Raw genomic sequence first — 142,591 nt, forward strand, 5'->3', positions numbered from 1 at the left:
ATGAGCCAGCCCACACCTAAGGGAGGGAACTGCATAAGGGCATGAATACTAGAAGGAGGGGATCACTGGGGACCATCTTAGAGCCCGCCTGCCACACTTACCAACTAGAACACAAGCAAGAGATGATGTAAAATATCAATGTATTTGTAATTTCACATTTGTAATTTTACATTTACAAATTTACAAATGTGAATGTAAAATTACAAATACATTGATATTTTACATTGAGAGGGGATTGCAGGATGAGAGCAAGGAAGTAAATGTTTACTAATCTACAAATTTTTTGTAACTCAGGTGGTTTTCCATTCTTTGCTTTTAATAAAATGAAAGGAGGATTTCATGGAACTGACTACTACTAGATCCTTAAAAATAATTTTGGTTGATAGATCAAAATATAACTTTTAGCTTGTAATTCAAGTTTTCAAAAAATCAAGTAACAACGATCTTTTGAAAACTCTTTTTTTTAAATCTGTCTATATGAATGAAACTTATCAGTGCTTTTCTATATAAAAACAAAAGATAAAGCCAGGCTCAGTGGCTCACATCTGTAATCCCTGTGGTCTGGGAGGCCAAGGAGGGAGGATCACATAAGGCCAAGAATTTGAGGCCAGCCTGGACAACACAGCAAGACTCTGTCTCTTAAAAAAATAAAAAAAAATTGGCCAGACATAGTGACATGCACCTGTAGTCCTAGCTACTCAGGAGGCTGAGGGGGAGGATCCCTTTAGCCCAGGAGTTAGGGGTTGCAGTGAGCCTATATGACAAAATAAAACCCTATCTCAAAAAAAAAAAAGAAAGAAAAGAAATTAAACTCATGCTTAATCCTGTCTTGTTCTGAGTGTAACTAGCATTTATTGACAAAAATGTGTAGTAATAGAAAAAAAGAGCTATTTTCATCTTATGAAATTATATGGTCCTGATTTTTAAAATTTTAGAACTTATGTTTAATAACTAGGTTTTAAATACAGTATATTTATGGTGTTTTATCAAGTTAAAGTACTAATAATTATAATGATGACTCAATCACAAGAAATTTTGAAATTTTGAAATTTTATTTTGTATAATAAGTGTTTTGCACAGAAGCATTATAGAATGTTGAATAAAAGACTGTAAAGCAGTAAGTTTATTACATTAGAAAAAAATGTGAAAGGAGTGAAATGAAAACATTAGTCCAAAGGAAAAGGGAACTGATATAAAATTTCTAACTGTTAAAGAATAGCTTATCTAGGGCTGGGCACGGTGGCTCACGCCTGTAATCCCAGCACTTTGGGAGGCCAAGACGGGTGGATCACAAGGTCAGGAGATCGAGACCATCCTGGCTAACATAGTGAAACTCCATCTCTACTAAAAATACAAAAAAATTAGCTGGGCGTGGTGGCGGGCACCTGTACTCCCAGCTACTTGGGAGACTGAGGCAGGAGAATGGCATGAACCCGGGAGGCGGAGCTTGCAGTGAGCCGAGATTGCGCCACTGCACTCCAGCCTGGGTGACAGAGCAAGACTCCGTCTCAAAAAAAAAAAAAAAAGAATAGCTTATCTGTGTATTTTTCATGAATTATAAAGTTGATATGGTATTTAGATTTCATTTAACACAATGGAAGAGTGATATAAGTGTTTTACTTTGAAATGTCAGTATTTACAATATGTTGTATCATAGTCTTTGCAACTATTTAAACTTATTTAAAATGTCGGGGTATAAACTTTTTAAATATACTTGAGGTTTATGAGCAAAAAGGATGAAGAAATTGCTCCATGAGGAAGGAAATAGCATGAACTGAGTTACAGAGATGACCAAGAACATGATGTATTTGGGGAATCACAGGTAGTTTTAGTATCACTGGGATATAAGGGCACCTTGGATAGCACTGACAGAAGGGTTTGGAGAAATAAGGTGTACAGCCATGAAGGGCCTTGTGTGCTAAATCTAAAAGATTTGAACTTTATCCAAATGGATTGGGGACTAAATGAAGGATTTCAATCTGAGGAGAGGTGTGATTGCATCTGCAATTTGGAAAGAGCACTTGGATAACGTTTTGTAGCAAGAATTGAAGAGGAAGTACAGCAGCTAGGAATACCAATTAAAAGTCCACTGCAGAAATTTAGGGTACAATTATGAGGCTCTAGAGCAGAGACAGGTGGGGGAGAAGACGAAACTGATGAGGAAGTGGAACTCAAGAGGCTTTAGCAATTGAACAGCTGTATGAATTGAGAGGGGATTGCAGATTTCTGGCTTGCAAATGCGAGAGGAACAAGGTTGAAGAAAAAGGGATGACATCTGTTTAGGAAGGAAATTGACTGGCGATATCTGTGGAACGGTCAGATTTATGGTTCTCTGAAGCCCAGGAAATAGATCTGAGCAGGAGATAAAAATGTGGGAGCTGGAGTCTGATTGTTAATCCATATTATTTTGTATGATTATTCATAGGAGAAACTTGCATGTAATTTTTATTTTATGCAAGATCTGTCAGGTTTTAGCATTAATGTTATAATCTCCAGATACAATATTTGAGAGACTTCTTTATCTTTCAAACCCTAGAACAGTTTACAGAGCATTGAAATTTACTGCTCCTTAAAAGTTTGGTAGAATTATATGGTCAAACTATTATGCCTCACTGAATTCTTAAAGAAGCAGCTCTTTGGTGACTTTATTTAATCTATTAAAATAATGTGTTTATGTTCTTAATTCTTCTGGAGTCAGTTTTGGTAAATTATATTTTTCTAAAAATATTTTCATTTTACTCAGATTTTCAAAGATTTTCCTCAGATTTGAGAAAAGTGGTCTGTTATGATTGTTTTAATTTTTTTGTTTTTGTCATTATTTTTCTCATATCAGTTTTTATTTCATTAACCTGTTTCTTCTTTTTTTTATTTTATCAACTAGTAGTTTTCTTTTACATAAGTACAAATGAAAGAGAGAGAGAGAAAGAAAGAACAAAAGAAAGAAAGGAGAGAGGGAGGGAGAAAGGAAGGAGGGAAGGAAGGAAGGAAAGAAGGAAGGAAGGAAGTTAGTTGCTGAGTGGGCACCAATCACTAAACTGACTTTTCTGACCAGTAGGTTGGACGCTGAGACAGTGGATCTTCACTAAGGGAGCCGACATGTACCCTCCACTCACAGCTGTGGCAAATTTTCTCCTTCCTCAGTAGAAACAGCCTCTCTCAGAGGCTGCTCCAAAGAACAGTGTGGTACTTTGCAAGATGGAATCAAAGATCTGGGTTTGAAAAAAATAAGAGATAAACTTTCAGATTTATTAAATTTTCTCTTTTCTACTTCATAAACTTCTGTTTTCATATTCATTTTTCTTTTCTTCTATATTTCTTCGGATTATTTTGCTGTTTTTTTTTTTTAACAGTTTCAGTGGGGTGCTTATTTCGTGTACTTTCACTATTTATTTTTCATTGATACGAGAACCAGTATGGTTCGAATGATATCTCCCCTCCGGATCTCATATTGAAATGTGATCCCTGGAAGGTGTTTGGGCCACAGGTGTGAGCCCCTCATAAACGGGTTGGTGCCTTCCTGCAGTAATGAGTGAGTTCTTACTCTATGAGTTAGCACTAGATCAGGTTTGAAAGATCCTGGCATCTCTCTCTTGCTCCCTCTCTCACCAAATGACACCTTGGCTCCCCTTTGCCTTCTGCCATGATTGGAAGATTCCTGAGGCCTTCCCAGAAGCAGATACCAGCCCTATGCTTCCTGTATAGCCTGCACAACCATGAGCCAAATAAACCTCTTTTCTTTATAAATTATCCAGTCTCAGTTGTTCCTTTACAGCAACACAGACTAACACAAGAACTTAAGGCTTTTAACTTTCATCTCAACACAGCTTAGCTATATTCCTTATGATTTGTTGTGTTTTCATTTTCTCTGAATATTATAATTTTGGTTTGTATTTCCTCTTTAACAAAAAAAAAAACTTGCTTGAAAGAGAAGCGATGGTGATGGTGATGTTTCTAATACCCAGGGGAAAAGATCCTTTTGAGTTTCATTGTTATTATTAATTTCTTCTTTGTTTCCTTCTCTTTTTTTTCATTGTGGAATTTATTAAGGTTTTATTTGAGGGCTAATATATGGTCATTTTCTCAAATCTACCATTGTCACTTATATTCACAGGGATAATAGATTCATAAACGTCCATCACATCTATCTTACTACTTTTGTTATTAAGACTTCTACCTTTTTGCTTTTTTGCATAGTACTACTGTATTTTGATCTTTATTTTCTTTCATATCCTGTAATTTCTGTTTAATAAATGTTGGTATTGTGTTATTTGTGCACAGATATTCATTACCTTTGTATCAATTGCATACTAGCATTATGAAATGACCACTAGTCTCATTTCATAGTTTTTGGCATTAACTAATATTCTTGTTTGACATTAAGATTGTGACCTTCCTTGTCTTTTGTGTGCATGTGATTGGGGTTATTTTTCAGATACACTTTGCCTGTTCTTTTATTTTTAGTCTTTGTGAATCACTCTGCTCTAGATGTTTCTCTTGTGTACAGTTTGCTTTGTGATCCAATTTGAAAATATTTTTCATTTAATAGGTTAATTGAACTCATTTACACTTAATAATATAACAAATATAATTGGCCTTTGTTCTGTTATTATTAAATGTATAAGCTCTCTCCTTTTTAAATTTTGTAGCTTGTGGTCTGTTTACTTTTTGCATATTATCTTCTTTAGAAGGCTTGTGGGAAGGGTAGGATTAAAGTGGGTCTATTGTCCCTCCCTCTTTGGGGTTGCCTGAGGTAGTTTTGACCCTGGTCAGAACTCTTAGGAATATTGACTGATCAAATATACCAATTAAAACATAAATGAGGGTGTTGCTGGGTTGCTTTGTCCTGAGGTATTGCTTTTCATTTTTTGTTTGTTTTGGACAGCTCACATTTTGTCTCCTGCCTTGGGTCCTTTCATTTCTAGTTGGTAATCTTCCTTCATAGTGGCAATTGATTTCTTAAGGGTTTCTCTTTTTTTTAACTCATGGCAGAGTATTGGGATACAAAGATTTTCTGGTATTCTTCATCTGATAGGTTTTGCTGACTTTTTAAATTGTACCTTTCCACTGATGCTTGGTCAGCTACCTTTCATTTTTCTCAGCATTGAATTAGTTGGATTTTCCCAGCTGTCTGTGTGCAGGTGATGAATATTTTTGTTATTTTAAGTTTTTGTGTATGTTCATTTTGGTGTTTTCTGAGGTTTGTCATTGCTTGCTGTTCACCATGCATTTTCATTGCTCTCTCTCCCACCCCCTCATAGTTTCAACTCAATCTCCACTGTCTTCCCAGATCCTTCAGCTCCTGAGGGCACCTTAAGACCTGCTGGCCCTGCAGGAGGACACCAGAGTGTTTCTTTTTCTACAGAAAATGTATTTCTGAAATCCGCTGCCAACAGTCCATCTTTCTATTCACTTCACCCAAGCAGCTCCTGAGCTTATTTTAATTGTTTCTGGCAGCCCTAATTTTTGGAAACTTAGATCTTATCTGTCTCTAATTTTGCTAAAATGGTGTTTAATTTTAGCATTTAACAACTCATTTGTTGCTTTCTTATGACATACAAAAGAAAGAGAAGGTTACTGATTCACACAAACATGTTTACATTGGAATTCCAATGTAATTTCTTTTCTAGAATAGCCGAAATAATACATGCCATTGACACAAAGAACAATAAACCTATATTTTATATAGTTGGATTTCTACAGGTCTTTTAACAGGTAGGAAATAGTATAGATAGAAATTGACCCAAAAAATAGCAATTTAGGCCCTGCCTAGCTTTAGAAATTAGTTAGCCCTGGTTTTCAACATAGGAGTAGGTCTCAGCGGGAACAAAGAGTCCATTTATTTTCCAAAGAATTAAATTCAGAACATTTGGGTGGTGTTGCCAATGGGATCAGGAAACTTCCAAGTCAGGAAATGTCTGGCTGAATGATATCATCAGTTCAAAAAACACAAAACTGTAGCTGGAAATTGAGGAACCCACATTGCCTGTAAGTCATTAAGTTGAAACAAGGAAGAAGAGGTGTGGTCAATGTCTGAAGTCAGACAAGGTGGCAAAATCAAGAACCCCAGGGGATGGCAGGTCAATACGTAACTCAGGAAAGCCAGTGATCCGGGCTGCTGGTTCAAATCCCTGCCACATTTCGTACTAATTTTGAAATCTTTGGCCACTTATTAATGGCTTGGAGCTGATTTATTTCTTCTACAAAATTTGGATAATAAATCTGTATATCTCAAAATGTTGTAAAAATTAAACATCTGAAGGGCTTCAGTGTCTGGCACATAGTAAACACTCAGTAAATGGTGATCGCATTTTATTAAGCTGAATGAGAAGGATGATGGAGTAAATCTGGGGGGAATCAGGATCCAACACAAGCCGAAACCTGACCAGAAAAGGTTGAGAACTAGCGTTTTGCTCAATTCAGAGATTCCATCTGAAGCTGTGGCCTATGACATTTGATCTTGTTCTGCCTGGATTTGAAGGGTCCAAGTGTGGAGCAGCTGCATTATGCCACTTTCCCTACAAGCCTCTGTGACTCACCAAGTGGCCAGCACTGGCCAGACAACACATAGAAGCATCCTGGCCACTCACAAGGGGGAGAGGGCAGCAACAGCAGGAGCCACTCATCCGTTAGGGAGGGCGCCTCAAGACCTGCCAGCCCTGCAGGGGAACACCAGGCAGTTTCAATTCGAGATTTACTAAGAAATGAGGGATGAGAAGTAGAGTTTGCATAGGTGTCAGAATCTCAAGTGCTCTGAACATCAGCTGTGTCACTTTTAGGTAGGTCTCTAAACCTTGTTTTTTTCTCATCTGTAAGCTATTATTGCATTATGGGTAAATAAGATAACATGTTATCTTATAAAATACCTAACAGGGCATAACAAAGTAAATCTTTAACACATGTCAATGGAAGTGGGAAAATGGTATTTAAGGATCTGTGGTGATGGGTAAGTGACTGGATGAGAACAATTCAGTTTTTTCTACAACAACAATTGGAAACATTGGTGGTTGTGCCTGACTTAACAATGTCCATTGCATGGTGAGTTTGTTCTGGTGCGGTCAAGCACCTTTAGGAGTCTGTGAACAAGTGTACGCTCCATCCAGTTGGGCCGCTCTCAGAACTGTTGTGCTTTAGGGACTGCTCCCCTGAGTTCTTGTCTCCCATTTCCTCAGCATTATCCCCTTGTCCCCAGAGACACCTTATGTCCCCAGGAACCTTATGGGTGCCATAAGATTCAGATAGTGATAGCAAGAGACAGGAAGAAGTAAAGCAGCATCAAGAAGCTACCTGATAGAAATCCTTGACATCTGAGTAAGGAAGCAAAGCCAGGGAGATAGAAGAGCGAGTAGCAGGAATGAGTGAATTGTATATGGAACATGATTTTGACTATGAACTCACCTGCCTGTGACTATAGAAATTGACTTCAAGTCCCCAATCTGTGAAGAGAGGAATTTGTACTCCTCAAAATACCCCTAAGTTGTTTTCAGGCATTCACAATGAGGCCAACAAACCAACCCACCCCAGTAATTATCACTGAAGTCCCCCTTTTCTTCTCCTCAAGCTGACATTCACTGTCTGCAAAGGCAAGACAAGTCTCTTGCCTCATCCAGGCCCCTGTCACTCCTGTTTACTGAAGATCTAAAGATAGAACATTCTGGATTTTTTACATACATCCAGGATTTTTTACATACATCCAGGCAATAGGTTTTCAGTGGTGTCCAGAGCAGAATGTCCCAAATCCCCACAAGTTACCTGCAGTTATTTAGAGAGCCAGTAAAGAACAGATGCTCCTATGTTGACAGCCTCCCTTTTCACCCTCTCTCTAAGGGTCTCATCTTTTCTTCATAGACATTATGAGCAAGGAGAGCAGTTTGTTTGGAGAAGGAGGCTGTCTTGATTGCTGCGAACCCATTTTAGCTCTTAAGCCGCAGGGTGTGCTGTCCCAGTGACATGGGAGAGAAGAGGGAAGTGACTCAGCGAGGCAACACTGACCATGGCAGGGCTCTGATGTCTCAGACGCCCATTCAGGATATGCATGTATACAACACCTAAGCCCTGCTTCCTGTGTTCCTTGCTTGATCTCACCCAGTTCCCACCTCCATCACGCTGTCCTCTGGGCCATCCCACAGTGCTACTCACTTCTTGCTAACACCAGGCCCCTCCTGCCACCTCCTTCGGGGAAAGTGATTTGACCTCCTAGTTGCATATGTTCAGTGCTGTGCTAACCTGTGTTGATGACAGACCTGTTGTTAGATGGTTTCCTTCAAATTTTGTTTAAACCATAGTGTGTGTGTAAAATACAGACTTCGCAAATAAACATGTTATTATGGGCACCAACGGTGTTAAACTGGCCATTTTTTTTGCTTATTTTATTATATGTTTAGTTCTTATGGACATCAACTGGCATTATTTTGACCTGTTTTTCCACTTGATTTTTGCATATTTGGTTGTTTTAGTGCGAGTATGTTTTTCCTTAGATATTCGTGGTCAAACTTACACCTCGGCATTTTACTTTGTTTCTTCACGTATTTCCTATACTTTATTTTTAAATCTCTTTAGGAGAAGCAGCTCAGTTACAATCTAAATTTTTGTGGAGTATTGTCCCTTTACTTTACATTTCTCCTGTTACTTTTTTAACTAGCTTTGATAATTCTCCTTCACCAATATACTGTTTTTCTCTTTGATATTGACCACTTGATGTTTTGTGTTTATCACTGTCCACTTACCTAACATTTTCTGACATCTGTAAGATTTTCTTCCCTTATAGTGAGTCATAGTGAGCCCTGCTCAGAGTAGAGAAGCTGATTCTGCTTTGCCACCTGAGGCGCACAGACACGTGGTAATAAAAATACCATAGAATGAGGCTGCAGAGCCCTGCACAAAGGAAAGCACTGTTGGATAAATGGCCATAAACAACACAACATAACTTGCAATAGTGCCCACACACTACTAGTTGATAAAACTCAGTGTGGCTTTCATGGGAAGAAGCAGGCCTACTCTGTGCAGCTGCTGCTGAAAGACTAAGGAAAAACCGTGATTTACAAACAATGCTTAAGGTCATCCCTAGCATCACTAGAAGCCCTGATTCTCTCCAATAGGCTTGCATTATTTTCTAGCAAATGAACCACATTTCACGGAGAACTTTGATATTGTGATAATGTCCTGTGACACTCCCTTCTGACTGTTTTGTCTCCTTATAGAAAGAAACAACATCCTGCATTTTCAAACTGTTGATTATAAACTCTTAAATGTAGACCTCACATAATTGGGGTTCATCAATACACAGCCTTTTCAGTAAACAATGTCAGAAATTCAGGTGCATTTTTCAGGCAATTTTATTTCATCTTCTTTTTTGCATCCTATGGACTTGTGACTCTCCGATGCCCTAATGAAACCCTGCTTTCTCTCAACATCTAGAATTCACAGACTAATTCTGATTTTTTCTCCCTAGCTTGAGGTATGGAATCAACCATTCTTCCAACGGGCAGTGGTTTCTCTTTTCAGAAAATTGTTTTAGAAGCCACAGGCACTAGGTCTACAAATAAGCTTGTTCCACATTTCAACTAGAATTTGTCAGGATGACAGCAAAAATATCCAAGAGCATAAATCACTGTAGGGACAGAACAGATAAAGTCTCCCTATAAAAAATGTCCATGGGTTCTTATTGACATTTCTAATTTACCTCTATTTTAATATGTTCTTTTGCCTTACTCTAATAAAAAGTTTATAAATCCATTTTTCAACTTTTGAGCAACTAATTTTTCTTGTTTTCATTAAGGTTAACAATCACAAAAAGCCATATATTGTCATACCAAATCACAAGTCTAAATTTCAATGCCACCACCCCAAAATGCAGGCGGCTCATATCTTCTCTTCTTTCTTGACCGTCAACTCAGCCATCCTGAAACCGGCTTTACAGTGTGCAGATCCCATCAATTCTTTGGTCAGCATCATGTTAGCACCAATATCTGAAAGGAAGGAAGGCCCAGCTTCCATCTAGACGAACGCCAAAGAAACTAAGAGCTCAGAACACTTATTATGATACATAGATACCCTGTTTGCTTAATAAAAGATAATAACAGGCTGGGCGCGGTGGCTCATGCCTGTAATCCCAGCACTTTGGGAGGCCCAGGTGGGTGGATCACCTGAGGTCAGGGGTTCGAGACCAGCCTGGCCAACATGGTGAAACCCCGTCTCCACTAAAAATACAAAGAATTAGCTGGGCATGGTGGTGGGCGCCTGTAATCCCAGCTACTCAGGAGGCTGAGGCGGGAGAATCACTTGAACAGGGAAGGTGAAGGTTACAGTGAGCCGAGGTTGCAGTGAGCTGAGATCGCGTGCCATTGCACTCCAGCCTGGGCAACAAGAGCGAAACTCCGTCTCAAAAAAAAAAAAAAAAAAAGGAAAAGAAAAAAAGGAAAAGATAATAAAAGGTGAATCTAGACAAATACTACTTTTCAAAGTTTCAAAAATATTGTCTGTCAGTTTTCTCCATTTGAGCTCCCCAATTTGAATTTAGTTTATATTCCCTTTTTATTTTTCTCTTACTAGTGCCTTTGTATATTTATGGAGCACAAATTTTAGTAGTAAACTCTAGCTTCACAGAGGGCCATGGAAATATACAGTGGTGCACTGGCACCAGCCTGTGCCAGTTGACGAGAGTCAATTGTGTGCTTCTCTTCCCAATTCTGCATCAAATTTACCAATTAAAAGACAAATGGTCAACTCCAGAGAATCATGTTCATAGCTTGAAATCTGCATTGTGGCCCGGGCGTGGTGGCTCATGCCTGTAATCTCCAGCACTTTAGGAGGCCGAGGTGGGTAGATCACCTGAGGTCCAGAGTTCGCGACCAGCCTGGACAACATGGTGAAACCCTATCTCTACTAAAAATACAAAATTAGCCAGGCATGGTGGTGGGCACCTGTAATCCCAGCTACTTGGGAGGCTGAGGCAGGAGAATCACTTGAACCCGGGAGGTGAAGACTGCAGTGAGCCAAGGTCACACCTTTGCACTACAGTCTGGGTAACAAGAGTGAAACTCCATCTCAAAAAAAAAAAGGAAAAAGAAAGGAAGGAATCTGCATTGTGGAAATATTTACACCATGGAAATTAGCAATCTCTATAAATTAGGCCTTTTTACCCAGAGACCCAGTTGTTGGGTATTTACGAGGAAAACTCTTTTTTCCCAAAATTTTTCCCAAAATCGTTCAAAACATCAGAACATAAAATCAGTTAACATCCAGAATTATCAGTCATATTCCAGATATTATAGTTGAGAATTCCCACTCAAGAAGTTTACACAGAGTAGCTTTTGGAGCTTTACGTAATTTTTGTAATATTTACTGGTAGTGCTCCTCAGAACCAATCCTTAAAAGATAAAAAATATAACTGGATTATAGCACCTTTTAGTTATAATATCCAAGGCACATTACATTTAGCTATCCACCCATTTCAAGTAATTGTCAGATAGTTTTGATTCATCCCCAGAAGGTTTTATTTCCACAACAGACAAACAGAGAATTCAGTAGTTTCTTGTTATTAACATTTCTGGGCTAATATCTAACTTTTTGCATGAATTAATATGCACTATACTCTCACCTCCAAAATCATTCCATAGCAAATATGTGTCTTCTGGATGATGTGGAAGAGAGAGCCCAGCAAGCACTATGGGCCGCGGCTTTGCCAAAATCTAAAACAGGCCAAAGGGATATTAAATTTCTTATTTGGTGTGGGTTGGGCTGGGCCAGTAATTTGTTCTCACTTACAGTGGTCTGTCGTATGTTTCACCACCACCACCCTGCACCTCACCATGTTATTCCCAGGAATGTAATGGCCTCAGATATCCCATCATTGGAAACACTTCATAGTAGAGGTTACCATTTTGTTGTTTATTTAGCACCGGAATTTAGGCAAGAGAAACATTTCTACCTGAAGATTCCATGCAGTCAAATTTCCCTGCCTTTTTATTGGAATTTCTACAGAGACCCATGGTCTCCCCAAGTGAGGAAGCCAGGACACTCAGCCCTCACCCTCCAGCTGCCTTGGGACAGTACTTGCCTGATTCCTCTTTCTGGGGGCATGGCACTCTGAGCTGTATCTCATCTGGATCTATCACTCTTCCTCCCTACTCTGTGGCATTCTCTCTCATCCTAGCCCCATACCCTGAACAAGACTTCATCTGACATTGCCCCCATATTTTTACTTGCCTCTTAAACTTGGCTAGGAATGGTTGTGCCCACTCAAGGACACAGAGCCATGGCCTTGTTGGATCTTTGGGCATCTGACTGTGCTTGGCCACACCAGCTCCTAGCACAAGACTGTTCCTGATGCTCTTTCTTTCCTCTCATCTGACTTTCCCTCTACCCTAGTACTGTCCATTTTACATCCCTCCACATTCTGCAACATTCTATTTTCTTCTTCATTTTCCTACCTATTACTAAACAAAGGTTTGGGTGGAAGGATGTATTTCAACTCTTCCCTATTTTTCGCCAAGTCAGAAATCATCAGAAGCCACAAGAACAAGCACAGATCCAAAATTGAACCCAAACAAGTATTTTTGTTTTCTAAGACATATAACCTTGAATATACCCCCAGGCTTTTCAACTATCTTTCACCTATCTCTTCAAACAAATATGTCCACCTAATATTGTTAACCATTTATATATAGTTTTTAATTTCTGTTATTTCTTCAAACCAGGAATTATTTTAAATCTTTTTTTTCCAAAAGGATAGTTTTATTTTTGGGATACCCTTTTACTTTGTTGTCATTTTTATTCTATTGCATTATAAGAAAAGTGTGAGACCTTATGGCTTCTGCTTATTGGGCAATATGCAATATAATATTGTGTGTTGTTAAAATTTATGCATAATATATTATATTTGCCATCTACTATTTGCTTTTTATGTTCCTTATTTTGTCCTCTAAATTTATCTGTCTAATGTGTGTATGTCTGATTTGTTTTACCTTCTATTTAAGATTTTTATTTATAAATATACCACAGGTGATTCACTCATTCTATTGGTGGACATTTTGGTAATTTCTCTTCATCTCTCTCCTATTTTCAATGCCAAACAATGATTCATTGAACAGATTTACGTGTACCTACTTTTTCTATGAATTCAAGTTTTCTCTAGGATGGGTGCCTAAAATTATAATTGCTTGATCACAGGTTATACAATTTTCTGCTTTGCCAGTCTCCCCAGATTGCAACCCAAAGGTGTCATAATAATTTATAAATTCTCATCATTAGCTTACGAGAATTTTCCCCACATCTTTGCCAATACTTGATTTTTTTTTATTTTTGCCACTTTGATGGTTGTGTAACATCTTTTTTTTTCTCCACATGTCCCTGGAGAAAGACATGTATCTTCAGATTGAAGAAACTTGAGTCCTGAACAGAATAAATAAAAATAAATCTGTACTTAGTGACATTATAGTGAAACTTCAGAACACCAAAGACAAAGGGGAAAATCTTAAAAGCAACAAGGAGAAAACACAATTTACTTACTGTGGAAGGATAAGCAGACTGACAGCAGATCTCTCAGTGGCAATTATAGAGGTCAGAAGACAATGGGATGACATCTTCAAAGTGCTAATGGGCAGGAAAACCTGTCAAACTACAATTCTATATGCAGCTGTTCAACCCACAGTTATTCCCCCAGTGGTTGTATCTGTGCATCCCCAATTGGCCTCCCTCCTTTCTTCACGAATAGATACTGCTCCTTGACCAAGAGGGTGAGAGGTGTCTGAAGGGTGGCAATCCCAGCCCCTCCCCCTCTTTATGATATTCCCTTAGACAACATATTTCCATCTAGGTGTGCTAACCCTTTAGATTATAATTTTTTTCTTAGCCATCAGGATGCTGCAGGGATAAATTAAAACTTTCATTTCCCTCGGTTTGTACAATTACGCTGTGGAGAAGGCAAGTCAGTCATTAATTAAGAAACTGAGGCACAGATGGGTTAAATGACTTTCCCAAACTCACAAGCTAGTGAGAAATAAAACCATGTCTCAGCCCAGTTTTTGTTATATAACTCCATGTCCTTTCCAAGACTGCAGTGTTCTTACCCATTTTCCTGACACTTTCTTTGAGCCAATACTCTCAAAATGCCAACAACTGGGAGGTGTATTAATTTACTAAATTTGCTCTTATGGGAAGGTATTAAAATTTAGCAAAATAATCAAGATTTAGGCCATAAGTTAAGAAGAAATATCAAGAAATTTAGTGTATGTTTACAAATCAGATGATTTCTTTTAAAAATCAAAAAAAAAAAGAAATTATGAAAGAACTAAATTAGCGGGGAAATAAACCTTGTCATGGATCAGAAGAGTTGTTATGTTTAAACAGTCAGTTCTTCATAAATTGATCTCCAGATCCAATGCAATTCTGATAAAAATTCCAACTGGCATTTTGGTAGAAATTTCCAAGCTGATTCTACCGTTTATATGGCAATGTCAATGATCAAGTATAATAAAAGAGCAATATTATAAAAGAAAAAAATCAACACATGTATCACACTATACTGACAGGCAAATATACTCCAATGAAATCTTACTTTATAAATATTAACTGTAGATAGCCTATATAGAAATACCCATAGAAATATTGCTCAGGGCAGAGGAAAAATGATTTGTAACATCCAAGGATTTTTGATTAGTTGATTATTGTTTTGTGAAAGCCAATTTTTTGTTAGCTTAAGTAGGACCAGGCACCTTGATCATGAGAGTTACTCTGTGGAATAGTGGCAAGGGTTCTTGTGGAAGATCTGACATTGTGTCATCTACTTCTAGATACTCTGAATAATGAAGGCAGAAGACTGCAGTGCATCCAAAATTCACTGGTCACAGAGGAAGGACTCTGCCCATTTCTTTTGCTCTAAATGGATGGCATTAGTTTGCACTTGGTCCTAGGCTAGCACAGGGTCTCTGGCTGCAGCCCTTCAAGTGCTTTATTCCCCACTAGGAAGAAAGTCATATTTTTGCCTAAATCACAGATGTAATTATTGAATAACTGGTTGAGCTGGAGGGCAAAACCAACCTGAAAGTTTTAGGACAGGGGTCAGCAACTTACTGCAAATCTTACAGTGTATGGAACCTTTTGTGTAAAAGTTGATACTGTGTATATCTTAAGAAAGAGAATGAGATATTTACTTTGATAATAATGACTTTTCTTACTATTATAATTATGTTTTTTAAATGAATTACAAAAATGGAACATTTCTAGGCAAAGTCTGTTTATTGCAGCAGAGTAGAAAGTAAACCAAGTCCATACTCTGCCAAATCAATAGCATGGTGGCTTAAAAAGTAGATCAGAGGGGGATTTAAGGCCATGGTATCCAGACTGTTTCCATACATTCCAGAAAACAACAGTTGTCCATATCGAATAACTGGGGGGAGAAATGAGGGACAACATCAAGGTATAAAGCCATGCTTCTTGCTCTTATGAGGTTTACATTCTAGTGATGGAGACAAGTAATAATCAAGTACACAAATAAGAATAAGAGCAAATGAAAATAGTGAATAGTGCTATGAACATGTGAATAAGCAACATTTTTTTTGGTTTACTGTATTAGCGCTATCTACATGCAAGCTTTATGCTAATTGCTTCATGTGTTTGTTTTTAACTTGTCTTCACTTGTAAAATGAAGCTTAGAGACCTTCAGTCCCTTGTCCAAAGTCACACAAGTAATAACCTTCAAACAGGAATTCCACCACAGGGATGTCTGTTTCCAGGTTGCTCTTTCTGAACCACCTTACATACCACCTCTCCCAGTGATGGAGAAGCAATAGCTGCTGTGGTCAACTCCTATTTCTGGTGAGAATGTGAGAGCTAGCTGATTCCATACCTTTAGTCCAGACCCACCCTCCTCCCATACCCACTCACCACCACAAGACTACCAACCAATTAAAATGAGCACTTGTCAACACAGGTTATGTGCAATGTACCTGTGATTCTTGGCATCAAGCCCCATGTGGGTGGAAGAGATGGTAGCATAAGAGGAGAAGATGGTATTATACACTTAGGTGCTCACCTGTCCTCTGAGGTAGTTGCATGAGTTTTGGCATCAAAAGTTATGGTTTGGACTGTCTGCTTTTTAGTTGGAAATTTTCATTTTTGAGTCTTTGCATACTCAGTAAAACCCTAAATGACTTTATCTTTAATACTGTTTCATTTTTTACCCAGTCAGCAAATATTAACCCTGTTGGCCAGCAACACTTGTAATGAGTGGACTTGCCCATGAACTTAGGAGCAGACACTTTCATTTTTATCTTTTAAATATATTACAAATATAAAAGTGTTTAGTGCTGCAGGGTTCCATGAAAGGGGCTCCAAAAGAAAAAGCATTAAGAGTGAAGAGCAAAAGTTGTTTAGTCCCTTAAAAAACTTTAAACATGGGGCTCAGATTTTAAGACAAAATAAATTCTATATTCACATACACAAACAAGCCTGATTTTTCCCCTGTATAAAAAATGTCCTGGTATAACAAAATTGGCTGTTGTATTCCCTGTATGAGAAAGTCACTATATAACATTGCTCAAAGTTAGTTCTATCCTAATGGTGGCTTTAATGTTTAGAATATACAGCTGTCTGGTCAGGCATTGTGGCTCACACCTATAATCCCAGCACTTTGGGAGGCTGAGGTGGGAGGATTAACTTGAGGCCAGGAGTTCAAGGCGAACCTGGCTAACATGGTGAATCCCTGTCTCTACTAAAAATACAAAAAATTCACTGGGTGTGGTGGCACACACCCATAATCCCAGCTCCTCGGGAGCTGAGGCATGAGAATCGCTTGAGCCTTGGAGGCAGAGGTTGCAGTGAGCCGAGATTGTGCTACTGCACTCCAGCCTGAATAACAGAGCAAGACTGTCAAAAAGAAAAAAAAAAAAAAAGGATATAGAGCTGCCTTAAGAAGCAGCTTTATAAAGCCTTGTTGGCTGAGATATATACACTAAAGTTTTTTCATTTTCACAGATAACTTGAGTTTTACAAGTCAGAAGGGAGAAGAAATTAGCGTGAATTGCCAGCCAAACCTCTTGCATGGGCAAAGACCATCCTGAGATTTACTGTATCAGGAGCCATGACCTCCTGTCAGCATGATTTTTGAGCAAGGAGACATACAGAATTGAAGGGAGGAAACCCACCTTTCCCAAAACACAAGAAGCAGTAGAAAGAAGAAAGCTACAAAAAGTAAAAAGGGAAGACCAATCTCTTTTCCTCTGTCTCTCTCTTCTCTTTCTCTTCTCTCTCTGTCTGTCTCACACACACACACACACACACACACACACACACACTCATGAACACATTTGGTCCTTTGGTACCAGATGCTCCCTCCTCCTTCTCTGGACTGCAGAAATTCTCTTATTAGGACCCCAAGAGCTCACCAAAAATAAACTTAGACCACAAGAGGAAAAGTGTCACATGAGAAGCTGTGTTCAAGTAGACTGAGGACTTCTGAAGACTTAAAAACAATGCAAGTAATAGTAAGTTAAAATTGTAGTTGAACACAAGTTAAGGAAGCAGATTCAGCAGTGATAGAACTAATCCAACAAAATCTAATGTAACTGTGTCACCAGGCCATTTGGGAATTAGAGAGACTTGGAGACAGAATGCACCTGGCTATGGGTCAGCACCCTTATCAGGGGTCATTGCTGGTGGCTTGATGGTGGGAAACTGCATAAGTCAGAGCAGAGCTGGTTTGGGAAAAATCAGAGTTAGCAGCCAGGGACAAGATCTGGAGAGAGAAAGCAGTGAAGAGGGTATAAAGTCCAGAGCAATAAAAATATAGAAAGTTTGTTATGTAGCTCTGCTACAAATCTATAAACCAAGATCTTCTGTAAATTTAAGTTGTAAAAAAAAAACACAAAAAAACAGATATTGTGATCAGAGATGTATGCATTGAGGTGAAGAAAGAGATGGAAGATATGAGTTAGAAGAGAAAGAGGTGGCAGTACAGATTGTTTGGAGGGGCATGGGGAGGCTGCAGTAAATAGAAGGCTGTGGTCTCTTCCTGCCCCTAACTGCTCCTGCCCCACCCCCTACCTACTGAGGCAGTGAGCAAATCAGATAAGATCTCAAGTCTCAGAAAGAAGCTGTGGCTTAGGAAAATAATGCAGTTGTAGTTATGAATAAATATACTAGACAGCTGAAAGCACTTGATCTTTGAGTCAGAGGAGAAAACGCATAGAAAAGGAAATGAACTAGATGATTTGAAAATAAAGAGTTAACTGGCAGATTACCACGGTAAAAAAGATGAAAAGTTAGGGTCATCAGACAATGCCAAAATCCACATTAACAAGAATTGAAAAAAAAAAAAAAGATACCATTTATAGTCTAAGCCAAATAATGAAGTGTCAGCAAGGCATCAGCTGGAAGAAAAAAATGTTAAACTTGGAAAATGATTTTTTAACTGCTGCCAGCCAAAGCTCTAGTTGAAAATAAATGCAAAATCTGGCAGCTGGTAGTAGAGATCCTTAATGATCTCCATGAGCAGAAACTAAGGCTTTGCTAAAGGATCTGACTCAGAAAGCTCATAAGCCCCAAGAGAAAAAACAGAAGCTGTCAGCTACAGGAGAAAGGGATGTTCACAAAGAATTCAAGAAATGCAGGGTGAATCACAGTAAAAACAGATTATGTAAAAATCTGTTGAATCTCCATGAGAACAAAAACAGGGCAGGATACCAGGCTTTTTCTTCTTCCTGCATCAAGATTTCTTCCTGGAAAGAATAGAGATGCTGTCTTCCTAAGACAAAAATTACAGGTAGCAAACCCAAAGATTGATGTGCTTAAGAGATCAGAGAAATAAAATCAAATCCAGGAAGATCCACCAAATAACTCTCCTCGATAAGAGGTCCTAGAAGCCAGCCTGGCTCCCATAGGATGCCCCTGTGAGTGCTGAGGTGTTCTAATCCCCACTATGCCATCCATCTGTTCTTGTTAGGAAAGAGGTCTGCCTAGCAGTGAACTGGTTGTGAATGGACTTCCACCTTGGAAGAGAAGGATATATAAGATGTAAAGAAAAACTTTACCCTTTGATCTGCATGTAAACATGATTGAATTAATAAATAGTCAGAATGTCTATTGAGTCCCACTTCCTCTGAATGACAGACTGCCCCACTCTCCTTGATGGTGGATGCAATAGGATTATCTCCATTGCATCAATAATCAAGTAGAACTGCCTGGAGGTAGCATGGGCCACCACCTGGGCCAGGGAAGTATTTTCAGTGTATTTCAGAGACACTCTAATATTGACCCTGGTATGGTTTCATTAATAGAGAATGGCCCAAGAGCTCTTTCTTTCTGCATGAAGGGTAGATTTGGTTAATGCTGGTGTAAATAACTTCCCATCTTTATCAGAAATACACATCATTAGCCCATCACAGGAAGGACTTCCACCACCATCAGTCACCTTCTCAAACATGGACCCAGATGTTCTTCCTCACCCTTTCTTCCTGGTGATTTTAAACCTCCTAACTAAAGGACCAACATCCCTGCTGAAGAAACTTAGGAAACTTACACTCTCTTGATCCAAGAGAAAACTTTCTTTCTAGACCCCAGTAACTTGGCATTATTTACCTTTCCCTCTACAAAATCCTTGCACCTTTTGGGTTCTAGGGAGGAGCCCATCAGCCTCTCCAGATACCACTACTGGGTCCCACAGACCCCCAGCCTCAAGTTGTGAATTGACTCTTAAGAGAGTGCATATGCTTCAAAATTCAATATGAATGTTGGTAATTAGACTTAATACTTTTTTAGAACTTAGCTTTATTAAGAGATCTTTTTGAGCCAAATGATCGAATTATGATAGATAACTGATTTGCTATGAACTAAGGCCACTACTTAAGCTATAGCTTCCTGTTTTCTCCACTCTCCTCAAACCTATTTTATGTTTACCAATGTCGTTTATATGTCAATATAGCTTATGCAACAGAAATGGATTTTAGTGCCATGTAAAATATAATACTTTTACATAAATTTGTTTAAAACTAAAAATATAGGAATAATTATCAGGACTGTTTCCTCATCTGTGTTCTTTTGCTCACCTGTACTTTGGATAAACCCAGTCAGTTGATCAAAGTCAAAGCACTGAACTTGACGGTAGGTAAACTGTTGCCTAAGAGGAAATGAGTAGTCACTGAAATACCAGTCAATTAAATTCAAACCTATGATGTCAAATAGTGCACTCTTTACTTCAGTAAACCATTTAGAAAACCACTAACGTAAGGATTCTATCAATATTTGTTGCATTCGTGAAAATGTAGTCAGACTCTTTTTGTTCCAGTGGAATCCTTTATCTATATGAAGTCAAAAGTCAACATACACACTAAACACTACTTTTGTTGATGTGAAGGTGTGGCCTGGAGTCCTGCTGGCTCAACCTTCCTCTTATCTCATACAGTGGGATCTCCAAGTACCCCAGGGTACTCTAAACCAATCACTGTTTAGAAAATTCTAGGTTGCTGCATCATGGTAGTAGTAAGGTAAAGGTCATGGTTTCAGTGGCCATGGGGGTCATGACAACCTCTCTCATTTCCCATTTACAAACACAAAGCATCCTGTGATGTAAGGTGAGTGCATAGTTGATGCTCAATATGAAGAAGTTATTTTATCACTCCCCTTACCCAACCATCCCTGCAAGTGTATACCTCTACTACAATAGAAAGAGTGAGTATGCAAATTCTCTCCAAGTAATAGCTGCACACCTGACCCTTGGGTCAACAGTATCATCTTTGTCCACTAAGGACACTTCATTTTATTCAAGCAGAGATACTAAGTACCTGGTAATGGTGTTATCAGCTGGACAGAGACATGTGTGATGGAGTCAGGCAGGAAGCCCTCCCAGGGCCCTTCCAGCCCTGAGTTTCCACATTCTCTGGTGTAAGCACAGCAGCCTAGATGGACAGGGAGCAAATTACTGTCTCAGAGTACAGGTCCATCTCCCTGTAATCTGTTGTAATTTTTACAGCTTCCCTTCATCAGAGTTTCCTCATGAATCTTTATTCGCTGGGAAAATTAGACTCTGCATTTCTTTCTCCAACTCTTACTCCTTCCACCTGAAACCATACAAGCCTCAAGTTTAGATCTGGGATTTAGATCTAAAGATGAAGTTGTAGGCAAAAATGTAGTGTCAAAATGTTATCTTGAATTTTAAATAAATAAATAAAAATATAAATTCATCTGGAGAAAGAATTACATAGGTCATTTCAAAGATGTGAGTTGAAATGATTTCTTTATAACTCTCTCTCCCATCCTCACGCCTCTGACCCCAACACCATCACCCACATTGTGAACAGGCCGCCTCATCTCCTACTTTACAGAGGAAATCAAAACCACAGGCAGAAACTGCCTCAAGGTTCTGCTACTAAGTCTGCAAGTCCACCAGAATCTACACTCTCCTTTTTTCCTTCCCTCTTTTCCAGTGAAAAGGCACCCCTGCTCCATTCCTGATCCTCTCACCTGAGCCTGATTTGGCCCCCTCAACTCCTCAGCTGCTGGCTCCATCAGTGATCCACTCGTCCTTCTTCACACACCCACTCTGCCGCCGCCCTCCCCGCAGAACTTTCACATGCTCAGTGCCTCCTCAGTAAGTGCAACACTCCAGCCCTTGCCCTACTCCTCTGCCTTCCTTCATGGTCAAGCCTAGTGGAGAAAATTGCATCTACAATTGCAAATTCCTGTTCCTCGCCTCCCATTTATTTCACACAGAGAGTGTCCTACACGGTCACCAACAGTTCCTTGTTGCTAAATACAATAGACACCTTTGACTTCTTAAAAATATCTGAACTTTTGAAAAAATATTCCTATAAAAAACAACAAACAAACATTCATTCCGTCAACAAGTGTTTATTGAGTTCTTACTAGTGTCAGGAATGTGGGGGGAGGGGGGAACTGTAGCAAGTAAACAGGTGTTGGCAATCATGGAGTTTACATTAGGAGGGGAAAAGAGCCAAGCATTAAACAAGTAAATAAATGAATAGAATAGTTCCAGAGGGTGACAAGTGCTATGAAGACAACCAAACTTAGAGTGATCAAATAGAGTAACTATGGAAACAGCACCGAGTTTTCAAGGGAAGCACCTCTGAGATGATATTTGAGCAGAAGGCACCTGGCCAAGATCTTGGACCATAGTATCACATGCGGAACGAACAGCAAGAGCAGAGTTCCAAGGTGGGCACAAGCGCTGAGAATATATCACAACATACCATTTATATGCACAAAAAGAAAGAATAGAAAGAAGGCAAGAAAGTGTAGTCTTGCTGGGTAGGGAAAGAGCTTCTGAATCAAAAGCAGAGTGAACCAAGCCTGGAAGAAAAATGAACCTTGTCCCCTGAGGGCTAGGGCATGGCCTCTCCTCCCTTCCACTGGCCTCCTAAGTAGAAAAGCGCTGCAGAGGTTGGGGAGGAGTGTGCAGAAGGATTCATTGCCTGCATCTTTTCACTCTTCAATCCCGACTTTGGGAGCCAATAAACAATGTAGCTAAGTTTGGGCCCAAAACAAGCCAGGAAGACTCCTAGAGTAATCCCAGCTGGAATCTGAATAGAGATGGATTCACTCCAACCCCTCTTCTCCCACCGCCCCAACTCTGGGCTGAATAGTGAAAGCAGTCCAAAAGGGGCTCCTGCAAGGCCATTGCTGAGGATACAGTGCAGCCCTAAGTCAAGGCCAGGTCCCTGAAGGGGGTGTGTCAGCATACAGTCGTCTCATGATCAGGTTCAGTGGTCAGGCTCCTCAGGGACTTGAAGAAGTCCCCAGTATTTGTGTGTGAGAGAGAAAATGAGAGCCCAAAGACATTCTCTGAAAGCTAAGTTTCCCAACACACACACACACACACACACACACACACACATACACACACAGCAGTCCACAGGAGCACAAGGTGATCTAAGGATCCTCCACTTGACCCAGGGGAAAACTCCCTCCCCACAGCATGTGTTTGTGTGTAGGGGATGTGGTAGATACTGGTGGAGTGAGGATCGGGGTTAGTTCCTATGGCCCTGACCTAGAGCCCATACTAAAGATCAAAGTCCTCCACAAGAGTTTTGGGCTACAGATAGTGGGAGAAAAACAGAGAGAAGAGATGGGAAGTCAATGCCCAACCCTGTCCCATTATAATTGGGTTCAAACTCCTCACATCAGGAAATGGCCTCCTACACAGAGAGAGAAATCTTGGACTGCTTAACCTCCTATAACTCACCCCTTTCCATACTTAACTCTCTTCTCCCCCAAGGCAAAGCTCCTGTCCTATTTTTCCTGATCTCACTCCACCATCAAATGAAAATGTGGAGAGTCCAGGCAGGGAAAGCACTGGGGGGACCAGGCCTCAGACTTTCCCAGGAATTAGGGGGTTAGATGTGGAAATAGGAACTCTGAGCACCACTTCTGGTGGTGAAGTGCCATAAGGCCATGAGCCTGTGTCCCGAGGTGGGGTAGGGTCGTGGGGAAGCAGCCCTGTATCTAGGATCATTTGGGAGAGGAGCTGGGGGTAGGGCATTGTGGTTGAAGCCAGATAACATTCCCGAGGTCACACAATTTGAAAGCAGTCAATTCTAGAGTTGGGATAGTTCAGATGGGCTGAGCAAGGCTCAAAGGCAGTGCCTTAGAGGACTTGCTCTCACCCCAGCTGGGCCAGGAGGAGATGTTCAAAAAGCCTCATGTAAGGTTGGAGACAAGGGCCTGAGGAGTGGGAGAGAGCTGCTTTTCAGGCCTTTTCTCTCTGCTTCTGACACAATTCGTTGGCTACATCTGACACATGGATTTAGACAACTCCTACACTCTCTAGGGATTTCTTTGCATCTCTGGATCATATGGCAGCCTAATATCTTACTCAGAAAATAACTTGGATCTCCCCCAGAGCCAATTATGGCTCTGACTATGGGCTGGCACAGGGAACTAATTAAGGAAACCAAATGGCACAGAGAAAGAGAGAAACCCAGATAGAGATTAATTACAAAGGAGAAAGTCAAAAATTAAAAGTTGAGCTCAGCAACAGGATGCCAGGGATAGAAGGGAATATTTGGAGGACAACATGTGGGTTGGCACTTGAGCCACCCTGACCCTGAGCCATGAAAGACCCTGGAGCCCTGTGCATATCTTGGAGAAGAAAGGACTGCAGGTGAAACAAAAAGAACTGTGCATTGAGCTCTAGAGCCTGCGGGTGCTACTGGAACCCCCTGACTGGAGTACAACACACAGAGATAGCCCTGCTCACCTCCAGGCAGGCTGCCCTGAGGCCCCCATGCCATGGGGACCATGAGCATCAGCAGTTGCCGCATCAGCAGGTGTTTGCCCCTGCATAATATTTGAAGCCAGATAACTTCATCGAGGGGTAGATGGGTTGTAAAGCAATGAGTCCAGGAGCCGAGGCCGTTCATTCAGTTTAAACTCCTCCTTGGTCACTTCTTCTTTGGGGTCGGCCTGATCTTCCTTTTCAATCTGGTTTACAAAGAGAAAAAGAAAAACACATGACATAGGTAGGTGATGTATACTGTTTCTCTTTCTCTGTGCTCAGTTAACATAATTGTGTATTTTGAGACTACCTTTGAGGTTATTCTGCAAAATCCCTCTCTTTAATTTCTTAATGCTGGTAGTCTCTGGCCAAAAATAGTATGATAATATTTTTTTCTTGGCCCAAGCCTAGGAAAGACATTCTTTAAGAGTTCTATTTTATGTATGATAATTATTGCTCTTCTGGTTAATCATTGTAGATAATTTTGAAACATAGAAAAACACAAATGAAATTAAAGTACACCCACTCCTGGAAAAAAAATTTTACTACTTATAGACGTAAAGATGTGAATGTACATACATATACACATACAGTATATTGCACTTATAAAATTGTGAACATACTGACACGTTTCCACTTTGATGGGGGAACAAATCGTGTTCAAGAAGGAGATAAACAACATCCAATAAAGACATCAGACGTTATAAATATGTGGCCCAGACAAGCATTGCCTGCAAGCTTACCCAACTGAAATGTTGAGTGATATCAGCTTTAATTTATTTAGGCAGCAGAACTCTATGTGACTGCCTTTGAAATGAGGCTATGTCAAATAGTTTCAGTGCATCATCAAAGTTCTTAGTTTAAGAAACAAATACACAAAAACCAAAATGCATGCATTAGGAATGTCACATAATTTTATTCTAGAGACAAAACTTATGAGGATCACAGCTTTTGTGTAATTTGGAAAGTTTTTAATATTAGAAATAAAATTTATACTCAGATATTAGCAATACCATTTTTAAAATCCCAAATGATATATCAAGCTAGCAAAGCTGATACCCTTCAAACTGGATTGAGGATACCAGAAAAAAATAAATGCAGAAATATGTTATTAAAACTTGTAGAGTGAACTGAAGCCTGAAAGGTTGGAACACATCCCTTGAAATTTGAGGAAGGAATCTCTTTACACTTTCTGGATTGCCTGTATGACCTCCGGACATGTGGCAGCCTGCATGTTTTCGAACTCCCCACAGATACTGCTGAATATAAAACCCAGGTGCTGAGACTAGCATGGAAGCCCACAGATCCCAGGCATCACCCTCAGCAAGTATCTCTGCAATCAGCCACTGTGGCATCCTAGGTAATATGAGCATCTAATTATCTAATTGGCACTTTACTAGCAATAGCAGCCACATTGATGGTAATGGGGATGACCAGTTTATATAGCAACAGCCCCTGAACTCCCAATCAATCAGGGAGGGCAATTGAGTTGGAGATAATATGCTAGTAGGTAGGGTTAAATGATACAATGTATCTATTAAGTAATTGTTCCAATAATATCCACTTACCTAGTACTATAATATGATGAACTAATGAAATAGATAATATCCTCATTTTACAGATGGGAAAAATGTGACTTAGAATAAGTAATTCAGACACAGGAAATCCAAAGGCAGCAGAGCTCAGACTCAAACCTTTTCAATTCATGCCTTTTTTTTTTTTTCATTTTAATTTCCAATTGTTGGAATGATGCCAGAGCCCTTGCCCCTCTCACTGTGCCAGGCTGACTGCAAGTGTATTTATAGGGCTCATTCAGTCAATAACATCAGCCAGGCCCTGAGTGAGGCCCTGGGGGGATGAGTGTAAGATTCTCTGATCCTGACTTATGCACACTCCATCCAGCAAGGGAGATGGACAAGTAAGTGATGATCAGCAAAGATGCCCAAATTATAGCAGTGGAAGTATCAAGGGAGCTCACAGAAAGGGCGACCATCTGCTCAGCAAGAAGTATGAAGGCTCTTAAGTCAGAGGGCTATGCCAAGACCCCTTATCACTGCCAATAATGATAACTCTTTAGACTCTGCTTCCACAAAATACCCCACATCATTCACCCTGACAAACCCAAAACAGGAAAATAACAGGTCACTAGTACACAAAAGTCATGTCCTGTATAAAATGCTCTAGTCATCGTATTGTAGCACGGCTTTGAAAGGCTACATTATAAAGACTGCCCACATAGCTTAATAGAGGAAACAGATAATTTAGGGCCATGTAGGGTTTGAGAAGAAAGTGTCATAAGTCTTTGGCCCACACATGGACAACTAGCACATGACCGTTCTTCAAGATGTTAACTCCCTCCAAGACCGAGATTGTCCCCAAATGTGAACTGAAATTGAATCTACCTTGTAAATCCAATCCCTAGAGCTTTGGTAACCATCTCTCATAACCATTAAGATGACATCAGGCAATTTTGAACAATTACCACTATAGTAATTCTAATAGTATTTAGGACCTCTGTGATTTTTTACATCCAAAGAATGCTCATGCCAATTTTCTATTTTGATGATACAGTACATCAGTCAATAGGCCATGAGGAAAGTTGAGCCATATCTTGAAATGAGGATATAAAGAAAGCACAGGAATAAACTAACAACCTAACCTAAGCACCTTGTGTTATTAGGCTTGGGCCTTCAGGCTGTAATCCCTTGTAATAAGCCAGAGAGCCAATTTGGCAAGAATTTAATCTTGTTAAAGTATTTCTCTAAAAATTAAATGTTTTAAACAAAATAGTTTGAAACATATACAAAAAATAGGCATACAGATTGAAAAGAAAAATATCAAACCATCTCTATTCAAAGACAACATAATTTGCAATATAGAAAACCCTAGAGTCTACCACAAAAAATCTAGAATAGGTAAGTTTAGCAAAATCACAGGACACATGATCAATATACAAAATTCACTTATATTTTTATATACTAGCAATGAACAATTAGATATCAAAATTGAAAAAGAATGCTATTTTTGATATCACCAAAAAGCATAAAATCTTAGGTACAAACCAAACAAAATATGTGCAAGATCTATGTACTAGAAACTACAAAACAAAAAAAGACCTAAATAAATAGAGAGATATACCATGTTCATGAATTATCAGACTCAGTATTGTTATAGTTTTCCCCAAATTGATCTACAAGCTCAACACAATTCCTTTCAAAATCCTACCATAATATAGTGTAGAACCTGACACAATGAAAATTTATATGGAAAAGTAAAAAAACTAGAATAATTTTTTACCAGAACAATTTTTTTAAATGAAGAACAATGTTGGAGAATTCACACTAACTGATTTCAATACTTACTACTAAGCTGCAGTAATAAAGTATGGCTTTGGTGAAAGGAAAGATATATAAATTAATAGAAAAAATAGAAAGTCTAGAAATAAACCCATAAATATATGATCAACTGATTTCTGGCCAAATTGCAAAGGTAATTCAGTGGAGAAACTTTTCAACAAATGATGTTGAAATAATTACAAAAAAATTGAGCCATATGCAAACCATATACAAAAAAATTGAACCTCAATTCATACTTCACACCATTACAAAAAATTAACTTAAAATGGATAATACTGTAAAAGTAAAACCTGGAATTTAAAATTTCTACAAGAAAATATCTTTGTGACCTTGAATTAGAAAAAGATTTCTTAAATACAACACAAAAAGTATGACCCTGCTGGGGGTCCCTGGGGAACAGTGTAGACCTGTACATCAGTATCTCATCTGTATCTCATCAGAGAGGTGAAGAAACTGGGGTATCAAAAATAAAAAATAGGGGGAGGAGCCAAGATGGCCGAATAGGAACAGCTCCGGTCTACAGCTCCCAGCGCGAGCGACGCAGAAGACGGGTGATTTCTGCATTTCCATCTGAGGTACCGTGTTCATCTCACTAGGGAGTGCCAGACAGTGGGCGCAGGTCAGTGGGTGAGCGCACTGTGCGCCAGCCGAAGCAGGGACGAGGCATTGCCTCACTCGGGAAGCGCAAGGGGTCAGGGAGTTCCCCTTCCAGGGGTGACAGACTGCACCTGGAAAATCGGGCCACTCCCACCCGAATACTGTGCTTTTCCGACGGGCTTAGGAAACGGTGCCCCAGGAGAGTATAGCCCGCACCTGGCTCAGAGGGTCCTACGCCCACGGAGTCTCGCTGATTGCTAGCACAGCAGTCTGAGATCAAACAGCAAGTCAGCAGCGAGGCTGGGGGAGGGGCGCCCGCCATTGCCCAGGCTCGCTTAGGTAAACAAAGCAGCCTGGAAGCTTGAACTGGGTGGAGCCCACCACAGCTCAAGGAGGCCTGCCTGCCTCTGTAGGCTCCACCTCTGGGGGCAGGGCACAGACAAAAAGACAGCAGTAACCTCTGCAGACTTAAATGTCCCTGTCTGACAGCTGTGAGGAGAGCAGTGGTTCTCCCAGCACGCAACTGGAGATCTGAGAACGGGCTGACTGCCTCCTCAAGTGGGTCCCTGACCCCTGACCCCCGAGCAGCCTAACTGGGAGGCACCCCCCAGCAGGGGCAGACTGACACCTCACACGGCCGGCCAGGTACTCCAACAGACCTGCAGCTGAGGGTCCTGTCTGTTAGAAGGAAAACTAACAGAAAGGACATCCACACCAAAAACCCATCTGTACATCACCATCATCAAAGACCAAAAGTAGTTAAAACCACAAAGATGGGGAAAAAACAGAGCAGAAAAACTGGAAACTCTAAAAAGCAGAGTACCTCTCCTCCTCCAAAGGAACGCAGTTCCTCACCAGCAACGGAACAAAGCTGGACAGAGAATGACTTTGACGAGCTGAGAGAAGAAGGCTTCAGACGATCAAATTACTCCGAGCTACGGGAGGATATTCAAACCAAAGGCAAAGAAGTTGAAAACTTTGAAAAAAATTTAGAAGAATGTATAACTAGAATAACCAATACAGAGAAGTGCTTAAAGGAGCTGATGGAGCTGAAAACCAAGGCTCGAGAACTACGTGAAGAATGCAGAAGCCTCAGGAGCCGATGCGATCAAATGGAAGAAAGGGTATCAGCCCTGGAAGATGAAATGAATGAAATGAAGCGAGAAGGGAAGTTTAGAGAAAAAAGAATAAAAAGAAACGAGCAAAGCCTCCAAGAAATGTGGGACTATGTGAAAAGACCAAATCTACGTCTGATTGGTGTACCTGAAAGTGACGGGGAGAATGGAAACAAGTTGGAAAACACTCTGCAGGATATTATCCAGGAGAACTTCCCCAATCTAGCAAGGCAGGCCAATATTCAGATTCAGGAAATACAGAGAACGCCACAGAGATACTCCTCGAGAAGAGCAACTCCAAGACACATAATTGTCAGATTCACCAAAGTTGAAATGAAGGAAAAAATGTTAAGGGCAGCCAGAGAGAAAGGTCGGGTTACCATCAAAGGGAAGCCCATCAGACTAACAGCGGATCTCTCGGCAGAAACCCTACAAGCCAGAAGAGAGTGGGGGCCAATATTCAACATTCTTAAAGAAAAGAATTTTCAACCCAGAATTTCATATCCTGCCAAACTAAGCTTCATAAGTGAAGGAGAAATAAAATACTTTACAGACAAGCAAATGCTGAGAGATTTAGTCACCACCAGGCCTGCCCTAAAAGAGCTCCTGAAGGAAGCGCTAAACATGGAAAGGCACAACCGGTACCAGCCACTGCAAAATCATACCGAAATGTAAAGAACATCGAGACTAGGAAGAGACTGCATCAACTAACGAGCAAAATATCCAGCTAACATCATAATGACAGGATCAAATTCACACATAACAATATTAACTTTAAATGTAAATGGACTAAATGCTCCAATTAAAAGACACAGACTGGCAAACTGGATAAAGACTCAAGACCCATCAGTGTGCTGTATTCAGGAAACCCATCTCACGTGCAGAGACACACATAGGCTCAAAATAAAAGGATGGAGGAAGATCTACCAAGCAAATGGAAAACAAAAAAAGGCAGGGGTTGCAATCCTAGTCTCTGATAAAACAGACTTTAAACCAACAAAGATCAAAAGAGACAAAGAAGGCCATTACATAATGGTAAAGGGATTAATTCAACAAGAAGAGCTAACTATCCTAAATATATATGCACCCAATACAGGAGCACCCAGATTCATAAAGCAAGTCCTGAGTGACCTACAAAGAGACTTAGACTCCCACACATTAATAATGGGAGACTTTAACACCCCACTATCAACATTAGACAGATCAACGAGACAGAAAGTCAACAAGGATACCCAGGAATTGAACTCAGCTCTGCACCAAGCGGACCTAATAGACATCTACAGAACTCTCCACCCCAAATCAACAGAATATACATTTTTTTCAGCACCACACCACACCTATTCCAAAATTGACCATATACTTGGAAGTAAAGCTCTCCTCAATAAATGTAAAAGAACAGAAATTGTAACAAACTGTCTCTCAGATCACAGTGCAATCAAGCTAGAACTCAGGATTAAGAATCTCACTCAAAACCGCTCAACTACGTGGAAACTGAACAACCTGCTCCTGAATGACTACTGGGTACATAACGAAATGAAGGCAGAAATAAAGATGTTCTTTGAAACCAACGAGAACCAAGACACAACATACCAGAATCTCTGGGATGCATTCAAAGCAGTGTGTAGAGGGAAATTTATAGCACTAAATGCCCACAAGAGAAAGCAGGAAAGATCCAAAATTGACACCCTAACATCACAATTAAAAGAACTAGAAAAGCAAGAGCAAACACATTCAAAAGCTAGCAGAAGGGAAGAAATAACTAAAATCAGAGCAGAACTGAAGGAAATAGAGACACAAAAAACCCTTCAAAAAATAAATGAATCCAGGAGCTGGTTTTTTGAAAGGATCAACAAAATTGATAGACCGCTAGCAAGATTAATAAAGAAAAAAAGAGAGAAGAATCAAATAGATGCAATAAAAAATGATAAAGGGGATATCACTACCGATCCCACAGAAATACAAACTACCATCAGAGAATATTACAAACACCTCTATGCAAATAAACTAGAAAATCTAGAAGAAATGGATAAATTCCTCAACACATACACCCTCCCAAGACTAAACCAGGAAGAAGTTGAATCTCTGAATAGACCAATAACAGGAGCTGAAATTGTGGCAATAATCAATAGCTTACCAACCAAAAAAAGTCCAGGTCCAGATGGATTCACAGCCGAATTCTACCAGAGGTACAAGGAGGAGCTGGTACCATTCCTTCTGAAACTATTCCAATCAATAGAAAAAGAGGGAATCCTCCCTAACTCATTTTATGAAGCCAGCATCATCCTGATACCAAAGCCTGGCAGAGACACAACCAAAAAAGAGAATTTTAGACCAATATCCTTGATGAACATTGATGCAAAAATCCTCAATAAAATACTGGCAAACAGAATCCAGCAGCACATCAAAAAGCTTATCCACCATGATCAAGTGGGCTTCATCCCTGGGATGCAAGGCTGGTTCAATATACGCAAATCAATAAATGTAATCCAGCATATAAACAGAACCAAAGACAAAAACCACATGATTATCTCAATAGATGCAGAAAAGGCCTTTGACAAAATTCAACAACCCTTCATGCTAAAAACTCTCAATAAATTAGGAATTGATGGGACGTATCTCAAAATAATAAGAGCTATTTATGACAAACCCACAGCCAATATCATACTGAATGGGCAAAAACTGGAAGCATTCCCTTTGAAAACTGGCACAAGACAGGGATGCCCTCTCTCACCACTTCTATTCAACATAGTGTTGGAAGTTCTGGCCAGGGCAATTAGGCAGGAGAAGGAAATCAAGGGTATTCAATTAGGAAAAGAGGAAGTCAAATTGTCCCTGTTTGCAGATGACATGATAGTATATCTAGAAAACCCCATTGTCTCCGCCCAAAATCTCCTTAAGCTGATAAGCAACTTCAGCAAAGTCTCAGGATACAAAATCAATGTGCAAAAATCACAAGCATTCTTATACACCAATAACAGACAAACAGAGAGCCAAATCATCAGTGAACTCCCATTCACAATTGCTTCAAAGAGAATAAAATACCTAGGAATCCAACTTACAAGGGATGTGAAAGACCTCTTCAAGGAGAACTACAAACCACTGCTCAAGGAAATAAAAGAGGATACAAACAAATGGAAGAACATTCCATGCTCATGGGTAGGAAGAATCAATATCATGAAAATGGCCATCCTTCCCAAGGTAATTTACAGATTCAATGCCATCCCCATCAAGCTACCAATGACTTTCTTCACAGAATTGGAAAAAACTACTTTAAAGTTCATATGGAACCAAAAAAGAGCCCGCATCACCAAGTCAATCCTAAGCCAAAAGAACAAAGCTGGAGGCATCACACTACCTGACTTCAAACTATACTACAAGGCTACAGTAACCAAAACAGCATGGTACTGGTACCAAAACAGAGATATAGATCAATGGAACAGAACAGAGCCGTCAGAAATAATGCCACATATCTACAAGTATTTGATCTTTGACAAACCTGACAAAAACAAGAAATGGGGAAAGGATTCCCTATTTAATAAATGGTGCTGGGAAAACTGGCTAGCCATATGTAGAAAGCTGAAACTGGATCCCTTCCTTACACCTTATACAAAAATCAATTCAAGATGGATTAAAGACTTAAATGTTAGACCTAAAACCATAAAAACCCTAGAAGAAAACCTAGGCATTACCATTCAGGACATAGGCATGGGCAAGGACTTCATGTCTAAAACACCAAAAGCAATGGCAACAAAAGCCAAAATTGACAAATGGGATCTAATTAAACTAAAGAGCTTCTGCACAGCAAAAGAAACTACCATCAGAGTGAACAGGCAACCTACAAAATGGGAGAAAATTTTCGCAACCTACTCATCTGACAAAGGGCTAATATCCAGAATCTACAATGAACTCCAACAAATTTACAAGAAAAAAACAAACAACCCCATCAAAAAGTGGGCGAAGGACATGAACAGACACTTCTCAAAAGAAGACATTTATGCAGCCAAAAAACACATGAAAAAATGCTCACCATCACTGGCCATCAGAGAAATGCAAATCAAAACCACAATGAGATACCATCTCACACCAGTTAGAATGGCAATCATTAAAAAGTCAGGAAACAACAGGTGCTGGAGAGGATGTGGAGAAATAGGAACACTTTTACACTGTTGGTGGGACTGTAAACTAATTCAACCCTTGTGGAAGTCAGTGTGGCGATTCCTCAGGGATCTAGAACTAGAAATTCCATTCGACCCAGCCATCCCATTACTGGGTATATACCCAAAGGACTATGAATCATGCTGCTATAAAGACACATGCACACGTATGTTTATTGCGGCATTATTCACAATAGCAAAGACTTGGAACCAACCCAAATGTCCAACAATGATAGACTGGATTAAGAAAATGTGGCACATATACACCATGGAATACTATGCAGCCATAAAAAATGATGAGTTCACGTCCTTTGTAGGGACATGGATGAAATTGGAAATCATCATTCTCAGTAAACTATCGCAAGAACAAAAAACCAAACACCGCATATTCTCACTCATAGGTGGGAATTGAACAATGAGAACACATGGACACAGGAAGGGGAACATCACACTCTGGGGACTGTTGTGGGGTGGGGGGAGGGGGGAGGGATAGCACTGGGAGATATACCTAATGCTAGATGACGAGTTGGTGGGTGCAGCGCACCAGCATGGCACATGTATACATATGTAACTTACCTGCACATTGCGCACATGTACCATAAAACCTAAAGTTTAATAATAATAAATAATAATAAAAGAAAAAAAAATAAAAAAAAAATAAATAAAAAATAAATAAAAAAAAATAAAAAAAAAAAATAAAAATAAAAATAAAAAATAATAATTTTTTTATTTGTAAAGACCAGTGTGATAGTAAAATTTGATAAATTCAACTTTGTCAAAACTTTGGCTCTTCACAAAACACTGTTAATAAAATAAAAAGGCAAGTCACAGACCTGGAGAAAATGCTTGCAAAACATATTGTTTATAAATGTCTTGTATCTAGAATATTTTTAAACCCCTCAAAATACAATAATAAAACAATCCGATTTTTATATGTAGAAGATTTAAGCAGAGATTTCACCAAATAAGTGTCTTTGGTGGATTATCTTTATACTCATTAAAAGATGCTCAACTTCACTAGTCATTAGGAAAATGCAAAATTAACACTACAATGAATACCATTACATACCTATCAGAATGAATAAAATTTTTAAAGCTGACAGTACCAAGTGTTAACAATAAGCCCACGTTACTGTAGAAATGCAAAATGTTACAACTTCTTTGGAAAATAATTTAGCTGTTTCTTAGAAGTTTAAACAAATATCTACCATATTACCCAGCATTACCAGTCCCAGTTATTTACCCAATAGAAAGGAAAACTTATGTTCACATAATGTTCACAGCTTTATTCATAATCACCAAAACTGGAAACAAATGTCTTTCAACTGGTGAGTAGCAAACTGTGGTATGTGAATCCATATATATATATATATATATACACACACACACACACACACACACGTGCATGTATGTGTATACATACATGCACATACATATAAACATACACATATATAGAAAGAGACTATATGGATGCATATGTATATATACTATATACATATATACTGTATATGGATGCCTATATATATAGTTGTGTTCATCCAAGGCTGGGGTTTTCCCAGGGGTATAAGACAGATATTCAGAAGGCAAGGGATTCTAGGGTATTTGTGAAAGAGATTAAAATGTTGGGGCCGGGCACGGTGGCTTACGCCTGTAATCCCAGCACTTTGAAAGTCCGAGGTGGGCAGATCATGAGGTCAGGAGTTTAAGACCAGCCTGACCAACATAGTGAAACCCCTCTCTACTAAAAATACAAAAATTAGCCAGGTGTGGTGGCGCATGCCTGTAATCCCAGCTACTCAGGAGGCTGAGGCAGGAGAATCACTTGAACCCAGAAGGCAGAGGTTGCAGTGAGCCGAGATCATGCCATTGCACTCCAGCCTGGGCAACAGAGTGAGACTCCGTCTCAAAAAAAAAAAAAATGCAACAACATGGTTCAAAAGCACTATGTTAAGCAAAAGAAGCCAGGCTCAAAAGGCTATAATAATACATAATTCCACTTATATGGAATCTTAGAAAAGGCAAAACTATAGGGACAGAAGATAGGTCAGTGGTTACTACGGGCTGGGGAGTTGACTGCATGGGTGAAATATAAGGAAATTTTGAAGGGTAATGAAAACATTCTATATCTTACTTGTGGAAGTAGTCATAGGACTATGTGCATAGAAATGTATGCCAAAAGAGTTTAATTTTACCACATGTAAATTATACTTCAGTAAGCCTGATACATATGAAGTATATGTGTGAGCATATAAACTACACATGCATGCATGACACTTTTGATGTACATGCTTCCTTTTTTGTCTGAATGCATGCAATTGAACTATCACTGCCCAAAGGAAACTGCCTAGTGATAGGATAAACACAATTCTGCTTATACCCAGCTACTATTGTCCTGCTGTGTGCTGTTCTCCAGTGATGCTTAGCTGCCCAAAAACAAACATGGTGAAGCCAGTTAGTTGGGTTCATCAAAGGCTGGGGTTTTCCCAGGGGTGTAAGACAAATATTCAGAAGGCAGGGGATTCTAGGGTATTTGTGAACGACATTAAAATGTTGGGATATCATTTCTAATTTGGAAAGCGAGGAAAGTGGAGTCTGATAGATGGAGATAACAATGGAGGAGTCAGAGCACTGGAGGCACATGGTAAAGTTTAAGAACAGTTGCTGTGAGGGCATTTGGCAACCAAGTTGGAAGAGAAGCAGAGTGTGGATGTGGAGTTATGTGATTCCACTGATAATTTCAGAGGTGGCAATCTGTTTCCTTCATTGGAGGAGCTCCTTAAGAACAAATGATTTATATACAGCTCTGTTGAGCTGAGCTCAGCCAGCCCTAACTACTGCCTAGAAGCCTGGTCTCTAACATTCCAGGTGTACCCTAACCTTCTCAAACTTCTAGCTCGCTCATTCTCAGGCATGACCTCTATCTTAATGCCTATTAATGGGTCTCTCTCTACTTTGCACAATCTAACAGCTTTTCTTGTTTCCATCAAAGGCCAATCCCTCCATATGTGCTATGGAGGAGCCTTATTTTATCAACTACCTCCATTCCCTCTACTTTGTTTCCAGCTTGATCTCAATCCTGCACCCCTTCCCATCAGAAAGTCAAATTGGCCGGCATTTATATGCAGGGGAAAATTGGAAGTTACAATGTGCTTAGGTTTCCAACTTGGGGGATTAGTTGGACAGCTGTGTTATTTGCTGAGATAGCAAACAAAAAGAAGAACAAGCTTTGTAGGAAAGAAATCAAGTATAGACAGATTAGGTTTTCCAACATCAAATTGATCTGCTGAGTGAATAGGCTCATATATTAATGTCAATGATGAATTAAGGTTTAGAAGTCATCAGCATGTGAGTCGTAATTAAAACCACAAGAGAAGGCAAAATCATATAAGCAGAGAGCTCAGTATGGAACCCTAGGGGACCTCAAGGTTGAGCAATTGGCAGAAAAGGAAGCACTCACAAGAAGATGAAGAAGGAAAGTTCCTGCAGAGAAAAGGAAGAAGAGAGTCACAGAAACCAAGAGAACAGAGAGTTTAAAGACTGAATGAGAGAAAAGCCCAACAAATCCAACAGAAAGCACCATTGATATACAGACTGGGTTCAGCACTCATTAGGAAAAGTGGCATGAAGGTCACAGGTAACCATTAGAGCAAACACTACTGGTGCCTTGCCCATAACCCCTTGCCCTTACCACTCTTGTGCTCAGCCCCACTTCCAGGTGCCAGCACTTGCCTTTCTTTTCCTGAGGGCTTTTATCTTGCTGCTACAGCCCACTTTGCCATCTCCTTAACAAGCTAGATGTGTCAAAGAATGAATGCCCCCATCCTTGAAGCAGAGTTGGCTGACTAATGACTGACGAGAACTGGTGTATAAATATCCCAGTTCCTCCACCCCTCTGGTGAGATAACTGACACACATGTCTACACTGTTCCCCAGAGGTCCTTGGCAGGACTAAGCTCCAGGAACCCACGGTGAGAATTGGTTAAATAATGCTTTTTTTAAATTGGCTCTTTCCCTTCCTTGTCTTGCTTCCCACATTCCTCCAGTGTCCCCTTCACCTCCCAAATAAACTTCTTGCCCTTGCATTGTTACTTCTGGAGGAATCTGCACAAGAGGAATTCCAGGGGCAGGGGGCGCTAAGGGAAGAAATTAGAACACAATGAATTGAAGAGCAAATGGGATTTGAGGAAGTAAAGATGATGAGTTTACACTATTCTTTTAAAAATTTGTCTAAGGTAGAGAGAAAAGAGGATAGGGCCAGACGTGAACACACAGTCAATATGAGAGAACAAAACATGTCGAAATGCTAATGAGAAAGAGACAAGATACAAAGGCTGAAGTGGTTAGGGGGGTTGCTAAGTTGTACAGCAAGACCCCAAAGGAGATAAGAGGTTGGAAGATCACAGGGAGGGGTGGGGGACTGGCCTCATCAGTGAATGAATGCTTCATCCTCTGAGGCTGAGGGGAAGGATTTAAAGACAGATGCATATTCTGTTGAACGTGTGGCGGCTGGTGGAGCCAGGACAGTCTGGGGAGTGGCTGGGGTTCATCCATTTGTGGTGGCACCAACCCACCAGACTATAAAGCTTTTCCCAAACTGTGCTCAGCAGCTCTATGCACACATGACCATCCTCAGCAGCTGGAAAACCAATGCAGACAGGTTGTGAGCTTGATCTAGAATGAGGGATTTATAAAACGAGTGTTGAAGGAGAATAAGAGACAATTGGGTTAAGGCTATCAGAGAAGGCGTAGTTAACCATGTGGTCTGGACCAGGTAAGGACCTGTGACCAGGCAGAGGCTGTCACACTCCAAAACGACACACAGCTCCCAGGACTGGAAGCCTCTCTGGCTAACCTAGGCCTCTGCAAAAGCATCTGCTCTGCATAAGCATTGTGCTATGGGGACCACCAGGATGTATAAAGGCCTGCTCCCAGATAGGAAAGAGTATATGCCAAGATAGGGCAAAATTCAAGAGTTCACTCACCCAAACTAATAAAAGCAATAAGGCAACCTGAGACACAGGCAGAACAAGAGCCTGAACAGAAAGCAAAGAGCTCAGGCCTTTTCTCTAGCTCTGCTGTTACCTGGAAAATCATAGTCTTCCAGGCTGCTTGTGTGCAGGGCTCAATTTAATAATATAAAACATGCTGTGCAGAAAAAAATGAGTCAAAGGCACACACAGCACTTCCCAATATATGTGACTGATTGACTCCAAATTAACCACCCACAGCCATGGTGGTTTTCAAAGAACCACAGATCCCCAGCTCCTAAAAGCAGAACACTGAAACCAAAAGAGGCCCAGGACATACCTGTTAAACCCAAAGGCAAGGACAACCTTGTGAAATCCTAAAATCTTAGAACTGAGAGGACAGAATAAACTAAGAGGGGGATGCCACGGTTTCCTCCTATCAAATATTAAGAATGCTACCATGTTTAATCAGGATGCTGGAAATCGTACAATTGGTTTCTAAGATTAAATCATTCTCTGGTTTTTGAGAAGACCTATCCAAGGGAGTTGCTAAGAATCCAATTAGGCCTTTGCCAAAATTATTTAACCTCTAAAAGCAATACCTCAGAAATAGCACTGTTTCAGAAAGCAAGTTGGCTTCAGAAAATCTTTTTTACCCTTTCTTCATGTGCAAGTTAGTAGCTCTGCTTAAGAGCAAATATTTCCCATCACACCAACCTGTCTCCCACTCCTTTGATTCAAAATAGTCAACCAGTATCAATAAAAGGAATAGACAATATGATGAAGAAGTGGCTCCAATACATTACCTGAAGATCTTTGGGAATCTAAGAAGGAAAAATGAATATCTCAAGTAGGACTCAGATAGTGCATAAGTGAAGTCATGGGACATTATGAATGAAACCTTTCAGATCCTCTGTTCCCAGGTAAGGGACAATGGCTGAGGAGGTAATAACAGCCTGTGGAGGCACCTTCTCTGATATCCACTGAGATTAGTTAACCGAGGGAGTCAAAGCACACCAACACTAGGGTATCTCCTGAATTTAGGTGAATACACTGAGCAAGGTTAGGTCCAGATAAATCTGTGGGTATGATGAAGTTTGCTTTCATTGTCTTCTAACTCCTTTCCATGTCCTGATTGAACTCCAACCACCCAAAGCCACCACTATAGGTGACATGCCTTTTATACAATTAATTTCCTCTGTTTCATACATTTTATAACTACTTCCATATATCCATATACTTACCTGTCCTAGGACCCTTCTGCTCAGGCTCCTTAAGAGGGTCTCAGTTAATGACTAGGTAACCTGTCATACAACTTGCTATTAAAGTTTTAGTGACTAGTTACTTCCTTCACAAATTAAACTTGCCTAATCTTGTGCCTTTTTAATGCTTTCACTTTTGGTACCATAAATTTGTCACTCTCCACATTTCTTTACCTCACATCACAAATAATCTGGATTATTCATTTATGGATTGTTTAGGTCAGCATTGCTCATTGTGTAGTCTGTGTACTGTCTATGTAACTGTACCTTGCGGGGGTGAATGCTTACTAAAAAGGCACATACCCAGGCCTTGGTGGTGACCCAAAAACCACATTTTCTAGGGGCATCTTTAACATTCTTCCCCATTGACTCTTCTTCCTACTAAATCAGTAAACATGTGATACCTACACATAGTAGATGCTACACAAGTGCTGGGTATCAGAGAAAATATGCGAATCTCAAATACAATTAACACCAACTACTAACTTATAAACAGATTCAGTTCCAAATAGTAAAAGGTCTAAAAAGTTGGCATGCTGATATACCTTCAGAACAGTAAAATAAATAAATAAATAAATAAATAAACATAAAAAAATTGGCCAGGCATGTGAGTATTGGGGCAAGAATATAGGGGAAATCTCTGTACCTTCCCCTTAATTTTGCTGTGAACCTAAAACTACTCAAAAAAAAAAAAACAAAAAACAAAAAAAAAAACCTAGCCTACAGAGCCAATAACTCCCTGCTTATGGTTCTCATGGTCCCATGTACATGCATATTATGAAAACATTAGGGCACTGATCCCTACACAATGACACCTATTCTCTTATTTGGTCCTGGTAAATCTCAAACAATACGGCTTCCTCACTGCCATATTCCCTTCCCCCAGCACATCAAATGGAACTTTACAGGTATGCAATAGGATTTGTTGAGTAAGTGAATGAGTGAATGAATGAATGGTATTGCCACTGAGATTGACATCAGATGAAGTGTGTTGGGAAGATGGATGGGTCCAATGTATTACCCTCTCCTTTTACTTATACGGATATTGATTAGAGTCACCATTCGTTATCTCCCTGAGGCATAGGCATTGAGGAACTCATTTATTCAATCTGTTACCGTGGTCAATAATCTCAATTGATAGATTAACAACTTCCAGTCCTATTAGACAACGGAAGCAATGGCCACAGCCACCTGAAGTATGCACCAATAGCACCTAGGAGGAAACCAGAAGCCACACTAGGTATTTCAAACAGAAGGGATTTAATGGAGGGAACTGATTACACAGGTTGGGTAATAAGGCTGAAGAGGGCCATGGAGACAGCCCGGTGTTAGTAAACACAGGAAGCAGCTACTAACCTTAGGGCTGGGGAACAAAAGGGAAGAGATGGTGTTACCAGAACCTAGAAGCTTTGACGGGGGACCCCCCACGGCTGGCGCCTGGCCCTCTGAGGGGGCTGCTGCGCTGCTGTTGCTTGGACTTCTGAGGGGGACGCTGCTTGGCTGGCGGTGGTCGGACCTCTGGGCGGGAACGTGGCTGACGCTCAGACCTCGGAGGGGACCGTGGCTGACGCTCAGACCTCGGAGGGGACCGTGGCTGACGCTCAGACCTCGGAGGGGACCGTGGCTGACGCTCAGGCCTCGGAGGGGACCGTGGCTTGGCTGGCGCTCTGACCACCGCGGGGGGCGCAGCTGGCTGTTGCTTGGGCCTCTGAGGGGACTTGGCACGGCGGCTGGTTCTGAGAGGGCCAAAAGAAGCTGGAGGCGGGAGCCAGGGCTCTCCTCTGCTGCTTAAGCGACGCTGGCAGGAGCTGGAAACAGGTAGGAAGGCCCTGCTCCCCCACCCACCTTCCAGTCTCCCTGGAGTGCCTTCCGGTGTCGGAGCCTAACCCGGAGCCGACTAGGGGGAAGAGCGGGGTGCGGAGCGGGAGGGGCGTGCTGGGAGCCGAGACCACGCGCTGTGCCCAACCAGTGCCGCGGGGCTGGGCGGCCGCTTACCTGGTCTTCTGGCAGGCGCAGCAGATCCAGTCCTCCTCTTTCTTCTGGTAGAAGCAGCCGCTCTTACAGATGCTGTACTTCCGATCCACTATCTCCTTCTTGGAATTGAGGAAGGTGAACGGCGGGCAGCAGTGTATGCTGAAGTGCTCGGAGTACTTTTGGTTTTTGGAGAGTCTGGGACCCTCCTTGGCCGTTTTCTGACTCATCTCACTGGAAATCGCCGATGCAAGGAGACAGGAGCAGACATGAACGCACATCAGGAAAGGGAGACCTCTACTCAGGAAGCCCCCTGCTACTCCCATAGTCCAAGGTAACATTCAGGGTGGTCCTACAGAGCAAAACCCTGGAAGACCAACTTCCCCCCAACTCCGTAGAAAGGAACTCAACTAACAGTTCATTAATTTTCATTTGTGTATTTTTAAAAATCGTGTTTTTAAAGAGAAAAAGAAACATGGGCTCTTGTTTTCCTTACGTTTTAGAGACCCATGTAAGATAGGAAAACATTTAAAACCAAACATATCCTTGACTAAATAATATTCTACAGTTAGGAAAAGCCTTTTCTCTAAAAAGCAAAATAAAAAACTTTACTATTATTTATTATTAAAACAATCATTATTCATGCAACAAAATACTACACAACAAGGAAAAAGAACAAACTGCTGACCTGCTGACATACATCAACACATTTTGATCTCACAGACATAATGTTGAACGAAAGATGTCAGACACAAGAAAACAAGCTGTATGTATATGAGGTTCAAGAACAGGCAAAACTAATCGATGGTGCTAGATATCAAGAGCATAGTTATATTTGGAGAAGGTGGGTTCTGACTCAGAAGGGGCAACAGGGGAGCTTGCTGGGGACTGAAAACGGTCCTTCTAGGAATGTGACAAATGCAGAAATAGTCCTACCTAACACTGCAAAACACCAAAGCCCACAGGGGACTTACGTGACTATCAATCAACAAGAATCAACATAGTTAATGGGCATAAACTGAATACTGAGAATATCTCTGCTCTCAGCAAACTCAGGGTCAGGTTGGAGACGCATATGTGCAGTATGTAATTACAAAACACTGTTATGTTGACCAATACAAGTGTGTACAAAGCATAGAAAAAGGATGGATTCCTTGAAGACAGAACCTATAATCTGGGTTTTTAAGGATGAGTACAGAAAAATAACTAAATAACTTTGAAGGGATATTTTAATTTTTTTGTCTGTTGGTGTGGTTGTCTTCTGCTACAAATAGAAATGACAGCTGAGAAGCAGGTAGAATGCAGTTACAAATACATTGTTTTTGCACCTCTGTTTGTGATCATCAAAATTGTGTGTCACATCTGTTATGTATGTTAAAAATATTCTTTCCCAATGTTTCACTTGATTTTATCATGCAAAAATAGTTTTATGTAATTAAGTATCTTAGATCTTATTAAAGGTTTTATATTTTTCCCAGAAAGTTTTCCCCACTCCATCAGCTTTTAACATACTCATGATGCCCCATTTTAAAAGAAAATCCTCTCTGGATCCTGCTCCCGTGTCTTTTTGCTTCCCTATTACCCTACTCTTTTGTATAGGCAAAGTTCTTGAAAAGTTATTAATACTTTTTCCCTCCATCTTTACATCTTCCACTCACTCACTCATCAGTGCACCCCACTGTGGCTCCTGGCCCTTTCCTTCCAAGGAAAAATGACTCTACATAGTTCCCCAGAGACTTCCATGCTGCCAAACCAATTGCCTTCATATTTGGTCTCTCTCCATCTAAACTCTTTCCTTTCCTGTGACACCACATTCTCCTAGATCTCCTCCTCTATCTCTAGTCTCTCCTTGTCCATTTCCCTTATAGGCTCATCTGCTTTTGGCAAACTTTTCATTTTTTTAACCCTAAACTTTTAATGTTAGAGTTATTTAAGGTGTAATAAATACTAAATAATAAATGAAGTTACCTTCACCCATTTAATTTAACATTTGTTATATACTTTGGTTTTGCCTGGCACAGTGCTCAGTTCACGTACTGGACACAAAGCTAAATCATGCTTAGTCCAGTCCTCAAGAAACTTATCCACCAGTGGGAGATACAGGCAAGTAAGTGATTAGAATGCACATAATATGCTAATGGCCAGAAAAACTTCATTTACTGAGACCAAATAAGTACAAGTCACTGAGATGGGGAAGTGGGTAGATCAGATAAACATCCTGCTCACAATGAGCTCACCTTGTAGGTAGAGGAATGTCCACAGACATCAGTAAGTGTGATACAAGGCCAGCATGCTCTGCAACATGAGAATGTGCTGGCGCAATGGCATGAAAAGTCCACAGAAGAGAGGGCAATATGTTGGGCTAAAGAACAAGGTGAAACTTCATGGGCAGAGGCATTTCATCTGGCCAAAGATGAGGGCTTGGGAATGACTGATACCTAAGCAGATACACAGTGAATTGCATTACCCCCAAGAGCCCTCGTCCTATCTGCATTGCAGAATTGGAAGACGTAATAGAGCCAGGACACAGGCAGTGAGGCAGGTGAAGTGTCTAGCCCGTGTGACTGGGAACATAGTCATGCCATCAGCTAATCAGAGATCTAAGTAGGTGAGAAGGAGGGAGATCATCTCATTGGTCTGAGATACAATGAGTTTAAAGAGCCAAGGACATCCATGAAGAAATAGGCATTCTAAACTCAGGACCTAAAGCTCTCATTTTGAGAGCCCTTCACCTCATGGAAGGGGGCACAACCTTGGGCATGGATGAGATACCTGTGAACTCAGCGAGGAGTCAGTCAAGGAAAGGCTTCCAGGAGGAGGAGTGGACCTGCCTTCAAGCTGCAGGAAGGAGTAATGGGTATTCAGAAAGGTAGGATGAGTAGCAGTTTCCTAGGAGAGAAATTGCTGAATTTTCAAAAGGAGATGATCAGATATACTCAAAGGAGCCCTTTACCCAGACAGGTATGTATAGACCAATGAGAAGCTGCAGCTGACTTATAGGGTCAGATTCATTGCAAAGACCCTAAACGTCTGCTAAGCGCTTCCCCAAGTCCTACATATGTCGCTAAGTTCAGCTAGAGTTTCTCCTCCCATGGGAAATGATGAAGTGAAACACTTTAGGATTAAACTTCAGGAGTAATTTCTTCAGGTGCCCAGCACATGGAGACTGTTACTCAACTCTCCACAGGCAACCCAGGCATTCCCAATTCCTCTGTCCTTCTAGGGTCACCTTTTTCCAAACGGCTCAGGCACCCATCACAAATAATAGAAAATCTAGCTCTTACCCCAACTGTTTAAGAAATAACTAGTATGGGATAAGAAGGAGATTTGAAGTCCACTGTGACTCTGAATTCCTTCCCTAATTGAATTCTCAAATCCCATTACTGCTCCAGCTGATGTAATGCCTGGGTCACTGTATGCCCATCTGCACCCCCGCCCAGTCATTTCTTCCCCCAGCACTTAAGGGGAAAATTGTTTCTTACTCCATGACAACTTCCCTCACTCCCTGTCTCCCCTGACCATGTCCGGCAGGGGGCAGCATCACCTCTAGTTAGCCATCGATGCATGATCCTGAAGGAAAAAGTAATTCTCTTCCCTGGAAGAACCTCACCATTCCTAACACAACCACCTGAAAATGCATCCAACTTTCAAAATAATGTCTTCTCCCTCCTTTAGTAAAATGTTTATATTTTTGAAAAGACTGGCGGGTGGATCACGAGGTCAGGAGATTGAGACCATCCTGGCCAACATGGTGAAACCCGGTCTCTACTAAAAATACAAAAATTAGCTGAGTGTGGTGGCACGTGCCTGTAATCCCAGCTACTTGGGCAGCTGAGGCAGGAGAATCGCTGGAACCCGGGAGGCGGAGATTGCAGTGAGCCGAAGTCGCGCCACTGCACTCCAGCCTGAGAGACAGAGCAAGACTCCGTCTCCAAAAACAAACAAACAAACAAACAAACAAAACTGGCCTCCTAACTCTTTTCCCAGGTGGCAGAAATACAGCACTTAGTTGGGGTACCTGGTTAAGTGGTTCTATATACTGCTTCCCCAACTCTCGGCCCCACGCCACCCTCCCATTTAAAAACGCTAAGCCCCACATGCTAAATGAGAGTCATCGTTTTATAACACACCAGGATTGCTAGTAAATTCCTTGGAAATACAGGCTGTTCAGTTTAGCCTAAAGCCACATCCTTACATATTTTAAGTTCCGCCTAACGGTTTATTTGTACATAGTAAACCGTAACCTAACTGGATGGGTACATTGTAACTCAGTCTTATACCAATCACAGAGTTTTAGTCAACCACAGACAGCCAACGGTGTTCAAATAGGCAAATTCCAGCTGTAAGCAGTCCAGTGTTTCTGTACCTCACTTTCGGTTTCTATTTGTCACTTTCCTTTCCCTGTCCATCGATGTTTTCTGACCGTGTGGTGGCCCTGGAGTCCCTCTGAACCTAATCTGGTTCTGGGGACTGTCTGATCTGTGAATTGTTCTTTGCTGAATTATACTCTATTAAATTGAATTTGTTTTATTAAAGTTTTTCCTTTAATAAAGCAAATAACTAACAGCGAAGAAGTAAAGTTTGTTGAGCACCATTGTGTATGGTTGTTTTGCATACTTTATCTCATTTTATAATGTGGCGTTATTAACAAACTAAAGATGTAAAATCTAAGGAACATGACTAAGTCCATAAGTTAGTAAGAGGCAGCAAGGGATTTGAATCCACATCTGTGTGACTCCAACATCCCAAGCACTTTAGCCAGGTCCAACACTGCTTTGTGCTTCCTATAGACTCAACCCTCCTCCCAAGGAATAGGAGTCCAGGTGCTGGGCCCAGACTAGACTTCGGAGGACTAGAGATGGACCCAGGGGTGGGATAAGGCTCAAAGATCCATGGGTCTATGTCCTAGGGTGACAAAGACTGAAAGTTGGGGAAACAAATCACTCCAGAAGAGAAGGATAGAGAATGGAGTTTGGAGACTTCATGACAGAAACCAGGACTTCTCTGCCAGCGCCAGAAGGGTCCCTGTCCAGGACTAGTAGTAAGCTTGGGATGGGCCCTGAGGGAAGTGTGACCCACAGGCACTTCTGCAGCTCCTCCCCTCCAGTGCATTAGTGGATTAAAAAATCTACATTCACTGCTGAAAGTTAGAAAACTCAGAGGGATGAAAATAATACGTCCAGTGCGGTGGCTCATGCCTGTAATCCCAGCGCTTTGGGAGGCCGAGGCAGACAGATTACTTGAGGTCAGGAGTTCGAAACCAGCCTGGTCAACACGGTGAAACCCCATCTCTACTAAAAATATAAAAATTAGCCAGGCCAGGCGAAGTGGCTAACGCCTGTAATCCCAACACTTTGGGAGACTGAGGCAGGCGAATCACCCGAGGTCGGGAGTTCGAGACCAGCATGACCAACATGAAGAAACCCCGTCTCTACTAAAAATACAAAATTAGTTGGGCATGGTGGTGCATGCCTGTAATCCCAACTACTTGAGAGGCTGAGGCAGGAGAATCTCTTGAACCCAGGAGGCGGAGGTTGTGGTGAACCGAGATTGCACTATTGCAATCCAGCCTGGGCAACAAGAGCGAAACTCCATCTCAAAAAAAAGAAAAAAAAATTAGCCGAGTGTGGTGGTGGGAGCCTGTAATCCCAGCTACTCAGGAGGCTGAGGCAGGAGGATCGATTGAACCCAGGAGGCAGAGTTTGCAGTGAGCCAACATCACTGCACTCCAGCCTGGGCAACACAGTGAGACTGTCTCAAAAAAAAAAGAAAAAGAAGCCGGGCGTGGTGGCTCACGCCTGTAATCCCAGCACTTTGGGAGGCCAAGGTGGGCAGATCACGAGGTCAGGAGATCAAGACCATCCTGGCTAACACAGTGAAACCCCATCTCTACTAAAAATACAAAAAAATTAGCCAGGCGTGGTGGCGGGCACCTGTAGTCCCAGCTGCTCAGGAGGCTGAGGCAGAAGAATGGCGTGAACCTGGGAGGCGGAGCTTGCAGTGAGCCGAGATTGGGCCACTGCACTGCACCCTGGGCAACAGAGCAAGACTCCATCTCAAAAAACAAAAAAAAAAAAAAGAAAAAAAGAAAAAGAAAAAGAAAATAATACGAATTCATAAATTCTTACCCCATGGTTAGCCACTTGTAAAATATGTTAACTTTTTTTCTTTGAGAATATTTACCTGTAAATACAGTTAATAAAAAGTAGGACAACACCTTACATATTTTTCAAATTTATATTATTGAAAAAATCATTCACTTTTCAAGTTCACGTTATCTGTAGTGTTCTCTTACAGTTTTTAAAATTTGTAATAAATCTGTAATTATAATCTTCTCTATAGTTTATATTCTATATTTGTATCTTCTCTCATTTTTTTTGAGTACTTTTGTCAGAAGCTATCTACTTCATTTTTTTCCAAAAGTAAGGAAGTGGTTTTCTTGTCTTTGTTCTTTTTTCCCCCAGTTTATTCATTTCTGTATGCACCTATAATTTCTTTTTTTCTTCTTTCTTTTCTTTTTTTTTTTTTTTCTTTTTTTTTTTTTTTTTTTTGACAAGGTCTCACTCTGTAGCCCATCCTAGAGTACAGTGATGCAATCACAGCTCACGGCAGCCTCAACCACCTGGGCACAAGCAATCCTCCTGCCTCAGCCTCTCGAGTAGCTGGGACTACAGGTGCATGCCACTACACCCAGCTAATTTTTTTTTTTTTTTCTGTAGAGACAGGATCTCCCTGGGCTCAAATGATCCTCCCACCTCAGACTCCCAAAGTGCTGGGATTACAGGAGTGAGCCACCACACCTGACCTATAATTTCTTTTCTTCCATTTTCTTTATATTTGTGTTTTTTTTTTCCTTATTGAGTCAAATGCTTCATATATGTACATTTATGGCTATAACCTTTTCCATTGTGCAACTTTAGCTGCATGCCACAAATATTAAAATAATTTTTAATCTTCATTTTAATTATGGATGAGTTCTTATTCAATTCATCAGTTATTACAAAATCTATTGTAAAATTTCCAAATATATGGAGCTATTTTTGTTACATTGGCTTCTCATTTTAATGCAGTTAGAGAAAGCAGTAGCTATGACAATGACTCCAACAGTTGTTCAAATTTGCTTTATGACCTTGTTCTACATGTGCTTGCAAAGACTGTGCATTTCTGGAAACAATTTGGGATTCTCTAGTGAGGATAAAAATGTGCACAAACTGTAGTCTAGCAGTTTACTCCTGGGTACAGCAGCCATCTTGGACCACAGCTCAACCTCACAGGTGAAACCACTTTCTGTGAGGTGGTGGAGCAAAAATACCAGAGGAGCCTGAATCCTGGAGGTGTGTGGAGTTTGCAGTTTCAGGCCTGGACTCTTGAACTCTGAACACCTTTTATATGAGAGACAAACTTCCACCTTGCATAAACCACTATTATTTCAGTTACAAGTAACCAAATACATTCCTAATTGGTTACACTCCGTTTCCTGTAATAATAACAACACTTAACTCAGGGGGGGCTTTGAAAATATGAAGTGAAATAAAGTAAATAAAAAATTGTAACTAATGTAAATAACTTGCTTAATAAATTATATTTTCCTTTCGCAGATGAGAATTCATTTAAATGACCTGTCTAATCCTGCTAAATTTTTTAGACACACTCTATTTATCTCACTGTGTATCTCTGATGATACTTAAGCATTATTCACATCTTTATTTACTTTAGTGGTTAAAAACAAATTATAAACACTGCATGATGTTTTCACAAAAGATACCACCTAATTGCAAGCAAAGATAATTATGAACTCTCTGGCAGGATGAAGAAAAAAAAAACAAATTTGAAACTGCAAAATATAATCTTCTCCAGGTTTCCATATAACCTAAAACTAAAGAGGAGAGAAAAGTGAAGCAAGCATTCAAAGAAGGAGAAGAAAGTGAAGGGAAGGATCCAAAGAAAGGAAAACAAAAACCTCTCCACCATTTATTGAGCACTTAGTATGTTCCATATGTTTTATATCTAACATTTGTAATTCCCCAAAACAACCCTCCAGATAGTTCCTACTATCCCCATTTTACAGATGAGAAAATTGGGGAAGAATTTAAGTGAAATCCCCAACATCATACAGTAATAGTTTTAAAATAGCAAACTCATAATGGTTAATATGACTAGTAGACTGCCTAATAACTCAGTAACGAACCTTGATTTTGTTTGGCAGTGCTATATGCCTTGTTTAATCTATATAATTCCCCCCATGTGACCACATTCTAGTCAATGAAAGGTAGGCAAAAAGTCTATGGGAAGATGACCTTTCTTCAATAATAAGGCTTTTTATTCAAGAAGGAACCCTCCTCTGGTAAGTGCCTCCAGCCCAACCCAGTCATTCCTAGCCCCCAAGAGACAGGATTACTTCAAGCCTTTGGAACTTGTCCCATAGGGTTCCTTCCCCTGTCTTTTACCACTCAACAGTTGCACAGCAAATGCCTCCATTGCCTTGAGGTTCAGCTCAAAGTCAAGACACTCCTTGGGGAGCCTTTCCAGATCCTTCCCTTCCCCCAAGGAGTAATGATCATACCTCCTTCCTTTGTGTTCGGTGAATAATTCTAGGAAAGCATCTAGAACTTTAGTGCTACCCTTACTGTTTCACTGTCTCCTTAAAATGTTTGTCCTTAAGCCTGTTCAATGCCTGATACAGAACAGGTGCTCAGAAGACGTTTATTAAAAATGACAGAATGAACAAAGGGTGTCTTTCACAACAGCTGCAGAGCCCTTAGCCACTTATTTCCTGTCCCCAGATGCTCTCTAGCAGTCCCATGTTCCAATGGGGATTCAGGCAAAAATGTCTGTTCAATAGAGGAAGGGACCTTTCTCACTAACCTTGAAAGTTCTAAAACTGGGCTCTTTAGGGGAAAAACAAAAGATTTTGTGAACACACTATGTCTTTTTCTAATTCATACAAATTAATTAGCTATCCTTAATCATTACATACACATTTCATTACATGTCCTAGGGGTGGCATTAAGCTCTACGTAACCACCAGTGTCATAGTATCTTTAAACACAGCTTCACCATTCCATAAAAAGGCTGCAGGAATAAATTAAAACCATGAGTATAAAGTGGATTTTTTGCCCTTCTTCCCACCCTTCCTCCTTTCTTTTTGTCATCTTTTCTGAAAAAAGCAATCGGGATGTGGCATAATCATGTCATGAAAGCCACAGGTGGCCCTCAATTCTGGGCATTCCTCTGGAAAGGAAAGAAAATGCAAGTGGTAAGTTGACATGCTGCAGCCCACTTGCCCCTTCATATCTGCTTGGCATCACAGGAAGTCAGACATGTAAACGGGTATAGAGTTTGCAGAATGAAGGGTAGATGCAGGTCGATATTTCAAAAGCAAAATAGGTCTTCAATTCTTTCACTCAGCTCCCTCACAACCTTGAGCAAGGGTCTGTTCTTCCTTTGGTATAAAGAACTCAACATAGGAAGAACAGGAGACAAGCTTTGACCTTGACTGTGCACCCAGGACCTGAACCCTATGTGAGAATAACACACTGGCTTCAGATATCAAAACTCCAAAGGAAAATAATGATCAGTCTCCAGATCTATTATATGAATTAAGGAATGGGATGTTTAATATATATTTAAGAAAGAAATTTCAGGTTAATAAAGCAAGAAATTTCAAATTTATTCAAATCGAGATTGATTTTATCAAAAAAGTACAACTTTTTTTATTTCTCTGTAATTGTAGAATTGATGTGATATTACAAGCCCAACCCATGATGAATATTGGCTGAGAAAGAAAGTGGAAAGAAGAGAGCAACCAAAACTCTAAATTTATAGTGCCTTGGTCACTTCTAGCTGAAACCATCCCTTCCTACTTTGTAGTCAGTTAGAATTCAGTTCCCTAACATGACTATTTCTCACCTCCCTCTCTTCCTTCTCAAGGTGGATAAAAGTATGAGAAAGCTGAGTATCTTCATGGCAGTGAGGGAAGGGGTGGCTGGTCTGGGTGGTGTCCTCTGCTAGGCCTTGCCATGGGGTGCCTCATCTGGTTTCACCCACCTTTTAGCATGAATGACACACATTGCTACTGACCACTTGATCCAACCAAAGCCACTGGTCATCAGGCTCCTGACTCAGTAGCCTCCTATTCTGGTCCAGCTGTCCTCTCAGCTCCTTCACATCTATTCTAGGAAATGTTTGGTTCCCATGCATTACGAGTGGGGAACCAAAAGCGTTATTCTGGGCCATTGGCTTAGACAGCCTCCCAACCAAAGCTGTGCAGTCACTCATAGTCACGCTGGATGAGGCTGAGGGCAGCCTTTTCTAGAAGCTTGCAGCACCCTCACTACATTATTCCTGTTGAAGTGTGTCACTGCCCCTCATATACACAAAAAAAATTTTAAACCTATCTGGATGATTCTACCACACCATACCACATCCCCCACCATGGTTTTGAGGTTTCACCTAGAAAAAGGAGAAAACAAACGTCTGCCTCCTTAGCTTCCTCTCTCTTGCTTTTTCTCTCCTTTCCCATTCTTTTGGCTAGAAAAACTCTTCTTTCTGCTTCCTCCTTCTCTCTTGCAAAGACTTGGCCTCTAGCCTACTCTCTTCACCTCCAGGCACCAAACCTGAGGCTCAGCTTTCTTTGCAGAAAGGACACGCATTTTACACCATAGAGGAAACTCAACGGTCTGAGTTGTCTGGTGTGATTCTTGGTATGTTAGCTGCCAGACCCTTTGAAATTAAGAATTACGAAAACCAAAAATATATTATTTTGCTATTTCCTAAATCATACACATTGAGAAGCATAAGTTATAAATAATAGCTAATAATAGTACTACTGATGGAGAGCTCACTGTAAGTCAGGCACTCTTCCAAGCTCATGACATTTATTCATCTATTTAACCCTGGTAATAATCCTAGGAGATAGATTACATTTATCCTTATTTTACAGATGAAGAAACTGAGGCCCAGAGATAAATAAGAATTAGCACAATTTTTGAGTGACTGGTGAGATTAATTGTCTGTTATAATCCGTACCACCCTGTTCATACAGGGGAGATGGGGCCTCAGTGACATCATCAATTTGTCATTCACAGTCCAGAGGATGATATCACTGTGACATACCTAACACTAGAGAAAGGGTGAAGATAGTCATAATAAACTGCCTATCCCAAGCCTCTTTCTTTGTTCCCACTTTAAGGAACAGAATGGAAAAGTGTTCCCTTCAGTGACCTAAGAATGTGCTCCACAGGACACAGAATTTCCCCCATAAATTCACAAAGTAGAAAAGACTTGAGCAAATAAGGTCATGTTCTTCCTAAACCTTCCCTTTCCTTTTTCCTGATTCCTTCCGGTACATGGCTGTAATTTCTCAAAACCCACACCATCACCCCCTGTGCCTTCAAATGATTAGAAAAAACTGTAAGGAAGAGGCCAGGCACGGTGGCTCATGCCTGTAATCCCAGCACTTAGGAAGGCTGAGGCAGGCGGAACACCCAAGGTCAGGTGTTCGAGACCAGCCTGGCCAACATGGTGAAACCTCATCTCTACTAAAAGTACAAAAATTAGCCACGCGTGGTGGTGCATGCCTGTAATCCCAGCTAATTGGGAGGCCAAGGCATGAGAATTGCTTGAGCCCAGGAGGTGAAGGTTGCAGTGAGCCAAGATCATGCCACTGCACTCCAGCCTGGGTGACAGAGCAAGACTCTGTCTCAAAAAAAATGAAAAAATTGTAAGGAAGAGATGGAAGCAACTGGGAATTACAATTTTCATAATCTGGTTTTAAGAACAAGATGAAGTGTCTAACACTTAAAATATAGAATTTTTTCAAAGCATGAAAAATTAACTTTGAGTCTTAAAATATTTATTAATCTTCAATGAGTTTTTGTTAAACCTTGCCTCCATTTCACAATTTAATATTTACTCTCTGAATATCAATGCCCTTGAGAGCAATAACATCTTTTAAGCTTTCATTCTGTGAAGAGAAACAGAAATAAAATATATTTTCAGTGATAATAATATGCATGAAAAATTGTAACTGGAATTTTACTAACTGATGAGGACAGGGGGAGGATAGTAGGAAAATCCCAAACTTAATTTCTGCATATACCCTAGAAACAGGAGTGGTAATGAAATTACCAAAACAGAAAAAGTGAAGCATTCACTATTCTTTTATCTTTCCTAAAGTCAGCCTAGCTTATTAAAGAAGAGAAGATGAGTGGGGAGATCTTGCATATTTACAAAGTGTGCAAATACAATGTAAGCAGTAAGGATTTGATTCTTATTTAATTATTGATATTCTTATAATTAGCTAACTACAGAAATATTATGGAGTCATTTGAAGACCAATTGAATATTAGACATCCATTTTTAAAGGTGCTTATGAAGAGGTTGTATTGACATAAGAAAATACTTCTCTAATAGCAACTGAAAGCAGCAGGAAGCTAGGTCATTAATTATATGGCAGAAACTCGGAGTGGCCAGACATCCCAGCTGAAGCCAGTTAACCGTCAATGTGGCAGTCGGCTCGAAGGAACTTATAGCTCCCTCTGTTATCCTCAGTCACCTCCAGAGGTAGCACTCTCACCAGGGGCTGGGACAGGAGCCGGGGGGGACCCATACACCCAGCTCCTGCCTTGAATAGGTGAGATATATTAGTACCCTGGAGAGCAATTCCTGGTGCTAATTTTAAGGCTGACAAGGACCCCCTTAACAGTAGGTAGGAGCTACTGAGACAATTTATTTATGACCACAATAGACCCCACTGACAGGAAAGGCAGATGATATCAGTCTATATGTGCAAAGAATATACACATAAGATGACTGAAGGTAAAGGCAGCCAAATACAATACTAACAGTCATCCATTTGAAGATTTATTGAGTACCTTTAAGTGCCAGTGGTGAATAAGACAAAGAAGGTCCCTATGCTCACAGAGCTTAGGGTACAGAGAAGAAGACATTAACAGACTATCTCTTACCGCATGAGTAGTATATCCAATATATGACTGAAATGTGATTAGGGCTCTAAAAGGAAGAAACTGGGTGCTAGGAGACAATATAGCAATGAGACAAATTTAGATTAGAGGGCTAAGGAAGGATTCCTGAAGAAATGAAATTTAATTTGAGATCCAAAAGATAAGTGGGAGCCATCCATACATGAGGCAGAAAACAGTTACAGACAGAGGCCTTGAGACTTGATGTCCCCGAGGAACCAGAGAACAGAGTGGCTGAAGCACAGTGAGGGAGGGGAACATTGAGGCTAGGGGCAAGGCATGAGTAAGACCAGGCAAGCCCTTGAAAGTGAGTTAGGGAATGGGAAGGATAGGAAGGTGTTGAAAGGTCTTGACTAAAGGAGATAAATCTTGATATTTAGGTTCCATGAAGATCACTCAAACTCCTTGCAACATAGATTAGAAGTAAGCAGGAGAGGAAACAGGAAAACCAAGGAGACATGACAGAGACTTTGACAAGGGCAGTGGCAGTGGAGATGGATTTTAGAGGCAAAATTAATAGAACATGAGGACAAACTGGATGTGCGATTTGTCGTAAAGAATAAGGCAAGGATGACTGCCACACTTATGACTTAAGCAAATGCCCAATGAAGCAATTTACTGAGGTGGGGAAGGCTGGGGGAAAAAAGGCATGAGTACAGTTTTAGACATTTATGTATTCAACAAATATTAATTGAGCACCTCTATGTTCCACACGGGTTAAGCCTGAGGTGCTTCTAAAGGTCTAAATGCTGATGGTGCCACCTAATAGACTAGTCTGGGGTAGGTCAGAGTACAGCATTAGCAAGAAAAGAAACCTAACAATGAACAGGACATGCAGACAGACTGAATGTCAGCAAGGAAGCACAGACAGCCAGGATGTCTCCAAGAGAAATTCAGTAGACAGCCAATCATTTTTCTAAGGTGGGGGAATGGTTCAGGGATGGGGAAGAAAAGAATCAAGAGTTCAATCTTAGACATGTTCAGTCTGAGATACTTCTGAAACTTCCATGTGTCTGTAAAAGGGAATGATTGGTCATGTGGATTGAGAAATCGCAAGAGAGAAGGGCAGAAATCAATTGAACTGTATTTGACATAAAAATGAGATTTACAGCCAAGGGAACATAGGAGAACACCCAGGAAGAGAGGGAGTATGGAAAAAAATAATAACTGAAAAAAAATTTATTCACAATAGCAACAAGAATCCTGAAGTACCTAGAAATAAATCAAAGACTAAAATGTATGGATTGTTTTGAGAAAAAATTTCAAAACTTCAGTAAAAGTATAAAAGAATGCACGAATAAATAGAAGGAAAAATTGTGCATAGATAGAAAAAATTCTTTATCATAAAGATGTAAACTTTTCCAAAGTGAGTTCATAACTTCACGCATTTCTTACTAAAATCACCAACGGTCTTTTGTGGCATGTGATGATCTGATTTGATGGAAGGGCAAAGGACCAACAATCAAAGGACTAAGAAAATTCTGGGGCTGGGCGCAGTGGCTCACGCCTGTAATCCCAGCACTTTGGGAGGCCAAGGCAGGCGGATCATGAGGTCAGGAGATCAAGACCATCCTGACTAACATGGTGAAACTGTCTCTACTAAAAATACAAAAAATTAGCCGGGTGTGGTGGCTGGTGCCTGTAGTCCCAGCTACTCGGGAGGCTGAGGCAGGAGAATGGCATGAACCTGGGAGGCGGGGCTTGCAGTGAGCAGAGATCATGCCACTGCACTCCAGCGTGGGTGACAGAACGAGACTCCATCTCAAAAAAAAAGAAAGAAAGAAAATTCTGAAAAGAATGACAGGACTTTTCATACCCAGATATCCAAACATATTACTAAGCAATAGTAATTAAAATAGTGTGGCATTGCCCAGAAATAGACAAGTGGAACAGTTCTATTCAAAATTAGAACTCAGAAACACATCCATATTAACAAGAGAACTTGATATATGGTAAGGATGTTATTATAAATTGGTAGGGGGCAGATGGATTCTTCAACAAATAATGTCGATAAAATTAACTTGCAAGGAGAAGTGATTACATCAAAATTAAAAACTACTGGCTAGGCATGGTAGCTCATGCTTGTAATCCCAGTATTTTGGGAGGCTGAGGCAGAATCATTTGAGGTCCAGGCTGGAGTTTGAGACCAGCCTGGGCAACATAGCAAGACTATTCCTACATTTTTTTTTTTAATTAGCTGGGCATGATGTCACATGCCTGTAGTCCCAGCTACTCAGAAGGCTGAGATGAAAGGATCTCTTGAGCCTGGGAGTTGGAGGTTGCAGTGAGCTATGATCACACCACTGCACTCTAGCCTAGGCAGCAAAGCCAGACCCTGTCTCTAAAAACTGAAGTTAAAAAAAATAAAAGCTACTGTACATCAAAAGACACAATAAACAAAGTCAAAAGTTAAGGAACACTGGGAGAATGCAACACATATAATATACAAATAATTCCTATCCAGAATATTTAAAGAACTCATACAAATCATTAAGAAAAAACAACCCGAAAGAAAATTGGGCAAATCATATGAAAATGCAGTTTACAGAGGAGGAAGTCACGGATGACCCATAAGCATATAAAAATACATTCAAACTCAGCAATTATCAAAAAGCACAGATTATAACAATTTATACCATTCTACAAGAATCAGATGGGTAAAAGTTAAATAGCCTGACATCAAGTGAAGAGAGTCCATAGACAAACAGGAACTCTCACACATAGTTGGTGAAGAGCCACTTCGGAAGGCAAGCTGGAAGTATAGTATGAACTTCCATACTATACACTACACATATACTATACATATGTATAGTAGCATGGATCACAACAGAGGGAGCATTTTTATTTATTTTATTTTATTTAATAGAGTCGGGAAATGGATGGACTACCCTAAGAAAAGACAAGAAGAAATTAGAACAAATACCCTAGAAAAAAATTACAATAGCAGACACGTGGAATGAGATACAAACCAGGCACTGTTCAAGGGCTTTACGTATTTAACTTATTTCATCCTCACAACCTCATAATAGCCCCATTTTGCAAATGAGAGAGTCAGAGAAGTCAGATAACTCAACCAAGATCACAGAGCTAGTAAATGGAGTCCCAGGACCCCAACCAAGGTAAACTAGAATGTATGCCTAACCCTGACACCATGCTCCTCCTAACACAGCAAACGTGAACAGGAAGAAAGCAAATCATAGAGACTATTTTATAGACTAAAAAGATTATTTTATACTACTTGAGGTTACAAGTTAAAAGACCAGTGCTGATATAGAAGAAAATATTCCAACATATAAACATAATAAAGTTTTAGTAACCAGGATGTTTACGTTAAAAACAAACTATAAATTTTTTTACAAAGTAGACAAACAGGGAAATAATAGAAAAAGAGGTATCTTTTATAGCTACCAATCATATTACAAATATTCGTAACTATGTAGTACTCAGAGAAAGGCAAAGAACAGTAAGGAAGCATCGTTTGTGTCCATCCTGTTTGGTCCTCAAAAACAGGGGAAATGACGTCAGATAGGGGGTACGGGGAAAGCAGCCAATCAGAGGCACTGGCGAGGGAGGTGGGTCCATTCAACCACCATTGACTGGACTCGCACTTGGTGAGAGGAACGCCCACAGGCCGGTGAGCCCCAAGCTGTCAGAAAGAACCCACGATTTCCTGCAAGTGAGGAGTGCACACGGGTGCTTCTACAAGAGCTATTTTGGAATAATAACCGGGGATCCAAAGATTCCATTCCCGACCCAGGTTTTCACATATGCCTAACCACAGCCTTCCAAAAACTGCTCAGCCCCAACTCCTTAGCTGTGATAAAAATTATCCATGTTTCCCGAAGAGTAATTTCATTCCACATTCACCAGCTCCCTTAGAGACCTTTAGTAGTCTCTAAAACCTTGCTAATCCTCTCAGGTCAGAGGCTGACCTTGTCTGCTGAGTGTAGATTTACACAGTAAAAAACAATGGCTTCTGTGTTCATCAGTCCACAGCAGCAAAAACACAAAAATGTAGGACCCGAAGGTTGGCTGTAACTACTACATGCTGTCTCTAAGGATGTCATTATGTGTCTGTCCTTGTTTATCCATTTGTCTCTGTGACAACGATTATGTTTACAAATTAGTACAATAAATGTTGAACAGTAGATTGTTGGTGACAAACCAGTGCTAGGTAATGGAAAATTTCATACATGTATTTATTTGGAATCTGGGTGCTTTTCCACAGAAAGCAGCAAGATGTCAAAATCTAATACTGATGTGGGGACCTGCCAAGACTATGAAAAAATGAAAACATAAGAGAGTCCTAATTATTTTGAAGGCCCATGTGGGGACACAAAACGAAGCCAAACTAATGTGGTCCAAGAACCACACTGCCCACCTGCAACTATCTCATAAAGTTGTGCAAAAGTCCTTTCTGATGAACAAACTCTACCTGCTTCCAGCTATTCTAAGGGAAAGGAAAGGGTGTGACCTAAGGTTGTTATCTTTAGCACACAGATAATTTATTTAGCAACTATTTCAGGAGTAAAACCTTCATTTATTGTAGTGGGGCCAGATAAACATTCAAGAAGTGCAGTAGTTTTCTGAATGTTATGTAAATAACATGATACCCTTCAGTTTCTTGTATCTAAAATTATACAATACATGGTTTTAGTTTATGGACATTCAAATTTACCCTGGAATTGTATGTGGATGAATATTCCCACAGTTTCTACAGGCCAAGCGGACAGGCAGGCCCAGCTGGTCTCTCCGTTTATCTGCTGGCCGGCCCTGACTCTAGACTCACTTTTCCCTTGTCTATCTTCCACGTTGCCACAGAGATGATGTGAAATTGATTATATCTGTTCCTACTCAAAAACTTTAAGGGTCCCCTCAGTTACAGAACCAAGTCCTTGTTTCTCAATTAATATGGCACATAGACCCCTCACGGTTTGGTCTCTGTCCTTCACCTCCCACACCATTTGTTGCTGGTACAGGCCAGAAGCATTATCCTGTGATCAGAAGATGGACCTTTCCCTGGGATGCCTTTTCCCTATCATGTCTGTGTGGTAAATACCTATTCATCCTTAACAACCCAGCTGAGGTCTTACCTCATCAGGATTTGATCTCTCAAAAAGATTTGTCCCTCTCTGGACTATCTTTATAACTTGTACATACTTCTATTTGTGGACTATGTTATAACAATGTGGCTATATGTCTGTGATCTCAGTGTGAGCTCTTTGAGGACAGAGTTTCTGTCTGAATCCTCAGGGTTCTGTTTCACCATCCACTCAATGAACGAACGTTGACACTGATTGGATTGAAAGTGTCTTAAAAATTCACAGGTGCTTCTGTCCCCTGGGATGTTATGTAGGACTCGGGCTGCTTTTGTCAGGTTCTCAGCAAGGGTAGTTTAAAAAATTAAGGTTTTAGCATAAAATTGTCTCTCCATAGAAAGCATTATAATTTCAAAGTGTACTAGGTTTTACAATTATTTGCCTTCCTTAATCCAGTGTTTGTGGTGTAAGAAATAAGGAAATAAGGATGATTTGTTTCTCCCTACAAAAATGATGGGATTTTGAATGTACACATATGTAGGTAAAACAAATTCTCTTATAATTCTTTCCTGAATGATGGTGAAGACAACCAATCTCCCAAATTGTATTGTTTTATAGAAAAAACTAAATGATCTGTGGTCATAGCAGGGGACTTAAGAAGAGAACTCAGATTATCTGATGGGCTAATTTATTGCTCCACCTACAACTAGTGAGTGGTGATAGCTACTAAGCTGCCTTGGGTTTTCCAGGGGTTCCATTCTTCGAGAGACAAAGAAGAGGCCAAGCTGGAGACCCAAGCTGAAATAAGCACCAGATTGCTGACCACCCTATTCCCAAATTTTGTGTCCAAGACCATCATCTGAGTCACGCAATAGCAATTACACTGGTAGACTTCCTCAGCTGAGTGAAATGCCACTTATCTCTGTTCCATTTTGCAATCTCCATGCCTCCATCTTTATATTTACCATGTTATATTAAAACCATTCATTCATTCAAAAAAGCAGTCACTGAGCACATATGATGAGCCAAACATAATGTTAGCCCCTGACAATATGACAATGAACAAAGACCCTGACCTCAGGAGTGCATATTCTAGCAAGGAAGACACACATTCACAAGTACTATCTTTAGAAGTAATTGTTTAATTAGAGTTGTGACTAGTGCCTTGAAGGAAAAGTACAGGTGGCAATAAGTCCATATAGATGAGGACCTTAACTAGTATAAGAAGTCAGGGAAGGCTTCTTGGAGGGTAGGAGCTGAAGAGTGAGTCAATGTTATTGCAGCAGAGAGAGGAGTAGGCCTAGAGTGTTTGGGACAGAAGGCTCTGAGTTGGGGTTGGTGAGGTACATTTGAGGTCTTAGGACAAGGCCAGTACAGCTATAACAATGTATGTAAGAAGGAGAGTGGAGCAGGATGGGCTGGAGAGGAAATCAGAGGCTGAGTTGTGAACTGACATGCTTGGTAGATCAAAAAATACTATAAGGGAGGGAAATCCTTAATATACTGAAGGATACTAAAGTAGAAATAAGTCATAATCAGAGGTGCATTTTTGTAAGCTCACTTCTATAGCTATGAGGAAAATAGTTTTCATGGGCAAAGCCCATTCCAGGAAGCCATGTGACTAATGATGGTGGTGACAAAATATTCCAAGAGTAGAATTAACAGGACTTGATAATTCGTTGCACATAAGAAGTGGTAATGAGGAGGAGTCAAGGGTATATCCAAGGTATGTCGTTTGAGCAACTAGATGGGTGTTAGAAGTATTTACTGGAGAAAAAGAAGGTTTGGGGGAAAACAGAAGCCTGAGTTCACTTTTAATGCATTCAAGTTGAGGTGTTTGAAGGCTTCTAGATGAAGATGTCATGTGAATAGTTCAGAGGAGAAGTTGGCCCGAGATAGAATTTGAAAGTTGTTGGAGTATAGGTACCAATTGAAGCCATGAGAGTGGATGGGATTGCCTTGGTGGCTGAATGAGACAGGTAGAAGAGAAACTAGGAGCATGTGACACCATGGGAATCACAGGGAAAAAGTATTTCAAAAGACGGAATGCTCAACTTTGTAGAATGATTCTGAGAGGTGGCATGATATGAGGACACGAGTACATTTGATTAAGTGGTATGAAACTAATTGGTGGCTTTAGCAAGAGTTGATTCCATGGAGTTGTTGAAAAAGAAGTTGAATTTGAGGGTTTATGGAGGGAATAGTGACTAAAGATAGAAAGAGAAACTATAGGCAACTCAGCCCAGAAATTTGAGAACAGTGGGAGAGACTGGTAGTAGCTAGAGAAGCATGTGGTTTGCAAAGGGTCCTTTGTGGGGGCAGAGGGAGATGTTTGGCTGGTTTGTTGAGTTGTTTGTAGTAATGAGATAAACTGGAGCATGCATAAGTGCTAATGGGAAGTAGAGAGGAAGAAATAGAAATAATATCAGAAAGAGAGGAAATAATTAACATTCTTGAGAAAAACCTGAGCAGTTAGAGTGCAGAGCACATGCAAATTGTTGGCCTTTGTTAGAAGAGAGAAAACTTTTGACGGTATGAAGTCCCCATCTAGTAGTTTCCATTCTTCCAGTGAAATGGAAAAATGCTGAGAATAAGAGAGTTGGAGGCTTGAGAGGAATAGAATGGGTTTAAGAGAGATTTTGTAGAAATTAGACTGGTCAGTTTTGAGAGTCAAGTTGAGGTCACTGACTATTAATTTGCAGAAATACAAATCTGCTCCACTCTGTTTTTCTTTAGTTTTTCTTAGCAGCTTGGGTGTAGACATAGAGGAGATAGATAGGTTCATCCCGGGGTGGAATTCGCCAGACAATTTGCAAGAGAAGAATTGAAGTAATGGATCTTAGAATCTATCAGTAATGTGAAGAAAATAGAAGGTAGAAAAAGGTGATAGACGAATGGATAGGTAAATGAATGGGAGGTGAAAGGGCAAGTCAACTAGAAGCACCTAGTGAAAGAAGACTTGTAATGGGATATGTATAACTAATGAAAAGAAAGGAAGATTGTGAATGAGATGCTAGATGTTTGCACTGTTTGGTTGATGGAGTAGTTTCAGGTATTGACAATGGTCACAGAATGACAATAGATGGATGAGCAGAGTGGATAATTCACTGGAGTGGGGAGTAGTTCATTCAAATAAATAGTAAAGTCACCTAAGTGGAGAGGGAGCGGGCAGCCCAGTAAAAAACCATCAGCCAAGGAGGAGGTGTATCTTGGAGGCCCAGTGAAGGCTGCCACAGGAATGGAACACAAGTTTCAAAATGCAGAGGTTTAACTAGAGGGTGAAGGCATAGTGGCCTAAAAGCGGCAATGGGGAGGACACTGACCCCACTCTCAAACCTGGAGCTACCTGGAGTGTAAAGTGGCTGCCATTTGAGGGGCTAACAGATAAAGCCTTGTTCTCAGAGAACTGGCTAGATTCAGTTAACACAAAAAGATGGAAGGGCTCTCCTGCAGAGTTTGGGAATATAAAGGGAGGAAGTCTGTTTATCAGAGAATGGCTGTTCCACTGTGCATGATATGTGGGTTTGTCAAGTACACACATGGTGGCTTGGGTAATAGTTCCTCTGGGGTAGAGAAACTTTTTTTTATATTAGTGCTCCCAGAACCTAGAATAGGGTGAGCCACCTGGACATACTAAAGAAGTGTTTAACTCTTACTGAAAATTTGATTGCTCATTCTTTTGCTGATTCTGCATTCTACTGTGACATTCTGAATACTAGTCATCATTATGCAAAAATGTAGATGCAGATCCAAAAGGCTATAAGAGATTCATTTGTACCTGTATTTTCATCCGTACACATCTGCTGATTGGATCTCTGTTATGAGCTTGTCTTGGTATCATTTGCTTCCTTTTTTTTTTTCCTAAAAGTGAAGCAGTAGAATATGCTCTGGTTAATATAGTGTTTTGGTTACTCAGGTTGCAGTTAATTCAAGTGTGTTATACATGGAGCTTCACTCTCACAATCTTAAGGAGGATTATGATGTTTGATCTAGATGCCATCTGCCAGCTGAGGGATGGGGGAAAGATATAGTCACAAAATCACGTTTAAACTTTTAATAACCGCCTTAACATACAGAAAAAAAAAAGCTATATGTCCAGTTAATTCACTGTCATTATATAGAAAATGTGCATTTCTTTTTTTCATTTCTCCTAGTAAATTTGAGCTTTACAAGCCTAATTTTTGCGTATAAACTTGATAAATGAAATTCCAGAGTCTGGCTCTAAAAATAGAAATCTTCACAATCAAATAAATCATCCCAAGAAAGGAGCTTAAGGAATATCCTCCTCCTTTTCTACAGCTCTCAAAGAAGAGATGTGTTCTTTGTGCTGTAAATTACATGAAAAAATCCAATTTGATAAAGCATTAAATTGAGAACTTCCAGAGGATATTAATATTGTTTTCATATGAAATATGGAATTTCACGTGACTATTCATAACCTTTGGTCTCATTCTTTATTAATATATATCAGATCTCAGAAGGGCTATTTGAAAAAAAAAAAAAAAGGTCTTATAAGATTATAAAGATTCTAGACACAAAAATAGCCTCCAAAAGAACCCTGTAATTCTGATTGGTTCTCTTAGTTGATCATTTTTATTCTAGTAATAAGGATGTAATTGAAAACTTTGTGTAATGAACTATAGAAATCCTTCTAAGAGTTTTAAGTGAAATCAGTTAAGGATCACTAGCATGTTTCTTTTCTCCCCTCTGCTTGACAGAGTAATTGAAATCCTATGAGTCTACAAGCTTTCTTATTTAGAAAAATGATCAGGGCCATGCGCGGTGGCTCAGGCCTGTAATCCCAACACTTTGGGAGGCCGAGGCAGGTGGATCACGAGGTCAGGAGTTCGAGACCAGCCTGACCAAGATAGTGAAACCCCGTCTCTACTAAAAATACAAAAATTAGCCAGGCGCGGTGGCAGGCCCCTGTAATCCCAGCTACTCGGGAGGCTGAGGCAGGAGAATCGCTTGAACCCAGGAGGCAGAGGTTGCAGTGAGCTGAGATTGAGCCACTGCACTTTAGCCTGGGTGACAGAGCGAGACTCCATCTCAAAAAAAAAAAAGAAAAAGAAAAATGATCAGTCGTGATATAAAAGCAAGTACTGAATTTAAACTCCTGCTGAAACAATAAAGCTGAAAAAATATACAGAAGAATTATTCTCAGACACTGGATAGCAATCATTGCAGGGCTAAGAGAAAGGAAGCAAAGCAGTTAAACCCCACATTCATCCTGGTTTTTCCTGTGAAGATATTTTTCAATCTGCTGTACAGGGAAAAAAGAGTCAAAGAAGAGACGGAAAGAAACAGAGGTAGGAGTTAGGGGATACTAAGGCCGTGGGAATCTGGAAGGGTGGAGGGGAGAATAACAGACAATAGGGAACCACTGGGAAAATATACAGTCATGTGTTGCTTAATGACAGGGATAAATCCTGAGAACTGAGTCATTAGGCAATTTTGTCATTGCACAAACATCATAGATGGTTTAGCCTGCTACACATCTAGACTATATGGTATAGCCTTTTGCTCCCAGGCTACAAACCTGTACAGCATGTAGCTGTACTGAATACTGTAGGCAACTGTAACACAACAGTAATTTAAGTATTTGCATATTGAAACATATCTAAAATAGAAAATGTACAGTAAAATACAGTATAAAAGATTTAAAATGGTACAGCTATACAGGGCACTTACCATGAATGGAGCTTGCAGGCCCAAAAGTTGCTCTGGGTAAATCAGTAAATGAGTGGTGAGTAAATGTGAAGGCCTAGGACATTACAGTGTACTACCATAGACTTTATAAATGCTATATACTTAGGCTACACTAGAATTATTTTTTAAATTTTTTCTTTCTTCAAAAATAAATGTTAGCTTACTGTAACTTTTTACTTTATAAACTTAAATTTTCTTAACTTTTTGACTCTTTTGTAATAACACTTAGCTTAAAACACATTATATAGCTATAGAAAAGTATTTTGTCTTTATATTCTTATTCTATAAGCTTTTTTCTATTTTTAGGATTTTTAATTTATTTTTTACTTTTTAAACTTTTTTCTTAAAAACTAAGACGCAAACATACACATTAGCTTAGGCCTACACAGGGTCAAGATAGTCAATATCACTGTCTTCTACCTCCACCTCTCATCCCACTGGAAGTTCTTCAGGGACTATAACACACATGGAGCTGTCATATCCTATGACAACAATGTCTTCTTCTGGAACACCTCGTGAAGAATCTGCCTGAGGCTGTTTTACAGCTACCTTTTTTTAATACAAGTAGAAGGAGCACACTCTAAAATAACAATAAAAAGTGTATTATAATAAATACATAAACTAGTAATATATTCATTTATCATCATTACCAAGTATTATGTACTGTACATAATTGTATGTGCTGTACTTTTATACAATTGGCAGCACAGTAGATTTGTTTACACCAGCATTACCACAAACAGATGAGTAATGTGTTGTGCTATGATGTTATGACAGCCATGGCATCACTAGATGACACAAATTTTTCAGCTCCATTATGATCTTATGGGACCACCACTGTCATTGACCAAAACATTGTTATGCAGTGCATGACTGTATATAATTTCTCTCAGATCCTTGGCCAAATCCAAAGTTGCACAATTGCAGGGTGAAACTGTGGGAAGCCCCTTAAAAAATTTTGCTAAGAGGCTGATAACCAAGCAGAAATATCTGAATTCACATTATTAATGAGGAGACATTGTGAGACCTTGGTGAACACCCCAATCTTTCAGTTGAGACCCCAGAAAGCTCTCACCCTAGAATAGGGACAACTCATAGAAGTAAACGCAAAGATAAAATAGGTCTGACCTAGCAAGGCCTAAAACCAAGACTTGACTGGGTCCGAGTGACTCTGGTAATTTAACATAATCCAGAACCTCTACAATCTATTATCCACAATGTCCAGCATACAATAACAATTACCAGACATTTAAAGAAACAGGAAAAGGATACCAAATTTTTTTTAATGGTCAATGGAAGCAGACCCAGAGATTATCATTATTGATATGTTAAAGTAGAGAAAAGATAAACATAATGTATGACAAAATGAGGCTTTTCCATAAAGAATAAGAATTTTTTTAAAAAATCAAACAAAATAAATCAATCACAATATGGGGAAGCAGAGGGAATCCAAGATGGAACGCAGGCTGTGACTAATGAAACTGACTACAATAAATAAATCAAATGAAACGAATCACATAACCACACTGAAGGGAAGGGGGGAAGAAAGGATATGGCTGAAGTAACTTTGAAAAATAGTGTAGATAATCCTACAACAGTAGAATTAAGCAAATAAATACATTATAGGTAATGAGAATCCAGTTTCTTACTATCCAAAGAATGAAGTCACAAAAAAGGAAAGGAAGAAGGCTAGAATTAAACTTGTGCTGCTAGATTGGAGTCAGAAATACAGAAATAAATACAGGTGTGTGCATATGTAAGTTAGTATACACACACAGATTACCTAGCTCTGTCTGCTGAGAAGCTTTAGAAGAAGTAACACCCCAATAGCAAGGAATACACCAGATATGGTTTGGCTTTGTATCCCCACCAAATCTCATGTTAAAATGCAATCCCCAGAGTTGGAGGTGGACCCTGGTGGGAGGCGATTGGATCATGGTTTCTCATGAATGGTTTAGCATCATCCCCCTTGGTACTGTCCTCACGATAGTGAGTTCTCATGATATCTGGTTGCTTAAAAGTGTGCAGCACCTCCTCCCTCTCTCTCTTTCTCTCTCTCTCCTGCTTCCACCATCTGAGATGTCTCACCTCCCCCTTGCCTTCTGTGATGATTGGAAGCTTCCTGAGGCCTCCCCAGAAACAGAAGCTGCTATGTTTCCTGTATAGCCTGCAGAACCATGAGCCAACTAAGCTTCTTTTTTTTTTTTATAAATTACTCAGTGTCAGATATTTCTTTATAGCAATGCAAGAATGAACTGTTAAAACAAGTAATAACCAAATTTTGTTTTTTAACTATCATCAGTGTACTAGGCTAGACTGGTAAAGTGTCCAATAAAAGGAACCATGGCTCATTAAAGAGGTGATTGATTTGAGACTGAGACAGAGAAAATACAAGTTTATCCTGGAAAAAATTGTGATGTCAGAAAATGCTCAGAGAGGTTAGCAACATGTGAAAAAGGCACAGGAGCTAACCTAAAAGAGCTCCTACCAAAGTTATTTGAGCAAGAAGGTAAATAAGAATACTATTGGATTATAAACCAAGGAATAAAATAAATATTGTTGGGCTTATACTGATATAAATGAATAACTGAATAAATAAATAAATGGAGTAGAAGAGATAATCTTTGTTAAAGAATCATTCCAATTAATAAATGTAGAAGCAATGAGAGAAATAGAAAATCACTATTAGAGTACCACAATAATAATTTCTGCATGCATAATTGACTAATGGATGCTAAAATTAGTAGGTGAAAGTGTACGGAGAAACACAATATTTGCATCATCTCAAAATATCCCCCCAAGAAATATTTACTAATTAAAAAGAAAAGAATAATCGCTTTAAAGTGGAGAAATCTGGGAAGTATCATCTCAGCCAAATGATCAAGGTTAACATCACCAGTAATAAGACAGATCATCCTCATTTATTCTCTGATATGAGAAGCGCACATCATCTCTGTGTAATTCTTTTCAATAATATATAACTTCAACCTAATCATGAGAAGACATCAGAAAAATTCAAATCAAAGGACACTGTACATAACTTTTCAATGTTTTTAAAAAGTCTCAAGGTCATGAAAGACAAAGAAAAACTGAGGAATTGTCACAGGTTAGAGAAAATTAAAGAGACCTGATAACTAAATGCAATGCAAGATCCTGGATTAGTACCTGACAGAAAAAGGACATTAGTGGTAAAACTTGTAAAATATGATTAGAGTCTACAGTTAATTAATAATGTATCAATGTTATTAGTTTTATTAGTTGTGCTACACAGTTACATAAGATGTTAACATTAAAGAAAGCAATGTAAAGGGCACGCTGCATGTATTTGCAATGTGGGTAATACCCTCTCCAAGAGGTGAAAACTGGATCTTGAGGGGAGGCAAAAAAACCTTACTTGTTTTATTTTATTTTTCAAAATCTCAGACCTATGTGAGAATTCTCACTCTTTTTACGTGCAAAGCACAGATATGTACAATACATAAACAGACATACTATACATATGTAGTATTAAAATTTAATGGATGGGGAGAAGCAATTGGGGAAAAATGGCTTTTTAGGGGGATGATGTGTATAATTTAGGAGTTCCATGTATAGTCGTCTGCCATATAACAACATTTCAGTCAATGAGGGATCATTTAAACAACAGTGGCCCCAGGAGATTATAATATTGTATTTTTACTGTATCTTTTCTATGTTTAGACATACAAATATTTACCATTGTATTAAGTAGCCTGTACCATCTAGGTTTGTGTAAGTACACTCTATGATGTTCACACAATGACTTAATCATCTAATATCTCATTTCTCAGAACGTATCCTTGTTGTTAACCAACACATCACTGTAATTTGAGTCTGTGTTTCATTTAAGTTAATGCCATCCATGTGTTTTTATTACAGTAACTTACATAAACCATGAAGAGCCAGTGATTGGAATTTGAGTAATTTGAGTCAGTGTTTCATTTAAGTTAATGCCATTTATATGTTTTTATTACAATAACTTACATAAACCATCAAGTATCAGTGATCGGAGTAGGAACTCTCAAATCCCTTGTTTGGAGCATTCAGAAAACCAGCCAAGTGAAGAAAAATAGAGCTAAAAATAGAGCTAAAAAACATATTTAGCTCCTGCATCGCTGTGTTTCAACCACATTCAATTGTCTCAATGCGTTATGGTTCCTTCTACCTTGGACTGGTATTTCCAGGAATACCTCCCCAGCTCACTTTACTTGTGTAACACCTGCCCAAGAATACAAGATTTCAAGTCAAATATGCCTCCCTCCGGGAAAACTTTCTTAGCCACTTAGTCTAGATTAACTGTCAAGCACCCTTATTACACAATCTTATAGCTTCCTGTGCTGCTTTTCCTTTGTTTTTATGGTGTACAGTGTGTGATGTTTTGATACATATATTCTGTGGGAAATGATCTTATTTTCTGTATTCCTTCTTGATGCTCTGGCATCTGGGGCATTGCTGACCCTGGAGACGCTGCCCCTCCCAGGGCTAGCTGATGCCTAGAGATAGCAATTGCCTCCCCTGTGAGTTGCCATTTATATGCAAATCAACCAATCCAGAACCCAAATTCAGCAACTACCTCCTTTATTGAGCTCTTACAAATTGAACTAATATTCTTCTGCCCTTATCACTCCAGGACCAGATACCAGACAGCTCCTACACCTCAGAGCCCCATGAAATTATTCAAACTAGCCAATCTTAAGCAAGCTTCTCCTGCTTGCTCTGCCTAGACCATTTCTCCCAACAAAAACCACAATAAAGGCTCTCACCCATGCTTTTTCACCCTCACTCCTTCTGACTCCTGACCTAAGACCTTGGCGCTTCCCCATGTGGCCAGGTGGCCCTTCCCCATATTCCCCCTCCTCCTGGGAGTGATGGGTAAAACACTGTCTTTTCAATGGCAACTATCTCCTGATCTGGTTGGCCTCACCATACCTGAACAAAAAATCAGAAGTACATTTTAAAACAGGAAGATTCCTTAACCACCCAGAGCACAGCTGACACCAGGTATTTACGTAATGCTTTAAGGGTGACAGAAGCAACAGAAGCCAGAGTGGCCTGCACAGCTATTACAAGAAGTCACTCTTGGAGCACACATGATGGGATCTAATCCCAGGGGCCCAGTCCAGCCCCACAGATTTCCAGGTTGTGGAAAGCAGCTTAACCCCTATCCACAAGACTCTCTGGCCTCCCAACCCTTCCATGTCCTGGCCCCCAATTATTTTTTTTTCCTTTTTGAGACAGAGTCCGAGTTTTCTTTTCGAGACGGTCATCCAGGCTCGAGTGCAGTGACACGAACATGTCTTCATACTGCCTTGACCTCCCAGGCTCAAGTGATCCTCAAGCTTCAGCCTCCTAAGTAGCTGGGACTATAGGCACGCACCACCACGCTTGGTTAATTTTTGTATTTTTTGTGGAGATGGGGTCTCCCCATGTTGCCCAGGCTGGTCTTAAACTCCTGAGCTCAAGTGATCTGCCTGCCTCAGCCTCCCAAAGTGCTAGGATTACAGGCATGAGCCACCATGCCTGGCCAGTGGCCCCCAACTTTTTGGCTGAGTGAGAGAAGGGGGCCCTCATTTTTCACTCCAGGATGGTCCATCATGGGAATATCCTTTGAGTAGTCTTTTAAGTAGAAAACACTTTATCAAACTACAGAGTAACTTTTATGGCCCAGATGGAACAGTCATAATAGCTAATGCTACATTTTCCCAGTAGTTGAGTTCCTCAATATTAAATAGCACTATGTACAGAACCCCAAAATTTTAACCTAATTCGATATTTAGGAGAAAAAAGTTAATCTATGTCATCCAGGGAACAGTCCTATTAAAGCCACAGTATGTTCACTGTACTACAAAGATCATACGATAGGTTAACCAACTGCCCTGCATTTAAGTTTTTTATGACTTCAGTGTTTTCTCTGCAAAAAACAAAAACAAAAACAAAAACAAAATGGATATTTTATATTTGTTAATCTAAGGAATTCATTTTAGTAATTTTCTCAAAGTAAAGGAAGTCTGCTGAGAAGTCAAAGCCTCTATCTCCAGAATGATAAAACTGCCAGCTACTTCCAAACAGAAGTTCTCTTACTTACAAAGGAAATGAGAGTTCTGTCTCTACCAGGCACCCAAGGGGTAGGGACTTGAAGTTAACCTTGGTGATTCTGCGGAAACCACCACAAGGTTCTCTATAGTAGTTATAGAAAACCCTTTGGACTTGAAGACACCAGAAGCCCTCATCCACCTGTGTGCAAACGTTGTGTGGAGAAATGAACTCTGCTCTGTGCTTGCAGAGGTGGTGGATCTGGTAGCTGAGTCAATGCCCCTACACACCTGTTGCTTCTTGGGAGCGCCGTGGTGTCTATATCTCAGTACATGTTAGATTCCTTCTATGTGTAATTACTAGCTCTCTGGATGTGGCCACTGGGCCATTGTAGCAAGTAATGCAGAGCTGAATGGAAACAAGGGCAGGAGGGGCATGCCGGCATGCCAGAGGAGGAGCTGGGAAAGGACTCATGCCTCATGCCAGAGGAGGAGCTGGAAAAGAACTTGGAATGGTGATGTTCCAGACTTGGGGTTGATAGAGACTGAAATACCAAGAGGAGTTTGGTGTCAGCTCATCATATCCTGGTGTAATTGAATTGTTAAGGTGGAAGGGTCAGCCCAGTGGCCTCCAAAGCAGATGTGCCTACCCCATGGGAGTTCCCAAGATGTTTCATTGACATTCAGAATGATGACGTATAAGACTTTTCTTTTGCCGGGTGCAGTGGCTCACGCCTGTAATCCCAGCACTTTGGGAGGCTGAGGCAGGCAGATCACGAGGTCAGGAGATTGAGACCATCCTGGCTAACACGGTGAAACCCCGTCTCTACTAAAAATACAAAAAATTAGCTGGGCGTGGTGGCACGGGCCTGCAGTCCCAGGTACTTGGGAGGCTGAGACAGGAAAATCGCTTGAACCTGGGAGGCAGAGGTTGCAGTGAGCCACTAGGCTGGTGCACTGCACTCCAGCCTAGTGACAGAGTGAGACTCCGTCTCAAAAAAAAAAGATGTTTCTTTTCATATGTGTTATCTACAAAGATAAAAATGAGATTGTTACATGTAACATTTAATGCATGGGTTGATCCTGCCACCCTCATTCAGCACAAGTTAGCTAGCCACGCCCTGAACAATGGACAGTCATCTGGGTGCCTTCACTTGTCCCTTTGCTCTCAGTATACTGAAAATTATTGCAGCCTGGTGAGTGGATTTGTTGATTATATCTTCTGGTTTTTAGCTGTTTTAGCTGAACTTATTCTTTCATAAGGAACTAGTGAATAACTTAAGACTTTAAGATCATACTAGTAGTAATATAAGCTCAAATTAATTTTTAATAGGCAGAGCTAACTCCGCCCCTACTACTAGGAAGATCTTTTTATTAAATTAACAAAGAGGAAGAAAAACTAAATTTGACATTGAACTCAATTACTCTCATTAAAAATACGACTGATACTTTTAGTGAGAACAAATAATTTTATACCATTAATAAAAATTATTTTAAAATATTGCTTAGTTCATTTTCAGCTCATCTTTTTAACTTCAATTTTTGTAACTTTAAAGTAAAGTGTGTGATGTATTAGTAAAAAAGAATAATGCATCTCATCCATAAATTCAATAGGCTTGTATCATACTTGAGTCCTGGGCTCTGTCATTCACTAGCTGTGTGTAATCATAGGCTAGTCTCTGGATCTCGATTTTCTTCTCTGTAAAATGTGAATGATAGTTCCTACCTCACAGATTTTGTTGAGAAGGTTTGTTTTAAGAATGTCTGGTACAGCTTAAGGATCTCAGAGTTTTGATTCCTGTCCCCATAAGGGGACAGTTTTTAACAGTTTTAGCCAGTTATTTTGCTAGTTGTCCCTCAATATGGGTGTGGTCTGTAGCTCAATGCTGAGGTGTGAGTACTAGAACATGTAGGAAACACTTTTGATCAGGAGACTTTTTTCAGCATTGCCAGAGGTCCGCCTCCTCCGCTAGGGCAGACGTCCCCGTCAACCCACGAAAGGATGCCAGCCAGCCTGGAGTGGCTACCCAGGGAAACTCTATTGAGTCGTATCTGCTTTCAGCAGATGGTTGCACTTAGAAACGAATTATTACATTTATAAAACTAATACTCAGAGAGCAGTAGACATGAGTCCAACACACACAAAGAATCTAAATTGAATACCTCACTTTAAGCCTATAAGATCACGTACAGGTCACTGTAACTGCTATTTATAATCCAAGGGCAATACTTACACACTTTTGGTGATTCCTTGGAAATTATCTGTAAAAGCTCTAGATTTTTAATTTTTGGTAATTTGGTGTACAAAGATTTTAGGTACTCATTTAAAATCCTAGTAACTATTAGGTAAACAAGACCTTGAATTTAAACATTGTATACTCAGATTCAAGTATGAATTTGGATATGTATGATCTAAAATGCAAGCCTATTCCTTTGAAAACTGCACAATTGTGAGAAAACTGCAGACCAAACCCATATTGAGGGACATTTAGCAAAATAACTGGCTTATACTCTCCAAAACTGTCTAGGTCAAAGCTGCCTCAGGTATGGTTCCAGATTAAAGGAGGCTGAGGGGACAGGACAACAAAAGGTCACGCATGGTTCTCAATTCGCTCCTTGGACAATTGATGAAATCTAGATATCTCTAGATTTAAAAACAGTATTTTCTCAACAGTAATTTTCTAATTTTAATTAATTCTAATTAAAATAAATTTTAATTAAAATTAATTAGATATAAATATGTGTATATATACATATATGTATATATACACACACATATTTATATATATACACACATATATATGGTTACAGAGAGAGAGAAAGAGAATGATAAAGGAAATATGGTAAAACAGGAACATCTGGGTAATTTGGCTGCACCTAAAGTTTTTTGTATTGTTTGCAACTTTTCTGAAAATCTGAAACAATTTTTAAAACTCACTCACCAACAAGTCTCCTGCCATTCTAAATAGTCATGAAACAGCATATCCACATACCTGGCAGCAGCCTGCTCTCTGCCTCCCTGATTTATTCACAAAGAATTAAAAAGTCCTTTCCCCGTTTTCCTTGCTAGGCCAAGTTCATTACTCGCCTCCCTGACACATAATATTTTTTCCTTTCTCTGTCATCCATAGAACTGAAAACTCCCTGTTGTTTCTAAGATATTCTGTATCAGACAAAGCATTAGCGCCTTTCCGTTTAAGGTTGTTGGTCTACAGGGGGCAGAATTCCAAAAAGATTTGGGATTTGTTGTTCCATTAACATCCCCCACACATAAATCCAACTGTATGAGGAAAAAAATTGTTCCTAGATAAGAAGAAAAACTCATTTTTAAATCATGACAAATAATAAAAGAAGAAATAGAAAAAAAAAAAAAAAAGCAGCAGCAGCAGCAGCATGTACTACCATCCATCTAGCTCCAGGAACATGGGGCTTTGAATCTGAGGAAATCTGAGTGAGAGCTCAGAGCCTCCCTCTGGGTTCAGATGATTTCCAAACATTAGCAGGAACGTTCCAGGAGGCCCCCTGCCCACATCAGAATAAACGTGGTGTCCTCTGTTCTTGTTTTCTCCATCCTCGTATGTCCTCTCAATCTTGACTATTCTTACAGAAAGTTTTCCCTGGGATATAATGAAATGGCCCATACAAAAAAGTACACTTGTCATTTAAAGATGAAAGTATAAAATGAAGTAAAATAAAAACCAATGGAATCCTCTTACCTTCAAATAGCAGTTGTTGTGTGAAACAGATTCCGCGTCTATACCAGGTCCCTGAGGGTTTGAGCCTACTTCAATGCATGCAGAATATATAGGCAGAGGTTATAGATCTGGGTTTTTCATTACACAAGGTGTTTTTGATGAGTCCTCAGCGAAGATCCACTTAAAAACAAAAGCTACACAAAGACTACAAAAAGGCCACACAAAGTTTAAACAAAAGGCTAAAGAAAGACCAAACAAAAGCCAAAGAAAGTTTAAACAAAGAGTGAAACAAAGATAAAACAAAGGCCAAACAAAAACAAAAACAAAGAGCAAAAGAAAATCTAAACAAAAGCTAAGCTAAGCTATAACCATATCTCACACACACACACACACACACACCCCACATTCACTTTACAGCCCCCCAACATTCACGTATTCCAGCCTCCCACCTCCCACATAATCAACACCCCATGTGAAAACTCACCCCGTAAGGTTAATTCCACACAAACTCCAGTTAAGTTCCATGCCAGGTCCAACCACACCACACACCAGCTCACCCCACCAAACCACACACCCTTCCATCAACATGCTACGCCACCACAGTGCCATCCCACCCAGCACCCCATACCTCACTCACACATCACAAGCCATACCCATAAGCCATGAACACAGCTGCAATCACATTGACAAATTCCAGGAGTTTTTATACTCCATGTAGATTAAATACTGATCCACACTTCCTTCCCTAAAACACTCATGTATACCCATAGATACACCCCAAAACTAAAATTCACACACGTAAGCCCTTGTACACTTGATTTAGCAAGAGTCTAATCCAGTCTAATTACAACTAACATTGAATTTGGAAGTTTCCATGACAATTACCCTATGCATTTACATTTATGAAAACACGTATAAATCATCTCTTATGTTGAATAGTTTCTGCAAATGATAAATCTCATTCAATTAATATTTTATTGGCTTCAGTCTTAGACACTGGCATTTTCTTATAACGTTCCTAAAATGTGGGGCCACACCTTTCTGTGCTCTGTTAAATGCCATGGGTCCCGTAACTCTGCTTCTGCTATTTATTTTACGTATGTAGAACTACCCACTAATGATCTGAAAGATGAAAGCTTACTTCTGAAACCAATCCAACCAACAGCAGCCTTGCCTTTTGAATTCCCAGAGCCCCCTGCATGACAGTGTAATATAAATGTCAACATTACCACCAAGTTTCTCTTTAGGCTCTTGTCTCAGTAAAGAATCAGCCAGGGAACCTTGAAAAGGTAATCCAGTGAGACTACAAACATTGACTATAAATCTCTTTGTACACTAACATTTTTGTTTTTGTTTTTGTTTTGAGACGGAATCTGGTTCTGTCCCCCAGGCTGGAGTGCAGTGGCGCTCTCAGCTCACTGCAACCTCCACCTCCTGGGTTCAAGCTATTCTCCTGCCTCAGCCTCCTGAGCAGCTGGGACTACAGGCACCCACCATCATGCCTGAATAATTTTTGTATTTTTTAGTAGAGACAGGGTTTCGCCATGTTGCCCAGGCTGGTCTCAAACTCCTGACCTCAGGTGATCTGCCTGCCTTGGCCTCCCAAAGTGCTGGGATTACAGGCTTGAGCCACCACGCCTGGCCTCTTCGTATACTAACTTTATAGTTAGTTAAACATTCTTTCTCTGAGTAATGAGTTATAGACATATGCTGGTTGATTCACTCCCACTGTGATGTCAGTATTTTGCTTGTGTTGTACTGACTGTGACTGAGGGCTGGGGAGTAGGGTAAGATGGTTTAGAGCATGAGCCCTGGAGGCCCTGACACTGGGATCATCACAGGACCCACCTCAAGGATTTGAGTGAGAACTAAATCAGTTAATATGTGTTCACTGGTGGAAAGAAAGCCTGGCACACAGAGTCCTGCACCAATGTCACTCTTATGGCCCTGGCCCTAAAGAAGGTTACCAACAGGGGTGGATGGCAATTGTAAGGACTTGTTTTCTATTCACAAAATAACTGGAGACTAATTCAGGCTATTTAAAAAATACAAGATCCAGTAGATATATTATAAAGCTCTATCTTTATTAAAAGACCCTCTGCTTCTCAAATCTTTCCAACAAAAGTTCTTAATGACACATTTTGGGGAAGTCCCATCTTTGATCTTCTACTCCACTGTAAATAGGGGGATATACAATTTATGCAACCAAAGTATGGAGGTTCCACAAAATGCTCGTAATGCCATCTCTTTCTATTTCTACTTAAATGTTAGTGTTTGCCCTTAGTGCGGTGGCGCCCTCACTCCCAGAACCACTGGGCAGGCCACGTCTGAGTCAGTGTCACTCTTCTTGAATGGCAGCCTGTGTTCCGCACAGAGCAAGACCTCCCGGGACTCACAGTCACAATTAAGGAACTTGCTAACACTACAGAGGATTTTCCCACAGAAACTTTGGCGACAATTGACAATCCCCACATGTTATGAGTTAAAATGTGTCCCATCCCTCATCTCTCAAATTCCTTTGTTGAAGTCCTAACCCCTAGTATCTCAGAATTTGGAATGAGGCCAGGTGCAGTGGCTCACTCCGGTAAGCCCAGCACTTTGGCCAGGAATTTGAGACCAGCCTGGCCAACAGGGGAAAACCCCATCTCTACTAAAAATACAAAGAAATTAGCCAGGAGGGGTGGCATGTGCCTAACATTACAGAGGATTTTAATTCCCAGCTACTCAGGAGGCTGAGAATCAAGAATCGCTTGAACCTGAGAGGTAGAGGTTGCAGTGAGCCAAGATTGCACCACTGCACTCCAGCCTGGGTGACAGAGCAAGACTCTGTCTACAAAAAAAAAAAAAAAAAAGAATTTGGATTCAAATAAGGATTTGAAGACAGACCGCAGAGGTGATCAAGTTATGAAGTCGTTAGGGTGGGCTCTGATGCAACATGACTAGTGTCCTTACACAAAGAAGAAATTTGGACAGAAAGACACACTTGGAGGGAGGACAGTGTGAAACCACAGGGAGAAGACGGTCATCCACAAGCCAAGAAGGGAGGCCTGGAACAGATCCTTCATTCACAGCCCTCGGAAGAAACCAGCCCTGCCTGTACCTTGACCTCAAACTTCAAGTTTTGAGAACTGTGAGACAATTCATTTCTGTTGTGTACGTCACCCAGTTGGTGGTACTTTATTTCAGCAGCCCTAACAAACTAATATGCCACAGTGACAATAAGTACTATTTTAATTGGTTTCTACATTTATCAAAATAACACTTGTGCAAAGTTATAATAATATTAAAAGGCTTCTGTGGGAAAACAATAGTCCCTTATGCTGCCTCACCACACTCAACATCCCAGCCACCAGAGGCAAACATTTTAAACCTTTTCTTAGCTATCTTTTCTCTATTTATTTCCATATATCTAAATAATTCACACAAATAGCCATTTATATACCTATTTATGGTAGGTTATTGGCTTTCTTTTAAGGGTATAGTTTTCTTACATTCTACTTTTTCCTCTCCCTTTTCCCTTACCTACTGAATGTAGTTAGTATTTATATTATTATTATAAATATGTAAATATTATTTCCTTCAGAACCTTGTGATTAACTACGATTGTTTCCTTTCTTTGTACAAATTTCTTGTTCCTGGAGTTAATAATCACCCCATTTTTAATTTTATTCATTTATTTTAATCTGCTTAGTTTTAAATTTTACACTTCATCATTTTTTCCAAATATTCCAACAGATCTGTCAACTATCTGTTTATAATTTTTGAGCATTCTGATATACTGAATGGTCTTTCACATCTATTGTCTTCCGTAATCCTCTGTCATCTCATTCAGATTTCAGGCTGGTTGCTCTATAGACCCGGTGCAGGCCCGGGTCTTCCCTTCATTGCTTTGCTGGAAACAGATCACCTTGTCCTGGATCCCATGCCATCCTCATCTTTGGTTTGCTCCCTCATTTTTCTGAAGCATGCCTTACAATACCTCTCCTAGAAAGAGTATATATTAAGTGAATTTTTCTAAGTGTTTGTGTCCCTGAAAACTCCTTTATTCCGCCCTCACACTTGATTGCCTGTTTGTGTATAGAATTCTAAGTTGAAAAGTATTTTCCCTTAGAAAAACAATGTGGATGATACATTGTTTTTCTGTATCTTCCCCTCCAGTGTTGTTTTTGAGAAGTTCCAGAACTTTCAGATGCCCATTGCTTTTTCTGTGATTTTTTGTAAGCCTCTGGAAACGTTCAAGATCTTATTTTGACCCCAGTTGTTCTGAAACTTCACCATTCAAAGTGAATGTTTTTTCCTCTCCACTTGGTGGAGCATTTTCATCTGGAAATTCACAAAATTCCACTCTAAAAATTCTTCCTTTTTGTTGCTAGTTTTATTAATTCATTTTTCTCCATTCTCTTTCTTGTTTCTGAAATTTCTGTTATTTGGCTTTTGAACGATCTAAATTCATCTTCTAAATTGTTACTCATTCTTCTCTTTCCTAGTTTCCAATTCTTTGACTTCTTGTTTTACCTTTCATGAAGTTTTCTTATTTTATTTATTATAACCCTCTTTTTGAATTTGATACTTCATTTTGACAATTATATTTTTAAATTTCAAGACTTCATTCTTGTTTGCTGACTTTTCTTTTCTCAAAGCACATAGCATTTTCTGTAAACTAGCAAACTAGGAAAACAGTAACTACTACACTGGGGGATGTTGCTTGGTTTTGGTTTTGTTCGTGTCTTTGTTAGTTTTTCTCCTAGTTTTGCTCCTTGCATTGAATCGGTTTGCTTACTCCATGTTTCTTCATCCCGGTTATTTGTTTCCATCTCTCCCCTTCTGACCAAAAGTTATCCTCTTTATCTGGCGATCTTGCACTGTCCATTACTGCTTAATAGTCAGCCATTCAAGAGATAACTGGAGGCTCCAGGTACAAGGATGGGTTCGTTTCTGGAGAATGCAGTGGGCACCCATGTTGGCTTTTACAATGACGAACCTAGAAATATAAGTAGCTGGAGGATTTTTCCGTAGGGTCATTCAGTTTCTTCAAAGAAAAGCAATCTATTTTTCAGCCTGACAGAGGCAGGGAAGATACAGAAGTTTGAACACCATGCTATTGATATTCTGTGATCAAAGTAGACAAGGGATCTGAGGGACCCACATGAGTGTTCCTCACTGTTCCTGAATCAGCAAATTTCTCCATAATAAACTTCCAGTGACCACAGCATGTTAGTGCAATGACCCTGAGAATCCATTCTGAGTGTGCGGCTTGTCTATGCCTGATCCTTGCTTTCCACTACACCTGGATACTCCAGGTGTAGAGACCCTCAGCGTTTTAACAGATAACTTTTGATGTGCTTTTTTCTCAGGCGTCACTCCTGCAAGCACTCGGACTGAAACTTCCTCCACTCTGTTTACATCCTCCGTCCACTTTATGTTTCCTAAAATTGTGTTATCATCTCTCATCTTGTTGCCTCCTTTTCTCTGGGAGTTAAAGTCGTTTTTTAAATGCTCTACTGCCTTTGTGGAGGAAAATATTTTTTAATCCTTTACCTTTTACAAATATTTTACTACCATAATTTTAGTAATTTTTTGGAAAGGAGAGTAGATAAAATAACCATATGTAGTTAACCTGCCACATTTTACCAAAGGACAATAACTGTAGCAAGATATAATTTATATATCATAAAACTCATCATTTTAAGCTGCAAAATTTATAGAATTTTTAGTATATTCACAAGGATGTGGAGCCATTACCACCATCTAATTTTGTAACATGTTCATCACTCTGAAAAGAAACCCCAGGCTGGGTGTTGTGGCTCATGCCTGTAATCCCAGCACTTTGGGAGACTGAGGCCGGCGGATCACTTGAGGTCAGGAGTTTGAGACCAGCCTGGCCAACATGGTGAAACCCTGTCTCTACTGAAAATAGAAAAATTAGCCTGTAATCCCAGCTACTCAGGAGGCTGAGGCATGAGAATTGCTTGAACCCAGGAGGCAGAGGTTGCAGTGAGCTGAGATCGAGCCACTGCACTCCAGCTTGAACAACAGAGCAAGACTCTATCTCAAAAAGAAAAGAAAAGAAACCCCAAACTCATTAGCAGTCACAATACTATTTTATATTAGCACAGAGAGAAAGTCAACCATAAAAAAAGGTTAGAAGGAATAGCAACTATTTTGTTAGGGAGATTACTGAAAATTAATATAAATGAGTAAATTATTTACAAAAGAATATTTTCTTAGAAAGAAGATGTGCATGTCACTGTTAAGAACGTCTCCCATATTTCACCTAAAAGCTTAAATATACATCAAGTCATATCCACAATTAGACAATTATTGTTTACTTAACAAAATTATGTATCAAATATGTGTTGTAAAAGTTGATTTTCAGGTAGAAAGACAGAAGATAGGCCAGAGAGTTTCTGATTCACGCCAATGCCATTTTTCCTGATATATATGAAAAAATGAGTGTTTTGTTTTATAAATAATTATAAGACCAGCTGGGCCTGGTGGCTCAGGCCTATAATCTCAGCACTCTGGGAAGCCAAGGCAGGAGGATAACTTGAGCTCAGGAGTTTAAGACTAGCCTGGGCAACATAGAGACCTTGTCTCTTAAAAAAGAAAAGTAATAATAAGACCACTTAATTATTGTAAAGTAAATAATAATGGACTGGTTGATCAAACCTGAGAGAGAATATTCCTAAATGGTTCCTCATTTGCCCTTCAATCCTCTCTTTCAGTGTAAACCTGTCTCATCCAAGATTTTGACCTCAATCTTACACATTTTTAGCACCACATTCTCCAGCATTCAATCGTAAACAGAGGAATATGATACCAGCTGAGCTGCCAGCCACTCAGACAAAGCCTCTGTGTGTTCCCAAGCTCCACACCCAATATCTCCGTCTCTCTCCCTCTGCTCTGCTAGGGCCCAGTCACAATTGTGTTCTGGCCAGTGGTGACCTGTATAATAATGTACATCGTGTTCCCTAATTAAGAGACTGGGTTTTATTCAATTTTCAATGTTAAAACTCACTCTATAGGAGCCTTACCACTGCTGTTAAACTTCCTGTGCCCAATCCATGTTTGGAACTCTGTGTAATTTGCCATTAGAGAAGGATAGTGTGGATATGGGGTAGCAATATGCAAGGATTCTAGCAAAAGGGGAGACCCAGAATAAGAATGTAACAATGTGATGTCAGCCTGCAGCAGTGGAGGAACCCTAATTCTAATTCCTAATACAAGTTTTCACTAGACAAGAAATATGTACCATGGAACAGGACCCAACATTGATGGAACTAACCTTTGAAAAGGAGAATTACCATTATTTTAATTCTACGCTTACCAAGCAGCCAAACATTTGTCACTTTGTGATCTGGTAGTTTATTAAGAAAGTGTCTTGAGAAAATCACATATCCCAAGTAATTGACAACCCTTGTGAGTTAATATATTGGAATTTATTATCAGGCTCTGTTTTTTGTTGTTGTTGTTTTTTAAAGCTCTTTTTTAACACTGCCTGGACACAATAAGATGTTTATAAATAAAAGCTACCTTCTCTAATTTATTGCACCTTGATAAACTAAAAATCTGATTTCTGATCTTATTGATCTGAAATCCACAATAAGGTGTAGACAACACATGTGGCTGAGCTGACAATAGCCTGTTTTCAACTTAATCTTTTTTTACCTAAAGTTTCCATTAACCCTCTCCCATTTACTCCAAATATCGCTTCTCAGCTGGTGACCAAATTTGAGAAAGATTAACTTCATTGGGAGGATTTTTCAAAGAGGGCTCTGACTCCAACACAACTCCAGCAAGATTTCTTTTTAATAAAAAGGATCCCCACCAATTAAAATTGTCCCAAGAGGCCGGGCGCAGTGGCTCATGCCTGTAATCCCAGCACTTTGGGAGGCCGAGGCAGGTGGATCATGAGGTCAGAAGTTCAAGACCAGCCTGGCCAACTGAAAGGTTCTTGTATCAGTTCCAACGCCAAGAGTGCGCCAACAAACACAAGGCGGTGTGGAGCAACATGCTGGTTTTTTTTTTTTTTTTTTTTTTTTTTTTTGAGACGGAGTGTCGTTCTGTCGCCCAGGCTGGAGTGCAGTGGCGCGATCTCGGCTCGCTGCAAGCTCCGTCTCCTGGGTTCACACCATTCTCCTGCCTCAGCCTCCCACGTAGCTGGGACTACAGGCATCTGCCACCACGCCCAGCTAATTTTTTGTATTTTTAGTCGAGACTGGGTTTCACCGTATTAGCCAGGATGGTCTCCATCTCCTGACCTTGTGATCCGCCCGCCTTGGCCTCCCAAAGTGCTGGTATTACAGGCGTGAGCCAGCAACATGCTGTTTTTTTGAGCACCTCGGTACAGGTGGGCTGAGGCCTAAAATGGCATCAGCCCCAGGTGAGGACGGGAAAGGATTTTATAGTCTCCTGTAAACAGGAAGTGTCCCAATCTGACCTAACTGCTACCTAGTACCCGGATGGCCTCTTTCTCAATCTTCAAAGGTAGGTGTCTTCCGGCCAGCTCTCTTCCTGCTTCTGCTATCTTGCTGAGGCAGGCTGCTGGTGCAAGTGGCCTTGCGCCCTGGGACTGTGCCTGAGAAGGGAGGAGTTACTCATCCCTTCAAGCTTTCAGGCCCCAGGGAGAATCTTTCACCAACATGGTGAAACCCCATCTCTACAAAAAATACAAAAATTAGTCAGGCATGGTGGCAGACCCCTGTGATCCCAGCTACTTGGGAGGCTGAAGCAGGAGAACAGCTTGAACCCGGGAGGAGGAGGTTGCAGTGAGATGCTGAGAGGTGAAGCCAGCTGGGCTTCTGGATTGGGTGGGGACTTGGAGAACTTTTCTGTCTAGCTAAAGGATTGTAAATGCACAAATCAGCGCTCTGTGTCTAGCTAAAGGTTTGTAAACACACCAATCAGCACTCAGTAAAAACAGACCAATCTGCACTCTGTAAAATGGGCCAGTCAGCACTCTATAAAACGGACCAATCAACTCTCTGTAAAATGGAACTATCAGCAGGATATGGGTGGGGCCAAATAAGGGACTAAAAGCAGGCCACCTGAGCCACCAGCAGCAAACAGCTCTTTGTTCTTTTGCTCTTCGTGATAAATCTTGCTGCTGCTTACTGTTTGGGTCTGCACTGCCTTCATGAGCTATAACACTCACTGTGAAGGTCTGCAGCTTGACTCCTGAAGCCAGGGGTCTATGATTTTTTCAAATCACTTCTAACCTGTTAGAACATAAAAGTTATATAAGTTATTAAAGCGAGCTATATGGCTTTGAAGAATTGAATGAAGAATGTTTAAAATCTGTTCTGCTGTGGTGACAAAAAATAAGACCAAAAAAAAGAACGTTTAAGAATCTCTGATATAAATTATAAAAATTAATAAATTAATAGTTGTGCTCCATGGGTACATTAAACCTTCCTTTTTTTTTTTAAGAGGCAGAGTCTTGCTCTGTCGCCTAGGCTGGAGGGTAGTGGCGTGATCTCAGCTCAGTGCAACCTCCGCCCTCCACCTCCCTGGTTCAAGCGATTCTCCTGCCTCAGCCTCCTGAGTAGCTGGGATTACAGGCGTGTGGCACCACACCTGGATAATTTTTGTATTTATAGGAGAGATGGGGTTTCACCATGTTGGCCAGCCTGGTCTCAAACCCCTGACCTCAAGTGACCCACCCACTTTGGCCTCCCAGAAGTGCAGGGATTAAACATGTAACCCCACTGCGCCCAGCCTAAACCTTCACATTTAAAAGAAAAATATATATTGTCTGTGGAATCCCTAAAGCAGTTCTGAAAAATCCCTGTGTTTCCTCAAAGGACAGTATGAACAACTAATAAACGTGAATTTTTCTCAACCTGTCATCCAGACACACCAGTCTCACCCAAGTTTAGGTAGCAGGAGGGCAGGAGAGAGCATCCAAATACCCTGAGCTGTCTGGAAAGAATAGCACATCAGAAACCACTAATTGCCCACCTGATGCCTCCTCTACCTTTTCTTCTAAGTCCCAGAGCCCCTCTGATACTTGGGTGGCACACACTTAGCTTTACGAAGAACCTACACTGCCTAGTTTTCCCTGCATGTGGTGGTGCCCAGTGATGGTGTGCACTTGGGAGCCTTGCTGGGCCTTCAGGAACATTCTTTCAGGGTTAGACTTGCTCCATCGGCAGGCACCTTTTTATCCTTCCCCTTTTCCCCTCTTCCTACCTGTAATATGGGATGTTTCTTATGGCGCTAAGGTGGATGTCTTGTAACCACGAGAATTAAAAACTAAGGCAGGTAGAGCACACATAGGACTCTGAAACACGGAAAATATCTGGAGCCTCTGTGCAATCTCTGGATTGCCCACCTATGAATCACTTTATACGAGTGAAAAATATGCCCCTATCTTAACTAAGCCCCTGTTAGTTTAGGCCTGTGTAACTAGCAGCCAGACAATTTCCAGTAATACAAACAGGTCTCCACGAGGAATGAAAGAGACATGGTTGGAATTAACCCCTATTTGTATTAAATATTCACGCCATAAAACTTTAACACTTCAATTATTAAATCGAGTGTATCTCACCCAGAATTCTGTAATCTACGTCACTGGACAGAGTAAATGATGAAAAAGCAATCACAGATATGTTCAATGTGTTTCTGAGGTGATTCTCATATGGTAGTCAGCTACAATAGTGATCTACTCTGTACACATAGTTTTTTTGATTTTTGTTTTTTTGCCTTATCATGTAACAAGGAGTATATTGATTAGTATATTAGTTTCTTATTGTTGATGCCACAAAGTGCCACAAATGCAATGGCTTAAAACAACACAACCTAAAACAGCTGTATTATCTTACAGTTCTGAAGGTCGGAAGTCCAAAATTGGCTTCACTGGACTAAAATCAGGATACCAGCAGGACTGCATTTCTTCTGGAGACTGGGAAATAATATGTTCCCCTTTTCAACTTGCATTTCTTCAGGAGGCTACCTACACTGCTGCTGTAAAGGCAGTACAAATTGAAAATAAGAAAGAAAAAAAGCCAGGCACAGTGGCTCATGCCTTGGGAGGCTAACGGGGGAGGATTGCTTGAGGCCAGGAGTTTGAGACAAGCCTGGGCAACATAATAAGACCTCGTCTTTACAAAAAATTAAAAATAAAAATTAACCAGGCGTGGTGGTGCGTTCCTGTAGTCCTAGCTATTCAGGAGGCTTGAACCGGGAGGACCGCTTGAGCCCAGGAGTTCAAGGACGTAGTGAGCCATGATCACACCACTGCACTCCAGCCGGGGTGACAAAACGAAACCTTGTCTCTAAAAAAAGACAGAAAAGAGAAGAAAAAGAGGCTCAGTTCTCCCTTTTGAAAATAGGAGAGATCAGTCAAAGCGGCGCGGCCCGGGACGGGGAGGGCTGCGGTGGGGCTGACGAGGAAGTGGCGGTGCTGCCCGGCGCGGGAATGGGGACTGCGCCGTCCCCATCCCTGTCACCACCGACCTGCACATCGGCTTAACCATCACTTGGAGGTGGCAGATGTGTGATGGAGACAGAGGCAAGGTTTTCACTAAGTTGGTGACAACAGGGTTAACTAGGAGTGAATTGGGGGGCGATGCTATAAGGACGGGATGCCCCGGCGCCCCCACCACCCTTATGTCCTGTTCATGCGGTCTCAGATTCTGGGAGGTCCCGGGTGGCCTAGAAATGGGAGAAGTCAGACTGGGGGGTCCTGGGCCCCAAAGCCTAAATCTTGCCCTCCCTACACCCAGAGCTAAGCAACCATGCCCAGGCTTCATTTGACCACGTGGACAAAGAAACAGGCTCCTTTCCATTAGTGAGAGTTGCAATTAATGCAGTCATCTTCTGAAAGCAAACACATAACCCCGTGTCCAGGATCCGATCTGCGACCATCTCACCCAGCAGTGACTGCTCCCGTTAAACACCGAGAAGGGAATTAACTTGATTCTAATTAGGAATCCCCCAGCCATGTTTGAAGTCTGCAAGTACAAAAAGCAGACGTGGCTCAAGATGGTGGAATCCAACCACCCTCCATCTCCATCTCCAGCACTCTTCCATTATTGCCCACTCTCTTCCAGATCAAACAGAACCAGAATGCTACATGGATTTTTTCCCCCTTTTGTCTCTTCCTTTCGCTCCAGCGCCCCCAGTTTTCTGAGTAACTTAAGTAATTACTGAAAGATGTCTAGGTTCATAGACAAAACCCTTTCAAAGCAAGGCATGGGCACCCAAAAGTTGAGCTCAGAAAAGCAAAAAAAAACTTTCCCAGTCCCAAGGTTTAGCCAGCCACACATTCAGGGAAACAATCAGCTACTTTGCCTGGTCTCACCTTCCTTTCCTACCACCTCCTTGGGGCCTGGCTGGTCCCCAGGGTCTTATTTCTCAATTATCTTTGGACCCCAAGACTTCCATATGAACTTCACTGTGCTATAGGCAGGTCCTGTCTCCTCAGTAAACCACCTGCTCTATCTTACCCATCAGGCCAGTCACAGTGGCTCACACTTATAATCCCAGCATTCTAGGAGTCCGAGGTGGGAGGATCGCTTGAGGCCAGGGGTTCAAAACCAGCCTGGGCAACACAGCAAGACCTGCCTCTACAAAAAAATTAAAAACTTAGCCAGGTGTGGTGGCATGGACCTGTAGTCCTAGCTACTCGGGAGACTGAGATGGGAGGATTCCTTGAGCCCAGGAGTTCCAGGCTGCAGTGAGCTAGAATTTCATAGCTAGGAGACTGAAATAAATAAATAAATACATACATACATACATACATACATACAAATAAAGAAGAAAAAAAGAAAAAGAAAATCAGGGAAGAGACTTCCCCCTATTTAAGAACATTTAGTTTAGAAAACTTATCATTCTAAGTTCTTTCTCTGCCTCTTTGGGATGTGTATAAATCTTTTTAAAAGCTTAAATAAGCCCTCTTGCAGACTTCACAGCCCAGGAATGTCCTTCTCAAGGATCTGGGCATCATCTCTTTGAAATGTAAGCATCAAGGGACATGGCTCCCCTATCTCCCAGTTCCTGTGGGAGGATGGGAGCCTATCTTCAGTGGGTGCCTCACTCCAAGTTGCAAAACAACCTCCTGTCTTAAAGATAAGAGAAGTTTGTTTGTCCTTTGGATACAGCAGTTAGCTACATGGACGGCTACTCCAATTATCAGGTGAATTTAGGATGAACTATGTGTGACAAAGTCTGTAAACAAATTGTATTCATGATATCTTTGAAAGTTTTGTGACAGTGTTATTTTCTTTCTTCTGAAGTATGTGGAGAGGGAGAGAAGCACTGAATCATTGCCACTGAAGTAATCAAAAGTCTTTTTTTTTTTTTTTGGCTGAAAGTCATTGAAGTGTCTGTCTTAAGAGGTGCTGTCCGGTCCTCTAGCTAGAGGACTAGCTATTGTTTATCTTGAAAATATCTGATCTGGCCGGGCGTGGTGGCTCACGCCTGTAATCCCAGCGCTTTGGGAGGCCAAGGCAGGCGGATCACCTGAGGTCAGGAGTTTATGACCAGACTGGCCAACATGGCGAAACTCTGTCTCTACTAAAAATACAAAAATTAGCCAGGGGAGGTGGCACACGCCTGTAATTCCAGCTACGCAGGAGGGTGAGGCAGGAGAATCTCTTGAACCCGGAAGGCAGAGGTTGCAGTGAGCCGAGATCATACCACGGCACTTCAGCCTGGGTGACAGAGTGAGACTCTACCTCAAAAAAAAAAAAAGAAAGAAAGAAAACATCTACATATATGTCTACCTGGCACATACATAGAGGGTGTAGAGAGGGTGTAAAAGGTATACATAGAGGTATAAAATGTTGAAATATCTTTCTATCCTCATAATCTCTTTAGTAGATTGCTTGTGGTGTGCATTACGTAATAATAATAAAACTATTTTCTTTTTCTTTTACTTTTTGGATATGTTTTCTAGGGTGGTAGGAGATTTTATTTTTAATTGTATTTCCCCAGCACTTGACTTGCGACCTCTTTCTCTGTCTTCAAAGCTAGCAATGTACCATCTTCTCTGTTTTCTCCCTCTGTCTCTCTACTTTGCCCGCACGTGCCTCTGCTTTGCATCTTTTTCTCTCTTCCACCCCTAATTCCGTCTTATATGCACTCCTCTGATTATATTTGCCCCACCTAGATAATCCAGAATAATCTTCCCATCTCAAGATCTTTAAGTTAATCACGTCTGCAAAATGTCTTTTGCCCCATAAGGTAACATTCTCACAGGTTCCAGGAATTAGGACATGGGTATCTTTGGGAGCCAACTATTTAGCCCACCACAGCACTTTCACCAGGCTAAGGGAACAAAAGTTTGATTAGAGCCCATTAATAATGATAAATCTCCCAAATTTTTGGGCTATGAGCACAAGTGCCTGCCCTAAGAAAAAGGGCAAATAGGAAGTAAAATCGTCCTTGCACAGTCTTGCAGTCACCTGGTTGACTCAGAAAGTTCTGTTTCTGGAGGTAAATATAGATTAATAGTTTACCCAAGCAAGGAGAAATGACTATGTTTTCTGGAGAGAGGTAACAATCTCCAAGTTATCAAGTTATTTCCTCAAACAACTTTTTAAATGAAATGCCCTATCCATATTCAAAGACTATAAAGCATGTGAATAGACAACATAAATGGGAAGTTGCAGGAAAAAAGGTACACCAAAAACAAAACATAAAGGATCCTAATAATGGAATTATCTAGCACAGATTTCAAAGTAGCTATGCTTATTATGAACAAGGAGATAAAAGACAAAACTGAAAACTTTGGCTGTGACCTGAAAACTATAAAAACTTCCTGGCAAATTGGACAAAAAGAAAACACAATAAAAATTTTAAAACTCAGAAGTTTTAAAATGCAAATTACCAACTAAACGGATTAGTATAAAATCAGATTAGAAACAGCTGAATAGGGAATTAGTGAATCAAAAAGCTAGTTGAGGCAGGGTGTGGTAGTTCATGCCTGTAATCCCAGAACTTTGGGAGGCTGAGGCAAGAGGATTGCTTGAGCCCAAGAGTTTAAGACCAGACTGTCAACATGGCAAAGCCACATCTCTACAAAAAAATACAAAAAATTAGCCTGGCATGGTGGCACATGCCAGTAGTCCCAGCTACTGAGGAGGCTGAGAGGTGGGAGGATCACCTGAGCCCAGGTGGTTGAGGCTGCAGTGAGCCAAGATCTCCAGCCTAGGTAACTCCAACCTAGCAACTCACTGCTCTCCAGCCTAGGCAACAAAGTGAGACCCTGTCTCAAAAGAAAAAAAAAAGAAAAGAAAAAGCTAGTTTAAATAAGATATCCAGAATGCAGCACAGAGGGAAAAAAGAATGAAACACACAAAAGAAAAACTAAAGAAAATAGTAAGGAAGTCCAGCATATAGTTAACTGGAATCCCAGAGGGATAGGAGAAAGAATAGAGGAGAAAATCAACACTTGAAAAAATGCTGGATAAAAATTGTATCTCAAAATATTGAAAGACATCAATTCAAAGTCTAAAGATGCGGTTAAGACCCTCAGCATGATAAATAAAAAGAAATTCACCATCGACACACTTATAAAAATTTTTTAGGAAGAAAAATACACGAAGAGAAGCAGCCAAAGGAAAAAAGACAGATTATCTTCAAGGAAGAAATAATTAGGATAAAAGCTGCTGAATAATGCCTTCTAAAACAAACCCCCCAAATGTTCTCCAGAGGACTAACAAGACTCAGAATCAACACAACATACCAACCAACCCAGCACTTTGGGAGGCTAAGGCGGGCGGATCACTAGAGGCCAAAAGTTCAAGACCAGCCTGGCCAACATGGAGAAACCCTGTCTCTAAAAAAAATAAAATAAAAAGTCCAAGATGCAATCCAAAATTACTTGCCATATAAAGAAATAGAAAAATATGACCAAGTTTCAAATGAAAACACAATCAAAAGACACTTTACAAATGAAGATTGATACAGGTGGCAAATACAAAAAAGATGCTTAACATCATTAGTAATTAGGGGCATATAATTATGTCCACAATGATGTTGCATTATAAACCCATTAAATGGCTTTTTAAAAATTTCTGACAATACCAAATGCAGGTGAGGTTGCAGAGCAACCTGTCATCAAGGCTGGAATGCAGTGGCATGATCTCAGCTCACTGCAACCTCTGCCTCCCAGGTTCAAGCGATTCTCCTGCCTCAGCCTCCTGAGTAGCTGGGACTACAGGTGTGCACCACCACACCCGGCTAATTTTTGTGTTTTTAGTAGAGACGGGGTTTCACCACATTGGCCAAACTGGTCTCGAATGCCTGGCCCAAAGTGATCCTCCCACCTCAGCCTCCCAAAGTACTGGAATTACAGGTGTGAGCCACCGCACCTGGCCCAGAACTCTTAAACATTGTTAGTGGGGTTGGAAAATAGGACAGCCACTTTGGAAGACAATTTGGCAGTTTCTCAAAAAGTTAAACTAGGTATACTTACTATATGACTCAGAAATCCCACTGCTTAACTACCCTAAAGAAATAAACTCAACTGATACACAAATGTTTATTATCACCTCATTTATAATTACCAAATACTGAAACTAGGACTGGAGACTCAATGTCTTTCAACTAGTGAGAGAATAAACAAACTCTGGTACATTCATTCAATGGAATACTACTCCACAGAAAGAAGGAAGAAACTATTGGAACTTTCAACAACAGGAATGAATTTCAAATGCATTGTTAACTAAAAGAAGCCAGACACAAAAGTCTGCATAGTGCATGATTCCATTTATATGACATTCTGGAAAAGGCAAAACCAAAGTGATGGAGAAATATTGGCAGTTGCCAGGAGCAGGGGTAGGAGGAGGTTGGGGAAGGCTGTAAAAGAGCATGGGAGAATTCTTTGGGTGATGGAACTATTGTGTATCTTGATCATGGTGGTGATAATGACCTGTATGTGTTGTCAAAACTCATAGAACTAGGCTGGGCATGGTGGCTCACGCTTGTGATCCCAGCACTTTGGGAGGCCAAGGTAGGAGCCCAGGAGTCACTTGAGCCCAGGAGTTTGAGACCAGCCTGGGCAACATAGTGAGACCCCCATCTCTACAAAAAAATAAATAAAAATTAGCTGAACACAGTGCTGTGTGTTGGTGGTCCCAGCTACTCAGGAGGCAAAGGTGAGAGGATTTCCTGAGCCCAAGATGTCAAGGTTGCAGTGAGCTATGATTAAACCACTGCACTCCAGCCCAGACAATAGAGTGAGATCTGTCTTAAAATACTCATGCCTGTAATCCAAGCATTTGGGGAGGCCAAGGTGGGAGGATCGCTTGAGCCTGGGCAACATGGCGAAACCTTGTCTCTACAAAAAATACAAAAATTAGCTGGGCGTGGTGGTGCACACCTGTAGTCCCAGCTACTTGAAAGGCTGAAGTGGGAGGATCACTTGAGCCAGGGAGGTTGAGGCTGCAGTAAGCTATGATCACGCCACTGCGCTCTATCCTGGATGACAGAGTGGGACTGTGTCTCAAAAACAATTTTAAATATTTTTTTAAAAAATTAAAAACTTACAGAAGTGAACAAAAAAGTGAAATTTTACTGTAAATAAATCATATCTCAATTTTAACTTTTTAAATTAAAGATTAATTCTAAAATAGTGGATAAAGAAAAACAGGCAAGACAAATAGAACATAGTGAGATGAACAAAATATATTGTCACCATCCATTCAGGCTGCCATAATAAAGCATCACAGAGTGGATGGCTTACAAACAACAGGAATTCATTTCTCACAGTTCTGGATGCTGGAGGTCTGAGATGAGGATGCCCGCATGGCCCCAGGTTCTGATGAGGACCTTCTTCTGGCTTACAGACTGCTGACTGTTTTTCATGCCTCATATACCAGAAAGAGAGCAAGAGAGCTTCCTGGGGTTCCTTTTATCAGGGCACTAATCCCATTCACGAAGTCTTCTCCCTTATGACCTAATCACCCCTCAAAGGCCCCACCTCCTAATACTGTCATGTTGGGGTAAGGATATCCACATATGAATTGGTGGGAGTCGGGGAACACAAATATTCAGTCCATTGCATCAATCAGTAATTACACTATCTTAAATGAAGTAAATGCTTCAATTAAGGCAAAAATTTCAAATTGAAAATAACATTCAATGACACACGTCTTCTCCTCCTGTTCTTCATTCTGACTCTTCAGCTTCTTGCAGAGAGAAGGTGGGACTGTGAGAACCTCAGAGCAGAACTGCTAGAGGCCAGGCGCAGTGGCTCATGCCTGTAATCCCAACACCTTGGGAGGCGGAGGAGGATGGATCACTTGAAGTCAGGAGTTCGAGACCAGCCTGGCCAACATAGTAAAACCCCATCTCTACTAAAAATACAGAAATTAGCTGGTTGTGGTGGCATGTGCCTGTAGTCCCAGCTGCTCAGGAGGCTGAGGCAGGAGAATCGCTTGGACCCAGGAGGTGGAGGTTGCAGTGAGCTGAGATCACAACACGGCACTCCAGCCTGGGCAACAGAGTGAGACTCTGCCTCAATAAATAAATAAATAAATAAATAAATAAATTTAGTGTAGCCTAAATGTACAGTGTTTATAAAGTCAACAGCAGAGTACAGTAATGTCCTGGGACTTCACACTCACTCACTGACTCACTCACAGTGACTTCCAGTGCTGCAAGCTCCATTTATGTTAAGTGCCCCATACAGGTGTACTATTTTTTATCTTTTTTATTGCATTTTTACTGCCGCTTTTCTGTTTAAATATGTTTTTATACACAAACGCCATTGTGTTTGAATTGCCTGCACTATTCGGTACAGTAACATGTTTTAAACGTTTATAGTGGCTATGGTTTGGATATTTGTCCCCTCTAAGCCTCAGGTTGAAATTTGATCTCCAGTGTTGGAGGTGAAGCCTAATGAGAGGCCTTTGGGCCATGATGGGGGGAATCCCTCATGAACGGCTTGGTGCCAGCCTCGCAGTAATAAGTGAGTTCTCACTCTATGAGTTTCCTTGAGATCTGCCTGTTAAAAAGAGCCTGCCGCCTTGCCCTCCCCACTCTCTTGCTGCTTCTCTATTGCCATGTGATCTCTGCCCATGACGGCTCCCCTTCTTTTTCCACCATGAGTGGAAGTAGTCTGAGGCCCTCACCAGCAGCAGATGCTGGCACCATGCTTCAAGCCTGCAGAACCATGAGCCAAATAAACTTCTTTTCTTCATAGATTACTGAGCCTTAGGTGTTCCTTTATTACAACACAATCAGACTAAGTAACCTAGGAGCAGTAGGCTATGTCATATAGCCTAGGTGTGTATAAGCTATGCCATCTTTATTTGTGTAAGTACACTCTGTGATGTTTGCACAATGATGAAATGGCCTCAACCACACATTTCTCAGAAAGTATTCCCATCGTTAAGTTTTGTATGACTATATTCTTCAAGCACTTCATGCATTTATCTCATCTGTTCCCCCACAACAACCCTATTCGATGTTTTTATTATTCTCATTTTATAGATGTTGAAACTCAAACTCAAAGATCTTCAGTAACTTGCCCAGTCACAAAGCCAGGGGAAGAAATGTGATCTTAATTCGGGAAGCCTGACCTGTCTGTGCTCATAATCACTACGCTATACTGCCCCCTTGTGGCCAGAATGAGTCAGTAGAAACAGCTGAAAGTGATCACAGGCTGGAGGTGTCATGTATGCAATGAGTACTGGCTTGGGAGTGGGATTTTCCTAGATTTCAGTACTCGCTGCTGCATCGCAACTGGAGACTGAGATATTAACCAAACCAGCTTCCACACTCCATCAAGGCCCACAAGCCGCTGGAGCTGGATGGCATGCTTGACAGAGGTGAGCAAACATCCCAACGGTCTGGGACAGACCCAGTTTAGGTCTCTTTTCCCAGTGTCCTTTCCAGTTTATCATTTATCCAAGACTGTCCATTTTGTGACCAAGTGTTTATTTTTATTTATTTTTTATTTTTGAGACGGAGTCTCACTCTGTCACCAAGGCTGGAACACAGCAGCTCAATCTTAGCTTACCGCAACCTCCACCTCCCAGGTTCAAGTGAGTCTCCTGCCTCAGCCTCCTGAGTAGCTGGGATTACAGGCACGTGCCACCAGGCCTGGCTAATTTTTTTTGTGTATTTTTAGTAAAGAAGGGGTTTTGCCATGTTGGCCAGGCTGGTCTTGAACTCCTGACCTCAAGTGATCTGCCTACCTTGGCCTCCCAAAGTGCTGGGATTACAGCCGTGAGCCACCGTGCCCAGTCCAAAGTATTATTTAATTGCTGCATTAAAATAAGTCAGGCTGGGTTTGGTAAGTATCCACTGTGTCCACCCCACTTGGGCCATTATCTCTTCTGGTCATGGCACGTGACACACATGTGCAGTAAAAGGAACTCTCACTTAGACATGCTTAGTGAAAGATGATCAGCAGTAATCATATCTGCTTGCTCTGCTCTTTCCAAATGCAGCAGCTTAACCAATACCTGCATTTCAAAGACAGCATTCAGGGCACTTGCTAAAATTATAGAATATGCTGGGACATGAGGCCCAGAGACAGTCAGTTCCTACTTGTCTCGGATGCTGATAAAAGCAATCCCAGCTGCTGCTCCTGCTAGCTACGTGAGTACCAACCAGATGCACAGTGACAATTAACCGCAGCATGTGAAATGCAAAAAGCTGGACTGTCAGTTGCTGGGGTAGGTGGGAAATTACAGGTAAGAAGGAAGCTGAGAAATCCTCCCATCAAGAACACGGAGTACTCTGCTTTTGCTGCACTGGCTTTATCATTTTTCTACATAATGTAAATCTGCAACTACTGATTCAATCATTTGACAATGATTTTGCATTCTGCAATAAACCTTTTGGTAGCAATGAGCTCAAATAAATGAAAATCAAGGTTAATAGAAAATTAGGTGTTAAATCCGTTTCTCCAGAAAGTTGGTGATGACTGTGGAACTTGCACAAATTGTCTATAAGCTTTTACTTTCCATGTGGGAGCTGTGGTGATTCACTGATCCTCCCACCTCCCACATTCCCCAAAAGAGATAGAAATCTGCTGAGGAAGCCTCAATGTCCACTCCAAAAATAAGTAGGTATTTTAAGAAGACTGTGCCCTAAAATGACAGTTTAAAATGTGCAGCTACAGAACACGGATTTACAGATCACACCAGGAAGGTGACTTTCTATTTAATGACTCTTCTTTTAAATGAATTTTGCTCACTTTTTATTTGAAGTTTGGAACTGATCATCAGATTTTAGAAATTTTTGAACCTTTGAAAAACTACTGTGTAAATCAAACTGTGCCCCTACTCATTTTTATAAAATATTTATTTTAATTTTTGATTTGTTTTTGCTTAAAACCCATTGAAACCATTTAATCAAAATATTCAGTGAATGGAGCACCCAAAAACTTCCATTTTTGAAGCTTTCAGTACAACACAATGATCACCAAATCGGAGGAACTTTTTCATCATTTTCCCCATCTGCCCACTCGCTGCTTGCTTTCAATTCTCCATGGCCTCCCAGAGCTCCCAGTGCATGAAACCCCAGTTGACCACAGCTTTACTGTCTCAAAAATGTACCCTTTATTGGCCTATTTCCACCCTTGTCTCGCTTCCCCACTTAACTTATTTAAGGAGTAAGTTTTGAGATGTATTGCACATCAGGGTGATTATAGTCAATAATAATGTATATTTCAAAATAACTAAGAGAGTAAATTTCAACTGTCTTCTCCGAAAAAATAAGTGAGATGACAGATATGTTAATTAGCTTGATTTAATTATTCCACGTGGTATACCTATATCAAAACATCACAGTGTATCCCTTAAATGTATACAACTGTAATTTATTTAAAATAATATTAATTTTTTAAAAAATTGTTCTTAAAGGTATCTAGGGACTATTCCAGGCCAAGCAACTTATTTTTCAATATAGAATTAAGTTGGAAAAGTTAGAAAATATTCACATGGTGATACTGTGATCAGATGAGCTATTTAAACATTTCTAAAAGACTTGTGTTTTGGCCTGGTGCAGTGGCTCACGTCTGTAGTCCCAGCACTTTGGGAGGCCGAGGAGGGAGGATCACTTGAGGTCAAGAGTTCGAGACCAGCCTGGCCAACAGGGTGGAACCCCATCTCTACTAAAAATACAAAAATTTGCACTATGTAGAATTGATATGAGAAATCCCTACCTTAATGTGGCAGATGATATTTACATACTTAAAATAGGGTTTCTCCTCTTCTGTTGCCTATATATTATATAGTACCAAGTGTCTTGAATATTTTATGTTGATGGTCAAAATTTGAAATTTTAAAAGATGACTTTTCAAAGTTATAAAAAAGGAAAGAAAAGGGTATATGTAAGCCCTTCACTCAAAGCAGTTGTATCAGGGACTTCTCTCACGTCTTATCTCCCCACTTGCTAGGACACAATACCTTATGAAATGGGGGTCATCAATTTGGTCAGCCAATCTTCTGTCTGGAATTTGCCTGTTTCTGGCCCTTTATGCAGCACTCTCAACTCATCTGTCATTTATCCTTGCAGCCTAAGTAACATTAGTTTTTATCTTGGGAAAGAGTCTACTGTTTTATCATTAAGTAAGAGGTTTACACTCATTTTCTTGAAGCTTCCTTTAATCAAGTTAAGACAGTCTCTCATTTATTACTCTCTGGAGGAAATTATCTAATTTTGAGTGAAACAGGTTTTCTTTTCTTTTTCTTTTCATAGTTGAACTGTGTTTAGTGATAAACTATGAAGGACAGTGCAGTTCCTGGCCTAACCCTCATCTCTGCTTGGGCATTAAGAATGATCACATATTGGCCGGGCATGGTGGCTCATGCCTGTAATCCCAGCACTTTGGGAGGCCGAGGTGTGTGGATCATGAGGTCAGGAGTTTAAGACCAGCCTGGCCAATATGGTGAAACCCCGTCTCTACTAAAAATACAAAAATTAGCTGGGAGTGGTGGCATGTGCCTGTAGTCCCAGCTGCTCTGGAGGCTGAGGCAGGAGAATCACTTGAACCCGGGAGGCGGAGGTTGCAGTGAGCCGAGATTGCGCCACTGCACTCCAGCCTAGGCAACAGAGCAAGACTTCATCTCAAAAAAAAAGAATGATCGCGTATTAAAAACTGTAGTGCAACAACAGCTGGCATGTTTGGAGCGCTGCTGCATGCCAGAAAATATTCTAAGGGCTCTAGATATATTAATTCATTTGATTCTCCTGACAACCCCATGATATGGCACTACTATTCTCTAATTTACACATGAAGAAACCAAGCACAGAGAAGTTAGAACACGTCCCAAGGATCACAAGACCAAACGGCAACACCTGGATTTAAACCTGAGCTTTGAGGCTCCTGAGCCCACACTGAATCCTGTACTGCTTCTGCCACTGAAATGGGCACATTTGGGACACACCTCTGGGCTTCCAGGACCGGTGGCCTTTTAAATTTCAAATCACTTCCTTCCTTCCTTTCTTATGGCAAAGGACAAAAAGCAAGTCATTGGATTATATTCATTCATTCATTCGTTTGTTTTTCCATCGGCAATCAAAAAATGACCATGGACTAAGCCTTATATGAATCTCTGGGGACAAAGAGATGAATACCACAAAGCCTTTGGCCTCAAAGAGCCAAAGAGACAGCTCATGTGCCAGGTTAAAGGTTTTCAAAAGTGATAGCAAAGGATGCTGTAAGAATGTAGAAGAGGGCATTTCATTCAGCAGGGAGCTGGGAGCCTGAAAATCTTCTTGGGAAAAGATTTCCAAGCTGGGTCTGAAGGAATGAGTAGGGACACAGATTCCCCATTCCAGTTCTGGCCTCTGGAGCCCTATTCTGGGGTTGATGGGAAGAGAGGAGTGGATGCAGAGAGGACCCAGTGCCCAGGACAGAGGTGCTCACAGGATAGACCCAGTTCTCTCTGTCTCTCCCTGCCCCATCCCTCCCTGCAGAGGGAGCCCTGGCTCCCCTGATGTCCTCATCTAGGCATCAGGATGCCCTTCAGTGAAGCGTCGCATCACAGTGCTGCTCTTGACCGCAGACTCAGGTAAGAACTGTGGGCTCAGGGAACTCTTTCAGCCTCTGCAGAGCTCCAACAGATGCCTCTTCCAACAGCACTGTGAAATGGTGACCACGCCACTGTCCTCCAGCAATGAGGGAGTCTGGCCTGTTTTCCTCATCTCAGACTTCCATCACTTTCCAGTGCAGGACCAGCAATGCTCTACAGGTCACCCCCTTCTGCACACAACCCCAGGAGTCCAGGGGTGACAGGCCCACAACTTCCAATGCCAAGGGAGCAAAGGACCACATTTGGGTATTGGTGGCTTTGTTCTAACACTGGAAATTTTATCTAGCCTCTGTATGAGATATTATATTTTTTTCTTTTTCTTTTTTCAAAACAGAGTCTCACTGTGTCACCCAGGCTGGAGTGCAGTGGTGCAATCATAGCTCACTGCAGCCTCAACCTTCCCGGGCTCAAGCGACCCACCTCCTTCGGCCTTATTTTTTATTTTTTAGATGGAGTCTCACTCTGTCACCCAGGCTGAAGTGCAGTGATGCTATCTCTGCTCACTGCAAACTTTGCCTCTCGGGTTCAAGCGATTCTTCTGCCTCAGCCTCCCTAGTAGCTGGGATTACAGGTACCCACCACCATGCCCGGCTTTTTTTTTTTTTTTTTTTTTTTTTTTAGTAGAAACAGGGTTTCACCTTATTGGACAGGCTGGTCTCGAACTTCTGACCTCAAGTGATCTGCCCGCCTCAACCTCCAAAGTGCTGGGTTTATAGGCCTGAGCCACCGCTCCCAGCCTATGTTTTCTAAAAGAGAGATTATGAATGGAATCATTAACAAACATGATACTTTTATTAAAGGAAAATCATTCAGAGACTAAATGAATAAGAAATTGAATGTTATCCAGTCTTTCCATTTTAGTTTATTATTATTAGTTGTAAGAAATATTCTATTTTTAAAAATAACATAGATTATGCATATAGCATATAATAGATTGTATAAATGTGTAACAGTCTCTTTGATTACTAAAGGAAAAAAAATGTTATGCTTGAACATTTGGAGATTTCAAATATATTCATGCCCAATTCCAGTGATACATAGTAAAGCAAAGTCATTATAGGTGAAGCTATAGACTTGGTCTCATGGAACCAGAGATTGGAAAAACTAAACAGTGAAAGGGAGGGCTAGCATCCAGGCATGCAAATAACGAGCTTGTCACATCTATCAGCATCTGCAGCATCTTTGTTAATCACACAGAGTATAACTTTGCATTCTAATTACCAATCCCACTAACGTTTGTACAGATTTGGGCACTGCAGGTCCCAATCATGCTTAGGGCTGTGAATTGTATCAGACCTTGTCCCATCATCTGTCAGCTGCTGTTGAAAGCACAGCTAGGGAGAAATGAACCAGGCTGCATCAGTGTGATCCATGCCTGGAAGTGCAATGCACAGAAGGCTTTGCCCTTCTTTTCAGAGGTGCGGGCACCAGCCTCCATCCTGCCACCATGCAGCTGAGTGACCCCGGGAGGCAGCCTTACTTCTTTGTCCATTCCCACATTGAGTTTCATCAGATCATTTGGGGAACTCTGATGCCTGGTTACCCACGGACTATTTGGCAGAAAATAAAACTTGGAGATCATGTAACCAAATCCCTTATTTTGCAAATACAGTGAAACTCTCAGAGGCCTACTGGTTTCATAGCTAGGCATTCAATTCCTGCTTCCATTTTTTGAAGCTAGGCATTCAATTCCTGCTTCCATTTTTTCCCTGCAAAATACATTGCAAATTATAATGTCTTTTTAATAAATATTTTATGGTATTTAAGGTTTTTTTCTTGACTTGTTTAGTGTCTTGATTTCCTTTCATTTCAAGCCAGTCAGGGCTTGTGAAATAGAACAGAAGGTTTCTGTAATATTTGTTTTTCTGGAAGTTTGAAGATAGAAAATGCTTTAAGTAGTCAGTGCTTTAGATCTGTTCCTCTGGCTTGTGGCTTTAAAGAATTCAGATGTTGTATTTCTTTACTCTTTGTTTAACAAGTGCAACTTATTGATTATACTATCAGTATTTTCAGTTCAGCCAGATCTTGTTTTCTAGGAATATTTGAAAAAACTGTGGCTGCAAAGGGCTCTTTAGCTATAGAAAACATAATGTTTTAGCATGTATTAGTGCTTTCTTAGGCAGTCATTCAAATTATTTTGCATGCTCTGAGAATATATTAACTTGAAAATGGAGAAAGATTTCCAGATGTTGAATCTACAGAGTTACACCAGGAGCAACCTAGGATTTAAATTTTTTCCACACATATTACATAGAATAAAGAATTTGAGCGTAATAACTGACAGCTGGCAACACAACAATGTAAACAACTGCAATTATGATTTTTTCAAGAATATCTTTAGGGCTGGGCGCGGTGGCTCACGCCTGTAATCCCACTTTGGGAGGCCGAGGCGAGTGGATCACCTGAGGTCAGAAGTTTGAGACCTGCCTGGCTAAGATGGCGAAAACGCATCTGTACTAAAAATACAAAAATTAGCCAGGCATGGTGACACATGCCTATAATCCCAGCTACTCGGGAGGCTGAGGCAGGAGAATCGCTTGAACCCGGGAGGCAGAGGTTGCAGTGAGCCAAGATCGCGCCACTGCACTCCAGCCTGGGGTACAGAGCGAAACTCTCTCTCAAAAAAAAAAAAAAAAAAAAAAAAAAATCTTTAAAGCAAATACCTGTTATGTATTTTTCTTTTTATTAGAGTTATCAGCAGGTGGTACTTCATTTTTGTTGAAACTTTAAAAAAAAAAAAAAAAAAAAGACAAGGTCTCCGCCAGGCGCGGTGGCTCATGCCTGTAATCCCAGCACTTTGGGAAGCCGAGGTGGGTGGATCACGAGGTCAAGAGTTCAAGACCAGCCTGACCAACATGGTGAAACACTGTCTCTACTAAAAATACAAAAAATTAGCTGGGCATGATGGTGAGCGCCTGTAATCCCAGCTACTCGGGAGGCTGAGGCAGAGAATTGCTTGAACCCGGGAGGCGGAGGTTGCAGTGAGCCGAGGTCACACCACAGCACTCCAGTCTGGGTGACAGAGCGAGACTCTGTCTCAAAAAAAAAAAAAAAAAAAAAAAGACAAGGTCTCACTCTCCCACCCAGGCTGGAGTGCAGTAGTGCAGTCATAGCTCACAGCAACCTCAAACTCCTGGGCTCCAGCGATCCTCCTGCCTCAGCCTCCCAAGTAGCTGGGACTACGGGTATGCACCACCACACTGCCAAATTTTTAAGTTTTTGTAGAGACAGGGTTTCCCTATGTTGCCCAGGCTGGCCTCAAACTCCTGGGCTCAAGCAATCTTCCTACTTCAGCCTCCCAAAGTGTTGAGATTATAGACATGAGCCACTGCACTGGACAATGTTCTGTTTTGTTTTGTTTCGTTTCGTTTTGTTTTTGAGACAGTCTCTCTCTGTCGCCCAGGCTGGAGTGCAATGGCACAATCTCGGCTCACTGCAACCTCTGCCTCCTGGGCTCAAGTGATTCTCCTGCCTCAGCCTCCCGAGTAACTGGGACTACAGGCGCCTGCCGCCATGCCCGGCTAACTTTTGTATTTTTAGTAGAGACGGGGTTTCACCATGTTGGCCAGTCTGGTCTCGAACTCCTGACCTCAAATGATCCACCCACCTCAGCCTCCCAAAGTGCTGGGATTACAGGCGTGAGCCACTGCACCTGGCCTGCACAATGTATTTTTTAATAATAAAACAAAAATATGTTATTCTTCCCACTCTCCAAAGAAAACTGTCCAAGCTGCCACATGCAAAAATGGAACAAAAAGCTGCAGAGAAAAGAGGAAAGAGTGTCTGTGAAGTCCTAGAAGGGAGAGTGATCAGGGACCCTCAGGGTGAGCTGCATGCCTAGAGGGTAGAATTTTAATAGGAAGAGAATGGAATGAGTCTGGAGAGGGGAGCAGGAGAAAATGATGACATTGTCTGCTGGTTTCACGGAGGGTTTAGTCCCAAAGCTGAGCAAAGGTGATTTATTATCTGAAATTACTTAATTCTGGCCATTATTGCCCCAGTAATTAGCAAAAAGTTTGGCTCATTATGGGTTCCCAGTTGCATAGATTTGGGGTAAATGAATGATTGAATCAATAACTATTATATTATTATGTAATCCATAAGCCGTAGGCCTTACATTTTTTTCAACCACAACATTAATCATCCTCTCTTTACAGTGATTATCTCCTGGAGCCCACATTAGACTAGCATGAATGATGAGAAACATGCACAATTCAAGGACTCATAAAAAACAGCACTGACCTGATGTGACCGAGGAGAGCTCCCCGAGTGTGTGGGCCATCTGAGCAGTCTCGGAGGCAGGTGTAGTCAGAGGTTTTTCAGACTTCGACAACCTTTGCTCTACCCTGCCGCCTGACCCCCCTATGAAATTTTTTAGAGACCTTGTCCCATCACCTGTCAGCTGCTGTTGAAGGCACAGCTAGGCAGAAATGAACCAGGCTGCATCAGTGTGATCCATGCCTGGAAGTGCAATGCACAGAAGGCTTTTTGCCCTTCTTTTCAGAGGTGCAGGTACCAGTCTTCATCCTGCCTCCATGCAACTGAGTGACCCTGGGAGGCAGCCTCACTTCTTCGTTGGTTCCCACATGAAGTTTTATCAGATCATTTGGGGAACTCTGTTGCCTGGTCATCCACGGACTGTTTGGCAGGAAATAAAACTTGGAGATCACATAACCAAATCCCTTATCTTGCAAATAAAGTGAAACTCTCAGAGGCCTACAAGTTTCATTTTAAATTCTGACAGAATATGCAATGTTTATAAATTTATCATTGTCATTGTCTGGAATTGAACTTGACTATGGCTGTCTTTCTTTCTTTCTTTTCCTTCTTCCTTCCTTTCTTTTTTTTTTTTTCTTTTGAGACAGAGTCTCACTCTGTCACCCAGGCTGCAACCTCTGTCTCCCAGATTCAAGCTATTTTGTGCCTTAGCCACCCAAGTAGCTAGGATTACAGGCACGTGACACTACGCCCGGATAATTTTTGTATTTTTCATAGAGACGGGGCTTCGTCACATTGGCCAGGCTGGTCTCAAACTCCTGGCCTCAAGTGATCCACCCACCTTGGCTTCCCAAATCGCTGGGATTATAGGCGTGAGCCACTGTGCCTGGCCCCTCCCTTCCTTCCTTCCTTCCTTCCTTCTTTCCTTCCTTCCTTCCTCTCTTCCTTCCTTCTTTTCTTTTCTTTTCTTTCCAGAGTTTCACTCTTGTCGCCCAGGGAGGGAGGGAGGGAGGGAGGGAGGAACTTAGGGGTAAAAAGGACAAATGAATGACGATTCTCCATTCTCACTCAACCGATAGCAAAGGTAACATTAATCTTTTATGTATCCTGCTGCAGTTAGCATGTTTTGTACATTATGAAACTGTTTTCCAAGTAGAAAAGAAGGTGTTAGAAGGAGTGCTTTTGAGCTTGTTAGTCACTGCTCTCAGCTGAGTAGTAAAAGCTTTAAGTCCTTGAGGAAGGGCCTATTGGTGGAAGCCATTCCAAAGTTCCAGACCAAGCAAGAAAGAATCCTGCCATAAGATTGTCTTTAGGAGACAAACTTCAACTGTTTCCTAGCAGCCTACCCTGCAGATTTTGGACTTGTACCTGCACATGAGCCAATTCCTTAAAATAAAGGACTTTTTAAGCCAAATCCTTAAAAAAATATTCCCACACCAAGAGCAGGCCCATTTATTTTATTCCTTATTTTAAGGAATAAAAATCTATCTATCTAATCTATCAAAAATGTTCAAAGTGACCAAGTTAATAATGGTCAAAAACTGGAACAGTCCAAATGGCCATTGCAGTACACTGATGTCATGAAGACTCTGCAGGAGCATGGTGACCAGGAATGAAAAGCACAGAGGCAACACTGAGGGAAAGAGGCAAGTCACACAAGAAGATGTGCAATTATTCCATTTATAGGAAGTTGAAAAACCAGCCGGCCCAACTAAAAAATGCCAAAGAGTCTGAATAGACAGTTGTCTAAGAGAAGACATACACATGACCAATAAGCACACAGTCATCAGGAAAATGTAAATCAAAGCCACAATGAGAGAATACTCACACTCACTAGCCTGGATAGAATCAGAAAGACAGATAGTAACAAATGTTGGCGAGGATGGGGGGAAATGGTAACCCTCACACACTGCTGATAGGAATGTAAAATGGTATATAGCCACTTTGGAAAACAGTCTGGTAATTCAAGTGGTTAAACACAGAGTTACCATACAACTCAGCAATTCCACTCCTAAGTATATATGCAAAAGAAAGGAAAATGTCCACACAAACACTTGTACACTAATATTCATAGCAGCATTGTTCATAACAGTGAAAAAACAGAAACAAACCAACAAATGTCTATCAAATGACAAACAGATTTGGCCAGGCTGGTCTCTCTCTGTCACCCAAGGCTGGAGTGTAGTGGTATAGCCTCAGATCACTGCAACCTCCACCTCCCAGATTCAAGCAATTCTCCTGCCTCAGTCTCCCAAGTAGTTGGGATTACAGGCATGAGCCATTATGACCAGCTAATTTTTGTATTTTTAGTACAGACAGGGTTTCACCACATTGGCCAGGTTGGTCTTGAACTCCTGACCTCAGATGATCCACCCACTTCAGCCTCCCAAAGTGCTGGGATTACAGGCGTGTGCCACCATGCCCAGCCAACAGATTTTTTATTTTTTAAATGTAATATATCAGCCAGGCACAGTAGCTGATGCCTGTAATCCCAACACTCTGGGAGGCCAAGGTGAGAGGATCGCTTGAGCTCAGGAGGTTGAGGTTGTAGTGAGCTATGATCGCACCACTACACTCCAGCCTGGGTAAGAGAGCAAGACCCTGTCTCAAAAAAGAAAAAAGTAGTATATCCATACAGTGCAGTATTGTTCAGCAAGAAAAAGAAATAAAATATCCATACCTGCTATAAAGGACCATATGCTGTATCATTCCATTTAGGCATATATGTAGAGACCAAAAGTAGAAGAGTGGTTGCCTAACTGCTAATGGGCATAAGGTTCCTTTGTGGAGGAAAATATTCAAATTGATTGTGGAGGTGATTTCACAACTCTGTGAATATATTAAAAACCTACTGAGTTGTACACTTTAAATGGGTAAGTTGTATGGTATGTCACATGTCATATGTCAATAAAGCTGTTTTTTTAAAAAAACAGGAAAACAAAACAATGTATGAATTGAAGAGGCATACTCAGGTGATAAAATGATAAAGTCAACCAAGGTATCAAAAGAGTAAAAACTCTACAACCTCAGGGAGGAAGGAAATATCAAAAACAGTTCAACACATAGCATTATTTTAGAAAATTATGTATGTGTGTGTATATATATATTTATATACTTAAACTCTGAGGATATGTCATATACTTCTTAGTTATATGTGGGTTGAGATCTTTTAAATTGTATAATAAGTGAATTTCAAAAATGACTCAAAAGTCTTCTGGTACCTGCAGATGGGCCTGCTCTTGGTGTAGGAATTCTTTTGCAGGGCGGCTGGGGGACGGAGTCTCACTCAGTTGCCCAGGCTGGAGTGCAGTGGCATGATCTCAGCTCACTGCAACTTCCACCTCCCGGGTTCAAGCGACTCTCCTGCCTCAGCCTCCTGATTAACTGAGATTACAGGCATGTGCCACCTCACCCGGCTAATTTTTGTGTTTTTAGCAGAGACAGGGTTTCACTATCCTGACCAGGCCGGTCCCAAACTCCTGACCTCAAGTGATCAGCCCGCCTCGGCCTCCCAAAGTCCTGGGAAGGCAGGCATGAGCCATCGCGCCCGGCCATGGTGTAGGAATATTTCTGAAGTTTCAGGGAAAACATCTCCCCTCACCAGGCCCTGTGTGGATTTGTTGATGCCTGTGGCACAGGGAGTCTCTTGATACACCCTAAGGGGGTCATGGAGTCTTCTCCCCTACTGATGGAGAGCTTGAAGATACACTTGTCTCAATTTTCTCTCTTCTACATTTGTCTAGAGTCTGTTTGCAGTAGGGAAGAGGCCTCTGAATGCACTTTTGTGGGTCAATGAGAGATCTAAAGAAATAACTTCAGCCCTGCCGGGCAGACACGGCCCCCACCACACCTCCCCTCCTATTGTGAGTCACAGAGCCAGGCCCAGAGCATTGGTGGGGGTGCAGAGGGGCCTAACCCCCTTCCCAGGGGCTGTTGGGCACCTGGGACAGATGCTTGCACCTCCACACACTGGTGCAAGAAGCTCCCGCCCTTCCAGACAGCTGGCCTGACCAGCCAGAACTGAGAACCCCACCCTTCTCAGAAATCCCTGCCACCATTCCTCAGGGCCACTGGACCAGCTCCTTGGCCAACAGCCTCCACGTTGGGCCTTCTCTGCCACATTTAAAAACACCCCTCTAGGAATAACAAGTGTCTTTGAACCCCTCTGAGTAGTCACCCTCCTCTCCCGACTCAGATCCTGCGAATTTCCCACCTGCCTCTCACAGATGCACACTGGCCTCTCCACAGGGTTCCTATAAGGATATTCTCCCTGGAGATGAGTATGACAGTTGATGTTTTCCAGAACTTCCTGTGCCTTCACCTGCTGCCCCAGTATGGTGCTCTTTTGAGACAAACAACCCAATCCTGATGTTGGTAGCAAAAGCACATGTTTATTTCCCAGCCAGAGCCAGATAGAGGCCTCCTTGGATGGGATGGGAACTAGCTAGAATGTCACATGGGACATAAGGGCTCAAGGGAGAAGGGGGAGGCTTGAAGAAACGAGGAGATGCTGGGGATCCAGAGGAGGCACTACCAGGCAAATGCAGGAGGCAGAGAGAGAGACCAGCACACAGCCTACTGGGGGTTCCCCAAGAGTGCCTCTCTCATCCCCTGGGGGCATGGTAAGCTCAACCAAACCCCACCAACCACACCCTCCCCTTCTATTATGAGTGAGTCAGAGACAGGCCCAGAGTATTGGCGGGGATACAGAGGGACCTCAGACACACACGTTCATGAAATAAATATCTCCTCACAAAAACTCAGGGATCCAGCTCCTCCCCGAGCCCAGCCCTGTCTTGCCTGAGATCAGAGCCCTTCCCTGAGGCCTCGCCCAGCCCTGTCTTGCCTGAGATCAGAGCCCTTCCCTGAGGCCTCAGGCATTAGAATCCAAGTCAGTGCCCCCTGAATCCAGTCCTACCTTACAGGAGGGGCTCTGGCTTTATCAATATCCCTACCCTACCACACCCCAGAAGGCTGAACACCTCCTTTATGTCTTCCCCAACACCACACCTCTCAGATTAGCACTGTGGAAGGGACCCAGTGAAGGAGGAGAACAGCAAATGAAGTCTCAGTCCTCCTGGGTGAGGTAGGGGCAGTGAGGGTGGCAGGTCCCTTCCCTGTGAAAACCTGAGGCCTGAGAAAGTAAGCAACCTGGGGCCTTTTGGGCAAAGTCCCCTCTCCAGGAGCCTTTTGGGCAGCACTGTGAGCTCGTTCTTGGGAAAGGCAGCAGCATGTCTCTCCTCCGCTCCACCAGAGGCTCCACCTGGGCTCCTGCCACACCCACATCTGGGACACTTTCCCTCTCCCCTAACTAGAGGCCCAAGACCTGCAGGGAAGCAGAAGACAGAAGATGTCTCTCAGCTTCCAGAGTGGAAGCACCCAGTCTCATCACTGAAATTTGGGCTTTCTTGATTTGGGGTGCACCTGGAGAATGAGCAGGGGGCACAGGCCTGTTTGGGGAAGGACAGGAGGGGTGTTCCAGGGTTCAGTTTATAATCGTGAAGATCTCCCTGTTTTCCTTTCTTTCTTAGGGACAGAGAATTCAAAACTCTCTGCCTTTTGCAATGGTCGGCAAGGGTTTTGGTGTGGACAGAGGGGCAGTCATCAAAGAGACCCACATCCCACTGCAGGGATTGGCCTGGAGAGGAAGACACTGTTGCCAACTTTCAGTTTCAGTTTGAATTCCAGAAAGGAAAAGTAGACCTTAAGGAAGCTGACTCACATTGCTAGCAAATCATTGCCAGAAAGAAAATTTGAATTGTTAAAACACAATATTTGTGCCTTTTTAAAGCCAAATTCAAAAATGGCAGAAAGGGTCTGAAGTTCCTACCTCCATGAGCCCTAGCTCAGCTCAGCCTGCCTGACAGCTTGTCAGTCCATGCCCAGCAAGCAAGAGCTGATGGGGCCTGGACAGGGCTAGGGCAAGTGGGCTGGGAGAGGAGGTTACTTTGGGCAAAGTGGGCCAGTGCATTCTCACAGGGCACAGGACACAGGAGGAGAAGCTGGCAGCACCTCCCAAAGGGTGGAACACTTCCTGAGTCTTACCTCTGCTTCTTGCCCCCTGAACTAAGTACATCTTACAGGTGGAGTTGGAAATCCCTCTTGCCAGCCACGCACTGTGGCTCACGCCTGTAATCCCAGCACTTTGGAAGGCCGAGGCAGGTGGATTACAAGGTCAGGAGTTCAAGACCAGCCTAGCCAAGACGGTGAAACCCCGTCTCTACTAAAAATACAAAAATTAGCCAGGTATGTTGGCAAGTGTCTGTAATCCCAGCTACTTGGGAGGCTGAGGCAGGAGAATCGCTTAAACCCAGGGTGTGGAGATTGCAGTGAGCCGAGATCGCATCACTGCACTTCAGCCTGAGTGACAGAGTAAGACTCCATGACTCCATCTCAAAAAAAAAAAAAGAAATCCCTCTTCCCTTCCAGTAAGCAGTGGCCTGGAGCAGAGCCCTGCCCCAAGCAGCCATTTCCACATGACACTTGGGCCCTGCTTAGAGCCCCCGGAAACAGTAGGGCTGGAGAGAGCCCTCAAAGGCAATGAACAGCTCGTGTGTGCAGGTGGCAGCATAAGTCAGTGGGATGTCCCCATGATGCTCCTGTGTCTCACCTGTGTCCCCAAAGTGGCAAGGCCAGAGGAAGATCAGCAGGCCCAGACATAAGAAAATGAAGGGAGGAAGGACTCAAATCAAATACTTTACTTTCTTGTTTTTTTTTTTTTTTTGAGACAGAGTCTCACCCTGTTGCCCAGGCTGGAGTGCAGGGGCACAATCTCTGCAACCTCGTTCAAACAATTCTCATGCCTCAGCCTCCTTAAATAGCTGGGATTACAGGCATGCACCACCACGTTAGCTAATTTTTTTGTATTTTTAGTAGAGATGGAGTTTCCCCATGTTGGCCAGGCTGATCTTGAACTCCTGACCTCATGTGATCTGCCTGCCTCGGCCTCCCAAAGTGCCAGGATTACAGGTGTGAGTCACTGTGCCTGGCCAAATAGTTTACTTTCTAAACAATGTAGAGGTTTGTGTCTTTTTTCCCCATGATAGGTACTTAAAAATTATTGTTTACTTTCAGTTGTATAACTTTTAATTTTACCAATTACTTTATATTTGCCTTTGTTCTTTTTTTAATTATAAGTCTCTCAAGTTGCCTTTGACACCACCACCAGCCCCAGTGCCCTCAAGCCCTTCCCAGGAGTAGCTGCTACTGAGACATACCTTTCCAGTCTTTTCATTACACTTTTGTGTCTGTATTCCTTAATACATGTGAAGCATTGTCCTTCTTTAAAATGAAAGGTGTCAATATGAATATATTAGTGCACTTTTTATTTTTCAGCAATGTTTTTAGGATCCATTCAGCTAGATATATAGGTATGTAAATTCTTTTATTTTTGAATTTATTTAACTTGACAGATAACCTTGTTTGTTGTTATTGTGTACAAATGATATTTTGAAGTATATATACATTGAGGAGTGGTTTGAAAATTCCTTTTAACTGCTATATGCGTGTGCTGCTTCATCATAGCATGTAACATCTTTGATTTTGCCTTTCACCTCTGTCAATAGATTTTAGGTTTCTCCTGAAGCTCCTCCACTATAAACAACTCTGTAATAATTCCAGGACACAATGCTGTGCCCAGAAGGAGGGGTATGGCAGTAGTCACTACAGTGGGGAGGGGTAGTTTATCAATGACTTTTTTAGAATTTCTATTACATGTTGATAATAAGAAGCAGACAGATTTTTAGTCAGATGACTTTTAAAAAATTCTCCGCCAGGGCTGGGCGCAGTGGCTCATGCCTGTAGTCCCAGCTCTTTGGAAGGCTGAGGCAGGAGGATCACCTGAGGTTGGGAGTTCAAGACTAGTCTGACCAACATGGAGAAACCCCATCCCTACTAAAAATACAAAATTAGCTGGGCATGGTGGCACATGCCTGTAATCCCAGCTACTTGGGAGGCTGAGGCAGGAGAATCGCTTGGACTCAGGAGGCGAAGGTTGCAGTGAGCCGAGATCGCGCCATTGTACTCCAGCCTGGGAAACAAGAGCAAAACTCCGTCTTAAAGAAAAAAAAATGTCAGCTAGGTGTGGTGGCTCACACCTGTAATCCCAGCACTTTGGGAGGCTGAGGCAGGTGGATCACCTGACCTCAGGAATTTGAGACCAGCCTGGGCAACATGGTGGAACCCTATCTATACAAAAATTTGCCAGGCATGGTGGTGCGCATCTGTAGTTCCAGCTACTCGGGAGGCTGAGGTGTCAGATTGCCAGAGCCCAGGAGGTGGAAGTTGCAATAAGCCGAGATCACACCACTGCACTCCAGCCTGGATGACACAGCCAGACCCTCTCTCACTCTAAAACAAACAAACAAACAAACAAACAAACAAAAACACTGCTCTCCCACTCCAAAACTCTGCTTTTACATCCGTTTACATGCCTACTCTTTCCTGGTAGATACTGAGAAGCGGAATTACATTTCACTTTTGATAAGCACTGCCATTCACTCCAAACTCCATTCCAAACTTCTTTTTGCCATCTGCCTTCAAGATTCCTTTATTTATTATTTTCTTCATCTTTCCTGGCCTGGCCTCTTCTGACTCTTTCGAAGTTTCTCTCCATCTACCTATACTTTGGACAGACTTGACCACAGATTTCTGAGCTCCCCTCTAATTTCAACCAATTCAGTGGTTCCACATACATGTGGATGAATCCATTCCATGTCTCTCTGTTGCCTCCAGACCCCATGTGCACACACTGGACACCTCCATATGAACTTGCATCTCCCTTTACAAACTAAACTCCCCAGAATTGAACTGGTCACCCCTTTCTCCTCCTGCCTTTAACTCACTTTGTTCCTGCGTCCCCACCTCAGTTAAGGGTCGGGGCACTGACCAACTCCTATGCTCAGCCACCTCCACCTTGGCCAGCATCTTCACAGCCCTGCCCCACCATCCTGACTGGTCTGGGACTTACCTTTTGTACAGCCAAAAAAGAGAGACAAAAAGGCTGCAATTCTCCACCCTCACAGGCACCCCCTAACCCAGGTCACTTTCCCTCCTTCCTAGGTTACCCATGCAATGTCCTGGCTAACTCCCTGCCCCAGACTTGCCTAGGAACTTGCTTCCATTGTCCCAGCCGCAGCCAGAGCTTCCTTCCACATCGCACATCTGATGGCACCCCAGGTCCTCTTCATCAGACATGGAGGCCTCATGGTCCCCTCTGCTTTCCTCCCCAGCATAGTCTCTCTCCACCCTCTCCTCCAGCTCCAAGGCTCCCAAAGTTATGGCTCCGCCCGGTCTCCTCTCCAAGATTTCACACCTTTGTTGCCCCCGGCCTACTACAGCCTCCCGAGCCTCTTGTCAGCTCCTACTCAAGCTTCCCACCTCCCTTAAACACGGCTGTCTCTAGGGAGCCCTCCCAGGCCAGCCCCGCCCGACGAGGGTGTTAGGTTTTGGAGGGAAGGCCAGGGTTAAAGAAACACAGAGATATACGTGTATACATATGTAACAAACCTGCACGTTGTGCACATGTACCCTAGAACTTAAAGTATAAAAAAAGAAAAGAAAAGAAACACAGAGGGAGAGAGAGTGGAGGCTCTACAGCAAACACAGGCATATTGCAAAAACCTACCGAGGTAGGGGACCAGCTTAATGCCAGAGCCCATGCGGCTTACAGGCTGGGGTACTTATAGGTATGGGTGGGAGGGGTATGTGCCTTATGGCCCTTTTTGCGGCGGAATGTGATAGTGATGTTCTTTGGATCTTTGCGCAGCAGGGTGTATAGAGATGTTCCTTCAGCTGGGCCTTTGCCGGGTAGGGTATGATAAGAATATTCCTGTGCCTTGTGGTCAGGTTAGGCGGGATGTTTCTCGTGGCCAGAACCCCGTGGAATGTTTCCCGTTGACCAGGGTCTGTGACATGGCAGGAGGCTTACAAAATAGTGCAGTTTGCACTAACACAGGGGAATAGGTTGAGACCCAAATGCAAGCGAATGGCCACCATGGGGAGATCGGTGAGGGCCGTTGGAGAGAGGCTGCGGGTCCTTGGGGAGGAGACTGGGAGTAGTGAGGGGATGGCTGGGAGCCGTTGGGAGTTGACTGGGGACTGCTGGGGGCTGGCCGGGTACAACTCGGGGCACAGGTGGTCACCGTGTGCACTGAAGGGAAGCCACAAGCGCGCACAAGGTGGGACACTCGGGACAACTGGGACCAGAAGGTGGAGGCCAAAGAATAGGGGGGCCAGACTTAGTCCCCATCAGGCACCCCCGGGGTGAGGAGGAATCCGACTGCAAACTCCCAACCACTCGCACTTCTGCGGATTCAGCCAGTGGGTGGCAGAGGCCCAGGCTGAGTGAGAGCCGCATCGCCCAGGTGCAGCCTCCTGCTTTGGCCCCTCTGCGATCCGTGGGGCGAGAGCGCAGCGCAGGCTGGTCCCGCTCCGCAGAACACGTAGAGTCCTTGGGAGAGTCTGGCCCGCGCGGGGCTCAGCTTGTCCTCAAGTCCCGGGCCGTGACTGCTCAAAACAAGGGGGTCCTCGCCAGCGGGCCGCTGCGTCTGCAGGAGGATCCTGGGATGCTGGACTGGATATAGTTTCCTGTCTTTCTGTGGCTGTTTCCGGACCTGTTTGAGCACAGGCTACAAATTTAGAGGTCGTGGAGAACCTGGGCAGGGAGCCTCTCTGACTTGCCACAGCTCTGCTTTCTCCACTGGCTCATTGCCGGAGAACTGCAGTCCACGTGGCCTCTCTCCACACTCTGCTTTCTTCCTGAAGTCCAGGCCTCCATCACCTCTGCCATCCAATATCAGGAAATCCCCTTTTATGATTGCCTTTTGTCTTTTCCCATTCCCGGCATGGAGCAGATTGTTGCCTATTATTTGCTTAAGCTTTCCTTTATCCACACTCTTGGATAAAACCTCACATCCTGATGCTGGGCTTGAACAGGTGACTTGCTTTGGTCAAGGGTAAAGGTAATGCAAGAGGAAACTTGAAGATTGCATGCTGCTCCTGGAAACCTGACTCTATATGAGCATGCCGTGACTATCCTGATAGATGACATGGCCCAGCACCCCTAAAGAACACTGAGAGAGAGGCCATGGGGATCAGCCAGCTCCCAGCCAACCTGACCCCAGGCATATGAATAGTAAGTCCAGATCAGCTGAGCCTGATAGAATCTTAAACTAAAGAAGTGCTGTTGATTTGAGGGAGACTGTTATATAGCAGTAGATCACTTACTTACGTGCTACCCAAAACTTCAGATCAAATCTCTTTTCTTTGTTCTCCCTCTACCCCTACCCCTATCTCTCTTTTTGCTTTTCTTTAATTTATTATTATTATTATTATAGAGATGGGGTCTCCCTATGTTTCCCAGGCTGGTCTTGAACTCCTGGCCTCAAGTGACCCGCTTGCCTTGGCTTCCCAAAGTGTGGAATTACAGGTATGAGCCATTGCACCCAGCCAGTACCTCTGTCTCTCTGTCTTGGCCCTGTTACTCTGAATACCAAGTCTGGAGGAGGCCCAGTAAGGTTTCTAAAGAAGTATTTCCTAACATTTTTCACATGGACCCCCTGCATCAGAATTGCCTGGAGAACTTTTTGGAAATACTGAATCCTGGGAATTCCAGGAATCTTTGGAAATGCAGTATGAGAATCTTCAATTTGACCAGTCCCATTGTCCCCTAGGACACACTTTAACAGTTCTCCTTCCTCATTTACAGTTGTTGCAGTTGTTGCTCCAGTCCCTTGGCACCATCCAGACATTGACCTAAGAAGATAACACTGGGGAATCTGGAGGATGTCATCAACACACCATGCTCCGATGAGAGCTGGGAAAGTCCGTCTTCCCATCTCCTCCCCTTCTCAGGTTCAAGCCACTCCAGGGCTGACTCACAGAACCAACCTTCTCTCCAGTTGATCCTTATGACACAGGAACTTCTGAAGCCTGAAAATGATGCTGGAGGAAAAATCAAGGTAAGGTCTTGAGAAATGCTCTTCCCATGCTTGTCTTTGCATTCAGATATTAACTAAAGGGAAATCAATTTTACAATAATTCCCCCTCTGCAGTGCTCCAGAGCTTGTTCTTCTGAGAAAAAAAGCTCAGGACTCAGGCTCTAAAAAGAATAAAATCAACCATCTCACCACCTTATATTTCTCACCACCCCACCTCCCTTCTACAGAAAGTGAGCTCCTTGGAGAGAACTTAGCCTAGGACTTTCTGCCCCTGCTTTACCTCACATGGGCTCTTCCCAGTACTGATTAAGGATGAGTGCTAAAAAGGCCTTGCAGCTCCACAGCCAAGTTCTTACCCCACAGGCTGTGTTTATGGCTGGACCACTGAGGACGAAGGGCTGACCTCAGTGACTTGGAACAAAGATTACATGAGCCTGTGAAGGTCCTGAGATGTCCTGACCCTCAAAATCCAACTCCTGTGTAGGGTTTCTCTATATCAGACTTAGATTACTCAGTCGTGTTCACTTTAACCAAGAGCTTTTCTGCCAAAGGCCTTGACAGACACCACTGGGCTGTGTCCTTAACCACTAAGAGTTAGCCACAACTGAGGTGGCACAAGGCAGCTTTTTAAACCCCCACAAGTTGCATACAAAGACATAAAAACAAGCAAGGAAAATAGAATTATGATGAAGGCCTGGTTGTGGTGATGGCCACAGGTCATGGAGGACCAGGGACCACCCTTTTTGGTTTTTATTTTTCTGAGACAGCATCTCACTGTTACCCAGACTGGTGTACAGTGGCATGATCTTGGCTCACTGAAACCTCCATCTCCTGGGCTCAAGTGATCCTCCTGCCCCAAACTCCAGAGTTGCTGAGACTATAGGCACGCACCACCACACTGAGCTAAGTTAAAAAAATTTTTTTGAAGAGATGAAGTCTCATTATATCACCCAAGCTGGTCTTGAACTCATGGCCTCAAGCTATCTTCCTGCCTCAGCCTCCCAAAGTTCTGGGATTATAGGTATGAGCCATCCCGCCCAGCCTAAGGCTGGGCCCACTTTTAAATCATCCATGGATGTCCCAAGGCTAAATGTCTTAAGCCTCCCAGTCCCAGTCCTGTGTCTGCATGAAAGGAGAAGCCTTTGCTGTCTATTTCTTCAAGCAGTTACAAGCTCCTTTTCCCTTTGAGTATTAAATATTTCCCAAAGCTATTTTGTTCTGCTAAATTCCTCCATGCTTGCTTTTTTTTTTTTTTTTCTAGCAATGACTTGGACCTTGAGATTTCATCATGTTTGAAGGCTCTCTGCTTGGTAATATTTATGAGACCATTATTCACAGACAGACAACCTTCTTTTAGGTTTTATTAGACAATATTAAGTCCAGATAAGAGGCCAACAGAGGAATTTCAGAATGAAACCTGAATGCTGAGAGTATTATTACTGTTTCTTGAGAAGGAAGAGGAGAGAGGAAGGAAACATTCATTGCCACATGCTATACCTTGTGCTCGGTCATTTCACAAAGATGTCCTTTATCCTTGAACAAGATCGGGTACACATTATCATCTTTGTACATGTGTGAACATGGACAAGAAATGTATTTGTTTCCTTGTTTGAGATGATTACCAACGGGTGCCAGAGGGGTCTATAGGTGATTTTAATTAAATTGCTTCAAATTACTTCTCGTTCTTCAAGCAAAAAGACCACTGGATTCTATCCAGGTTTTAGCTACCCAGCTTGGGGTGGACTGAGGTTGACCAAAGGATAAAAGCTGCAACATATAGCAAACTCACCTAGTGACTTTCTTCTTATAGGACTCAACTCTCCTCTAGAAACCACCTTCTTTTGTTTTCTCCTCACTATCATCCAACAATCATTTGTATATTTCTCCCAGAGTTTTTAGTGTTTGTCCATGAGAGGATGTGTCTGAAAGAAGCTACCTGACCACTACAAAAGTAGTTCCAATTTGTTAGCAATGTTTGAGGAAATAGGGTAAAGTTTCATGACTGACTTGTAAATTAAAGGCTGCACTTGGGCCAGGCGTGGTGGCTCACGCCTGTAATCCCAGCACTTTGGGAGGCCAAGGTGGACGGATCACTTGAGGTCAGGAGTTCAAGACCAGCCTGGCCAACATGGCGAAACCCTGTCTCTACTAAAAATTAAAAAATTAGCCAGGCATGGTGGCGCACACCTGTAATCCCAGCTACTCGGGAGGCTGAGGCAGGAGAATTGCTCCAACCCAGGAGGCAGAGGTTGCAGTAAGCCAAGATCACACCACTGCACTCCAGCCTGGGTGACAGAGTGAGACTCTATCACAAAAAAAAAAAAAAAAAAAGGCTGCACTTGAACAGTAATGTTGCCCTTTAGATGATCAACTCAGGAAGGTATACATAAATTCTAGGAATGCTGCCATTGCTCAAAACATGTTTGGAACTCCTTGCTGGAAACTACCTTTGGAGTCAGCAGCCTCATTCCTGTAGAGTCAATTTCCATTTTCCACCTCAAATGGTAAATGGTGTTAATGCAATTTGGCTGTGCCTTTATTCACGTTCATGAAATGACAAATGCATTTCTATGTTTGTCTTCTCTCCAAATTACAGAGTAAGTTCCTGGAGGATGGGGAAAGTTTCTAGTTATCTGTCAAATCCTACATTCTTGGTCTAACGCAAGGCACGTGGTCAGTTTTCAGCAAATATTGTTGAATAGTAATATTACAAGGTATAAGAGTTTACTGTATTTTTGTTTTTGTGGTAAACATGTCAGGCAGTAGCTTTTTTATTTGATTATTGCATGCATAGACTATTGCTGGCAGAAGGGACCTTAACATCTTCTAGAATAACTTTCCAGTTCATGGAAAAAAGCTTTCTGGCAAGTCAAACCTTGAAGCTTCTTCCTGAATATTCAGATCAAAGCAGGTTAGCAATTGCTCTTTATCTAACTGAAATGCACATAAACAACACTGCACTGCAATTTTTCACTAATCAGATTGTCAAAGAATGATAATTATTATGAGTGATAATAAATTCAAATCTGCAGTCTCTTTTGTTGCTACTAAAAATTCAATTTAGGGAAATTTAATGTTTTTATTTTAACATCTTAAAATGTTCCCTGCCATGTGATTCAGTTAACCACAAGGATGTTAATGACAGCCATGTTTATAATAGTAGAAATTTTATAAAATATTAAAACTAGGAAAATAGACATATAAACTATTTTGCAGCCACTTAATAGCTTACCGTGTAGCTAATGTATACAATCGATATAAAAGCTTATTGTAAATTCTAAGAGAATTTAGAGAAATGCTTATTGTAAATTCTAAAGAGAAAGTCAGTTGGCTATATATTGTGTATATAAAAAGTTACTTTCACCTAGTTACATTACCTGATAAGTTCACTGCTATGATATAGAGGAGTGGTGATAGTGGGTATCCATGTCTTGTTTCTGACTTTAGTGAAAATGCCTCTAGAATTTTTCCATTGTATCAGTTATCCATTGCTCAGTAACAAACTCCCTGAAAGCTAAGTTGATTAAAACAAAAGTAATTATTTCTTTTGCTCACAAATAGGCACAGAGTTTGGCAGGAATGACTTGCATCTGCTCCACATGGCAACTGCTGAGATGGCTCCAACTGGGGCTGGACAATCCACTTTCAATACGGGTCATTCTGTTGGCTGGCAAGTTAGTGCTGGATGTTAGCTGGGAGTTCAGCTGGTCTGGGGCTGGGGACTGGGGACTTTGGTTCTTCTCCATATCGGCCTCTCCCCAGCTGCTCAGGCTTCCTCACTGGAAGATGGCTGAGTTTCAAGAGCAAATGTCCCAAGGGACCCAGACAAAAGGGAATGGCATTTTTATGGCATATCTTTGAAAAACACATAGCATCATTTCCATTCTATCTTACTACTTGAGGAAGTTGAAACTTCTACCAAGGCTGAAAGGGAGGGGACATAGATTCCACCCATGGGAGAGTGACAATGTCATGTTAAGATAAGCATGTAGAATGAGAGACATTTATGGTCTAAAGTTGATATTTTAAACTCTCTCATTAACAAAGACCTCAAAACAGTTTATCTTTCACATAACCTCCATACCCGTTTTAAAATTTTTATTATTATTATTAGAGACAGGGTCTTGCTACATTGCCCAGGCTGGTCTGGAACTCTTGGGCTCAGGAGATTCTCCTGCTTTGGCCTCCCGAAGTGTTGGAGTTACAGGCATGAGCCACCACACCCAGCCTATACTCTTTGTAAATATTTTGTTGATTGCTTTTATCTTGCTTGTTTTTTACCCCATATATTAGAAACCTTGTTACTGATTTACACAGTCTAATGTTTGCCACCAAGGAATATATCTCTAAAGAATATAGCTAGGCTGGGTCCAGTGGCTCACACCTGTAATCCCAACACTTTGGGAGGCCAAGGCAGGTGAATCACCTGAGGTAAAGAGTCTGAGACCAGCCTGGCCATCATGGTGAAACACCGTCTCTACTAAAGATACAAAAATCAGCCAGGCATGGTGGTGCACACCTGTAATCCCAGCTATTTGGGAGGCTGAGGCAGAAGAACCGCTTGAACCTGGGAGTTGAAGGTTGCAGTAAGCTGAGATTGCACCACTGCACTCCAGCCTGGGCAATAAAGCAAAACTCCATCTCAAAAAAATATATAGATAGATATAGATATAGACATAGACATAGACATAGACATAGACATAGATATAGATAGAGATATAGATGTAGATATAGCTTACCTTTGCTTGTTTTTGAACTTTTTACAAATGGAATCACATATTAGGAATAATATTCTGTTACACTTATTTTGCTCAAATTTGTAAGATTCATACATGTCATTGCATGTAGCCATGATATGTTTAATTTCATCACTGATTGGCACTTTGTGGTATAAATATACAACAGTTTATCAACTGTACTGTAGATGGATCGAGAGCCACTTCCAAGTTTGTCAATTAGAATTCTTGTCCACATATCCTAGTGCAAATGTGCATGATTTTCTTTAGTGTATACCTTCAAGAGCAATAATGTAGATGCTTATGTTACTAAAAAATGCCAAACTGTACCAATTTATACTCCCACCACCTAGTATAGGAGTTCCTGTTCCAAATCCTTGTTACCATTATCTGATTTTGCCAGACTTTTTTCATTTTTTTTTTTTTTTTGAGATGAAGTTTTGCTCTGTTGCCCAGGCTGGAGTGCAGTGGCGCAGTGTCAGCTCATTGCAACCTTCACCTCCCAGGTTCAAGTGATTCTCCTGCCTTAGCCTCCTGAGTAGCTGGGATTACAGGTGCCTGCCACCACACTTGGGTAATTTTGGTATGTTTATATGGAGATGGGGTTTTGTCATGTTGTTCAGGCTGGGACTTTTTTCTTGTTTAGGTAGGTTTGGAATGGAAAACAACTCCTTTAACCTTACCTTAATCTCACCTTAATGCATGCTACCTTTCCAAAGGGCAAGAGTGTTATCTCCTGTGGAGTCTGCCCCTTCAGATACATAGCTCATAACTGCTTGAGGTGGGTAAACAGTGTTTGGCTCTGTATATTGCGGACCAAGACAGAAAATGCCTGCATTAGCACAATTCTAGGTCCTTTCACTTCTGCTTGTAGGCTGGCCAGATCTAGCCAGAGTTCTTGTCTCTCACAGGACTGTGCTTAAAGCAGCCAAGAGTCACACAGACCGTCACTCTGGATCTCTCCTACCATTTTCCTAATGCCACAGATTTGATCAAATTTTGGTTTACCCTCCAAAGCAATGCAGGCTCCAAAACCTGACCCCACATTTCACCACCATGTAATGTGAGGCACCAGCTTTTCAGCCTGTGCCCAGTGAAAACTCACAGGCTCTGTTAGTATGGAAGAAGGGAGGATGAACATGGGTGTTCAATAGATATGACTGAGAAATCCTCATAAACATTGGTGTTCATCCTGGCCGCAGCTTTCTTTTGCCTTCACTTTCTTTTTTCCTTACTAACTTTTGTTTTTTGGAAAAGTCATTATATTGTCCTAATTCTTGAATGACAGAGCCAGTTAGCCATTTGTTTTTCTCATTCTACTGTCCCCTAGCTGTCACCATTGATGGGGAACAGTCAGGTGTCCTTCCTTTTCTCCTTGGCTTCTTTCAAGAACACTTTTGGTTTTGGCATTTTCAGGATTCTTTAACAATGTAAATAAGAATGGGTTTTTAAAAACCATTTCCACTTACTACACATTGGAATTCCTGAATTTGTAGATTCATGAGAATTTCAGATCATATCTATTTGTAGATTCACGAGAATTTCTCAGTCATATCTATTTGATACTGACTTCTTTATTCTCTCTTCTCTCTCTCTGGAACTCCAATTAGACAGTTTGACTCTCTAATTTTACTCTCTTTGTATCTCCTCTTTTGTATTTTTTTTCCTCCTCTCTCTGTTCTCCTTATGAATAATTGTTTTCATATATTTTTTCTAATTCATCAAACCCTTCTACAACAGTGTCTTATTATTTTGTCTGCTCATTGGGTTTTAAATTGCAATGATCATATTCTTTATTTCTAAATGGCAAAAGCACATTGTCAATAACTAGACATTGTCTTAAAAAGACAACTTACTTAAAAGAAATATATCTATATGAAATGATATACAGTAATACCAAAAAAAATTTCCCTATAAGGGATTTTGAAACAAATGTCAAACTAGCCCATTCATTTCTTCAGGCTTGATGGCCTGTGCAGTCTTGTGTGCCACCATGATGGTCTAAGGGACTACTTTCTCATGCTAAAGACTGTACCTTTCTTTTGCACATCATAAATGTAAGACACCCCTTGGGTTGAGATAAGAGTATTGGATGGAAGAAAATGCAGAGCTGAGTCGCTGAGGAGAGGTGGTGAGAGGGCCTTACCATTGGGACATGATGATGCACACTTCTGGCAATGTCGAGTGCTCTTTGCACCAGTGTGAACCTAGCTAGCCAGCCATGGAGAGGGGAAGAGTGCTTCTTGGACCATTGTCTCTCAGTGAGAGTGCAGCAGGAGGCAGAAGTGGGGTAGATGTCTGTGCAATTATAGCTTTTTCCTTGTCCCCAACTCATTTCCAAAAATATCTATAGGAGAGAAGAGAGAAAACTTAGGTGAGTTTTCTATGGGTTGGGCAGTGGAGATATGTACCACTCACATAGCGTGGACTCCAAGAGACTTCATGGCCTCTGGTACAGGCCCCCAACTCCCCATGAGAATAGAATGTTTTGATGAGGCTCTACTTGGTGTGAGGCTGGACTGAGACCTCTTCTCTCTGGAGGGGTTTCTTTGCGGTCATTCTCTCCAGTGATTTTCTCCATTTGTCCCGTTTCTATAGGCTGATGCCTGTGATTCTTGCTTTAGACAAAAGTTTTCCTCATGTTTCCATCATCCTCACTTCTGTTTCCATAGTAAATAAATTATTCACTTGTTATCTGCCTCTCCAGATAACTGCCACAAGGTCACAGGCTTTGTCTTCATTCACTGCTCTATCCCCATTGCTCGTAATAATGCCTGGTCCAGAGTAAGTGCTTAATAAATATTTGCTGAATGTTGACTTCTTATTATTTTACTTGAGATTCTTTTCAAAGTAGAATTGGCTAATTCTGGCACTATTCCTAAAAGAAGCCTGCTGAACTTAGCATTTTCAGAAGTGCAGCTTGCCCTGCCCTATTAAATAGAATGTTTTACCTGTAGGCTTAAAGCAGGTTTTTCATGGATGGAGTTTAGCAATCTCATCCCTGCCTTGCAGAAAAGCTCTGGATTGCTCAGGCTGGGTCAGAAACCCCATGGAAATAGTGACATTTACCACTGGATATCGTGGGTTTTTGTTTTTGTTTTTTTTTTTTGAGACGGAGTCTCACTCTGTAGCCTAGGCTGGAGTGCAGTGGCGCAATCTCGGCTCACTGCAAGCTCTGCCTCCTGGGTTCACGCCATTCTCCTGCCTCAGCCTCTCCGAGTAGCTGGGACTACAGGCGCCTGCCACCACGCCTGGCTAATTTTTTGTATTTTTAGTAGAGACGGGGTTTCACCGTGGTCTCAATCTCCTGACCTCGGGATCCGCCCGCCTTGGCCTCCCAAAGTGCTGGGATTACAAGCGTGAGCCACCGTGCCCGGCCTATCGTGTTATTTAGAATATGAGGTTGAGCTTTTCCAACAGGATCCTTAATAATAGTTTCCCAAAAGGGAACAATTTTAAAATGTCTCAATTACCTACAAATAAATTTACCAAAGGACATGCAAAACTTCTACAGGAAAAATTATAAAACCTTATTGAGGGACATAAAAATGAGAAAATGGAGTAATATACAGATTGCTCATGGGTTGAAAAACTCAGTAGTGTAAATCAGTCAGTATTGCTCTATAGAATCAATGTAATCCCAACAGGCTTTATAGTGGAACAGGACTAAGCAATTGGAGTTGGCTTGAAAATGTATATGACAATGCAAAAGCATCAATAATAGCCAAGACTCTCTTGGAGGAAAGGAAGAAGATAGGAGGATTGCCCTGCTTGATACCACAATAGATTATAGAGTTCTAGTAAATAGGCTAGTGTGGCATTGACTCAGGGACACTCAAAAGCAGGGAGAAAAATGGAGAGGTCAGGATCAGACTGCACAGATGGACCCGATTTTTGAGAAGCAGCAATTCTGAACAATGAAGACAGTGTTCTCCACAGAAAGTCCTAAGGGTTATTGTAGGGTCCAGCCCCACAGGGTCAGTGGGTTTTCTCCTCGTGTGCGGAGACGAGAGAGCGTAGAAATAAAGACACAAGACAAAGAGATAAAAGAAAAGACAGCTGGGCCTGGGGGACAACTACCACCAAGACGTGGAGACTGGTAGTGGCCCCGAATGCCAGGCTGCGTTGATATTTATTGGATACAAGACAAAGGGGCAGGATAAGGAGTGTGAGCCATCTCCAATGATAGGTAAGGCCACATGGGTTACGTGTCCACTGGACAGGGGGCCCTTCCCTGCCTGGCAGCCAAGGCAGAGAGAGAGAGGAGAAAGAGAGAAACAGCTGACACTATTATTTCTGCTTATCAGAGACTTTTAGTACTTTCACTAATTTGCTACTGCTAACTAAAAGGCAGAGCCAGGTGTACAAGATGGAACATGAAGGCGGACTAGGAGCATGACCACTGAAGCACAGCATCACAGGGAGACATAACGTTAGGCCTCCGGATAACTGCGGGCGGGCCTGCTTCCACAAGAGGTAGAGGAGTAGAGTCTTCTCTAAACTCCCCCAGGGAAAGGGAGGCTCCCTTTCCTGGTCTGCTAAGTAGCGGGTGTTTTTCCTTGACACTAACGCTGCCACTAGACCATGGTTCGCTTGGCAACGGGCGTCTTCCCAGACGCTGGCATTAGCACTAGACCAAGGAGCCCTCTGGTGGCCCTGTCCGGGCATAACAGAAGGCTCACACTCTTGTGTTCTGGTCACGTCTCACTATGTCCCCTCAGCTCCTATCTCTGTATGGCCTGGTTTTTCCTAGGTTATGATTATAGAGGGAGGATTATTATAATATTGGAATAAAGAGTAATTGCTACAAACTAATGATTAATGATATTCATACATAATCATATCTAAGATCTATATCTGGTACAACTATTCTTGTTTTATATTTTATTATACTGGAACAGCTCGTGTCCTCGGTCTCTTGCCTCGGCATCTGGGTGACTTGCTGCCTACAGGTTATGGCTATGTTTTTGTAGGATTTTATATGTGATTGCAAAACCATTTGATATTATCTGGTGAAACTAGAGTTTAAAACCGACAGGGGAAAACTTTGCACAAGGATCTATCAAAAATGTTCCAAATGGTGGGCCACAGTGGCTCATGCCTATAGTCCCAGGCTGAAACAGAAAGGTCACTTGAGCTCAGGAGTTTGAGACCAGCCTGGGCAATATAGTGAACCTCCTCTCTACAAAAAAAAAAAAAATTCTTTTAATTGGCTGAGCATGGTGACACGCACCTGTAATCCCAGCTACTTGAAAGACTGAGGTGGGAGGATCGTTTGAGCCCAGTAGGTAAGGCTGCAGAGAGCCATGATCACACCACTGCACTCCAGCCTGAGCGACAGAGACTCTGTCTCAAAAAAGAAAAGAAAAAGCGGAGACAACATTGAGGGAAAGAAGCAGATCACACAGAAGATGTGCTAAGGTTCCATTTATGGGAAGCTCAAAAACAGGAAAATTAAATAATTCATGATTAAAAGCACATACATAAGTGGGGAAACAATAAAGTCAACCAGGTTATCACAGGAGCAGGAGCTCTCTGACCTGAGAGGAGCAGGGAGGGACACACAGATGCTTTCTCTGGTCCTGGCACATTTCCCTTTCATAACCTGCATCACAGTTGCAGAGGCTTTAACTTGATTCTTACTCTTCAAGAATGCATGGATATGTCTTTTAAACTATTTGCATGTATGATCCATTTTACATACAAATTATTTTTAAAGCAAGTACTAAGGAAAGACAATGCGATGCATACGAGCAGTATTCACTACATGCCAAACCCAGACTAATTGCTGTGCAGGACGATCTCAATGAATCACAGCAGCCCACAATCATCCCATTTGATGGTGAGGCCACTTGGGCTAGAGACATAGTCCCTTGACCAGAACCACGCACTAGGAGTGGCCCAAGCAAGGCTGTCATCACCCAAGTATGTCCAATTCTAAAGCCCAAACTATCCACCTCACTATGCAGCCCATCATGTCACTGTTGACAGTGGGCCAGTCCCTTCACAGGACAACTGGTTATGCAAAGGTGTCCTTGGTGCTGGGCCATGGCGCAGACCAGACCCAGTCCCACCAACTAGCACACCAGAAGACCACACCCAAGCTGACCTCAGGGAGTGCAGTGCATTCTCAAAACACTATGTGAAGCTGTTGTCTTTGACCAAGCAGGGAACTTGATCAAACACCCAAGTTGAGAGCAGGTGATATGGCCACCCGTTAATCGTGCTGATGTGCTCCTGAACAACAAGCAAGAGTGGGCACCTTGAATCCTGTTGGGAGCTTCAGGTTTGCCAAATGAAACTTACCTCTCCCACTTTTTTTGAATATTAACATTAAGTATCTTGATTTATACTTTTTTTTTTTGAGTCAGTTTTGCTCTGTTGCCTAGGCTGGAGTGTGGTGGCACTCACAACTCACTGCTGCCTCCAACTCCTGGGCCCAAGTGATCCTCCTGCCTCAGGCCCCCAAGTAGCTGCGACCAGGTGCACACCACCACACCCAGCTAATTTTTAAAATTTTTTGTAGACATGGGGTCTTGCTATGTTGCCCAATCTGGTCTTAAACTCCAGGCCTCAAGTGATCCTCTTACCTCAGCCTCCCAAAGTGCTGGGATTACAAGCATGAGCCACCGCACTCAGCCTCCGATTGATTGATTGATTGATTGATTTTTTTTTTTTGAGACAGAGTTTTGCTCTGTTGCCAAGGCTGGAGTGCAATGGCAGGATCTTGGCTCACTGCAAACTCCACCTCCCAGATTTAAGCGATTCTCCTGCCTCAGCTTCTGAAGTAGCTGGGATTACAGGCACACGCCACCAGGCCTGGCTAATTTTTTGTATTTTGGGTAGAGATGGGGTTTCTCCATTTTGGCCAGGTTGGTCTCAAACTCCTGTCCTCAGGTGACCCGCCCACCTCAGTCTCCCAAAGTGCTGAGACTACAGGCGTGAGCCACCTAGCCCTCAGATTTATTCTTAACTTTTTCTATTCACTCAGTACTTACTAGTATTTACCAAGTGCCAGCTTTCGTGACAGGCTGATTTCAATGAGGATGCTCAGATTTGCCCTTACATTAGGAATGTACTAGAAAAAATGTGTTTATTGCACACAGTCCTAAGAAAGGAGTCCCTAAGCTACTTAGGAAAGTAGAGGAAGAAGAGAAACTAGAGTTCTGTGTGGGATTCAGTTTCTATTAAGCATAGAAGACAAACTGCCCAAAAGTGTATGAAGAGCTTGAAGTTGTGATCAAGTAAAATATTTAGAGCAAGCTGCATTTGTAAGATCAGGCTGAACAAGGGAATTGAATAACTTAATGAGGGAAAACCAATTCCTGTGTAGAAGGAAATGGAGATGTGCCAGGGAAAGAAGGGAGGCGGCTCACGGGGCCAAAGCAAGAGCAGTGCCTAGGAGTGAAGGAAGGAACGGCTTCTCCCTCACCTTAAAAATGGCCTCATGCTAGGGATGGGCCCACAGCAGTCAGAAGACTCAATTCTGCAAACACCACTGGGGGTAAGTTGCTAGTAGCAGGCTGCTGAACACCCAGGGGGCACAGATTGTCACTTTGATTCAGCAGTGCTCATGAGCTGCCCTACATCAGGTGGGCGCCACCAGGCAAGAGAAAACTCAGTTTGAACTGGCTAGTTTAAGATGGCTATTCCAGATGGTGACAGCTTGGGGACACTGACTGCGGCCATGGGCAGCTGCTGGGTCCCATGAGATCATGGTGATCCCAGACCTGAGCCAGAATCCACTAGCAGTTGGTGATATGGGGCAGGGCCAGGGGAGTGGAGTTGGGGAGAGGATCCTATTTTCAGATATACAAGGTTACGAAAAGGTTAAGGCCTGCCAGGGAAGGCTGACCCCAGCTGAGTGGGTCTCAGAGAAATCCCCTCTAGTATTTGCTGGCTTCCATTTAATGAACATGAATGAACCCTGCACCAAGGGAGACTACCTCCTCCCTAACATTAAATCTAGAAAAAGACTTTCTGGAACTGCTTTGAGAATGCTACCAAGGTCTCCTGACTGGAGGTGCTTGGCACTAGGACACAAGTCTATGGAGAAGCTGGGTTTGCACGGGACCCCAGTAAGATGGGGTAATCGTGGAGGTTGCTGGATAGTCACAATGGATGTTTTCCACAATGTCTTCACGTGTCCGGAAATGCCAAGGTTCTCTGTTCGCTGAACAGACTCCACCCAGAACCTGCTCATAAATGAGCTTAGTATACCTTACTCCAGGCTCACACCACCTCGCAATGCTTCTCCAGCTCCCGTTGGCCAGTAGCCTTCTGGTACACTGTCCCTGCTTCCCACCGTCCTGATTCCAGCAATCTCTACCAGTGTTGCTAACCACTTGCAACTTCAGGATCCATAAATCTCACTGAATGCCATTCCACTTGGAGACATTATAGGGCACATTTTCCCAGCTTTGCTTACAGCCATAAGCAGGCTTCCCATGAAGACAATGCTTGAGGCTGCAGTGTCCCCACTGCCTCAGCACCACTGGAAGGAGCCCTGGGAATGTGGTCACATGTACATGTATTTTGTAAATTTTCCAAGAGAATGTATGAATCCATGTAAATCAGTTCGGGCCATCTCAAAATCTGCATTCAATCCAATCTATGGAAATGTCTCTATTATCTTTTTGAGACAGGGCCTCACTTTGTCACCCAGGCTAGAGTATACAGGGGCTCAATCACAGCTCACTGCAGCCTCCAACTCCTGCTCAGGTGATTCTCCCACCTCAGTCTCCTGTGTAGCTGAGGTACTATAGGAGTATGCCATCACACCCTGCCAATTTTTTTTTATCTTTTGAAGAGAGATGGGGTTTTACCATGTTGCCCAGGCTGGTCCTGAACTCCTGAGCTCAAGCAATCGTTTTGCCTCTGCCTCCCAAGTGCTGGGATCATGGGTGAGCCAACATGACAGCCAAGAGTATTTTTTTAAATAGGCAATGAAAATCTTGAAATCCGTTTAGGATGAACCCACCAGCATTAATACATAAAAAACAAATATGGCCAGGCTCAGGCCTGTAATCCCAGCATTTTGGCGCGGGTCACATAAGGCCAGGAGTTGGAGACCAGCCTGGCAGAACCATCTCTACTACAAAAATTAGCTAGGTGTAGCAGTGCACACCTGAAATCCCAGCTACGCGGGAGCCTGAGGCACAAGAATCGCCTGAACCCAGGAGGCAGAGGTTGCAGTGAACTGAGATCACGCCACGTACCTCCAGCCTGGGCAACAGGAAAAGACTGTCTCCCCAACCCCCTCCCCGGCAAAGACAAATATGGAGAGCATTACATTTTTTTTAATACATACATACCTCTCCTCTCCCAGAACCTGCAGGCAAGCTGACAAGAGGGGCAATTAATGTCTCTCAATGTGGGGAAGGGCCATCGCCTCTCCAAGGATTCCAGGAATAGTTAACCTAAGTGACAGGAAGACTCTCAAAAATAAAAACCTAAGCTCTATAGAACTTACCTACGCAAATGCTAATAAAAGTCAAGATCATCAGGGCCTCGGAAAAGTATTCCTGAGGTTACCAACTAAGTATGTGTTAGTAACCACTTATATCCATTTTCAAGGCACAGATGTTCTCTACACAGGAAGGAAGCTCAGGGAAATTCTCAAGTGAAAAGCAATATACACTATCTACAGTGGGCTTTAGAAGTACAACTCATGTCGAGACATGTATTTATTATTATACTATGGTATGCAATCCCAGGTATTCTGATCTGGAGTAAAAAGCAAACTAAATGAAGACAACTTTTAGAAACTGATGTTTATTTTCCATCAACCATTTTTCCATGTTGCTTAAAAGCCTACGCAAGAACAGCTTAAGACCAGTCAGTGGTTGCTCCTACCCATTCAGTGGCCTGAGCAGTGGGAGCTGCAGACCAGTCTTCTGTGGCAGGCTGAGCGCTCCAGTCTTCTGTTAAGAGAATACCAAAAAAAAGCCATCAGCTCTGTCCTCAATGTAGTATTTTTCCTTACCCCACTCCCAACAGCAGTCTATCAGATGCTATAGCACACTAGGATGAAAACCTCTTAAAGCTAGTATAAAAGCCACAGAGATCATTAAAGTTAGAATAAAACTGAGAAGTTGCAAAATATCAGCTTGATGCACCCCTATCCTGATACATACCAGTAGGGAACTGCTGAATAGGCACAGAGGGCACCTGTACACCTTCAGACCAGTCTGCAACCTCAGGCTGAGTAGCAGTGAACTCAGGAGCTGGAGCAGTCCATTCACCCTGAAATTCCTCCTTGGTCACTGCCTTTTCAGCAGCAGCCTGCTCTTCTTTTTCAATCTGGGTTACAAAAAAAAAAAGAGGAAAGACTTACAGGGACTGACAAATTTTGCTTCCTAGAAGCACAGTCCAAGTTGTCCAATTTGCTTATGTAACCACAAGCCTTTGGAGAAGCTTACCTCTTCAGGATCTCTGTAGAAGTACAGATCAGGCATGACCTCCCATGGGTGTTCACGGGAAATGGTGCCACGCATGCGAAGAACTTCCCGAGCCAGCATCCACCACATCAAACCCACTGAGTGAGCTCCCTGCCAAGAGTGGTAGATTATTAAAAAGTGACACTTGGTCAAACCCAAACAGCAAGCACCTTCCTGGCTCCTACATCATCTAAGTACCAAAAGTACAAACATCTCTTAGTTTAAAAGCAATTGTAACAGGGAGCATTATAATCAGGGATTTTCAACCTTGTCTGCATACTGGAATCATAGGGATTGAAAAAAAAAAAATGCCTGGACACTAGCATTTAAAAAAAATATCTGGGCAATTCTTATGCACAACTAGGGTTACAAATCAACCAAACTGAACCACACACAACCCACCTTTTTAGAATCTTATAGTAGAACCCATCAAGTTGGTGTGAAAACAAAGACCAAGTGCCTGAGGCCTGAGCAAGAAACATGGACAAAGGCAGAAGAAAACATACTATTTTCCAGATGTGTTCATTTCTCCACAAAGCTGTCATGCAGTAATGTTACACTTGTAGCAAGAATTACTATCAAACTCCACTCATTGGGCCAGAGACCCTTGTGGTGTTAGCGAAAAACTTGCCCTTCATGTAGCACACTACCTACACTTGCGAGTTCATCGGCCAGTCAGTAGCCTCAACTCCAAGCTCTAACAATGTGCACAGGAATGTTTTTTCTAGAGCACGCATTCGCAAACTCTAGATCATAAAATCATTACCTTGTTGTTGCATGGGATGGCAATGTCCACATAGCGCAAAGGAGAATCTGTGTTACACAGCGCAATGGTAGGCAGGTTAACGTAAGATGCCTCCGTGAGAGGCTGGTGGTCAGCCCTGGGGTCAGTAACCACAAGAAGCCGTGGCTCCCGGAAGGCTGCCTGGATCTGGTTAGTGAAGGTTCCAGGAGTGAAGCGGCCAGCAATTGGAGTGGCTCCAGTGGCAGCAGCAAACTTCAGCACAGCCCTCTTTGAAGAATTTAAAAGTTAGTGGTACTCAATATTTCATAGCAACAATCCTGGCACCCAGGAAGCACTTCTGGGAACTGCCCAACTTAATCACTACTACTCCATGTAAAGCAGGCACATACCCAGCTTTCCTTAGCCTCTCTTATTTCTCCAGAGACTTCCTGCATACATTAAAAGGCAGGCTTGTTTTTCTACTATATATCCCAAGCACATAGCAACACTACCTGGCCCAATCTAGATGCTCAGTATATTTTTCTCAAGCAAGCAAGAACTGTCACTCAATTCATTCTACAGCAATAACCAAAACTGCCTTTTTTCTACTGTGTACCAAACTACGTGGTCCCAGTAACATGTCAGTTTCAGGAATAACCCTCTGCAAAAACACGCATGGGAACCTGTCCTGTCAACATTGAATTAAAGTCTTTACTACATAATTTTTAATCTGTCAAAATAGTTAAGATGAATAAAATCCCTGTTAGAACTCTTAGAATTCAAGAAATCTACTAGTTTTCTCAACAGAAAAATTCTTAAAATAGAGCTGTGGCAAAAAAAAGATTCAAGTTTTAGTAACTAGTCATTTCTTAAAAATACAAATTAAGGTATTTTTTCATTCAAGTTGGCAAAGGTTCTCTTTGAGACAAGGCCTCACTCTGTCACTCAGGCTGCGATGCAGTGGACAGTCTTGGCTCCCTGCTGCCTCAACCTCCTGTGTTCAAGCAATCTTCCCACCTCAGCCTCAGCTGAGACTACAGGCACGCAACACCACACCCAGCTCGTTTTTGTTAATTTTGGTAGAGATGGAGTTTTGCCACGTTGCCCACCCTTGTCTCGAACTTCTGGGCTCAAGCAAGCCACCAGCCTCGGCCTCACAAAGTACCCATATTACAAAAGCATGAGCCACCCATGACTGGCCTTTTTTTTTTTTTAAGAGACAGGATCTCACTCTGTGCCCCAGGCTTGGAGTGCAGTGGCAAACTCATAACTTACTGCAGCCCCCAACTCCTGGACTTGAGGGATCTCCTGCCTCAGACTCCCAATTAACGGGAACTATAGGTGCATGCCATCATGACTGGCTAACTAAGATTCTTAAAAAATTTCTGACCCAGTTATTTCATCGTTTTAAGGTAAAAACTTTGACTATGGGAAAATGTGATAAGCCACTTTAATACAATTTCTAGATATTTAGTGGCACAAGTCTACATAAAATGAAATTATAAAGTTCAACATACTGCCAGATGCCCAGCATGTATGTTGAAAAGGTCTTACAGGCTGGGCGCAGTGGCTTACGCCTGTAATCCCAACACTTTGGGAGGCCGAGGTGGGAGGATCACTTGAGATCAGGCGTTTAAGACCAGCCTGGCCAAATGGTAAAACCATGTCTCTACTAAAAATACAAAAATCAGTCAGGCATGGTGGCACATGCCTGTAATCCCAGCTACTCGGGAGGCTGAGGCAGGAGAATCCCTTGAACTCGGGAGGCAAAGGTTGCAATGAGCCAATATCACACCACTGCACTGGGCAACAGGCAACAGAGCGAGAGACTGTCTTGAAGGAGAAAAAAAAAAAAAACATAAGGGCGATTTCTATGGCTCAGTCCAGCTTAAGATCTCTAACAGTGGAGTCTGAGTTTTCTATTTTTTTTTTTTTTTTGAGACGGAGTCTCGCTGTCACCCAGGCTGGAGTACACTGGTGCCATCTCAGCTCACTGCAAGCTCCACCTCCCGGGTTCCCGCCATTCTCCTGCCTCAGCCTCCCAAGTAGCTGGGACTACAGGCACCCGCCATCATGCCCCACTAATTTTTTGTATTTTTAGTAGAGACGGGGTTTCACTGTGGTGTGGATCTCCTGACCTTGTAATCAGCCCGACTCCACCTCCCAAAGTGCTGGGATTACAGGTGTGAGCCACCTCGCCCAGCCTGAGTTATTTCTATTTTCTTATATCTTTCTGTACGTCTCACAATGTCTGTAAGCTTTATTTCTATAATATAAAAACTAACCACTGTTCCACAAACCTGGCCAGTATTCCTGGAGGATATAACACTGACATCAGCAGGGTTTTCAATGGCAACAATAGCACGAGCTGCCAACAGAAGCTTCTCCCACGTCCTCTTCAGATTTATGATATAGATGCCTAAGTGAGAGCAGAAGGGTTTTAACACTTGACCTGGCTGTGCAAACATTCTTCCCAAGTTTACTCTATGTGGCAGCGAGTACTACCAAACTCCAGTCATAGAGGCAAGCTCTACTGGTGTTAGCGAAAATCCTGCCATTGATGTAGCACACTTCCGACACTCAGAGTTCATGAGCCACGACTGGCCTCCACCCTGAGCTTTAATAGTGTGCAGCCTAGATTCAGTTGGCTAAATCCATCTTTCCTTTCTCTTTCCCTGTACTTACTCCATCAGTGGTTCTTAAGAATCCACTTCCTGGCTTTCCGCCACTCTTTCCCTTTTATCATGTGCACTGATGCAAGATTCATCCTAAAATTCCTTTACAGCACGTCACTCCCAAGTCCTTGGTAGCTTTATCTCTAGAATAAGTAAGTGCCTTAGCCAACTTAATGCCTTCCATCCTCTGGTTCTTCCAAACCATATTGTTCATTCCCACCTCTTACCCCACTTTCCACTCAAAATTCAGTTCAATAGCCTGTGTAAGTACCTATGAAGTTGAAGGCACTATGCGAGCTATTAGAAACTCAGCCAATGAACTTTCTCATGTTCATGACCCAACCCAAGTGCCGTGACTCAGGCAACTGACATATTCTTCCCCTGGAGCAGAAATCTTTTCTCCCAATAACAAGAACATTTATTTAAAGTATGTTTTCAACCTAAGGGTCTGGCTTCATTTGAGGAAGATACAAAGAAATTACCCAGAACTAACCACGAGAATAGCAAGCTCAAAACTTGTACTTACAGCTGGAGTAACAAAAAATTAAAGCAATGACTAACCATCACTTTTCCTTTTATAGATGTACTGTTCCATCTGGAAGTCAAGATTGGTGCCACCTAAGTGGGTTCCTGCTGCAAGGAACTTAAGGACATCCTCCTCCTTCATTTGCAGGACATCAAGGGCTCCGGACATTGTGAAAGTTTCCCTTTAAGTTACGACGGGAATCTGAAATAAGAGAGCAATCTATTTCTTTTCATTCCATTGAGTTAAGTGGGGTACACCCTTAAAAGTAACCAAAAACTCCATCTGCTACACTGTCAGGCATTGCGCTTACAGTGTAGTTAAGGATAAACAGAAAGTTAACCGATACATGTCGCGTATTATGGAACAGCGCACATCTTACTGAGGAAATGGTGTGGACGGCACTGTAACCGAGTAATAAAACTAAACGAAATTAGCGAATGGAAATTCAACACTTCTCAAGATAGGAATTAAGGAAAAGTTGCGGATGCGCCAAGTTAACAACTAGACATAAAAGAGCAGCCATGTTTGGAATATGCAAACTAAAAACAAAAAAGATATGAATTGGTTTCAGGTATTTTCAAGCAGATTGTAGGCGAGTGCTCTGGAATTACTTCGCTGTGCTATCACCACTTGTTTGTCTAAAAACCCGAGAACCTTAACTCCTGACCCGCACAGCGCGAATGGGAAAACCCGACCAGCCCAAGTAGCTGGTGTAAATCAGCGCCTAGGCCTCGACTCACCGCCGTGTGGGGCTCCGAAGGGATAGCAACACGGGATGTTAGCCCGCTTTCTGCACTCCCGCCCACCCGCGGCCTGGCCCGAACCCCAGCTCCGAGCCTCCGCTGGAGGGCGGCCTCCACCCGCTCCCGGGGCACTCTGGGAACCCGCGGCCCGAGCCTGGCCACGTGCGGGCCGCAGGCCTAAGGTGGGGCGCGCCGGGCGGGAGACAGACACGGTCTGACCGGCTTTCATCACTAGTCTTCGCACCCTTCATCTGAGCAGGAAAAGCTCATTTTTCTAGCCCTGGGAGGCGCCAGGGACGCTACATGGAACTCACCCAGAACAACGCCGTATGGATCCCTCTGCAGATAGCGCGGAAAGGACAGGAGACAGGAAATGACGTCCTTATATACTCCGTTGTCAGCCAATGGCAAAGAAAGTCGAGCGGAAGAAGGGCGGAGCCGGAGAAGAACGCTGCCGGGACTGGGCTCCTTCTTCAGGAAGGCGGGCTTGCTGCGCAGGAGCGGGCTTCTGGGCTGTAGCCAATAGCGGCATCCTGGTCGGATCTGGGGCGCTTGTGACTTTGGGGTTTCTAGTGCCACAGCGACGCCCTGTGCATAATTCCTGTCCAGAGCGCGGAACTGAAGCTAGTCAGCGAGGCGGGGCGTTCTTACCCAGCCCTTGTACCTGCGAGTATGAGCGGCTTTCTCGCCTAAGCTGCCGTTTTGTTACCTGAAAAGTAGGAAGGTTTGTTCGACACAACAAACTTAGGTAAACAAAAACTTGGAGATTTATTTTATTTTATTTTCCTGGAGAACAGTTTAACAGGACGTAATTCAAATTAAATGTCCACTTAGGGGAAGTTTCTCTGAAAAAGTTAAAAAGGACAAGATTGAACTGATCGTATGCGTTATATCTATCTCATGTATCTATCCATCTATCACCTGGGGGAAGTTTCCCTGAAAAAGTTAAAAAGGACAAGATTGAACAGATGGTATGGATTATATCTATCTTTTTTTTTTTTTTTTGGTATAAGAAAAATTTTGCAATATCCATCAGTAGGAGATAAGTTTGCCGGGCGCGGTGGCTTGTGCCTGTAATCCCAGCACTTTGGGAGGCCGAGGTGGGTGGATTGTCTGAGCTCAGAAGTTCAAGACAAGCCTGGGAAACATGGGGAGACCCCATCTCCACAAAAAATACAAAAATTAACCAAGCATGGTGGTGCGTGCCTGTAGTCTCAACTACTCAGGAGGCTGAGGCGGGAGGATAGCTTGAGCCTAGAGGTCAAGGCTGCAGTGAATGTGATTGCACCGCTGCACTCCTGCCTGGGCAACAGAGCGAAATCCTGTCTCCAAAAAACAAACAAAAAAATAGGAGTTAATTGAACGGGCGCGGTGGCTGTAATCCCAGCACTTTGGGAGGCTGACACGGGTGGATCTCTTGAGGCCAGGAGTTCAAGAGACCAGCCTGGCCAACATGGCGAAACCCGGTATCTACTAAAAATTCAAAAATTAGCCGGGCGTGGTGGTGCATGCCTGTAATCCCAGCTACTGGGGAGGCTGAGGCGGGAGAATTGCTTGAACCCAGGAGGCAGAGGTTGTGGTGAGCGGAGATTGCGCCACTTGCATTCCAGCCTGGACGACAGAGCAAGACTCCGTCAAAAAAAAAAAAAGTGCAGGTTCCTCTCTGGGGCCTGCTGAGCCAGTCTGATTTCTGAGCCCACCCTAAAATGAACTCGTAGACCCTTATGGCCACTCTTCCATAGGACAGCACATCCAGGTTCTCCTGCAAGTGGCTCTGCAGCTCCACTGAAGCCAGTATGATTTTCGGAGGAGCCTGGAAACCCTTGGACCCTAGAACAGGTCACCCCCAGGCTGCTCTGCTTCATCACCCACCAAGGCTGAAGCACCTGGGGCTTGAGGGGCAAATTCAGAGAAGTCACAGCCCCTTGCTGCAAATGCCTCCCACTTCTACGCTTTGTTATGGAAAGAGGAGGCTTTAAGTTTGTTGGCAGAAACTCAGGCCACAAGCCTCCTCAGAGGCCCCTGAGTCCCAAAACAATGCCCTGCCCCCTGCGCCCAAACGTACTCCTGCTTAACCCTTCAAGTGTGGATTGGGATTGCTGAGTAGTGAGTGCAGCTCTGCAGGGTTCTTCCAGGGGTCTCAGTCTTGGCATTAGGATCACCTGGGGAGCTTTTAAAATCTTATACCTGGGCTGAATATATCAATCTTTGAGTGAGACCCAAGCGTCAGTAGCTTTTAAAGTTCCTGTAGGGGCTTCCCCTCCACCCTCTGAGTGTTCACTGCTAAAATGAACTGACAGTAGACAAATTAACAGGAGAAGAAACATACACTTTTTTTTTTGAGACGGAGTTTTGCTCTTGTTGCCCAGGCTGGAGTGCAGTGGCTCAATCTCGGCTCACCGAAACCTCCGCCTCTCGGGTTCAAGCGATTCTCCTGCTTCAGCCTCTCGAGTAGCTGGGATTATAGGCATGCGCCACCACACCTGGCTAATTTTGTATTTTTAGTAGAGATGGGGTTTCTCCATGTTGGTCAGGCTGGTCTTGAACTCCTGACCTCAGGTTATCTGCCCACCTCGGCCTCCCAAAGTGCTGGGATTACAGGCATAAGCCACCGCGCCAGGCCAAACATACACATTTATTAATGTGCTTATGCACAGGAGCCATATGAAATATAAGACTCAAAGAAGGGCCAGATGGCTGAAGCTTAAATAGCATCTACTTCACAGGGAAGGGAGATGGGATGGTAAACAATTTAGAGGGCTAGTAAGTGATTTTTGGAAGGATAGGAATGAGTTCAAAGGACAGAAAATTTGCCTGAGACAAAGATCCTGTGAGCTCTGGGGGAAACAGCAGCAAAGGGTGAGGGGAGGAACTTCACTGTGACCAAAGGTTGCCTTATTAGGCAAATAATGTCTCCTGGAAAATCTCTCAAGAGCTGTCCTCAGAAAAATAGATGAAGAGTCTGTCTGGGCATGGTGATGACTTTTAGTCTTTTCTCTTCCCAGTGGTTAATATTTCCTGGTTACCTGATGAGATTCCTAGGGAGGAAGTTTTAAGACTATTGTATTTATTCTGGAGGAACCTACCTTATTCAGATAAGGGAACTTCAGACAAAGCCCCTCTGGATGCTTTGGGAAAAGAGGGGATTGAGAGATGGAGTTAGGGGAAGGTCAGAAAGAAACCTTGGTTCTGACGCTATTTCAGAAGCCTTTCAATTTTCTTTAATTCAAAGCATTCAGCATGCCAAAGTGCCCTATTCAGTCAGGGGTATCATTTTCTGAGCCCCAACATTTTCCAGATGATTCCAATGTGTGGCCATATTGAGTTTAAAAACCACGATTCTAGACTCTAGGGTATTTCTTCTTTATTTTAAGTAATTTTTTTTTTTTTTTTTTTTGAGACAGTCTCATTCTGTCACCCAGGCTGGAGTGCAGTGGTGTGATCTCGGCTCACTGCAACCTCCACTCCCAGGCTCAAGCAATTCTCCAGCTTCAGCCTCCCAAGTAGCTGGGACTACAGGCCCACCCACCACATCTGGCCAGTTTTTGTATTTTTGGTAGAGACAGGGTTTTGCTTTGTTGTCCAGGCTGGTCTTGAACTCCTTACCTCAAGTGATCAGCCCGCCTCAGCCTCCCGAAGTGCTAGCCCACTGCGCCCAGCCTAGGGTATTTCTTGACTACCTAAGCTAATGGCTCCCAGGAGCAGAGAAGGAGAACTTAGAAGCTAGTTCTACCTAGAGGCTGTTGCATTGAGGCAGCTTTTTTTGGAGGGAGTGGTGACAAAAGCTGAAATTTAAGACACAGTGGATTGTTAAATGTTTTTTTCCTTCTTTTTTTTTTTTGTTTTTTTGGAGACAGAGTTGCTGTCTCCCAGGCTGGAGTGCAGTGGTGCAATTGCGACTCACTGCAACCTCTGCCTCCCAGATTCAAGCAGTTCTTCTGCCTCAGCTACCCGAATAGCTGGGACTACAGGTGCACACCACTACATCTGGCTGATTTTTTGTAATTTTAGTAGAGACAGGGCTTTGCCATGTTGGCCAGGCTGGTCTTGAACTCCTGACCTCCAGTGATCTCACTCGCCTTCGCCTCCCAAAGTGCTGGGATTATAGGTGTGAGCCACTGTGCCCTGCTGGTTGTTAAATTTATTTATTTTTTGAGACAGAGTCTCCCTCTGGTGTGCAATGGCACGATCTCAGCTCACTGCAACCTCCGCCTCCCAGGTTCAAACGATTCTCCTGCTTTGGCCTCCCAAGTAACTGGGATTACAGGCGCGTGCCACCATGCCCGGCTAATTTTTGTATTTTTAGTAGAGGTAGGTTTTCGCCACGTTGGTCAGGCTGGTCTCGAACTCCTGACCTTGTGATCTGCCCGCCTCAGCCTCCCAAAGTGCTGGGATTACAGGCATGAGCCACTGTGCCCAGCCTGGTTGTTACATTTAATATCAACAATAAATTAGAAGGCCAGGCGTGATGGCACACACCTGTAATCCCAGCACTTTGGGAGGCTGAGGTGGGCGGATCCCTTGAGCCCCGGAGTTCGAGACTAGCCTGGGCAACATGGCAAAACCGTGTCTCTACTAAAAATACAAAAATATTAGCTGGGTGTGGTAATGCATGCCTGTAGTCCCAGCTACTTGGGAGGCTGAGGTGGGAGGATTGCTTGAGCCTGGGAGGTCGAGGCTGCAGTGAGCTGAGATTGTGCCAGTGTACTCCAGCCTGTGGAATAGAGTGAGACCCTGTCTCAAAAAAACAAAAAAACCAACAAGTTATAAATGCACACTGCTCAGCCAGAAGTATATGGAAGGGGCATAAGGCATAACCTTGGTGAGCAGGTTTCAGTTTTGCAACCTCCCAGAGTCACTGCTGGGTTCCCTGTCTTGATTGGGCCCTCAGAACTGACTCACTCTAACCTTGGTTTGCCTCAAAATTATTTATCCTTTCTAACTGCTGGTTAAAGAAATTTCAGCCTCTCCTCATTTCTCTTGGGAGGAAGCAACTGAATGAAGTGAACAGAACGTTTCATTTGCACTCATACATTTGCTAAGTGAGAAACCCTTATATGCCTTTTCAGACTTTCCACCACTTAGAATCTATAGCTCTGGTCTTTCCTTTGCCTAAGAAATTGGATAGACCTAAATGTAATCAAGCCCTCCAAGGTAACATCCAGTTTATAGAACATGTGTGAAACAGAAATGAGCTAAAACCATCAGAAAACAAATTCAGAAAATAGGACATTTTACAGGGTACTGGGGCTGAGAATGCGTTACCTCAAAGACTAGCCCTTTGATATGCCTAGAGAGGCCTTAGACACTGCTTCAGAATCAAGGTTCCTCTAACTTTGTCTTGTTACCCCGTCCCCTCAGTCCCTACAAAGACAATGTAGAACAAAAAAAGTGGGGAAAATGGTGGTGTCCTGGAATAAAGAGGTTTTTTTTTGTGACAGGGCCTTGCTCTGTCACCTGGGCTGGAGTGCAGTGGCCTGATCACGGCTCACTGCAGCCTTGACTTTCAGGGCTTAAGTGATTCTCCTGCCTCAGCCTTCTGAGTAGCTGGGACTACAGATGTGCCTCACCATGCTTGGCTAATTTTTTAATTTTTCTGTAGAGACAGAGTTTGACTATGTTGCCTAGGCTGGTCTCAAACTACTGGGCTCAAGCGATCTGTCAGCCTTGGCATTCCAAAGGGCTGGGCCTACAGGCATGAGCCACTGCGCCCAGCCTAGAGATTTTCAAAACCAACTGCCAGCAAAGTGTGGTGGCTCATACTTGTAATCCCAATCCTTTGGGAGGCTGAGGCAGGAGGATCACTTGAGGCTAGGCGTTTGAGACCAGCCTGGGCAACATTGCGAGATCTTGTCTCTGCAAAAAAATTTTTTTAAAACTGGCTGGGTGTGGTGGCGTGCACCTGTAGTCCCGGCTACTTGGGAGGCTGAGGTGGGAGGATTGCTTGAGCCTAGAAGTTCAAGGTTGCAGTGAACCATGATTGTACCACTGCGCTGCATCCTGGGTGACGAGCAAGACCCTGTTTCTAAAAAATAAATAAAAGACCAAATGCCTTGTATGGACCTTGTTTGAATTCTAATTGAAATAAACCAACTGTAAAAAATCATTGTTGAGACAGTCTGGGCAATGTGAATATGGATGATATGCAAAAAATGTGTTAAATTTTTTCAGGTGGGGTAATGACATACTTATGTTAAAAAAAAAGTCCATAATTTTTAGAGATGCATATTGAAGTATGCAAGGGTGAAATTATGTGATGTCTGGGATCTGTCTCTAAAAGCTTCATAAAAGAAAAAGGAGGCCAGGCGCAGTGGCTCACACCTGTAATCCCAGCACTTTGGGAGGCCAAGGCAGGCGGATCACGAGGTCAGGAGATCGAGACCAGCCTGGCTGACACAGTGAAACCCCATCTCTACTAAAAATACAAAAAAATTAGCCGGGCGTGGTGGCTGGCGCCTGTAGTCCCAGCTACTCGGGAAGCTGAGGCAGGAGAATGGCGTGAACCCAGGAGGCGGAGCTTGCAGTGAGCCGAGATCACGCTACTGCACTCCAGCCTGGGTGACAGAGCGAGACTCCATCTCAAAAAAAAAAAAGAAAAAGGAGTGGCGGGGGCAGGGGACACAGTTAGGGGAGAGAAGCAAGTGTGGCAAAATCTTGGCAATTGCTCCATCTGAGCGATATGAATGAAGGACCAGTAGACCATTGGCTCTCCTATTGTGATGGCTTGAAAGATTTCATAATCATGTATTCTTAGAAAGCGAGTGTAATACAGCTTGAAACCTTTGCTTCTGTGTCTTCTTTTGGCTGTAGCCCTACACAGCCTTATCTTTAGTCACCATCTGACTATTTTCCTCCCACAGAGCCCCACCTCTAATGTGCTTTAATAAATCTAAGGAAGCCAAGAAGGAACCATTTAAAAAAAAAAAAAAAAAAAAACGCTGGTGTGGTGGCTCACGCCTGTAATCCCAGCACTTTCCGAGGCCAAGGCGGATGGATCATGAGGTCAGGAGTTCGAGACCAGCCTGGCCAAGATGGTGAAACCTCGTTTCTACTAAAAAATACAAAAATTAGCCGGGCACAGTGGCAGGTACCTGTAATCCCAGCTATTCGGGAGGCTGAGGCAGGAGAATCGCTTGAACCCGGGAGGCGGAGGTTGCAGTGAGCCAAGATCATGCCACTGCACTCTAGCCTGGGCAACAGAGCAAGACTCCGTCTCAAAAAAAAAAAAAAGGTAGGCAATGTTTCCAAAGCACTAACGCTCACTAGCCAATTGCTTTTCAAGCTTTAATACTGAGACTGTGAGAGAGGAAAAAACAGGCTACTTGCCACAGGACTCGAGATTCACAAAGACAGATTTTCTACCTCATGTTTAGAGAAAACTAGATGATTTCTCCTGATATTATCATATTTATTTGCTCCCCTAAAAAACAAATGAAGAAAATGTGAGGGGAATCTGGTGGCAGAAATTCAT

General features: G+C 42.1%; 2 protein-coding genes and 2 non-coding genes across 10 annotated transcripts; all 4 read right to left on the reverse strand.

The window, feature by feature from the left end:
• Nucleotides 1–13,270: 13,270 nt before the first annotated feature.
• MOBP (myelin associated oligodendrocyte basic protein) lies at nt 13,271–92,954 on the reverse strand. Of its 6 annotated transcripts, XR_008523790.2 has the most exons (7): nt 75,143–75,824; nt 63,446–63,528; nt 41,670–41,879; nt 24,206–24,429; nt 20,040–20,110; nt 13,507–13,590; nt 13,271–13,389 (listed from the first exon to the last, which is right to left on the reverse strand). XR_008523790.2 is itself a non-coding variant. In XM_063722650.1 (6 exons), the coding sequence occupies exons 5-6, from the start codon at nt 41,873–41,875 to the stop codon at nt 41,065–41,067; spliced, it is 552 nt and encodes a 183-aa protein (XP_063578720.1). In that variant the 5' UTR covers nt 41,876–41,879; nt 63,446–63,528; nt 85,945–86,397; nt 92,451–92,548; nt 92,838–92,939; the 3' UTR covers nt 40,918–41,064. The 6 variants fall into 6 exon arrangements, 5 of the variants coding, with proteins under 5 accessions (XP_063578720.1, XP_054408235.1, XP_054408237.1 ...); XM_063722650.1 differs by lacking the exons at nt 13,271–13,389; nt 13,507–13,590; nt 20,040–20,110; nt 24,206–24,429; nt 75,143–75,824 and adding exons at nt 40,918–41,410; nt 85,945–86,397; nt 92,451–92,548; nt 92,838–92,939; XM_054552260.2 differs by lacking the exons at nt 13,271–13,389; nt 13,507–13,590; nt 20,040–20,110; nt 24,206–24,429; nt 75,143–75,824 and adding exons at nt 40,918–41,410; nt 85,945–86,397; nt 92,838–92,954.
• A 36,817-nt stretch (nt 92,955–129,771) lies between these two features.
• Nucleotides 129,772–135,650, reverse strand: RPSA (ribosomal protein SA). Of its 2 annotated transcripts, none has more exons than XM_002813909.6 (7): nt 135,435–135,650; nt 134,413–134,578; nt 133,477–133,595; nt 131,219–131,464; nt 130,435–130,563; nt 130,150–130,315; nt 129,772–129,936 (listed from the first exon to the last, which is right to left on the reverse strand). In XM_002813909.6, exons 2-7 carry the CDS (start codon nt 134,543–134,545, stop codon nt 129,842–129,844), a joined length of 888 nt encoding a protein of 295 aa, XP_002813955.1. In that variant the 5' UTR covers nt 134,546–134,578; nt 135,435–135,650; the 3' UTR covers nt 129,772–129,841. The 2 variants fall into 2 exon arrangements, with proteins under 2 accessions (XP_002813955.1, XP_009237465.1); XM_009239190.4 differs by having other exon boundaries at nt 135,118–135,451.
• On the reverse strand, nt 131,011–131,164 carry LOC112132879 (small nucleolar RNA SNORA62/SNORA6 family). Its single transcript, XR_002914582.1, has one exon. It is a non-coding gene; the product is annotated as a small nucleolar RNA SNORA62/SNORA6 family (small nucleolar RNA).
• LOC112132880 (small nucleolar RNA SNORA62/SNORA6 family) lies at nt 133,661–133,810 on the reverse strand. Its single transcript, XR_002914583.1, has one exon. It is a non-coding gene; the product is annotated as a small nucleolar RNA SNORA62/SNORA6 family (small nucleolar RNA).
• Nucleotides 135,651–142,591: the final 6,941 nt, after the last annotated feature.

Source organism: Pongo abelii, chromosome 2, assembly GCF_028885655.2.
Source record: "Pongo abelii isolate AG06213 chromosome 2, NHGRI_mPonAbe1-v2.0_pri, whole genome shotgun sequence".
NCBI lineage: Eukaryota > Metazoa > Chordata > Mammalia > Primates > Hominidae > Pongo > Pongo abelii.

What these genes read in the sequence shown, in the direction of transcription:
- MOBP (XM_054552260.2), bottom strand. Translation starts at nt 41,875, where the DNA reads ATGAGTCAGAAAACGGCCAAGGAGGGTCCCAGACTCTCCAAAAACCAA. An exon ending in TGCGCCTGCCAGAAGACCAG is followed by an intron (nt 41,411 to 41,669) that starts GTAAGCGGCCGC and finishes TGGCCCTCTCAG; the next exon opens with AACCAGCCGCCGTGCCAAGT.
- RPSA (XM_002813909.6), bottom strand. Translation starts at nt 134,545, where the DNA reads ATGTCCGGAGCCCTTGATGTCCTGCAAATGAAGGAGGAGGATGTCCTT. An exon ending in CCATCCCATGCAACAACAAG is followed by an intron (nt 130,564 to 131,218) that starts GTAATGATTTTA and finishes CACTCTTGGCAG; the next exon opens with GGAGCTCACTCAGTGGGTTT. An exon ending in TATTCAGCAGTTCCCTACTG is followed by an intron (nt 129,937 to 130,149) that starts GTATGTATCAGG and finishes TTCTCTTAACAG; the next exon opens with AAGACTGGAGCGCTCAGCCT.